Source organism: Halichoerus grypus, chromosome 7 (assembly GCF_964656455.1).
Source record: "Halichoerus grypus chromosome 7, mHalGry1.hap1.1, whole genome shotgun sequence".
Classification (NCBI taxonomy): domain Eukaryota; kingdom Metazoa; phylum Chordata; class Mammalia; order Carnivora; family Phocidae; genus Halichoerus; species Halichoerus grypus.
Window position 1 is genome coordinate 68,105,918 of NC_135718.1, and position 133,975 is coordinate 68,239,892.

At 49.0% G+C, this 133,975-nt stretch overlaps 2 protein-coding genes across 4 annotated transcripts; one reads left to right on the forward strand and one right to left on the reverse strand.

Moving 5' to 3' along the window:
• Positions 1–7,979: 7,979 nt before the first annotated feature.
• Positions 7,980–20,212, reverse strand: AGT (angiotensinogen). Its single transcript, XM_036106969.2, has 5 exons — positions 20,102–20,212; positions 15,014–15,865; positions 11,380–11,647; positions 9,646–9,790; positions 7,980–8,873 (listed from the first exon to the last, which is right to left on the reverse strand). The coding sequence occupies exons 2-5, from the start codon at positions 15,840–15,842 to the stop codon at positions 8,682–8,684; spliced, it is 1,434 nt and encodes a 477-aa protein (XP_035962862.1). The 5' UTR covers positions 15,843–15,865; positions 20,102–20,212; the 3' UTR covers positions 7,980–8,681.
• Positions 20,213–49,252: 29,040 nt separating this feature from the next.
• CAPN9 (calpain 9) lies at positions 49,253–92,211 on the forward strand. Of its 3 annotated transcripts, XM_036106970.2 has the most exons (20): positions 49,253–49,665; positions 55,336–55,405; positions 58,935–59,053; positions 61,181–61,314; positions 65,488–65,656; positions 66,661–66,744; positions 69,272–69,357; positions 71,307–71,384; positions 72,677–72,837; positions 73,805–73,962; positions 74,132–74,340; positions 77,143–77,179; positions 78,248–78,328; positions 80,330–80,387; positions 82,052–82,116; positions 82,600–82,668; positions 82,952–83,030; positions 84,766–84,882; positions 87,527–87,591; positions 90,664–92,211. In XM_036106970.2, exons 1-20 carry the CDS (start codon positions 49,453–49,455, stop codon positions 90,688–90,690), a joined length of 2,079 nt encoding a protein of 692 aa, XP_035962863.2. In that variant the 5' UTR covers positions 49,253–49,452; the 3' UTR covers positions 90,691–92,211. The 3 variants fall into 3 exon arrangements, with proteins under 3 accessions (XP_035962863.2, XP_077933824.1, XP_077933825.1); XM_078077698.1 differs by lacking the exon at positions 71,307–71,384; XM_078077699.1 differs by lacking the exons at positions 55,336–55,405; positions 58,935–59,053.
• Positions 92,212–133,975: the final 41,764 nt, after the last annotated feature.

The following is a 133,975-nucleotide window of genomic DNA, read 5'->3' on the forward strand; positions in this document are numbered from 1 at the left end:
GCGGGCGCATTTCTCCCTCTAGCTCGAGATTCGTTGCATCTCAGCATCTCCTTTGTTCAAAGGTCGGCCCCGGGGAGAGAAAGGAAGAGGGTAAGAGGTAATTAATTAAGAAAGCAGGTCTGCGAGCTAGCAGGAACTTTTTTGTCTTTAGTGCAGTGATGAGGCAGAGCTCGAGAAGTAGGGGGCATGAGAGGAACCCCAGTAAAAGCGGCAAGACCAGCAACGAGGGCAGCCGGAGCTCTGGGCCGCACGTCCCCCAGCCCTTGCAGCCGTGTGGCTCCTCCTGTGTGCAGGGCCTGCGTCTGCGCGTGCTGGCCTTAGCCGCGAGCGCCCACCCTGCCCTGGCTGGAGCGGGCTCCGAGCAGACGGGATAGGGAGTGCGGTCGGACACAGCCCGGTGGGTGAGAGAGTAGAGGGGACTCAGCATCAGGGTGGGACCTCGCACGGCCGCGGGAGCTGGCTCAGCCGTCTACACGGGCCGTTGCCTCTCTGCGCCGTGCTGGGCCCGCAGGCCACAGGGGGCGGTCGGGAAGGCAAGCTGGACGGGAAGTGAGAGAGAGCAAGGCTGACCAGTGGAGATAAACCGGCACCCACGTTTGTCTCTTGCTGCCTCCAGACCCCAAGTTCCGTGAGGGGGGCCTGCGGAAGTTGTGCTTTCTCGAAGCTGCACACGCCGCCGGGAGCCGAAGGAATCCAGCGGGGGGCCTGCCACCCCTATGCCTGCAGCGAGCGTGCAGCCCCACGGGACCTGTGTGAGCCGCCACGGTGGCCGGCCCTGCACTCGCCTCTGCGTGTGAACTTACGACCTTGTGGGTAATGCCAACCTCCCACCACGGCCAGCCTCCCATCCCTGCCGGGCTGCCGAGATCTGCCTGCCTGCCGACGATCTGCTCAGTGGCCCAGCGCTAGTCAACACCAGCCTCCGTGTGTCCCCTCTGCCTGGCTGCTTTGCCTTTCTCATCTGTTTCAAAACGTGGTTGACAGGGATACAACGTATTTAGCCCTTCCAACTCCACATTATCCCCATAATGCAGACGAGGAAACAGAAATTAAGGAGTTAAGATAACTAACAAGCAGAATTTAAACCCAGGCAAGATAGTTCCAGAGTCCAGTTTGTTCACCGCTGGGGTAATTCTCCCTCCCTAATATGAGCATCGGAACAGAGAAGCTGATACTCCAGGATTGGGGCCCCAGGCTCGGCCTGGGTTCAGTAACCCCACGTTCTGGGCTCACAGCTACACGCTTGGGGTCCTGATACCGATTTCTAGGCTGAAGAAACAATCTGTAGTAAAAAGCAAAAGTTCCAGAACACTTATCCCTGGCTTCCCCAGAATGTCTCCGTCATTTACTGTGTGTTAGTTAGCTTTGCCTTGAAGAATCATAACTGAACAAAGTTTAAGGACGAAGCAATACCTTTTTACGCTAAAACTAGAATTATTTTTTACTTTAGAACGTTAGAGTCAAAAAGCCGTCTCAGCACAAGATGTCTCTTTGGCCAATGGGACGTATGCCAGGGAGGCCTTGCACGAGTCGTGGGGGGGCTCCCTGTCATTCGGGGACCCCGGCTGCCTGCCAGTTGCCACCTCCATCCCGTGGCTTCCACATTCCCCGAGGGTGACTTCCTGTGTTGGTTCCCTGTGCCAATTATATCAAATGTGGTGGCTTAAAACGACAAAATTCTGTTACAGTTCTGAAGGCAGAAGTCCAAACGCAGGTGTTGGCGGGGTCCCACCTCTGAGGGCTCTACAGACACAGTCCTCCTTACCTTTCCCACCTCGGCTCACGTTAGCACAACTCAGTCTCTGCCTCCCTCTTCCCATGGCCTTCTGCTCTTCCCTTTCAAGAACCCTGTCCTTGGATTTAGGATCCACCTGCTTAATCCGGGAAGATCTCATCATGAGATCCCAAACTTCATTGTGTTCGCGAAGGTCCCTTTGCCACGTAAGGTCACTGGGCACCAGGCACAGGTTCCAGGGCTTTGGATGTGGGCAGACCTTCTGGGGGCCACCATTCGGTCTTCCCCTCTGCTGCAGCCAACTGGGAAAGGAAAAGCGCATGAAGGGCCACGCCAGGGGGTGGTGGCCCCGCGTGGGAGAGCACACCACACTTCCACACACTCCCATGTCTGGAACTCAGCCCCAGAGGGGCTGGGAATTGGTCTGGCTGTGTGTCCAGGAGGAAGAAAAGGACGTAGATCTTGGAGCTGCTTTAGATGCGCACCTCGATCTCCTGCTGGGAGTCTTGACCAGGAATTCTTTTTTTTTTTTTTTTAAAGATTTTATTTATTTGACAGAGAGATAGCGAGAGCAGGAACACAAGCAGGGGGAGTGGGAGAGGGAGAAGCAGGCTTCCCGCAGAGCATGGAGCCCAATGTGGGACTCGATCCCAGAACCCTGGGATCATGACCTGAGCCGAAGGTAGACGCCCAACGACTGAGCCACCCAGGCGCCCCCTTGACCAGGAATTCTTTGCAGCTCCCTGGAACTACTACATGGAGTTGCCCTCTGAGAGCCGCTCAGCCACATAAGTACGTGTGGAAAGGGCAGCCCCCGGGTCCTCAGGCCTCTCCTGGTGGGCAGCTCGGGGCCGCAGGACCTCGGGTGCTCGGCCTTGCCCTACCTTAAGGCCAGCAGCAGCCCTGGCGGCGCAGTAACGGACAGATGTGACCCTGCCACGGGTTTGTGGAGACCTTCCCGCTCAAGTTCATGTTCCAGGGCTCAAGACGGTGACGGACTGCAGATGTTGAGCGAGTGGTAGATTCTTAAGCCAGGTTTTCGGGGGGGTTCTTCTCTGAAGGCACCGTTGATTTTCTCAGTGCCTGACATCCTTATACGTGAGAGACCCCCTCCTCCTCAGCCACCAGACAGCCCAGACAGAAGCTCCCTGCTGTGGGAGAAAGCCGGCCTTTCCCTGCCCGTGTCCTCCTCCTGCCGCAGGGTCAGCAGCTCCGAAGGAGACACACTGTCCCTGCCCTGTGCGGACGTCCCGGCCCCGCCCGCCTCCCTTGACTGGCCGCTGGGCGCCGCGCTGGATGCCCGCAGAGACTGGTCCGGTGCTCCCTGCCTGCGGCTTCCGGAGGGCCTCCGCGCTCCGCTCAGCCTCGTTCTCACTTTCACACGGAGTCTCAGATCATCCGCAATTCCCACCTTGTCTCAGCTCTCACTGATGTGGAACTGAAATGTATTCTTAATCTTTGAGGTGGGTTTTGATTGTTAAGGAACCCAGCTTGGTGCAGTAACCACCACCTGAATTACTCTCCCACCTTGAACAACTGAACCAGGCCGGGGTCGGAAACGGCGCACCTGGACCCTGGACAACAGCAGTGTTGGATCCCAGAGAGAGGGGAGACTGAGCCCTGTGTGGACAGTGGCCAGGCCCCAGCATAGGAGGACCCAGAGCCTGGCGACTCAGGTTTGAGAGAGTTTGGAGTTGGGGGTGCCAGGGAGGCCAGAACTCGGGGGGCAGAGTGTGTAGAGGAGGGCGGCTCTCGTTGTGTAGCTGGGTGCTGATTAGCCACTGGTGTGGGCAGGAGGCCATGAAAGTGAGGAAAGGTCCCCAGAAAGGAGCGGGTAGAACAATCCTCCGACCTCAAGGGGCCCAGGAATAGTGTGTGTTCCCGCCGGCCAGAATGGAAGGGCGCTGACGGGCCACCAGTAGGGTCCTCGGAAGGGTGTGGCCTCAGGCATGGCACCAAATTAGCCTAAACCAAAGGCTGGTCTCAACCCACTTAACAAAGCTTAAAAGCAAGCCTCAGAGGATAACTTTTCGGTAGACTCAACAGAAGTGCGGAGTAACTTGCATGCAGGGAGGTGGGCTACGGGACCCCCGCTCCCTTGAAGTGATGGAGTCACTGACATTCAAAACACATGGTGTTTTAGAGTCTCTCAGACGCACCCTGAACATCTGCTCATTCTGCAGCTTTAAAAATCACATGGTGGGGGCGCCTGGTGGCTCAGTTGTTAAATGTCTGCCTTCGGCTCAGGTCATGATATCAGGGTCCTGGGATTGAGCCCCGCCTCGGACTCCCTGCTCAGCGCAGGGTCTGTTTGTCCCTCTCCCTCCGCCCCTACCCCTACTGGTGCTCTCTCTGTGTCTCTCTCAAATAAATAAAGAAATAAAATCTTAAACAAAATCACACGGCGAACCTGTGTCCACACAAAAACCTGCACACGGATGTTTATAGCAGCTTTTATTCGTAATTGCCAAAAAACGTTGGAAGCAACCAAGTTGTCCTTCGGTATGGGGATGGATAAATCAAATGTTGGCCCACCCAGACAATGGAATATCGTTGGGTGCTAAAAAGAAATGAGCTGTCAAGCCATGAAAAGATACAGAGCAATCTTAAATGCATATTGCTAAGAGAAAGAAGCTGATCTGAAAAGACTGCATACTGTAGGATTCTAGCTATACGAACTTCTGGAAAAGAATGTCTCTCTATGGAGACAGTAAAAGGATCAGTGGTGTCAGGAGTTGTGGGAGATGAATAGGTAGAGCACAGAGGATTTTTAGGACATCAAAAATCTCACCTACTAGCATATGAGAACTCTGTACTTTCTGTTCAATTTTGCTATGAGCCCAAAACGGCTCTAAAAAAATAAATCCTATTAGAAAAAAAAATCACATGGGATGATATTCAAATCCAAAATCTGTCCAAAGCCTAAAGCCTTCAGTACATGTTTCAGCGATCCGAACTTTTCAGATTTTAGAAAGGTAATGTGGTTTCCATCCTGGGTACCATGGGGCCACATGGAACAGCGCCTGCTAATCAAACACGGGTATCTTTCTGCGGCAAACTGAGGACTCTTCACACTTCCATAAACTGCCATAACGTAAGGATCTTAAGCAGCCTCATGTCTGTTCAGGTTGGGGTTTGCTGCCAAATGAATAACAAACAAATATTGTTTAGTTTCCTAAACTCAGTAAAGATTTGGGCTCTGATGAGCTTCCTGGGTGGGCGGGAAACCACCCCAGGCCACCGTCCCTGCAGGCCCCACAAGTGCCCAGGCTGGAGGGGGTCAGAGCTGCTGAATCATTCCCTTGTCTACGGGAGGAGCACTTTGCAACCGCAGGAAGACTTAGAATTTAGTGAAGAATGGTTGATGAGAAACAGACCCCCGGAATTGACATATTTGTGTTAAGCAATCTGGGAAATGTTGGTATTTTGTATCCTGGTAACATCCCGACCCACTTCCCATTTATAAAGGAGCTGGAGGACAAAGAACAGCAGTGGGTCAGTTGGCAACATGGTGCTCCTAACAACCGCCCAAGCCCCAGCAGCCCCCAGCAGCCCCCCACAGCCTCCCAGCAGCCCCCCACAGCTTCCCACAGCCCCCCAGCAGCCTGCTCAGTGGGAGGCATGCTGCTAGCTGCTTTTTTAAAATAAGGCAAAGAACACCAATGTTGTCTTCCTCTCGTTGCGGCGTGACCGTGCTGTCCCGTGTCGCCGTGAGCAACTTCAAGAGCACGGTTCACGAGTCAGGATGACGGCAGCGGTGGGGCCTCAGGCTCCCTGCCGCCCCCATGCGGGGAGGGACATGCTGGGGGTCAGGGGGACGGCCCTGAACCCTTAGCGTGCACACATACATAGACCGCTTCTCGTGTGCGGTTGTTTTAGGGACCACAGGAGAAGTTGTCACGGTTAGAGTTCTGGTTGAAGATGCATCATCCGCCCGAGAGCAGGAATCCAAGAGCTGGTGCTGCTGGCCCTTCTAAAGCCTATGCTGGGCGGGGGATTCGGGGCTGGCCCTAACCCCAGCCCTAAAGCCCAGTGTGCAGCCTCGGGCCCCCTGGGCAGATGCGGACGCTGACTCCGGGGCCCGAGCTCGGCCTGAGGCTCTGCGTCTCTGACTCGCTCCTTGGGCCACGCTCAGCCATGAGACTCCCAAGCGCGCCTGCTTCTGGAATGTCCAGTTCTCCCCAGAGCCCTGGCATCTAGTAGCCATTCCAGAAAGGCCAAACCAGAGAGGAGTTGGGCGGCAGCTTCTGCTCCACACTGGGCCTCGGAGGGAAGAGGGGAAGAGGGGACGAGGGATCCAGGGAGCGCAGAGTGTGGTGGAAGATAGACCCAAACGAAGCCGGGGCCGGGCCAGCGGGGTCGGGGCTGCTGGGGGAACAGAGTCTCTAACAGATGCGGCAAGGGGGGCCCTGATCAGCACCCACAGTTCATTAACACGCAGCGGGCTCGGGACTCAGGACGTCTGGATTGCTGCCTCTTCAAAGTGACCATGCAAAGCACAGGTGCTGTGTCGTATTTATCCCCCCGGGGTCCACATTGCTCAGGCTGACGTTGTGGGAGGTCTGGGGGTCTGGGGGTTTGTGGGGAATGTGCACCCCTTGCCCAGGCTCCTTCACGTTCTGGAAGGAGGCAGCCGGCCACAGGCATTGGAACTTCCAAGCATCCATCCGTATCTGTGTGACGTGTCCAGAGCCTCCCTGTGCGGCCAGAAAGCAGAGGCCGATTTGAGGAAAGGGGAGTGGGGGGAGGTGGCCAGGAACTGAAACGATCCCCAGCAGAAAGCTTCACCTGCAGCTTTAAAGACAGGGATGGGTGCTGCTTGCGCCCCGAAACGCTTACAAACTTGAAGCCCTTCCCAGAAGCTTCCCCTGGGACATTTCATCTTCTCCGCTCCCAGGTGCCAGCCCTGTCCCTGTATGGTTGGTGGTCCTCTGTAATGGATGGGGGGAGCACTAGCCCTGGAAGACGATCCCAAAGGGGAGGCTCTTGAAGGGCCTGGAACGTGGGCCTTGAGGGTCCCCCCACAGTGCCGTTAGGAGACAGGCTTGAGTGTGTGCGCCAGGCTGTTGCATGTTTCCTTTGCTGCTGTAACATTTCCGCAAACGCAGTGGCTTACAACAGCCCAAACATTCTCTCACGGTTCCGAGGCCAGAAGGCAAAGACGGATCTCACTGACCCAAATCAAGGCGCTGGCCAGGCGGTGCTCCCTCTGGAGGCCCTAGGGCAGGATCCTTGTCCTGCTGCAGGTTTATGGAACGGGACTTCCAGACGGGAGAGGTCATAACGTTTTTATGGACTGACGGCCCCTGACATGTTGGTGGTTATTTCTCATTTATCCGTTCAAGGATTTCCCACAGTGGCACAGAAGGGCAGGGAGGCCCAGAGAGGGGAAGTCACCCACTCTGGGTCACAGTAAGTGTTGGACGTGGGCTTCCGGCTCAGCCGGTCCATCTCTGGAACGCATGCTCCTAGGCACCCACCATGCCCCCTCTCACGTGTGGCCCAGCTGTCCCCTGGACCTCGGAACAGGGAGGTGTATGCCGGACCAGCCGGGTGCTTGGGGACATGAGGGGGACACTGAGGTTCGGAGGGCATCGCGGGCCTGCCTCTCGTCCGCACAGCACGCTCGGTCCCCTCTGGACTGTGGGCAGCACAGTCGTCATTAAGCGGAACACGGACGCTTCTGCTCACACCACTGACACCGCACACGGGAAGGACCTGGCTCAACCTGGAAACCGTCATCCCCACCCCCACCCCCGGATGCTTGCCCGGCTGCCGCGCGCCCCTGGGCCCTCGTCGGTGGGCACCGTAGTCCGTAGCCTGCCTAGTAATTTCAGCGTCTGTGGAGGAAGCCAGAGAAGGTGCTTTCTGTATGTCAGGGAACATCTTCACTGTCATCAGCAACAGCGATCTGACCCTGTGTCCCCGGAAAGGAAGAAGTGACCGTCGGCCCCGTTCCTTCCCGGCTGCATGTAGGAGCATGGGGCCTCCCCCACGCACCCACCTGCCGCTTAGGGATGGAAGCGTCCAGAAGCAAACTTCTCCAAATGATGGCTAAGTACCAGCCCACACCTTCCCTGGAAATTCCACCCAAAATACAGCTCAAAGCCCTAGAAAGGACTTGGTGTGTATGGTCTGTCAGCTAAATGGCAGGTTTTTGTTTTGCTGCTAAGTGAAAGAATTTTTCTTTCTAAGATTTTATTTATTTATTTGATTTATTTGTTTGTTTTATTTATTTATTGACAGAGTACACACAAGAGAGAACTGGAGTGGGGGGAGGGGCTGAGCAGGGAACCTGACTCGGGGCTCGATCCCAGGACCCTGGGATCATGACCTGAGCCAAAGGCAGATGCTCAACCAACTGAGCCACCCAGGCACCCCAAGAATTTTTCTTTTTTGTTTATTGTTGCAAGACATTTATTAATAACACAAGGGATAATCAGCCATAGTATTACATTCTAACATAAATTCAGATGCTTGTGTTTTTCAAAGATCACAGTATCCTGGGAAAGAAGACCGGGAAACCAACAAAGGCTAAGGCATCGTGGGGACGGCAGCTCGTCCGCTCACATTCCCTAGCCAAACGTGCACCCAGGGCAGTGAAAACTGTGTAATTGTAAAACCCAATTTCTGTTCTCTGATAAAAAGGAAACACTTTTTGGTTTCACGGACCAGTTGGTCTGTTCAGACTTTTTCCTGAACAGTTGTCCTGTGCTAAACTCCGGTTTTTGGCGCCCCCCCCCCCACATGGCCCAAGATAAACCTAAGAACCCGGGAGGCCTTCTGCCCGCAGGTTCTGCTGCTCGTTAGATGGGAGGACAACGGCTTCTTTCCAGCTCCAAGCTGACTCACTGGAAGGCAGAGTGGAAGATGGGTGACAAATCGGCACTGCTGTGGGCTCCTGCCTGCTTACGGTGACAAGTGCGTCTCAGTGGCGGGCCAGGCCTCACACCGCGCTCAGTGGGTTGGCCACACGGCCCAGGAAGTGGAGGGCCGTGGAGTCTTGCTCGTAAATGGCAAACAGGAACGGGCGGTTCAGGGTCACCTCCAAGGCCTCGGGCCCATCCGGCTGCGGGGCAGACTCTGTGGGTTGCTCTCCCTCGTCTGCTTTTAGTTCCAAAAGGATGCTATTTAGCACCTGCAAAGCAGCAAGCATTGGGGCGGCTCCCGAAGGCCCTCGGGGCCCAGGGAGACGGTGCAGGACAGCGGTTTCTCCAGCCTGCCCGCACCATGCATGCCCCTCAGTGTAGACGACTCCCACTTGGCCCAACTCACATGATAGCTCCTCCCAAAGAGTCCCTCCAACCCACCGGTCTCCACTTCCCACCTTGCCGTCCAGGGAAGCACCCTGGGCCCCTCGGCTGTGCTCCACCAGTGCTTGGTTCATCCCACTAATTTAGCAAGAGGGCTCACGCCCCCCAGCAGTGATCTCCGAGGTCAGAACTGTGAAGGGCCCCCCTCTGCCCAGTACCCAGCACAGTGCCCAGTGCATCCAGGCCCCCCGGCTGCAGGGATGCCTCATTCCACGTGGCAGAGGGACCATCTGCCTACTGCTGGGTGTTCCCTGAAGCAGGCAGCTCTCTGGCACCGGGCACTTGCTCTGCTCTCACGGCCTGAGTCCTGACCCTGCTGTGGGATCTGGGAAGGACCCCGAGGCTAGGCCAGGCTGGGCAGAGCTAAGAACACATGATGAGGAAGGGTTTGCAGCTCTCCACCTGTCCCCGGAAAGCTCCAGAAAGTTCTGGTCACTTCTTTCCCACCCCGGGTGCACACTCATCTAGCCATGCTCTCCTCCCCTCCTCCCCTGCCTGCCTCCCAGAAGCTCCCTCCGTGTCCCTCTGGTCTACACCTCACACCCTGTGAACACACGGGATCTACTCGGGCCCAGACAGACACCGCCAGCACGGTACCTTTCCGAGTCTGAGACTGTCATCACTGATTTTGCCCAGGTTCGCCTCGGCACCCAGCAGGGTGGGCAGCTTGGCCTGAGCAAGCAGGTCCTGCAGGTCATAGGAGGCTCGCAGTGTCAGCTGGGGCATGGTCAGGCGGATGGCTCTGCGGGAATGATGCACACTTAGGGAGGGCCCGGGTGGCTCCCCCTCTGAGGCCCTGGGGCCCCCTCACCCAGCTAGGCTGTCTCGGGAAAAGTTCGTCAGCAACGAAATACAACAAAAAACTTTCATGTCCTTGGAAGTACTGTGAGAAGGATGTACATTTAAAGCAGCGCTTTCTGGGGGTTTGACAATGAATTGTTGCCTGTTCTTCATTCTACTCTGGTTTTCGGTTGGCTGCATTGAAGCTGTATTACCTGGATAATTGTAAACTACTCTTCTCTGAAATAATGCATCGTGTCTTACTAGCCACCTTTCAATGGTGTTCTTGACATAGAAACCCCGTGGAGGGGAGAGCGATGGGAGGAATGTCCTGTCGCTCTCCGTGCCGGCCATGTTGCTTACACCAACTCAGTTGACCTTCCTGTAGGACCTCTGCCTTCCTTTGGCTTCCTGAGAGCCCATGGATGTTTCCAGTGACATGCCAAACCTTCACGAGAGTTACAGTACACCCACGTCCATAGCAGCATTATTCACAATAGCCAAAAGGTGGAAGTGACCCAAGTGTCCATTGATGGATGACTGGATAAACAGAACATGTCTGTCCACACAATGGAATATTAGCCTTAAGAGGAAGGAAATCCCGACCCATGCTGCCGCATGGATGAACCCTGAGGACGTCACGCTAAGCGAAGTAAGCCCATCACAGTTCAGTCATCTGAGGTCCTAGAGCAGAGGGGTTCACTCTAGAGCCCGGAGGTGGAATGGCTGCGGCCAGGGGCTGGGGGAGGGGGAACGGGGAGTTCGTGTTTCCATTTGGGAAGATGAAAACGATCTGGAGACGGATGGTGGCGAGGGACGCACACAGCGTGGGTATGCTCCATGCCACTGAACTGTGCGCTTACAGATGGTTCGCGTGGTAAACTTGATGTTAGGTGTTTACCATCAGCGCAACAAAAACCGATTTAAAAAGGAGCGTTGCCCTCAGGAGGCCAGTGGGCCCCTGAGTGCCGGTCTCGGAGCAGGTTTCCGGACTCCACTGCTCTGGGCCGCAGATGCGGGTCAGGTGTAGTGCCCCAGTGGAGGGGAATGGCTTTCTTCCCGCCAGAGTTGGAAAGCCCCTCCCCCAGGCGTCTCAAGGGGGTCCAAACCCTTCCGGAAAGCCAGTCCCCAACAAGCTCTTGGAATGCAGCTGATTGTGGGTGGGGGAGGACGGGGGTGGGGGGGTGGCATCAAAAAGTCCCCCACCCCCACGGCAGATTGAAATGCAGTCCTCCAAAACCAGTGGGTAAGCCCAAGCCCAAGGAAAGCACGCTCCCCACTCCTTTGCCTCTCCTGGGCCCAGAAAGAGACGATACCTGCAGAGCTAGGTCAGCGGATGGTTGGAGGGCTGATGCATGAACTCACCGGCCTTCTGCTCAGGAACAGCAGGGCCACCCGGCCCCTCCCCGTCCTGTGCCCAGGGCTCAGCCAACACCGGCCCATCTGCCCACCCCACGCCCCCTCCCGCCCTGGGCAGAAGGATGGGCCCAGCCCCCCCACATCCCAGGGGGAGCAGCCCCAGAGGTGCCAGGTGGTGCCCGGGAGCCGTACCGGGGAGACAGGTTCTTCACCCACGTCGGGAAGTTGTGCTGGAAGGTGAGGGCCTCCACCTTCTGCAGGCCCGAGGCGTCGTGGGGCTGGACCAGCAGCAGGCAGGCGTTCTTGCTGAGGGCCACACGGGTCATGGAGAGGTTGTTCTGGGCGTCGCTCCAGTGCTGGAAGGTGCCCGTGCCCGAGAGCATGGGGACCGACACCGAGGTGCCGTTGTCCACCCAGAAGTCCTGCAGCCCCGCCAGCAGGGAGAATCCCTTCAGCTTTCCTGGAGACCCAGAGAGGAGAGCAGGAGGGACGGGTCAGCTGAGGCAGGGGCAGGCGGGTGGGCTGTGGGCTGGAGACACCACGGACAGAGCCGAAGCCCAGCCTGTGCCCCGGCCTCCTCTCGGCACACCCCAGGCCGCCGACCCACGACCCCCAGGGCCGGCCAAGTCTTCCTCCTGCAGAATCCAACCGTTTGAGTTCACGACGGCGACACCAGCTATTGAAGACATTTTCCACACCACCTGTCACTGTAAGGCCCACAAAGGAAACCAGGGCCTTAGGGAACTTAGGCCACTACGAACTGACCTGGTAAACTCACCCCAGATCTGTCCTGGCCCAAAGCCTGCGGTCCGCCACACTCACTGGCTTCTTTTTAAATAACTTAATTTTTTTTTTTTTAGAGAAGTCAGGCTCACAGTGAACTTTAGAGGAAGGCATAGGGTTTTCCTGTTTACCCACCACCCCCCACACGCACAGCCCCCCGCACTGTTGACACCCCCACCGGAGTGGGACACCTCTTAACACTGATGACCCTATGCGGACACATCATTGTCCCCCAGAGTCCAGGGTTGACATTAGGGCCCACTCTCGGGGCCGTACGATCCATGGGGCTGGACAGATGTGCGGTGACGTGTGTCCACCATCACAGTGTCACCCAGAGCAGCCTCATGGCCCTACGCAGCCTCGGGGCGTGCCCACTTCTCAATCTGTGAGCAGGGCCAGCTGCAAGGGCAGTCTCCCCTTCTCGTGTCGGGACGCAGGGCTGAGCACGCATGTCCTGCAATGCAGCCTCCATGTCTCAGGCCTCCGTGCTGCCCGGGACAGACATACGACCTGGTGTGCCCGGCGGCTCCGTGCAAGCTTGCCCTGGGCCCTGCGGGGAGGGGGAGCCCTGTCTGGTGCCCTCCCTCCTGGGGCTGCGCAGGGGCTGGCTGTGCTGTCACGGGAGGAGGGGCGGACGCCTGCTCGAGGCCCTGTCCCTGGGGGTCTCTCCCTGACTGTAGCCCCTGGCACAGCCCCCACCCCACCCCGCACTGTGCTCTTCTCAGTCACCTTGAGAGCTCAGTCACCCATGTTGGGGCTATTTCTGGGAGGATGAGGTGAAGGGGAGTCTGTCACAGAGCAGCCCCCAGGTGCCGGCTGGCTGGGGGTCTGAGTAGAGGCCCGTTAAAGAGCCGGGGCTCCCTTTTCCTGAAGCAGAAGTCTCCAAGGTGGCGGGGTGGGGGCTGGAGGGACAGGTGCCGGGGAGGGGGCTGGACAGGCTGCCTTCCCCGGGCCTGGGTCTGAGGAGAAGGGACTGGTGGACCCAGCGTCCTCTTGCTCTTTGACACTCAGAGACCGTGGGGAGACAGGAGTAAGAAGCCTCAGGGTCCTTCCTGCCCGGCTCCCCGGGGGGCCCTCAGTGCTGGCCCACCAGGCCTGGCCGGGGACTTGTTCATTTAGGGGAAGAAAGGTCTGCATCTCTTCCCACCAGAACAGAAAGACATGAGAATCTGAAAGAGGTGTCTGTCCTGTCCTATCTGCTCAGCTGAAAAGCACAGCACACCATCCTCACCCGGAGGTTAAGTAAATCTCTCAAGGTTAAGTCAACTGGTGTTGTGGAATCTGCCAGAGCCAGCGCCAGCTTGGGATGACTGCACGGCCTGGGCAAAGGGCGCCCTGCTGCTCAGGGGCTCCCAATGCCCGAGTCTCTGCCAGCCAGGAACATCCAGCTGTGCACTGAGGTCGTGGTAATAGAACATCACTACCAAAGGGAAACTTAGAGCTCCCCAGACAGCCTGCGGCTTCATAAGTGGGCACGCGGTGGTGGGCAGGGAGGGGCGGTGCATCTCTGTTTGATGGAAACTGAGGCACAGAAAGGTCAGGGAGCAAGATCAGAGGGTGAGGCATGGTGGGGCTGGCCGAGCGTCCAGGCCCCTGTGACTCTCTAGCTTTCCTTTTTGGGGGGCAGGACTTTCTCAGTGAGCTCTCCTCCTGGGGCTCCTCTTAGGAACGGCGGGCTGAGCCCACTAGTCCCCTCTGTCCTCCACAGGGGGCGGCCACCCTCAGCTGGAGGGCGCCTGTGCTGGACTCTGTTCTTGGGTCTCGCATCTTCCTCCTGCACCCAAAACAGGCAGGAGGTCCTCCACCGTGGCAGTTCACAGACTTCCAGGATATTTTCAGAGTAAGAAAGTAGTCATTGTTTAAACCTCCCTGTCTCTGGTTTCATCTCTGGGCTGCGGGCTCACTTGGTTCGCAAACGCACCCTCCCCAGCCCACCCATCGGTTTGCAGAGCCTCTACCTTAGCACGTGTTCCCAGGACAGTGTGCCTGTTGCGTCACCTTCCGGGGACCCTCCCTGCCTCCAAGGCACACAGCCCCGGCCGCCTGGATGCCCTCTGACCAGAACACTTTGCCTGCTCCGGCTCCCACCGCCCTTCCAAAATCTGGCCCGACCCATCTTTCGGGCTCTGCCTTCCACGGGTCACATCCACTCCGAGCTCTGGCCAGACAGAGCCGCCCTTGCTCTGGTTTCTGGCCCTCAACTCACCAGGCTTTGCTCACACGTTTGTTCTTCCACAGCCCCGCTCCCCTCGCCTGCCCCCAGGCCTCTGTCCTCTCCCCAGTGACCCTCTCTCCTCCCAGTGCTTGGCACCACCAGAGTGCCTTCCCAGGGCGATTTTACCTAGAGCTCTGTAGCTGGGGGCATTTGCCTGTGGGATCTATCTCCCCTCTTGAACTTGAATAGGCAACCTGGGGTCGGGACCTGTGCATCCCTCCTCCCCGGCCCCTCTGGGACGCCCAGCTCAGGGTCATGCACGTAATAAATCGTCAGTGATTAGTTGTTGAATGAGCGAACTATCTTTGCAGGGATTTGGGGGTGGGTAGGGGTAATGACCCTCCCAACATGAAAGTGGTGTAAGCAAACAAACTGGTTATTTCTGCTGGGACATTGAGCTTCTCCAGAGAAAAGAACCCTCCCTCCTGAGCGTGGAGCTCGGCCACAGGGCCGGGAGGTGTGGGTTTGGATCCCAAGACCCCGACTTGTGGCTGTGCCATCGTGAGGAATTCACTGTGTTTTTTTCTAGAGGCAGGAGCACCAATTTGCCACATCACAAGGGCATCAATGATCAGAGTACAAGGATGTCCTGTAGGAGCTGCACATACTAGAGCAGGAGGAGGGTGGGCGGATACTCATCCAAGGAGCCCATTGGGCAGCTACTTCCGGCTCCTTGAGAGCGGCTCCCAGGTACTTCCTCATGTTTGCCACCCTGCGCGTGTCCAAGGCCCGGCCCTGCTGAGCTGAGTGCTGGACATTAAGTCCACAGACACAGAGAACTGTTACCCTCTGGCGCCAGCCCAGCGGCACCCCCGGAGCTTACCTTACCTTGGAAGTGGACGTAGGTGTTGAAAAGTAGGGTGCTGTCTGGGCTGACTCCTGACAGGGGTCTGTCCATTTTCCACCCTGTCACTGCCTGCGTGAACCTGTTGATCTTCTCTGCAGCGAGATCCGGGTCCGTGGACAAGTCCAGAGAGCGCGGGAGGGTGACCGGGGCAAAGAGAGCCAGGCCCTGCACAAAGGGCTGCTTCAGGCGCAGGCCAGGGGCTGTGAACAGGCCCAGCACCGTGGAGAGGAGCAGTGTGGACTGGCCGTCAGCGCCCCCCTGGGCGACCAGAAGGCCCTGGATGGTCTGCAGGGCGGAGAGGACCTTGTGGCCATCGAGCCGGGAGGTGCAGCCCTGGTCCTCCCCGGGGACGCCCAGGAACACCTGCAGTCTGCTGGCCGTGGGGTCCAGCGCGCCCAAGTAGAGAGAGGCCAGCGTGCCAAAGAGAGTCGTTGGGGACAGGACGGTCCCGCTGGCCGTGCTCCAGGACTCACTCAGCACCCTGTACATGTGGAAGCCCAAGAAGTTGAGCATCATCCCCACTTTCGCTGCCCGCATCCTGTCTTCCTCCTCCTGCTTCTCAGTGGCCAGCACCAGATGCTCTCGAAGGGCCTGCTCGTCCACAGGGGACGTCTTGGCCTGAATCGGGACCGGCGTGAAGGTCGGGTCTTTGGGCATCTCCGTGTTGGATTTCTCCAGGTGCTCACAGCTGCTCTTGCTGTAGACAAGGAGGTGGAAGGGGTGTATATACACCCGGTCCCCGGCGGCCAGGCCGGCCCAGGCCAGGACACAGAGGACGGTGGCCCCCAGGCTCACCCCGGCAGGAGCCATCTCTGACAGGGGCACTCACTTCCCTGAAACATCAGGTCACGAAGGGCGACAGATTACCAAGTGAGTAAGTGCCCTCCAGCCAGACTTTCGGCTGTCCCAATATTCCCCGCGGTCATTTAATCCAGGAGAAATCTATCCGAGTCTACACATTTCGAAGAGAAGCAATAGAGTCAAAGCTCTGAGGAAAATATCTCTGTGATCCACACACAGCACACTGTTGCGGGCTGAGCTGGGCCTTTTGGGGGCTTATTTTGGGGTTGGTTTTGTTTTGTCTGATTTTTATAATCGGGGGAATGTCTTGATATGAAGACATTGGTAGATTTTAAACAGAAATACGAAATTGTCCATTACGTCAGGTAAAAATGTACACAAACGTTTTCACAAAATATTGTAAGCGCTTCTCTTCAAGAATATGTGAATGGCTGATATTATTTTTTACCTTGTGCTAATCAGTGATATATGCTTTAGTCAATAATTATGCTCAGGTCATGATCTCAGGGTCCTGGGATCGAGCCTTGGGTCTGGCTCCCTGCTCGGCGGGGAGCCTGTTTCTCCCTCTCCACACACCTCTCACCCTGCTCGTGCTTGCTCTCTCTCTCTCAAATAAATAAATAAAACCTTTTTTTTTTTAAAGAGTAATATGGAAACATTTAATCTTATTTTAAAGGAAGTTTAATTTTAAAATTTTAAAAAAAATTTCCCTTGTTGCCTTAAAGTTTTTAACTTCATATGTCCTAAATCCCACTACTTCAAAATGTACTATATGGGGAGACAGAGTCTTTAAAGAGGTAATTTAGGTTAAACGAGGTCATTGGGATGGGCTCTCGTCCAGTCTGACTGGTGTCCCTTTTAAAAGAGGAGATTAGGACACAGACACACACAGACGGAAGACCCTGGGAAGACAGAAGATGGCCATCTACAAGCCAAGGAGAGAGACCTCAGAAGAAGTCAAACCTGCTAACACCTTGACCTCGGACTTGCAGCCTATGTGTGACATGCAGGTTATCCCAGTACTTGTCGCCTCCCGAATCATGAGAGGACAGATTTCTGTCGTTGGAGTGACCCAGTCTGTGGGACTTTGATAAGGCAGCCTGAGCAAACTCATGCAACCACATGCCCCTGGCTGTGAGTTTTCCCCTAGAAAACCAGCCGTGGACCAGACCGCCAGTCTCCAGGAGGCCTCCTGGCCCCAGGGTAGGTGGGAAACCAGTTTGGAATACAAGACTTACACACACAGAGGTTTTTCCTATGTTATAAACTGGCCTGGCAAGAAAGATGGAACGTGTATTATCAACCAGGAAATGTACGTCTCATTTCCCAGACAAGGTGCCTAATTTAAAAATAGAGATATTATAACTGGGTAGTATGTGAGAGTTCCCAGAAGCCCCTGCCATAGGTTACCCAATCTAGTCCTTGCGCTGTTCAGGCAAGGAAGGAAGTGTTTCACCTCTTTGCAGACACAGGAGGGGGGGTTCTGAGGCCTGAAGAAAAGTTCCCGAGCTCACACAGCAAGCATGTAACAGATGCAATTCAGACCTGCGTTTTCTCTCACCGGTCAGTCCCAGCCCCGGTTCCCATTGGTCTCACCTGGGAAGCCCTAGAGACTGTGGAAGTCTGTCTCACCCCCAGAGATGTCAGTTAAAATGGCCCTGGGGTGTGGCCTGGGAACGGATTTTTCAGCCTCCCCATGGCCTTACCAGACAGCTAACTTTGAGCACCAGAGGCTCAGCCTAAAGCCCTGGTGTTTCCACCTGTCCCAATGCCCCAAACCAGCCAGCAACTATGTCTTACATGGTGGAGCCCCCATGGAGCTCAACACCAGCCCCACCAACGCCTCTCACCAATAGCCGATGGCGTTGGTCTGTGCTGGGGCTGGGTATCGATTTTTTTTGAAAGCTTCCCAGGTGAGTCTAATGCGCAGCCATGGAGTAGAACAATCCTCTGCCCTTGACGTGGGTCTCTAGGGTTGGCAGGAGGATCTCCAGCACCCTTCTCTAGAGCCCTGTGATTCTGTTCCAGACATGAGGCACACGGAGTAGCCTGCGGTCCTGGAAGACAAGGTTCTTGGGCTGGCTCTGCTAACTTATTCCACTGTCCAACTCTTTGCAATTGAGGGGGATCCATGTTCATTGTATGGGTTCATTTGGTTCCAATCATCTCCATGATATCTCCCTCATTTCTGGTGAAGACGTGGACCAACTTAGTTCTTCGTGCTCCCATCCTAATCCTCAGGCATCCCTGGAACTGAGGTATGTCTCCACTAACTCAAGGTCACCTTGACACCACTGTCTTTCCAGCACACGTACGCATACCCAGTTATCCCCTTCTGTTGACACCTTGCACTCCTGTCCCGGGTCTGGTAACCTGCACCTGCTTTCACCTTAAAAGCGTTGTGTGTTTAGTTCTGCTCTGGTCATCAAATACCAAAGGAACTTTGACTTCTGACCTCGGCCACCGCTTCGCCCTCCTCCCCGTGCATTTGAATCAAGCACTGTTCTCATGAGAAGCCACACGACATACAAAAATGGAACAGAAAGTTCTCCTTCCTGTCCAGACAGGCCTCTGTTGCCTGCTCATGCCAAAGCACACTGAGTTATCAGGGGAAACTTGCAGAAGCCGAGGGCTGGAGAAATCTTACAGTAACGGCACCCAGGCCCGGGCTGGGGCCATGCAGGTGAGGACAGCCCCCTCCCTGCTTTGCCAGTCCCGCGTGGCGCAGGCACCATCTGGGGTGAAGCAATTCCACGGTCACTGTCGGGGCAGAGACTGCTGTTGTTCTCAGCTGGGATCAGTGGCCGCTGGGCTAGCTGGTCCTAAGTCAGCACACAGCCAGGGCCCGAGAATAAATGGGGGCTCCAGGCACCTGTGGATCTGCCCTCCTCCACCAGCCCTGCTCAGTCTCTCTCTCCACCTCCCTGCTTCTCGGTGTCCCTACTCCTTGTGGTTCCATAGCTTCCCAAAATGGTAGACCGGCAGCCAACACTGTTCTAATGTCCGTATGGCCAGGCAGTGTTCCCGTGCTTTCCATGGACCGACTCGTCTCATCCTGCTAAGGCTTCCATGACACCCTATTTCACACTGCAACTGTCCCCACCACGCCTGCCACCCTGAACTCACTCACCTCGCTTTACTTCCTTTCACCACGGCACTGACCACCTTATGACCTTATAAATAATTAATTCTAACGTATTTATTTACGTTTAGTGTTCATTGCCAGTCTCTTCCCCCGTGAAGGCAAATCTTGCGAGAGTGGGGTCCTTGCTCTGTTTTGTTCGCTGATATATATATATATATCACATATATATATATATACATATATATATATATATATCACATTTCCAGAAATGTTCCTGGGACATGGTAGGTACTTGATAAATAATTGTTAAGTGGATTAATTAATGCTGTTTTGCAGAGGAACAGAGGGGTTCCGTGACTTGCTCAAGGTCATGCAGCTAAGTGAGAGGCAGGACTAGGATTCAAACCCAGACCCCCTGATGCCATAGTCCACACGCTTCAGCACCCATCTGTAGTGCCTCTTGAACAAATTAATAAGAATCTGTCTTTTTAGTTTCTCCTAAAGTTTAGAAAGCACTTTCACATTCTATTAGCTCTCTTAATTTACACCATTATTGAGGAGCAAGGGAGGCCAGGCATTGCTATTTGTCCCATTTTATAGATGAGCAAACCAAGGCTCGGGGATAGAAAGTGATGAGTTGAGGGCACCCAAACCTTGAACCGAGGACCGGAGGCAGCACTGCCTCAGGAGAGGTGCAGGAGACAGACGCAGGCCACCCTCACTTGAGCCTCTGCGGATGCAGCCCCGGGCTAACTGAGTCTGCTCCCCCACCCCCCTCCCGGCTCCGGCACCTGCACAACAAGCCTGGCACTTCCTTCTGACTGGAAGAGACCCGTGGACTCTAGGCCACTGTGGCTCTGCTCCCGTACCGGCCCCTGAGGACCCAGCCCTGCTCAGAGGCAGCGGGAGGAGCGGGCCACCCTGCCCTACTGCTGGGGAGGGGCAGTTCCTCCGCTAAGACCTGGGGTGGGCTGAGGGGGAGGACAGCCCATGAGAGGACATCCAGTGTGACAGGAGGGGAGAGACGTCTTCTGCGTCGTCTTCAGTACTGATTCCCCTGCAGTGCATGTCACCACTGACCCCTGGCTTCTGGCTCCCAGCAGATAACTCAGCTGCCCCGAGAGAGATGGGGAGGGGGCAGCGGCGGGGGAGGGGTGTGGATGGAGAGGGGCTCCCCACTTACCCTCTGTTCGAGTCCCCAAAACAAGAGCAGCCTCTTCCCCTGGCTGGGCCACCGAGGCCCTATTTATATCAGAGGGGTGGGGATGGAGCTGTTCCCAGACCGCTCTGTGCCCAAGCTGGGGAGGAGGGAGGTGACATCACTTGGCCCCGCCAGGGGGGTGGGGGCCTCAGGCAGCCAGGCCTGACCGAGGGACAGGCGCCAGAGCAACTCTCAGGCTGGGACTCCTTCCAGGAAGTCAGGGTGATCGATACACACTTTCAGTGCCGAACAGAATGAGCCGGTACGCTGTCGAGTTACACATTTACCCGAGCTCACCTCACTGGGGCCACGGTGACGGACACGGGGGCATCCCACGTAGGTGTGTGTAGGTGTGTGATGGGTCTCTGCCCTGAGGTGTGACAGCCACCCAGACCTTCTGACAGAGCCCTCTTGAGGTGTGCTTCTGAGAGTCCCCAAGAACATGCTTGAGTCCCCAGTGGGCAGGGGAAGGAGCAGTGGAGGGTGGCCCGGGGGGCGACTTCTGACCCCGCAGCCTTGACCGGCTCAATGGTTGTCCAAACAACCTTTAGGCATCTGCTCCATGAGAGGCCCTCTGACGGGCATGGGGAGAGACACACAACCAAGCAGAAGCACCTTCTAGAGATTCGTGATTTAGCTAGGGAGACTGCTAGACGCCAACAATGATACAGACAGACGGAAGGGCACCGACAAGATGCTTTCAGATCCTGGGAAGGAACAATTGTTAAAACTGGGGAAGGTCTCAGGAAGAAATGTCATTTCAGTCAAAGCTGGAAGGATAAATAAGTTGGGCTTGGATGCTGAAGAAGGGATCTTTACAGGCTTATAGGATAGTAACAGAGGGGTGGGAAAGCGTGGAGCTTGTTTAGGGGACACCAGCACTCTTAAAGATGCTATGAGGGAGAGCAGGGATCACAGCAAATGGCCACTGCTCCCTGTGCCTGCCCCCATGGCCGAGGAGGGCACCCCGTCTTCCCTGAGTGTCCCCTGGACACAGGACTTCAGGCCAAACTCTCCAGGATCCGAGCTGACGCATGAGACGAAACCCACTTGCCACCGCAGATCTGGGGCATGGGACCGAGTGACGTGGAAAGAAAGGATGCTGGTTAGAGTCTGAACACCAGCTCAGAGGTCAAAGTCGATGCCACGGGAGGGAGGGATGGAAGATGTCTGGGTGGGGGAATGCCATGAAGCCTGATTTCTGCTTTTACAAATGTCCTCTAATTGTGACGGGCATCAGACATCCAGGCTCCAGCCCGGAGAGGATGTTGAAACCAATAACCAAGAGTGGGACCATGGAAGCACAAGAACTCTGGGGAAGCACTGGGAAGAGTTTGATCTTGGATGGGTTTCTTTCGAGCATCTATTGGACCCCAGTGGGGAATACTCGGGTAGACAATCCCCGCCCTCAGGACAGAAATCTGGGCTGGAGACACAGACATGGGGCGCTAATGCATCACGGGGGAATTCAAGCCTGTGGGTGGAGATGTCTCCCAGCCCACCCTGAGAAGAGTTAGAAATGAGGAGAGGGGAGAAGAGGACAACCTAGGGAGCTGGGAGATGGGAAGGGAGTCAGCACAGGAAGGAGGTGGGGGGATGGGTGGGTTGCAAGACACAGGGGGTGGTGTTCCAGAAGCCAAGAAGAGAGTTCTGAGAGGTGAGGAGTTAGGGCCCAAAGGAGGCCCTTTGGGCAGCATGTCGGAATGGCTTCAAGTCATTGGTGTGGAGCTGTCTCCACCCAGAGCATTCTTGATGGATCATTTACCAACTCTTTATTGCTCATCAAAGACCGTGAAGAGGAGGGTAAGAGTCCCGAGGGAGCTGGAGAGCGGCCTCGGGGAAGGACGAGGGAGGGGCCTGGCTGAGATGGTTTGCGAAGCCAATGGAAGATTGAATTGTGAACTCCTCTTTAAAGATTGTGATAATGAAGGGGTGCAGGGACTGGAAAACTCTGTATTCTCAACTCCCAGGTAGAAGGAAGAAAGAATTCATATTTATTGAGCAGCTTGTTAAAAATCAAAATTCTACCAAGCAAATGTGAAGATGTGATGGGCTTTATTAAATGATTCATGAATCGGGCAACATCCCATCTAGCAAGTAGAGGGGAGCTCCACTGAGCAAAACAAAAGACAGGTTTTTAAAGGCAGAGAGAGGGCATGCAAACAACAAATAGAGGAATTTATTAGCAAGAGCAAAGAGTGCATTGTTTAGGCAATGTTGGCCTCCTAAAGGGAGTGGAAGGGGTCTCTCAGTAAATTTCCTGGTATCGCCCTGAAAATTCCATGTTGTCTAGTGAAAGGTCATGTTCCTGGGGGGGATCGAAACTGCAGTTCGGTTGGGTGTTAAGTCTTGGTTTGCTGAGGTAGCCTAAGTGACACCATTTTGGGCCTGTGGTTTTCTTTCTAACATGCGGCTCCATGCCCAGTGCGTAAATCTTAGATGTCTGCAGTGCACGTTTTAGCGCGTACCCGCCGTCATCCAGGGAGAGAAAACTGAGGCCCCAAGATGTTCAGCAATTTGCTAAACGTCACCCAGAAAGAACGTGGTGAATCCAGGTCTGTCTGACACCCACACCTGTTCTTTTCCTAGCACATTCAGGCATTTGTCTGACAACTATTTATCGAAAGCCTACTATGGGCCAAGAATTGAAGTTCAATGTCTGATCATGAGTCTTAGCCCAGCTGTCCAAAGAATAGCAAATATTTCACAGAAATGACAGTATTAAGGGGCAGGAGGACATCTGCTGTCTAGACAAACCATACCGCACACATATTTCTTAAACTAGTGAAGTTTGGGGGAGGGGTCCTGAACCCCAATAATGTACAAAACTAGATTTTACCATATTATCTCAAAATAGCCCAACACAATGGGTAAACAAACCAAGGCATGAAGAGTTGAATCATAGGACCATAGAACTGGAAGGAGCCTCCCAATGGTACCACACTTAGATCCTACAAACTATGCGCTAGAGCACCTTCTTTTCAATGTTTTAAGTTCCCTGGTGTCTGGGACTGGTAGGGTGACAGGATCATAACCTGTGTGGTCCCCGGTTCCTGTTTCTCCCCATTAAGACACTCCCTCACCTTCTACACATTCCCCGCGTTGCATCGGGGGGTGACCAGATGTCTGAGTAGCTCTAGGACTCTTGCCTGTGGAGCATCCTAGTTTTGGGAGGGCAGTCTGCTCACCAGATCACTCTTTCTGGCCGGCACAATGTTTCACTGATAATAAAGAGCAGGGTCACGTAAGATTGGGCTGTCAGGATGGTACTGATGTGCTCCTTTTGAGACTTCAGAGCTCTGAGCTACCATGAGCCTTGGGCTTGGGCCATCTGTGGGCCTATGCATCTGTCTCATCTACCTGTGTGCCATGTATCTTTTCTGCTCTATAGTGCCTCAGGGTGTGGATGGCAGCAGGCATCCTTCTTCCTGTGGACCCCCTGCCTCTGGCCCTCAGAATGCTCACCCCACACCTTCCACAGGCTCTGTGTCAGCTAGTCCTCCAAGGGTGGTTGTCCTCTCCCTTCCAAGGCCTTTCAAAATCAATGCCCATTCACTAACTGGTCCCTCTGATAGATGCCCTCTCTTGTCTCAAATCAATGCAGTGATGTCGTGCTCTCTGGTGTGGGCTCCTGCCGTGGCAGACGAGAGAGGGACACCCCTTGGGACAATAAGACACCCCCCCCCTTTTCCCTCACTGCCCTATAGGTAAGCCTTGCATGTGTGGTCATCATCAACAAAGGACAGGGCAACCTTGCTGAGTCATCGGAAGCCAGTATTCCCAGAGGGCACGACAGAGGACACAGCTTCGGGAGTGTCAGGAAAGGGAGGGCTGGACTGTCTCGACACTAACAGGCTAGAGGAGCCACAGTGCATACACTGTGGCAGATAGGAAATTATACAGGAATGGCACATTTGACAATAAAGAACAGAAAGAATCTTGACATTCACTGATTAGACAGTAGGGACTTAAGTACCTCTTCTCTAACCACTATTCTAAATCTTCATTTAAAAAAATCACTGTATCTCACATGGGCCCATGACTTCTGTCACATAATTTTACAATTATTTTGCTCATATAGACAAGTTCCCCTCAAAGGTTACTTGTCTGTGGCCCCACACAGCTTAGTGGTGGCCTGGCCTCAAGGAAACATCCGATGTGTCCCTCCTCTGAGTGCCCCCCTGCCAACTCCCTAGACCCAGGCCACCTCTGCCCAGTCCGTGAGCTTCTGCAAACCATGCTCGTGAATGCCCTTGAGTGATTTCCTCCCCCTTCTTTCAAGTTTTTCAGCCCGAAGAGTCCCTGTCACACAATTACAGCTTTTAGTATATTTGAAAGCAGCTTCTCAGGGATTACAACACATGTCAAAGTTCATTTCAAACTCATTACAAGTAGAGAGAGGCCTCTAAGCACACATTTCTCTCTTGGTAATGACATGTTATTGGGGAAAAAATAAGGAAGCAATCATCGTTAAGTAAGACACAGTAAAGGATGTCGGCTTCGACTTCTTGCAAGATTGGTTCAAGGCCATTAATCAGTTCCCAAGACTGACTATGAGCTGGATGGATTTTCGATGCTGGGCTTTTAAGCTCATTAAAATAAATCAGAAAATTGCTAGAGCATTTGATCAAGACTGTAAATTATTCCCAGAAGCAACAGCCACTCAAACAGGCCACCGACATTTGACCTGGTACAGATTTAGGACAATTTTCTTTCTAATAGATACCATTTCTTGTGTCCACTCAGTAAATGGAAGTTAGGGACAGTCTATCTGCGGCTAAATGAAGACTATGGAATGAACGGCACATACTGGCTGTGGAAACTGAGTAAGCCATCCTGCAAAATGGGGTCCATGAACCCAGTCATGGCTAGGAGGCAGCGCTAGGCCACAGTGATGCATTGGCGAGGGGGTGCTCCTCAGGCTGACGCTACTGGAGGTCAAGTCCACCCTGTGGTTACGGAGATGAGGCTCCCGCTTTCCCATCTCTTGACCAATCAGCCAGCCACGGGACAAACACATGCAAACTCATACTCTAAAGCAAAACAAAGCCAAACTGGGGAACTAGGCGATGCTTTATTGATGTACGTGATGCAATCGGACTTTGAGGCTGGTAGAATGAAGTAAGGAAAGAACGAGGCATAAACACAGGAACTGGGTCTCTATTTTTGCTTCTAGGACAAAACACATTATTTCACGGGGGACTTGCTTCTGCCTGGATCAGAGCTGTTGTCCCCCGAACATGTGTAGTCCGGGACACATGAATACAGAACACATCATTTTCTGGAACTGGGCAGCAGGGAGGAGCTCCCTGTCCTGCAGCCAAGCTTTTCTTTTTACGACAAGGACACGTTCCCCCACTTGTGAGTCCTCATCCCTGCTCATCTGGGCCAAAGGAACTGGAACAGCTCTGGGGGCTCTCTCAGTTGGTAAAATGGACTCATTAGGGAGAAGTCCATCTCCTTCCAATAAAGAGTACTCAAATACAAAGACAGTATTCTCAGCTCTCAAGGGCTTTAGACTCCTGGTAAATAAAACAAAGCAGTGTCAGCACCCCCATCTCAGCAGGAGGCATCTGCTCCCCCGGGAGCCCTGTGGGACATCACACGTTGCCCTGGGCCGTGCCCTGCAGACCTCTGCAAGCAGCCTTTGCTTGGTGGGGGTGTGGCTGCCAATCTAGATGCAGCAGACCGTGGGCTGGAGGGAATGGGGATTCGAGATGACACAGTTGTGGGAAATTCTGTGATTGGAGCCTATTTCAGAAGTTAGAGCCAAACAGATAGCTTTTCTTGGTCACCATTTACAGTAGCATAAATAAGAAGTGGATTATTTGTTTCTAACAATTTTGATATTAGGGGATACAATTAGTGAATCCAGTTCCAGGTGATTGGAAAAAGTAGTAATAAACTTTATGCCAAAATGCTATTGGATGCTGACCTCTCCTCTCCCCCTGCACCTTTCTCCTTTGTTCACATCCACGTAGAAATTGAGAAGAGCATTCACATTCCTAGCCTCCCCTGTAACCATTAATGGTCAAGTAAGATGGTTCTGGCCAGTGAGATATAAGCAGAAATTTGAGAGCCTCTGGGAGTCTTTTTGCTTCCCTCGTAGTGCTCAGACTCTGCTACCCCTTCTTCCTCCCTCAGATGTTACGTGATGCCTGGAGACAGATCAGCCGTCTTGCAACCATGAGACAACAAACAGAAGGACCAAAGGCTAACACAGTAGGAAGACAGAGAAAACCTGCGCTTTGACTGGCACATGGAGCTGCCCGGCCAGGGTCGACAGCTGCCTGTCTCTGGGCCTCTGCTTGTTTGAGCACAATTAGTAGCCTTTGTGGACAGTTATGCGCAGCGGAGAACATCCCCAATAACATAACCTTTATTCCCACTGAGAGACCAAAAGCGCGTTCTTCGAAAATTCAATTCCGAGGCGCCTGGGTGGTGCAGTCAGTTAAGCATCCGACTCTTGGTTTTGGCTCAGGGTCGTGTCAGGCTCTGCACTCAGTGAGGACTCAGCTTAGGACTCTCTCTCCCTCTGCAACCCCCCCCCCCAAAAAATAAATAAATAAAATCTTTAAATAAATTCAAATCCTTTGGGTACACTAAATTTCCTGTCAAATTTTAGCCTCTTTGTAATGAGGTTCCCTTTTACATTTGTTTTAGTTGGATTTTTGGTTTTCCCTTTTTTTTTTTTTTTAATTTAAGTACAGTTGACACACAGTGTTACATTCCTTTCAGGTACACAACACAGTGATTAGACAATCCTGTATCTAACGCTATACTCAGAAGTGTCATTGTTTTTGTATTTAAGCGAGTAATCTAAGTATAAAGTGTAATAATTTCCCAGTTAAATTCAGAACTTAATCTGCTATGCCCAGAGAGGTTCATATAAACTCTAAACCTTGAATGAATAACAACGTTAGTGTCATGCCTTGCTTTGCAGTTAGGTTTTATTTTATCACATAATATGCTCCATCCATAATTAACCCTGTGAGGAAGGTTGGGAGGATCTTTCTGCCTCCGTTTTCAATAAGATGGGAATAGGCTTACCTTCCCTTTATCCCTCCCCAGGACGTTTATGGTTCTTGATTTAAGTCTGCAGGGTGATAAGCTTCTCTAAGAAATCTGGGTACGACCTTGCTGACAGATGCTTGGCTGGTGTACAGGATCTTTAATAACAGCTGTGATCCTGAGTATTTTCGCTGGGCGAAGAGAAATCCTTTCTAATGTGCGTTCCAGGAGCTCTCTACCCAAAGGCGTCTATGGTCAACCCTGGCAAGTAAACAAATACTAGAATAACATTCCTCTATTCCAGGGATTGGTGAGCTATGGCACACAGGTCAAGTCTGGACCACAACTCTATAAATAAACTTTTTTTTTATAAAGATTTTATTTATTTGACAGAGAGAGACACAGTGAGAGAAGGAACACAAGCAGGGGGAGTGGGAGAGGGAGAAGCAGGCTTCCCGTGGAGCAGGGAGACCGATGCGGGGCTCGATCCCAGGACTCTGGGATCATGACCTGAGCCAAAGGCAGATGCTTAACGACTGAGCCACCCAGGAGCCCTATAAATAAAGTTTTATTGGAGAGCAATGAGGTATCACCTCATGCCAGTTGGAATGGTTAGAACCAAAAAGACAATAACACGTGTTGGCCAGGATGTGAAGAAAAGAGAAGCCTCATGCACTGTTGGTGGGAATGTCAATTCATGCAGCCACTGTGGAAAATAGTATGGACGTTCCTCAAAAAATTAAAAATAGAGCTACCATATGACGCAGTGAGTCCATTAGTGTGTATTTACCCAAAGAGAAGGAAAACACTCCTTCGAAAAGATATATACACCCCTATATTACTGTAACATTATTTCCAATAGCCAAGATATGGAAGCAATGCAAGGGTTCACTGAAAGATGAATGGATATAGCAGATGTGGTATACATACACATGGTGGAATATTACTCAGCCCTAAACAAGAAGGAGATCGTGCCTCTTGAGCCAACATGGATGGACCTAGAGGGTATTATGCTAAGTGAAATAAGTCAGTCAGAGAAAGACAAATACCATACGATTTCACTCATATGTGGGATGTAAAAAACAAAACAAACAAAAAGCAGGCTCTCAAATACAGAGAACAAACTGGTGGTTGCCAGAGGGGAAGGAGTGGGGAAATAGGAGAATTAGATAAAGGAGACTAAAAGGTACAATCTTCCAGTTATAAATTAAATAAATCATGGAGATGAAAAGTACAGCATAGGGAATACCATCAATAATATCATGATAACATTGTATGGTGACAGATGGTGGCTGCACTTATATGGGGAGCACTGAGTAGTGTTCAGAATTGTTAAATCAATATGTTGCATGCCCGAAATGAACATAACATTATATCTTAATTATACTTCAATAAAATCTATATATATTTATCTATATATAGTATATACATACATATATTTATCTATATACAATACAGTTTTTTGGTTTTTTTTTTTTAAAGATTTTATTTATTTACTTGACAGAGAGAGACACAGCAAGAGAGGGAACACAAGCAGGGGAAGTGGGAGAGGGAGAAGCAGGCTTCCCACGGAGCAGGAAGCCCGATGCGGGGCTCCATCCCAGGACCGTGGGATCGTGACCTGAGCCAAAGGCAGACGCTTAACGACTGAGCCACCCAGGCACCCTATACAATACAGTTTTAATTGAACACAATCATGCTCATTAGCTTCCATACTGTCTATGGCTGCTTTCAGGCTCCAACAGCAGAGTTGAGTGGTTGCAACAGAGAAGACATGATCCTAAAATATTTATTACCTGGCCCTTTGCACAAAAGCCTTGCTGAACCCTAATCTATTAATTCAGATTGCCAGTGACAAAAGTAACAGATCTATACTTGTATAGCATCCTTTTCTATCTAAAATTTAGCTTTGGAGGGCGCCTGGGTGGCTCAGTCAGTTAATTGGCTAACTTTTGATTTTTGGCTCTAGTCTTGATCTCAGGAGATCGAGCCCTGCATTGGGGTCCACGCTCAGCGGGGAATCTGCTTGAGATTCTCTCTCTCTCCCCCCGCTCCTCCCTCCTATGCACATGTGTGCATGCTTTCTCTCTCACACTCTCTCAAATAAATAAATAAATCCTCTCAATAGATGCAGAAAAAGCATTTGACAAAGTACAGCATCCTTTCTTGATCAAAACTCTTCAGAGTATAGGGATAGAGGGCACATACCTCAATATCATAAAAGCCATCTATGAAAAACCTACAGCAAATATCATTCTCAATGGGGAAAAACTGAGAGCTTTCCCGCTAAGGTCAGGAATGCGGCAGGGATGTCCACTACCACCACTGCTATTCAACATAGTATTAGAAGTCCTAGCCACAGCAATCAGACAACAAAAAGAAATAAAAGGCATCCAAATCGGCAAAGAAGTCAAACTCTCACTCTTTGCAGATGATATGATACTTTATGTGGAAAGCCCAAAAGACTCCACCCCAAAACTGCTAGAACTCATACAGGAATTCAGTCAAGTGGCAGGATATAAAATCAATGCACAGAAATCAGTGGCATTCCTATACACCAAAAACAAGACAGAAGAAAGAGAAATTAAGGAGTCGATCCCATTTACAATTGCACCCAAAACCATAAGATACCTAGGAATAAATCTAACCAAAGAGGCAAAGGATCTGTACTCAGAAAACTATAAAATACTCATGAAAGAAATTGAGGAAGACACAAAGAAATGGAAAAACGTTCCATGCTCATGGATTGGAAGAACAAATATTGTGAAGACGTCTAATGCTACCTAGAGCAATCTACACATTCAATGCAATCCCCATCAAAATACCATCCACTTTTTTCAAAGAAATGGAACAAATAATCCTAAAATTTGTATGGAACCAGAAAAGACCCCGAATAGCCAGAGGAATGTTGAAAAAGAAAAGCAAAGCTGGCAGCATCACAATTTCGGACTTCCGGCTCTATTACAAAGCTGTCATCATCAAGACAGTATGGTACTGGCACAAAGACAGACACATAGATCAATGGAACAGAATAGAGAGCCCAGAAATGGACCCTCAACTCTATGGTCAACTAATCTTCGACAAAGCAGGAAAGAATGTCCAATGGAAAAAAGACAGTCTTTTCAACAAATGGTGTTGGGAAAATTGGACAGCCACATGCAGAAGAATGAAACTGGACCATTTCCTTACACCACACACAAAAATAGACTCCAAATGGTTGAAAGACCTAAATGTGAGACAGGAGTCCATCAAAATCCTAAAGGAGAACACAGGCAGCAACCTCTTTGACCTCAGCCGCAGCAACTTCTTCCTAGAAACATCGCCAAAGGCAAGGGAAGCAAGGGCAAAAATGAACTATTGGGACTTCATCAAGATAAAAAGCTTTTGCAAAGCAAAGGAAACAGTCAACAAAACCAAAAGACAACCGACAGAATGGGAGAAGATATTTGCAAATGATGTATCAGATAAAGGGCTAGTATCCAAAATCTATAAAGAACTTACCAAACTCAACACCCAAAGAACAAATAATCCAATCAAGAAATGGGCAGAAGACATGAACAGACATTTTTCCAAAGAAGACATCCAAATGGCCAACAGACACATGAAAAAGTGCTCAACATCGCTTGGCATCAGGGAAATCTAAATCAAAACCTCAATGAGATACCACCTCACACCAGTCAGAATGGCTAAAACTAACAAGTCAGGAAACGACAGATGTTGGCAGGGATGCGGAGAAAGGGGAACCCTCCTACACTGTTGGTGGGAATGCAAGCTGGTGCAACCACTCTGGAAAACAGTATGGAGGTTCCTCAAAAAGTTGAAAATAGAGCTGCCATACGATCCAGCAAATGCACTACTGGGTATTTACCCCAAAGATACAAAAGTAGGGATCCAAAGGGGTACGTGTAGCCCGATGTTTATAGCAGCAATGTCCACAATAGCCAAACTGTGGAAAGAGCCAAGATGTCCATCGACAGATGAATGGATAAAGAAGAAGTGGTATATATATACAATGGAATATTATGCAGCCATCAAAAGGAATGAAATCTTGCCATTTGCAATGATGTGGATGGAACTGGAGGGTGTTATGCTGAGTGAAATAAGTCAATCAGAGAAAGACATGTATCATATGACCTCACTGATATGAGGAATTCTTAATCTCAGGAAACAAACTGAGGGTTGCTGGAGTGGGGGTGGGGTGGGAGGGATGGGGTGGCTGGGTGATGGACACTGAGGAGGGTATGTGCTATGGTGAGTGCTGTGAATGGTGCAAGACTGTTGAATCACAGATCTGTACCTCTGAAACAAATAATGCAATATATGTTAAGAAAAAAAAAAGAAGAAGAAGATATCAGGAGGGGAAGAATGAAGGGGGGGAATCAGAAGGGGAGACGAACCATGAGAGACTATGGACTCTGAGAAACAAACTGAGGGTTCTAGAGGGGAGGGGGTGGGAGGATGGATTAGCCTGGTGATGGGTATTAAAGAGGGTACGTTCTGCATGGAGCACTGGGTGTTATGCACAAACAATGAATCATGGAACACTACATCAAAAACTAATGATGTAATGTATGGTGATTAACATAATATAATAAAATAAAATTAAAAAAAATAAATCTTTAAAACATAAAACATAAATAAAACTTTAAAACATATTTATTTAAATATTAGCTTTGGAAACATCTACTGTATTTACAGCACCTATTTCATGTATAATTTTACTATTTTATTGCTGCATGAAGAGATGACTATCCGGAAAATTCTGAACAAAGTGACGCAAAAAAAAGCTAGAGAACTTATTCTATCCCCTTCATAATGAAAAGGACAGGTAGAAATAACTTACAGATGACGGCTAGAATTGCATATTACAAACTTTATCACTAACAGAAACTTGATTTAAAAAACTCTACTGTTGGCAAAATTCAGATCGGCAAACCTTAAGCCTGAGACATTGGACTTGACCAAAGGGGTCAGGGGAGAAAAACAAAAGGAAACTTTGGGTCTGGCCATAAAAGAAAACTCTGAGCGGCAGATGCTACAATCAAGAAAATTTGATGAAGACAAAAGCTAATTGATTCATTAGCTCTTCACGATAAATTTTAAATGGAAAAGAATTTATCCCGATGAAAATCACTTTTGAGAAATAAGAATGGAAAATGTTTCATTAACTTTAGAAAAATAAAAATGATTTAACTACTCTATATAATAGAAATTGATTAGTGAATTAAATTGACTGAATGGGTTTTATCCCAGAAAATACATTTTCAATGAGAATTCATCAGGAGTCACACAAATTTGAATTCAGCATTCTTGTTTAAGATGGCACATTCTCGGGGGCTCTCAATTTGTTTTGTGGGTGCCTCCCTGGTTGGGGGATGGCCCTGGACAGGCCTGAGGTTCCATTTCTGTTTCAGTAGAGGGAGGCAGATGCAGATACATGAAAGCAGATACAGAAAGTACTGTTTTCCAGAACTATTTTTTCTACTCAAACCGTCTTACACGTATATTATTACTACAGCAAGGTGGCTGGACTCCACGTGTTTGCTTTGGCACCTGTGTGGTTGGGAAAAGTCTACAGGAGACAGCACTGCTCACCATTTAATAAGTTTAGATAAGGAATGGCTGTCCAATGGGAAAATGTTGTCACCCTTTTCCCACCGAAGCTCCATATGGGTGATGATAGATATGCTGTTCTTCTGGGCCCGAGTTGTATCTCTTGCGAAAACCGAGTTCCAGAAATAGTGTTTATGCAACAATTGGTTCTTCTTCCATGGAAAACATTGCAAAGAAATTTGGGAAGAGAAATCTGAAGAAGTGCCTTCCTGCTGCAAACGGGAGGGAGTGGAGAAGTCAGGGTGCAGTGGGGAGGCCAGCCACGGTAGGAGAGCCAGCAAAAGCTGCCAGCCAGAGCCAGCCCTACAGCGGAGGCCAGGATTCCTGGGTCACCACTGGGGCCTCCCCCTGGCCGTTGTGGAGAGAGCTGGGTGACATGTCCCATCTGAACCTCGGTATGAAGAGAAGCGCCCACGACAGTTGCTTTGCCCATCTTACCAACAGAGGGACCGGCTGCCTTATAGAGGGTTCCATGGCAAGTGGTCAAGCTGTCTGGACATTGGGGCTTGGCCTAAGATGTCATGCGATGAGCCAAGGTGGCGGAGGGCTCTATGTGGTTTGCACTTACGATATTTAAAAACAAACACAAAAACACTGAGCTGGGTGGACCACTTATATTACTTTATCAACAGTAGGGATTCTGATGGGTGCATGAATCTCTTCTAACATCCTGTCCAAACATCCCTGCTCCATATTTTGGTGAAGAATTCAATCTGTATATGTTCTTCAACAGAGCTTTACTGGGAGAACCCAGCCACTGTGTCTCCCCAGTTCTTTTTTCTCCACCTCATGCCATTCCCTTTAATCTCAAAATGTTTCCATGAAGACACCTTGGCGATCTTAGTAAGGAGTAAAGAATTTGGGTAAGGGATCTCGAAGTCCTCCCTTCTCCCTCTCCCCTGGATGGTCATGTCAATGGTGACTTTCTGGAGTCAAGGTTGCACTGTGGATGATGAAGGGTGGGACTTTCTGGCAAGGTCCCATGAAAATGGCACCCCAGTTGGAGAGCCCTAAAATCATACCAGTGGTGCTCAGGTATGACCCTGATGCCCCAAAAGGATGATCTCTCTTCCTAAAGATTCTAGGCAAAGGAAAAATACAATTCTCTTCAGCTACCTGCTCCAGACATTAGTGACCCCCTGTGCCTGGAACTGCTTCTCCTACCTAAACCCCTTAGGGTGATTTCCCAAGCCAGAGCAGAGAGACCATCACATAACACCATGCACTAAAATTATGAATCACAGGGGTCTTCCCTTGGGGAAGAAATACCCAACCGCACTTGCTGGGTTATTCCACGATCATAAATTAAAACTATCAATCAGACTGTCAATAAATATTTACCAAGCACATATAAACAGATTACAGTTACAAAGGAGATTAGGAAATTGAGAGAGAATACTATATACAGTTTTATGCCAGGAAGTATGAAAGCCTACGTGACAGTGACAATTCTCTAGCAAAATTCAAATCATCAATAGAGGCTCAGGAAGCACTAGAAACCTTAAGTAAATAATTGAGGAGCACACAACAAAGTTCTGCTGAGGTTCTATCCTCCAGAAAGACACCATGCCCAAGGGGGAAAATGGCAAGTTCTATCCACTTCTGAGGGACCAATAATCCTCATCTTTTGTGAATAATTACTGAACATGTCTTCTGTATCAGGTCCTGACCCAGCCCTGGGAGGCACAGCACAGGAAGTTCTCCAGCCTTCCACGGTCTTATGTCCGTCTGGAGAGGTACTATGTCTGCACATGTAGATGTCACCTATGAGATCATAGCAACAATTATAAGACGCTGCCCCTTCCTAAGCACTTTTGATGTGCAGGGCACCCTTCTAAGACCTCACACCTGCTACCTCACTTCCCTTCTCCATCACGGGGCATGTGGTAAAAGGGTAGAACGTACTAAATGCACCATAGCTCTTTGAGCACAGGTGTTATTCTTGCTCTTGTATCATATACTCTTGAATTAAGGTCAGGGAACAAATCGGGCCCATGGTTATATTCTCTGCAAGCCCCAGGAGAAAAATTCCTATGTCGAGGGTTGTGATGAGTACTTGGCACGCAGTGTGCTGTCACTCATGAAAGGTCTGCTGGGGATGTGGTTTTCAGCCAGGTGGTTGGAGAGAGAGCTAACTCTGCTCAGCTGACAGCAAGCAGAAAGGCAACAGTAACCTGACCCTCCACCTGACCCAGAGCCGAAGGTCTCTATCCTGTGTACTTTGTCCACCCTCTCCCTCTCTGGGTTCCCACACTGCCCTTTGGCCTCCACTGGTCATCTCTCCCCGGACTTTCATCCACGGCCAGCAAGAGCCCGATGGCGCCCAACTAGTCTTCGGCACAGCTCCCCTGTGCTTCTGGGCAGTGTTTCCGACACCCAGAGGGCCCTGTAAGGACAAATTCAAATGAAATAATAAGAGACCCCATTCTCCCTGTTGAGAGTGGGGAAAGGGATCTCCCCTCCCCCGTCCGTTTTCTCAGAGCACTTACCTTAGAAAACTTGGTGTCGTCAATACAGTTCTCTTCTTTTTAAAATACAAACAGCGAGGACCAGAGCCCCCTACCTCCCAGTCCCTGAGTGCCGTACGTAGGAGCCTAAGCTGAGGGGGTGTCCGGCTCCATGCTGCCAAACTACCTCCTGCCCTAAAGGGGTGAGAAGTGTGTTTTTCCTTCAGTTAGCAGATGGTCACTCCAATTACCAGGTAAAGTCAGATGACCTCTGCGTGACCAGGAGTGCCATCGCGTCCTCTTGCTTGAGGACTAGTTGTCGTCTGTCTTGAGAACACGTGTGTAATGGTGGTATCTGCTGGCCATCTTTTCGTAGATTCCCTGTGATGCCCATCACATGCACTTTAATGCTTATTCACTCAAAGAAGTGTTTTCTTTCTCTACTGTTCTGTGGAGAGAATTGCCAGGTTGGGAGAAGACTCTGTTTTTTAATTAAATGTCCCCAACAGTGCCCCATAACCGCTTGTCTGATGCATGCATGGCTCCCCCACATGTCCCACAGGCTGCCTTACTAGACTCCCTGCTTCCTGCCTCCGAGGCTCCCTCCCATCTGTTGTTCACATGGCATGCGGTGAGGTCTTGCTTCGGTGTAAATCACATCCCATTCCGTCCAGGAGCAAGACTCTCCAAAGGCGGCCCATTGTAGTTGGTGACAAATCAGAACCCTCGCCACGTGGAGCCATTTACACAACCTGACTGCTGCCTTCCTCTGTAAGCCCTAGTACATGCCCCCCTTGTCCTCTGGGCTCCGGCCACTCTGACCTCATTCCTGTCCCATGAGCACAGAAACCACCACCCAGCACGGTTTCTTCCCCCATCTGTGAGCCATGGCTCATTCGATTAGTTCTAATCTCACCTTCGGAGGCCTTTGTGAGCACCCCAGAGGAGCACCCTGCCCCACACCTTTTCCCCTGACTCCTCCTTACCTTCCTTATACCAGGGATCATTGCATGAAATTATACGGTTTATGTATTAAATTCTGGATGATGAGCTTGCTGAGGGCTGATTTTGTTTGTGGCAATACTTCTACATCCAGAACAGTGTCTGGCCACAGGTAGGTCTCAAAAATCCGTGTGCCCCCCAAGGTGGAGCGGCCCTGGCTTTCTTGGTGAACTGGTCCATGAGTGCAGCAAATGAGCGCAAGAAATTTGGAGAGGTACCGAAAACTATCCCAGGCATGAGCGGGCTCAACCAAGTAGCGGGTCTATTGAAATTCAGCCCCTTTTTGTGAAAATTCCTACTGATTGAAATGATAGAACATTTCTATCGACTCCTAAACTCAGCTCTTCACTAGATGTTTCCAAGCACACTTTTACATGTTCACCAGGTTTCAAACAAACAAACAAATAAAAAATCTACTATTTTTTTTTTTTTTTGAGTAGGCTCCACGCCCAGCACAGAGCCCAACACAGGGCTTGAACTCACGACCCTGAGTTCAAGCCCTCAGCTGAGATCAAAAGTTGGACACTTAACCGACTGAGCCACCAGGTACCCCAACAAACAAAACAATCCAAAGGCTAAAGCTTGTGAAAGCAAGTACTTGATGGTATTTTTCAGCCAGCACCTTTGGTCCTAAAGCTGCTTTTCTTACTAGATTTGTTTGCACTTACCTACCCCGGAAAAGCTGTCTCATCTGCTACAATGTAATAAACCCACGCAGGCCAAAATGGCATCTTTGCTATGCTGTGAAAATAGGAAGCATTTGAAGGGTTGACTTTTCCTCTGAAAAACTTGCCAATGCGGTTGAGATGGGGTGAACTCATCTGATCATGTGGATTTCCACAACAGCTCCACCCCAAGCTCTGCCTACTGGTGACATCTGGTTTGATGGGACCACTTGAGAGCAACTGTGATGGGGACTGGAGTCTTCATCTTGGCTGGCCTATCACTGAGCCATCCCCATGCCTTCTCTTCTATCTCTTCTACCAGGAGACCATGTTCTGGAGACTTGTTCTGCCAATCATTCAGGGACCACCACCCCCATATGCAAGGTGAGGGTTAGGGTTCAGGCAGCAACTTGGGTTTCGCTTTTATGGTACCATAAGGAGCAGAGCTCAGGCCTGGTTGAAGCTTCTCATGCACTCTCTTGCGGGTGACCACACGTCCATTGTGTGGACGATCTTCTAACCAGTGGGGTCAGAAGCACACGCTGGAGTTTGCCTGAGTGTGTTTGCATTTTGTTTGTTTCACTTAAATCCGCTATGCTTTGTTCACAGTAGCCAGAAGGTGGAAGCAACCCAGGTATCCACTGATGGATGAAAGGATCAGCAGACGGGTCCGTACATACAATGGAATATTACTCAGTTTTTAAAAAGGAAGGGAATCCTGACCCAGTCTACAACATGGGTGGACCTTGAAGACATGATGCTGAGTGAAATAAGTCATCCGCAAACAGACAAATACCATATGATTCCACTTTAGGAGGTCAAATTCATAGTAACAGAAAGTGGATTGGTGGTGGCCAGGGCCTGGGGGAGGGGGATCGGGGAAGCTGTTGTTTAATGGGGGCAGAGTTTCAGTTTGGGAAGATGAAAAGGTTCTGGAGCTGGATGGGAGTGATGGTCACACAGCATTGTGAACGTACTTAAAGCCACTGAACCATACACTTACTTGCAATGGTCACTTTTATGTTACACACGTATTTTACCACAAAAAGACTCTGGGAAAGAATTTAACTCATAAATTCTATAAATAATTGGCTATGTTTATTGTCTTAACAAAAGACCTGAGCCAGAGGCACACTGGAGGAAAAGGTGGATAATAATCAGATCACTCATTGGCTCAGGGAACCAAGCTCAGGGCTGTGCTTGCTATTTGGGGTCTTCCCGCCCTCCTGTGGGAGAGCAGAGCCAACACCACTGCTGGGCCCCAGTACCACGCACCCCCTGCAAAGACCTTGCTCAAGACTTCCTCCCGCCCTCACCTCCCTGCCTTGTCCCCTGGGAGGCTGATTGACATGAATGGTGCTCCCTTGGCAGGGCTTTCTGTTGATCCCTGCCAGTGGGGGGGATCATCCTTATGGATCCTGCCCACCACTCCTGCAGCCCCTGCTTCCTATAGGAGTCTCTCTGGGGACCACATCCTCTTCTATCAGCTCCTGCCCGGCCCCCCATCCTGGAACTGCCCCCTACATGCCCCCTCCCAGATGTGGACGTTCTAAATGTGCCCAGCTGCCCCAAGCCCCAGGGAGCTGCTCAAGTTACTGTGAGTTTTCCTGCCTATATCCTGTCAACAGTTCATTGATGAAAGTCTTCTTGGATGTCCCAGTGGGTGTACCTCCTATTTCTTCCCAGGACCCTGACTTTACTATTTTTTTTTTTTTTAGATTTATTTATTTATTTATTTGACAGAGAGAGAGATAGCAAGAGCAGGAACACGAGCAGGGGGAGTGGGAGAGGGAGAAGGCTTCCCACTGAGCAGGAAGCCCGATGTGGGGCTCGATCCCAGGACCCTGGGACCATGACCTGAGCCGAAGGCAGACGCTTAACGACTGAACCACCTAGGCGCCCCCTGACTTCACTATTTAAAAGAAAAATGTCTCACAGACATTTAAGGGAGCTTGGAAAAGGGTATCAAAACTCAAAGAAGGAGGATACCTTAAATCCAAAGGGTTTGCTTTGGTGCGGCTGAGAAAACACATGTTGTTCAGTAATAGTAATACTCAGCTCTGCTCCCAAGCCCCTGAAACAAAGTCATTCTTTACATATAAAAGTTTAACACAAAGTTGTTGTTAACTTGATTATTTTCTTCTCATTTTGGTCTTGATCAGAAAAATTATTTCAAACGTCCTCGTTTCCCCAGGATTTTCACAACATCTGGAGCATGAACTACAAATGGGGGCTGAGCAAGGAAGAAATCTGTTACTCGGGGTGTTCAGGGTTTAATTAAATGTTTTCTTCACTCCAGATTTATTTTTCCTGAGTCAGCCACATGCTGCTATACTGTCTAATATAATTCTTTGAGCAGCACTTTGAGGCCAAATTGCAAAATCCAGAAGCTCCATTTCCTGATGGGGCCACAAGTTTCGCCCTGGACAAAACCGGAAGTGTCCCTGGATACTGCAGTGGGCATTGGTCACTTTTCGGCACCTGGACCCCTGTGGGTCTCAGGTAGAATCTGGAAGGGCTGTTAGTTGGAAGCTCTGCTCTGCTTGGGCTCAGGGGCAGCTGTCTGGCATCAGACTCCAGAGCACAGAGGTGTAAACGGTGGAGACAACTGGCTTCCAGTCACCCAGCTTCCGACCCTGCTTTGAGAATGTTCCTATTCACAGATCTTTTTTTTTTAAGATTTTATTTATTTATTTGAGAGAGATAGCAAGAGAGAGCAGGGCGGGGGGAGGGGCAGATGGAGAGGGAGAAGCAAGACACCCAGCTGAGCAGGGAGCCTGATGCAGGGCTGGATCCAAGGACCCTCCTGGCATCACGACCTGAGCTAAAGGCAGATGCTCAACCGACTGAGCCATCCAGGTGCCCCCCTGTTCTCATCTCTTGGATCTCTCCCAGTTCCTGCTCATCTCCATGCCTAGTTCTTAGTTTTCCTGTCCATTACCCATTTTCTGGGTTTCCCGAGCTCTTTTGATAAATGCCTTTTTGCCTAATTTATGCAGATTGATCTGCACAACTTGCAGGAGAACCTTGACATGTAAGGGGCCATCTGCACAGAACACTGTGTGCAGGGGATGGCCAAGAATCATACCTGGGGATTATTGTTCGTACTACTATTACTAAAACCTAAGTCACATTTGCAGCACATAACTTTATGAAACCTTGCCAGGGGCAAAATCAAGTGCAGAACTCATACACATCTTTTATAAGCAGCTTTATTGAGATATAATTCACATATTATACAATTCACCTATTTTAAGTATACGATTCAACAATACTTAGTATCTTCACAGGTATGTGCAACCATCACCACCATCAATTTCAGCACATTTTAATCACATTAGAGAAACCCCGGATCCTATAGCTATCACCCCACTTCTACCCCACTCTCCCCCGGCCCCTGGCAACAACTAATCTATTTGCTGTCTCTGCAGATTTTCCTGTTCTGGACTTTCATGTGAATGGAATCATAGAACATCTTAGTCCGTTTGGATTGCTGTAACAAAAATACCACAGGCTGTAGGGCTTAAACAACAAGCATTTATTTCTCACAGTTCTGGAAGCTGGGAAGTCCCAAGATCAAAGCACCACCAGGTCTGGTGTCTGGTGAGAACCCATTTCTTGGTTCAAAGATGGCGGTCTTTTCCCTGGGTCCCCAGTGGTGAAGGGGACAAGGGAGCTTTCTTGAACCTCTTTTCTAGGGCAGTAATCCCATTCATGAGGGCCCCACCTCCCAAGGCTCCACCACCAAATACCATCACACTGGGGGTTTGGTTTCTATCTACGAATTGGGGCAGTGGGGAGGGGACACAGACCTTCAGTCTATAGCATGTAATCCGTGGATTTTTGTGACTGGTTCGTTCACTTGGCATAATGTCCTCATGGTGCCTCTATGTTGTAGCTACATGTAGTCGGTGTTTGATTCCTTGTTATGACTTGCCCATATTCTACTGCATGGACATACCACATTTTGGTTATCCATTCTTCAGTTGATATGCATTGTTTCTACCTTTCGGCTATTATAAATAATGTTGCTATACACACCCAATGAACAAGGTTTTGTGTGGACATATATTTTCATTTTGGGGGGGAATATGCCTAGGAGTGGGATTTCTGGGTCACATGGTAACTCGGTGTAGTCTTTTGAGGAACTACTAGACTATGTACCAAAATAGTTACATGGTGTTACATCCCCACCAGTTCACACAGTTTTTAATTACCTAAATTAAGCAGGAAAGTATATTTATACATCAGTCATAGTAATCGAACCTGTGACTGTAGTACTTCATATCATAGTACTCGGATGAGAAAAAGTCCTATCCAAAATAAGCGATTCTTATGTGCCTTTACGTCCTCACAGCTAGGACTGACAGTCAGTGACTTTATAAATTACCTTTTCATGGGAGCCTGAGCTAATAAATCCCTTTGAAAGCTGGAGCATAAGGATTGCTATGAGATTTTATGAAAGGCATTAGCTCGAAGGAGACAAATAGCTCTTTTCCTGAGCCATTCATCCACACAAACATAGCATGTGTTTGCTGCCTAATGGTGCCTTCCCAACATGGGAGAATACAATTTATGAGAGTCTGAAAATGATGTGTCAAAAAGATGAAATGAGCGGTGACAAAAGATGAGACAGATGAAGAGTTGCTGAAGATAAACCTTTACCACAAAAAAAGATGGGAATTAAATAAAAATCTATGCCAATTCTAAATATGCACCTGGACCATATCATGTAAGAGAGAGCTCAAATGAGATATTTGTAATTATATTAATTATTTTAATAAACCCAGCAACATTGTGGAGAATATAAAAATCTCTACAATGAAAGGATTTTTTTTTTTTTATTCCATCTCTTTTTGCTATAGAAAAATTTCACAAACTACCGGGGACTGTCCTTCCTCCTACATGATGGAAGCTGCCTCAGGACATTACTCCGCATTATTCACGCCCAGAGGTACGTGTCCCATTAATTCCACGATAGTTATTGTCTCCTGGGAGGCGTATCAATGAGTTTCTGCTACATAACAAACCACTTCCAACTTAAGGGCTTTAAAGAACGCATGCTTTCCAGGAGTCTGTGGATGGCGTTTTAAGTCAGGCTCAGCTGGGCTGTCCTGTTCTGGGTGGGCTTTGTTGTTTGCCCTTGAGCCGGCTCGGAAGGAGAAAACGGAGCTGGGATGGCTCTGGACGGCTGAGATGGCTGGACCCTCTCTCCCTGCGGCCCCTCACCCGCCCAGCAGAACACTAGCCAGGCTTGTGGATGCAGTGCCAGAGGGGTTCTCAGGACCAGAGCAGAAGTCCCAAAGCGTCCGGAGCCCAGGCTGGGCTGGTGGGGGTGGGGAGAAGCTGAAGGTAAGAATGGAGCTCCCATGTCTGAAGTCATTGCCTCCACCCGCCCCAACACTCCTCTTGTTGACCCTGTAGAGGGAGAGTGATGGAAAACTTCCAGATGTTTGCAGGAGACTCTGAAACCAGTGCACTGAGCACCAGGTTCTGTGTGCATCCGTGGGAGCAGACAGCTTCCCAGAGGGCTCGTGGGGGTACCAGACAAGAAGGGCCACCAAGGCTGTTCAGGTAGAGGGAGGCCTGCGAGCCCGCTCAGGTCCCAGGACCTGAAGATCACATGGAAATAAGCCAAGGGTGCCCACAGGCCCCAGGATTCCTAGCCACAAGCAACAGTTGCTACTTAAAGCAGAAGAACATTTATTAAAAGGTAGAGGGAGACAACCATTTCTAGGGAAGCCAGAGACCCAGGCTCGGAAAGAACCAACGAGCGGTGCTGTTCAAGGTCATCCTGAGGCTGCTTTGGAGAGAGGCCGTCTTCACCGTCGCTCGCTGGCACAGATCTTGTTCCTCAGGCCAACACGCTGGAGTCTCACACAGGGTGCGGACACCGAAAGCTTGCCACGCAGGCCGTAAAGACGGAATGCTTCCACCACCACCTTGCACCCACAACACACAAAACAAGTTCTTTCTCTCCTGCTTCTCCACCTCACGCTCTGAATCAGTCTTGCACGGGGGCATCTGAGGAGCCGAGCCTGAGTCGTGTAGCTCCAGGCAGCCAGGAAGACCTGGGAATAAGGTCTGCTCGCATCCCCGGGAAACGGGATTTATGAAATGGGAAACTTTCTAGTTGGAAGAAGGGTGTTCAAATAATGCCGCGCAGCCCAAGCATGACAATTTCCACTGTCGGGGAGCGGGGGGGGGGAGGTGGGGGGTGGGTTGTGTGTGGCTGAGAATCAAGAGTCACTTTTCCCAGGCATTGCCCTGAGCAGGCAAGAGATGTGCTGGGAAAGCTGCAGAGCCGAGACCCCAACCAGGGAAGGAACCGAGGGCCAGAGATTGAGGAGACTCAGAGAGACCCTGGCGGAGGGGCTCCCATCAGGGGAAGATGTTGGAGCCGTGCCGCACCCCCAGGGAATTACAAAGCATTGTCCGTGATGAGAAATTGAAACACAGGTTACACTGGTCGTGGGCCTCCGGCAGCAGACACAGTGAGAAAAGAGGTGAACTCCCAGAGCCCCAGAGGCCCTGCCCCACGCCCTGGATAAGTCAGACCCCCCCGTTCCGGGTGCCACTGTTGGAAAGAAGAAGAGAGAGGAAGACTGTCGAGTGGGGAGAGACAGACTCAGAGGGTGTTTGAACTCTGAAGTGACTGCTAGTTGACAGAGTGAGAGACTATTTTAAAATGAAACAGGGTATCATACAGCAAAATTTAAATTCCATTTTTATTACTGTATGAGAATGTGGGCTCCAGAACAAGAGGCGACAAGATGTACAGTTTTTAAAAAGTCAAGTTAGAACGTTTGCATGCTAAACCACGGAGAGCACATTGCCATTCTGCTGTGCCTGGGGTTCAAGGCATCCGAGGGTCTGTGCGCAGCATCAGCCTGCAGCCCCTGAGGGAGGCCCGGGAAGCTGTCCTCTTGGAATCAGACCAGACTGCAGGGACAGAGGCACCAGAGGGTCAGCAGAAGGAAGCCAGGGATATTGGTCTTTCTTCCACACTGAAATTGTATTTTATTTTATTTTTCTAAAGATTTATTTATTTATTCGAGAGAGAGAGAAGAGAAAGGGCAGAGGGAGAAAGAGTCCTAAGCAGACTCCACGCTGAGCATGGAGCCCCATGTGGGGCTCGATGTCATGACCCTGAGGTCACAACCTGAGCCAAAACCAAGAGCTGGACGCTTAACCGACTGCACCACCCAGGTGCCCCCATGCTGAAATTTTACAGAGTGAAACCCCTCAGGAATGCAAAGGCAATTTCAATAGTGTCACCTTGGGCCGTAGGGCAGGAGCCTAGTGCTTATCTGGGGCGACAAGGCCTTGGAGGAAACTGTATCCCACAGTCGAGCCAGAAAGCAAGCCCGCAGCCGAGGAGCTCTGGGAAACCGAGGGGAACCATCAGCAGCTGATGAGTGTGCGTCTCCGAGTAGGAAGCTCTCTGCAGTCAGACAACTGAGGCCAAAGACCGGGCAGAGCGCCTGGGGAAGATCTGGGCCCGGTGCCCGAAGGTGACCTCCTGCAACGTGATGCGATGCTGCTGTGGGTGGCCCACTGGGGAGGAGCGGTGGGTAGCCAGATGCTGGAATGGGGCTGTCCCGGGGAGGACACATCCTGGGGAAGGAAGTGAGAGTCTCACCTGGGACCCAGGCTTCCCAGGGAGGTGATAGAGGGAGCACCAGCTCCCACCTTCTAGGAAATGGGGGTGGCGCTCATGACCACCACTCCTGAGCCCCCTTTGCAAACACATAGACTTCTTGGAAGGGGAGATGAAGGGAGGGAACAAAGACATCACTTCTCGGCTTTGAGCTTCAAGCTAGACTTTGTAAACTCTATGGTGACAGGAGGGTCAGTCCCACCTTAGAAAGAAAGCCCCCTGGGGCTGGGGGAGGAGGACAGATCTGCCGCAGACCAGGAGACTTGGGGACCCCTGGTCTGCTTCTGGCACCACGGAGGCCCATCTCCCTGTGCCCAAATGCCCCCCGGGGAGACTGGAGACTGGGCTTACCTCAAGAGGACTCAGTTTTGGCCCAAAGAGTAACTAAGCCAATAATACTTAAGACTGGCCTCGAACTCCGTGTGTTAGACGGAACGCCCCGCAAAGGGGCAGGACCACCGTGTGCTCTGGGCAGTTTGCGGGCCCAAGGGCCACGGGGGCGTAGGCCCCAGAAGAGAGGGAATTCCATTTCTGCACACGTGGGACGCGGTGCATGAATTCCGAGACCCCCGTCCCAGCCCCAGCACTTACTGCAGAAGCCTCTTCGCACACACTGTGGGTGTCACATGCTGGAGCACAGGGATCAAGTATGAGGGGGCGTCGCTAGGAGAGCAGGAAGGATGGAGAGTGGAGAGCATCCCATGCTGAAGGGAGGCACCACACCAGGTTCCTGCGGCCAGAGGGACTCGGTAGCTCTGAGAGGGGCATGGGGCATTCTCCACGTCTCCACTCCTGCTCGCTGTCTAACCGCCCACTGGACCTCGACCTTGGCTGTCTCCTGGGCATCTCAAACTTGAAAGAAATTCAACTGAGTATGTCTATAAGGTTACAAGGATAAAATAGTATAAAGAGGCATATAGGGACGTCTCCCGGACACCCTAGCCCCTGCCTACTTAGTCTATCCCCAGAAGAGGGGATCCTCTTGCTAATGCCTCGTGTATTTTCCAAGAGCTTCTTCTGCAACTAGAAATGCATATTCTCTTCCCCCTTTCTCCACAAACGGTGGCCGACTCTGCATGGCACGCTGCATGGGGAACTTTCCGTCAAACATCCGCGGCAGCGTGGAGTCTCCTCGTTCCCGTCTGTGGCCGCAAGGTGTTCCATTTCATGGTAGTGGGCCGTAATTTTTGATCGTGGCCCCTAAGAGTGGGCCCTGCATGCTTCTCAACTTTTTTCTAAACTAAATAATGTTGCAGTGAAGTGAACAAACTTGCACACCTTTCACTTTTCAAGGGTGCAGGAGAAGCTGCAAGGAAGAAACAGCTGGTTCTGGGGTGGGGGGTTCCGGGCATTTGTAAATTTGATAGATTTTAATCACGAGCAGTGAGGAGGGCGTCTTCATCGCAACATATCGAAAGTTTTGAACTTGCTGGTCTGTCCCTCCTCCATCCTTGGACTCATGTCTGGGAGCAGAAAGCCCCAGCACCCCACAAAGAAGCCCTGACAGTCATCCTGCCAAGAGAATCTGCCCGTTCTCGCCCGCTCTCCTACCACACCTGCCGTAAGCCGTGGCCCCTCTCGCCCGGACACCTGGGCGCGCACCCTGGCTCCCCTCCCCTCCGGGCTCCTGCTCCAGCCGCCCCAGCCGTTTTGCACACAGCACCAAGCGCCGCTGAGCCAGGCACGGAACACAGAACAATCCCCGTCGCAGGATCGGGTCTGGTTTGCGCGCTTGGCAAGTCCTGGTGAGGGAGAGTCCGTCTGCCCTGCTATGAAGTCCAAGGCCACTGGACTCCTCGGGCAAAGTGGCTGCACCTGGGTAAGGGCTCAGACCGTTGGTTCTTGAGTTTCGCCCCCAGATGTCACACACCCAGCCGGGCATGATGCTCGCATCCCTCTGCCCCACGCACAAACCCACCTGGGCTTGGAAAGGAAAACAAAACATATTCAGTGCAGGTCAGCAGTGTGGAGGGGAAGGACTAGTAGGCCCCCTGAGGCCCTGGTAGGGATCAATTAATTTAGAATTCACTTCAGCACATTGTTCTGTCAAGGGGAAGGAGATACAGCTCAAATGATGAATGGTCCCCGTGAGGCTCACTGGGCTTGAAGCCACCCATGTCTCTGTCTAGGCTGGTGACAAGCAGACAGACCTCATTACAAGAAATGCACCTCATTCCCATGGGCAGACCCATGGACCTTCCCCTCCGAGGCGTTCAGAGCGCTCCCTCGGGTGTGTGAGGGGGTGTGTGTGAGGGGCCTGCATGCAGGAGTGTGCGAGGCCCGCCGGGCATCCAGACGGTGTGGCTGAAGTTCTTCTAACCATTTCCCATCCTGAGATGGAACCAACAGTCTGAGCCCTTACCCAGGTGCAGCTACTTTGCCCGAGGAGTCCAGTGGCCTTGGACTTCATAGCAGGGCAGACGGACTCTCCCTCACCAGGACTTCCAAGCGGGCAAACCAGACCCGATCCTGCGACGGGGATTGTTCTGTGTTCCGTGCCTGGCTCAGCGGCGCTGGGCACTGTGTGCAGAGTGGCTGGGGCGGCTGGAGGAAGAGTCCGGAGGGGAGGGGAGCCAGGGTGCGTGCCCAGATGTCCGGGGGAGAGGGGCCATGGCTTTCCAAGGTTTGGAAAATTAACCCGAGAGGCTCAGGAATGGTATCTGTTTTCCTGAGGCACTGGTTCGATGTTTACCCAGCCAGGGTGGCAGGCTGAGCTGGGCGCGGGCTCAGAGGCGCTCCGATGTAGCCCTGAGCCCGGGGCAATGAGGTTCACAAGAACGTCAGCACAGGGGAATCCACCGGCCTGCACCCGGGTCCTGGCTCGTCCCAAGGGACAGGGCTGGGAGGGGTCGTGAAGGCTGACTCACCTGAGGACCAGGAGGCAGGCAGGAGCACTTGGGCAGGGTCCTAGTTGCAGTCCTGTCTCCCGTGCTGGGACATGGTCCTGGGGAGCAGGGTGCAAGGTGAACCCCAATAGGCTGCGGGTTGCTAAATGCTTTCAGTGTGTTTCCCACTCAGGCATTTCCGCAGTAGTCACAAATGGCAATGCAGTTTCTGATTTCCTAGTAACTAAAATAGGCTTTCAGGAAAAAGGCTGGTTCTTCCAGTCTGCAGGAGAGACCAAGGGGAAAGACACCTGCCCAGAGAGGGGTTTGTAATGGGAAAGGAATAAGGATACACAGTCCTGGAACTTGGGGAAGGTCCGGCATGAAGCGGACCCTTCATGACTCTCCACGGTGTTGAATTTCACTGCAAGTTTCCTTTACCCCTCGATGGGGCATTTGAGGGGGAAATTCTCAGGAACCTGGGCTGCTGCTAATTTCCTTGAAATGATCCAGAAATGGATGACCCTCCTGCTGTCACACCTGTCTCCCTGGCTCTTGTCCTTAATCACTTCTAAATAGAGCTGTCTGTCGGGCAGCGGGATGCAGGACTCCCGGCAACTCCACTGATTCTAGCACAGAATCATTCCAGAATCCTTTATTGTGCAAAGAGACATAACAAAAGGGGCTCAGAAGTAGGGTCATGAGAGCCTGTGTCTGTGGGATGAGGCAGGGGACAGAGAGGACAGGGATGGGAGGAATCCACAGCTCCTGACCCTGCATATGCCAGACTCCACAAGCTGCTTTGATCCCATAATCCCTGCAGCTCTAAGAGACCCCGTTGTCCTGACTCATGCCGAGAAAACAGGCACAGAGTGTTTGCCCAAGGTGACCCCAGGCAAAACTGGGAGTTCAACCCTGATGTCACCAACTTCGATGCCTACACATTCTCTATAAAACAATGCGCAGGGTCCACTCGACAGGAAGTGTGTGGAACTAAATGAACATGCCTGGAAACTGGGAGGTCCTATAAAAACTCGTGTCATAGGCTTTTAACTACACCCACTAACTCAAGACCCTGTGCCTCCAACACCCACTGTGACTAGTTCGGGAATCACAGAGACATCGTTAAGTGCCTAGAAGACCAGGGGCTTCACACGGAGGTTAATACTTTTATTAAATTGCCTCCAACCTCTGAACCTCATTTCTTCTCAAATGTGAAATCGTGTTTGTAGAGTTTTACAGGACACAGAATTTTACTAATACGATACCTGCTTTTGCAAGTATTTCCCAACACCTCCTGCCAGGAATGTTGGAGAACAGAGGCGCCTGTACCCTGGAGGAGGGGCTGATGTCCTCTGTGTGTACACCCGTATCAGGGGTCAGTCACCAAATTCCGGCTGGATGACATCCGGCCCCCCCGCTGCTTTTGTAAATAAAGTTTTATTGGCACATAGCCATGCTGATTCATCACATAGCATCCATGGCTGCTTTTGTGCTACAACCCAAAAAGTTGAGTACTTGCAACACAGACCACATGGTCCACAAAGCCAAAAAATTAACTAACTGGCTCTTTACAGAAAAAGTTTGCAGACCCCTGCTCTAAATCAAAATGAGGTGGTCTGAGAAAGAGCTGGGTAAGCTCGGTTCATGTAATGGGTGTCATGACAGTTCACTAAGCTCCCTTCCGACTACAAAACCCTGCAGCTCTCTGACTTCAGATGTGATTCAAGACCACACAGTACACTCTCCTCCCGCAAAGCAAACACTGCCTGCCACCTCCCAGACCGATTTGGTTTCTTGCTCTCTTTTCCCATAAAGCAATCCTCTCTCTCCCACGGAGTCTCCCCAGAGCATTAAGCAGAGTTTGCTGCCTCTGCCTGGAATTGGACCAGGCTCACTGCTCCCTCTGGGTCTGCAGGAGCCCCTGGGAGGGCAGAGAGCTCTCTCTACAGTTTGCCATCAGGGCGTGCCTCATTTCAGTCTTCACAGGGAGGTTCCCAGGCAAACAGGAAGAGGCCAAGGGCCACTGAGCCCTGGTTTCCCTGAGCTGGCTCCTTCTTGACTAGTACAGTCATCTTGTCGACCTGAGCCCCCCAGCAGGGGAGCAGCCATGCCTTACCTCTATCGGGCCCCAGGGCCCCAGAAGCACCCGGTTCCCAAGGATGCCCGCATCACCCACTCTTCAGGCCAGAGCTTCGAGCAACTGAGGCAGGAGTGCGTGCAGAAGGGAGTCCTGTTTGAGGATGCAGACTTCCCAGCCAACAGCTCCTCTCTCTTCTATAGAGAGAGGCCCCAGATCCCCTTCGTGTGGAAACGGCCAGGGGTGAGTGTAAGAGGAAGTGGTGGGGGTGGCAGGCAGGGGTGTGGGCTCAGCAGCCTGGCAGAAGGGAGCAAGGAGAGGAGGGGCTGGGTGGGTGGGCTACACACAGACACATCTGCCAAGCACATCTGCCAAGTCCACTGTTGAGATGCTATGCAGTTTGCAGAGGGAATGACATGCAGGGGGCATGCACAGCAAGCCAGGGATGGCCCCGGGGCCATGCCCAGGGTGTCTGGCTACACCCCATCCCCAGCTCTCTGACTCCCACCGAGGTGAGCCCGGGATGAGAACCCAGAGCCAGAGAGGGGCTTGTCATTAAGTGGTGAATGTGAGACAAGTCTCAGATGACACATTCTATGGGAACCCAAAGGCAAACATGCAGAGCTGGGTGGGAGGCAGTCTTGCCCCATGCGCTGAGGCTGCTGGGATGCATGTGGGGTGCCCGTAGCTTCTGGCTGCAGCCCAGGATGTTCAGTGTGGATGGACACTCACGCAGCGAGTGCTCAGTACATATGTGATGGATGGAACACTCGGGAAGCAGGGCCTCTCTCCCCAAACCACGCATCTCCCTTCCCAGAGGGGAGCCAGCGTCCGAGCTGCCCCACCCCCAACAGTCTGGAGGTGATGGTCCCCAGGGGCACCAGCTGGTGCCTCCCACAAGGAGTCAATATTTGCTGTGTTGGATTAGTCAGGCCTTGACCTCTGCCCGGGCGCCGCTGGCTATCATTCCTTCCAGGTGGGGACACCTTCCAGGTGGGGCCCCTATGGGGACAGGTTGCTATGGACAAGGAGAGCGCAAAGAGGACTGAACAAAAGGTGAGACCCTGAGTGCTGGTCCCACCCTGCCACTGATTTGTCCCGCGACTGTGGTCCTGGTACTTAACTCCCCGGAGCCTCAGTCCCTGTGAAAAGTTCCCTGTGAAACGGGAACAGAAACGACCAATGTAGATCCAATGTCCAGCAACAGTCCACAGTAAGTGGCAGCTGATGTCATGATTGCTATTACGGGTGCCACCCCAGAGCAATGTCACCGACGGCTACATGACCTCCTCTCTGGACCCCACACAAACAGCACCTGCAGGACGTTTATCACAGGCGCTCTCAGGATCAACACCTGCGGCTCGACGGGGAGCAGGAATGGGCAGATGGAGCCTCTGGGCTGTCATGTGGCCCCATAAATGGCCCCACAAAGCCCTCAGCCAGTTGCACGGGGTGCCCTGGGCTAGGATGGACCGTCAGAGTCGTCTTGTGTCGGGGTGACAGCGTCACCTGTGTCTGTGCCCCTCACCCAATGAGTCACTGGATGCAGTACCCCCGAGAGCCATGACCTTGGAAAAGGTAGCTTTTTCAGCAGCCCCAACAGAGGGAATGAGCCGAGCCCCTCCCCGCTGCGGGGGATCCAGGCCATGTACCACACAGAGCCTCACTTTCCTCTTCCACAAAAGGGGGGTTATAATGCTGCTTCCCTTGCGGGGCTGTTGCAGGGATTCCCGTGTTAGCGTGTAGAGCGGGCAGAAAGGAGCCTGTAGATGGGTGTCCCTGACTGTGTTTGCTAGGCAGCACATACACGACCGTGCTTGTAACTCGACTGTCCCCTCCCCGCTGGAGGAGGGCGCCCTGCCTTGCGGTCTGCACCGCCACCCACTGGCTTAACGTGTGATTCCGCCGCCGCGTTCAACTCACCTCCTCTTTGCCGAAGTTGGAGTTTCTCCAACAGAAAAGCTGTCTGCACACAGGCCAGCATGGAGAACGCCTTTGTTCCCGCACGTGGAGTGGAGCAAGGACCACCCGGACCCCCAAGGGAGTCCAGAGTCCCAGACCCCAGCTCTAGGAGGTGGTCATCCTCACTACTGATCTCTCTCGGGGTTGCCCCAAAGGATGGGTGAGGCCGCCATCCACCCGCGACCAAGGGCAGAACGATTTCTTTATTTACCTCAGCTCAGGTCTACTGTTGCTGTCTTTCCTATGGATTCATTCTCAGAATCCGTTCTGCCTTTCCTTGTGTGCCCCTGAGATGGTCCCTTCTGTACTCACTCCCAGAAACACCCCCGTCTGTTTGCAATCCGAGGGGCTAGGGGTTTTGCAGACTTCTGACAGACTTGTGTGAAGTCAGCAGCGAGGGGCTGGGTGGGGGTGAGGACTGAGATTCCTCTTGCAGGATGGAGGGCCAGCGTCCCCGGTGTGCAGGTGGGCGGGCGGCAGGAGGGAAAGGCTAAGCGTTGCCAGTGTCCCTCCAGAAGGCTTTTGTGGCTTGGGTGCTGTTCGCACGTCTGCTCAGCACTTAGGTGGTGCACGTTCAGGCAGCAAGTGCCGAGCTGCCCAGTGGGACCGTGGGGCCCTCCCCAGCACCACCTTCTTGTCAAACACAGCTGTGCTCGCGGGCGGGGGCATGAGCACCAGAGCGGTCGGGATCAGAAAAGTCAGGGGGACACCAGAGGGCAGTGGGCAGCCGGGCCCACCCTCCAGAGAGCCCCAGGCAAGGCACGCACTGAGGGGGAGCCCCTGGGGGCCTGCAGCGGGGGTGGGGCGATAGGCTCCGCTGGGAGAGAAGGGGGTAGATCCAATGTCCCTCCAGTGGGCCTCTTGGAAAGGGCTGTGTGTCGGAGTGGGGAGGAGTGGGTCTGGGGTGCAGCCAAGGGCCTGCCTTCCTGGGCCCGCAGCCTGACTTCCTTAGCTCACAAGCGCGTCCTTCGACCTTTTCCTCCTCGCCTCCCTGTCTGCCTGCATCCTTTCTGCTTTCTCCTATGCAATTCCCTCCCTAACTTCTCAGCCTAAACCCAGGGTACCTCTTTGCTGAAGATGCTCATACCCCTCTAGCCCAGGCTGACGGCCCCCTGGCTGAGACTGCCCTGCACACCGGGCCTGCCACTCTGTGCCTCCAGAGACACCCCCGTATCCCCACGCGTCTTCACAGCCCTGGGTAGCACACAGCTGCCGGTCGTAGGGCCCAGCCCCTCCAAACTCGTTACAAACACGGCTTCTCCCCGTTCAAATTAATGACTAAGTAAAGAAAAGTCTGTGTGCGTGGCTGAGCCCCTGATGATGTACGAAGTGAACAGAACAGGCCCCAAGAGGGAACATTCCGGGACGCCTGGTCCTCTGTCTGGGTTCACTTCGGGTTTGTCGAGACTCCTCTGATCTTCCTGTCCCAGGACTGTAACAGGTAGCCCTCATCCTCAAGCCCCCAAACAGCATTTTGCAAGAACAAACGTACCCCTGGGCCCCACACACGCAGGCCGTCCAGGCACAAGCGCAAGGCATCCAGAGCACACACGGAACCAATACGCGTGTGAGACGGGCGCACGTCCCACGCTCCCCGCGCCTGAGACGCACATCTGTCGGCGTTCGTGGCCACATGGCCGGTGGCCACGGGGCCGCCCCTTCGGCCTGAACATTCACAGACCCCGCGCCGATTCACTGACTCCCAGAAACGCTGGGCAGACCCCTGTATCAGCCACGCGTCCGGGGAGCTCACCACTTCACACCTGACGGCTAATTCCTGTTCACTTGGTGAGAGTTTCTGAGTTTTCTCCTTCTGTATTTGTCTCCATCCATCCACAGTTTGAGGCAATTTGGTAAAACTCTCCTGGACAAAAACAGCTAGCTGCATGATGGAGCCGAGAGGCAGTGGCAGCTGCTGGCCCAGCTGGTTCTGTTGGCAGGACGGGCCAGCCGAAGGCGGGGGAGGGGAGGGCCGCGAGGGGGGCGGGGGGGGGGCTCCTCGCCCACAGCCCATCTGGCCTCCAGAGGCCCGCGTCTGCCACAGCCTGCTGGGCGGGGTCTGCCCGCCTTCCGAGTCGGCGATAGGGATGGGGCCGGGGCGGTGGGAGTTTTGCTGGCTGGAGCCCTGCTGCGTTCCCCCGATAGGGGCTGGCTGCCGTGGGAGCTCCTGGGGGGCCCTTGGGAGCAGGGGCTCCTGTACACATTGTGCACCTGGCCCCGAATGTCCACGACGGAGGAAGGTGGCCTCACATGACAGATGGAGACAGAGCCTGGAGAAGCTAGATGGCGTGCCCAGAGCCCCTCTGCTGATCGGGGAGGGCTCCTGAGGGGAGCACGTTTTCCTGGTTGGTTTGTACCTCCCCACTGGCCTGGCCCAGAGCCACCTGCAAACACCTGAGGAAGAGGAGTGTGAGAGGGTCTGCACGGGCCAGGAGACCGGCCCAGAGGAGCTGCCCACACCCCCATCCATGGCCGTGCCTGCCCTTCAGGAGCCGGCATTCGGGGTGTCGGTCGGACCCCTGCCACGCCTGGGCTTGTGGTGAGCCGATGGCACAGTGTTCAGAGATTCTCCTGGCCCAGTTTACTGAAACACTGGAAAAACACATAAGCCCACGCAGTGCTCTCTGGGCAGATGTCCGGGGTGTCCTTCACTCCACGAGGCCGGCACATCCCAGGGGCCGCAGGGAGAGCGCTGTCATTTTACACGTTGGCTCTTCGTCTTAAGCAATCCCCCTTCCTGCAAAGAAATCGCCATCCTCTTGCTGATACTTTGGACGCAGACCAGAGGAGAAGTAGGGTCCCGGGGAGCTTGAGGAAGCCCGTTCAGGGCAGAGCTGTCCCCTGGGCCACCACCCAGGTACTGGTGAGGACTCCTGCTCCAGTCCTGTTTCTGGAAAGAGGTGGGAAAAACCCCTCACTCGGCCTGCATTCAGATCCTCTTAAAACGACCGAGCATCTGCTGTGTGTCAGGACTTCCCTCTATGTCTGATGATTTGTTGTTTCCTCTCCCTGGACCCTCACGTGACTCCCTACTCAACTGTCTGCTTCCCCAGGGGGTCCTCCCTGGCTGCTCCAGCCCCCACACAGCCCCCGTCCCACACCATTACTTTCCACCCTGGAACTTACCGCTCCTGAACTTGGACGTCCATGCCTCTGTTCATGGTCTGGCCCCCAGTCCCTCAGCAACTCAGGAGGGCAGGGACTCCCTCTCTCTTGTTCTTTGCCTCAGTCCCTGTCAGGAATGGAGACTAATGACTCAGCAAAATTATAAAGAACAGACGAATTTTATACAATTGCTTTCAAACACTTTTTTGTTAATGCTTTATAGTATCTCTTTCTCTAGATACATGTATGTATAAGTAATTATGTACACATAATAATATAATTATGTGCAATATAGAATAAAATATATGTAATGCACTGAGGTAAAGTTACATGAGAGATATGTGCACATATCTCCCACTATATAATGTGTATATATATATATATATATATATATATATATATATACACAATGCATATTTTAAAAAAGAAAGCAGCTGGGTGGGTGAGCATGAATTTGTATTTAATCCTAGGCACTGGTCTGTGGTGTGTGTATTACCTCATTTTAAGATGAGGAATTTGAAGCCCACAGAGGGTACAATGCCCATAAGTGGAGAGTCAGGATTCGAACTCATGCCCTGCCCCCGCCCCGCCCCAACTGCTAGCCCAGGGCCTGAGTGACAATGGGAATCTTCAGTTCATGGTCCATTGTTCGTCCAGCGCTGAGAGGCTGCCCAGAAGGCAGGATCTCTCCCCAGGGGGTGCCATCTACCAGAGACAGGCCCAGGTTTGTGGCACCCCTCCACCGGAAAAGAATCAAATAAGAAAAAAGCCCTCTGCTCCCAGAAGGGAGAGAGACCCTGAGCCCGCTCCAATCACAATGGCCCAGTAACGCCTTTGTTCTTCCAGGAAATAGTGAAAAACCCAGAATTCATTCTTGGAGGGGCCACCAGGACAGATATCTGCCAGGGGGAGCTTGGTAAGTGTGAGGGGATGGAGCACGGAGAGAGGGGGCTGGAACAAGCACCCCTGGGGCCAGCAGGACAGGGCCTCTGAGCTGCCCCCATGGCAAGAGCAACATGGGACCCCCAAGGGGCACAGGGTCTGGGGGAATATGACTGCTACCCCCGGCTACTTCCTCCTCTCTTCCCTCCCAGTCTGCCAGTCTGCCCCCACCCGGATGGAGCCCCGGGGACTCCAGGCTCCTTGCCCTCTTGTACCCCTGGGGGTGGGTGTGCTGCAGTGTGGGGCTCAGTTCACAGAGAACGGAGATACCTCGCGGCGCTGCTCTGGCTCCCTGCACCGTGACACGGCTAACACACGCATGCATTAACTCAGTCCCTGGATCTCCGTCCTGGTCACCCTTCCTATTTTACAGATGAGACACCGAAGCTGAGGGAGGCTGAGTAACGTAAATCACAGGACTGATAGCGAGGTAGTCAGGATCTGAACTTGCTCTTAACCATTATGCCACAGTGCACCAGGGGCTCAGACTTTGGGGGGTCCCCCCCCGGAGTTTCACAGTCTCCTTCCTAAAATTAACCTGAGAGTGCCCCCAAGTCTGTTAAAGTGGGCCTTGCATTTCAGGATTTAGCCCAAAATTGGAGTGAGTTTACCTTTATTCTATCTATGGAAAAAAAAAAAAAAGACCTCCTCAAAAACCCAAAAAAGGGGCGCCTGGGTGGCTCAGTTGGTTAAGCGGCTGCCTTCAGCTCAGGTCATAATCCCAGAGTCCTGGGCTCCCTACTTGGCAGGAAGCCTGCTTCTCCCTCTCCCCCTCCCCCAGCTTGTGTTCTTTCTCTAGTGTCCCTTTCTCTCTGTAAATAAATAAAATCTTAAAAACAAAAAAAACCCCAAAAACCCCACCAGTGGAGATGTAAGCTTATGAGGCCTGGCCTACAGCTGAGTTACCACCGGGCTCACCAACCAGCTACCCCAAACCAAGAACCCAGAGTCACAGAACTAGAGCGATGATAGTTGATGACAGATCAACAGATTGATCCATGATACAGTTGGTCCTTGAACAACACGGATCCACTTATACATGGATTTTTTTGAATAACACAGTATCTTACTGTCAGTGGGTTTTCTCTTCCTTAGGATTTTCCTACTAACACTTTCTTTTCGCTGCATTCTTATTGTAGGAATGCAGTACGGAATATATAGAGCACACAAAATACATGTTAATTGACTAGGTTACCAGTAAGGCTACTGGCTGTTAAGTTTTGGGAGGGTCAAAAGTTATACGTGGACTTCCGACTGTGCGGTGGGTTGGGGGTGGGGTCAGCGCCCCTTCCCCCATGTTGCTCAAGGGTCAACTGTACACAGACGATAGAATTACACATCCTAGCTATGACTTTGACCTTTTGAAAAAAAATTACATCCAGATTGGTCTTCATTTGTTGGGGGTCAGCCTTCTCTGGGAGACTCTGCCTGCCCCTTCCTCATCTCCTCTCTCATCTCTCCCTCCAGACTCTTCCTCTGCCTCCCCTCACTGCCCCCTCCCCGGCCCCTGCCTTATCCCTATGTTGCTATTCGATAAAAAGGCATTGTATAGGCTCCTCTGTGTTTCAAGGTTTTGGTTTGTGGCATGAGTGCAAGTATCTATTTGGAATTCCAACTGCATATTTAACCTTGGTTGGTGTTGAATATAACTATTATTTTGTAACACTTTAAAAAAATTTTTATTTATTTGAGAGACAGAGAGAGCACGAGTGGGGGGGGGGCAGAGGGAGAGGGAGAAGCAGACTCTCCACTGAGCGGGGAGCCCTGACCATGACCATGTGGGGCTCAATCCCAGGACCCTGGGATCATGACCTGAACCAAAGGCAGACGCTCAACCAACGGAGCCACCCAGGAGCCCCATTTTGTAACACTTTTATTACTTCCAAATACTGTACATAACCTCTGTATAAGCCAGGAAGAATAACAATAAAATGAAGGGCGGTGAGCCTGACACCCAGAATAAGAGCTAGAACACGACCCACACCATCGCCAGTCCCTCCAGCTAGCTAGCGGCCCCTTGCATGCTTTGTCCACCCCGCTGCCTGACGAACTGACCTTCAGAGGGTACCCTCTTCTGGGCAATGCCATGCATCCACACAGGCCCAGCAGAGAGATAAAGCCATATTGCTTTGTTGTTGAGTTTTTTCCTTTGCTTTAAATTGTATGAATAGCACTGGCTTCTGAATGCCCCCCCTTCAAAAGCTCAGGGCCTTCCCGGCTGAAGAGACACGCGGTGCTGCGCTCTAGGAGAAGAAACGCATTTTCCTCCATTGGGCAAAGATCTAACTTAGAGAAGAAACGGGAGGAGGTCAGCGTATAGCAGGGGGCCCCCTCCACCCGGACTCTGGCCAGGACCACCCCAGAGCTGAGAGCAGGAACCGCCCCCCGCCCCCCCCCCGGAGGCACTCAGTGAGGTTTGCTGAACAAATGATCCTGAAAGGTTCTGTGTCCCTTCTCATTAGCATCTCCCCAAAGCCGGACCCCAGGCTGTTAAGAGCAGCGGATGCTTGAGGAACCAGTTGGCATGTTCCCCCCGGTGACACTCTAGGGAAAGCCAGAAGCAGGGTGACTCTGCAAGTAGCTTTCCTGATGCTACACCCTCTGAGAGTCGCTCCTGCCTGTGCACAACAATCAGAAAGGGGTCTTGGGCTGTATGGTATTTTCCAGAAATGTGAAGCCCAAGGAAGCCGAGCTAAGTGTGCTGGGGTCTAGAATTCCAATGACGGCGGTGTTATCTACTGCCAACAAAGAGATCAGGGATAAAACAGAGAGGTTGGGGAAGTGGATACTTGCACGTATCTGCTCACACGGAGCTCGTAGGCGGCCCTGGCAAGAGGCGCTGGTGCCACCCCCAGGGCGGGCAAGTGGATACGTGCGAGAGGCTGGCACAGCACAGATAAAATGCTGTCTGACGTCTGACTTCCCTTTGGAGGTGTCCTCCAGATGGTGTCAGTGGGAAGTCACGGCTGCAGAAATCAGTAGACCGGTCAGCAAATCGTGAAAATGAAAAATAACTGGAGCTACTCTCCTCTCTAACTCAACCGAGTCTGTGCTGTGGGGAGGCCTCAGCCCCAGAAATGCATTCCCCGGGCGCCACGGGGGGCTATTTCTGAGGAACCCCAACTTCTTGGGCTGCAGCTACGAAATGCCTACTCACCCAGCCCCGCTGACACAAGCGTCCGCAGCCTTGCCCTCTGGCGGGGAAGCCTCTGGAAATGCACAGAGCTGATGCATAATGGAGCGTCAGTCTGAAACCCAAGTGAGCGTGTCCTATAACACGGCCCGGACGACAACAGCTGTGCGTGATAAACTGGGCACGGAAAGAGCCAGGAAGGGAGGCAGAAGGGGAGGACAGAGGTATCTGTTGGTATCCTGTCCGTTTTCCTAAATGCGGAAAAGATGTGGCCACATCTGGGACGCCCCACCTCTCCTTCCAGCATAGCGTTTTCCCATTCACTGTGAGTGGGCAGTGAAAACCGTGATGTCTGGCTCTCGTTTTGCAGGGGACTGCTGGTTATTAGCTGCCATTGCCTCCCTGACGCTGAACGACAATGCTCTGGCGAGAGTCGTCCCCCAGGACCAAAGCTTTGGACCCGGTTATGCCGGAATATTCCACTTCCAGGTAAGAGGGAACCTTGACCGGAAGTGTTAGCTCTTTGGGGTCCAGCATGACGTCATGAGCCTCTTCAGCTGCTCGGTAACCCTGGGAGGAATGTGACCCCATCTGCGTGAAAGCAGCACCCCAAACCACGCTGTGTCACGGGATCGCCTCTCAATGCGGGAGGAGGACGTGGTGAGCCCTTCTGGAAAATAGACAGTAAGACTTTACGTGCGATTGTGGCAAGTCTGGAGGTCCTTGCCAACGGGTTTTAGTCTTTGGAACAGCTTGTGCTTTTAGCATAAATGGCCTAAAACAATTCTTCCTCCCTGGGACTGGATTATTTCTCATAAACTGGGAGATCCTCCTTATTGAAGAAATACAGATTTGGAGCCGTGAGTGAGGGTAAGAAGTAGAAATGGACAGAAGCATGTAGGCATCGCCTGCTGGAGGTCGGGGGGGGGGGGACACGTCGCCCCTGTGGGACCCCCGCAGAGCCACTCCCGGGGCATGGCCTGCCTGGGAGCTGGCTTCCGGTTTGCTCACGGCCCTGTTCTCTGTCCTCTCCTCCCCCGCAGCCCCTGCAAAGGGCCCCAGCTCACACTGACGCCTGCCCTGCCCCGTACGTCTGCGGGTTTCCTCGGGCAGATTTCACACACTGTCTGGAAAGAGGACTCATATCTACCTTGTGGGGTTCGCAGAACTAAAAGGGATCCTAGGAAGGTGGCAGCATGGGGCCGGCACGCACTTCTGCCCCCGCACTGTCACCTTCCCCTCCCGGGCCACCACACTGTCCCCTCCGTCCCCAAGGCCGGCCGTCTGAGTACTCCCTCCAGTGCCCTGTTGTGCTCCGCTGCCCTGCCTCTGATCGGCTGGGGCTGCCCTGTCGGGGGCCTGTCAGTCACATGCTGACATCTGGGATGGGGCGTTGGGAGTGAGGCCCCCTTGCTGCTCCTCTCCTGTCCTCAGCCACAGTGCGGGCGTGAGGGTGCCGGTGGGGCCATCTCTGTGCCGCCCTGTAAGATCCCCTGAGCCAGCTCCCCCCTGGAAGGCCAGCCCGGAACTGCCCCCAACCCTGCACCTGCTTCGGGAAGCCCCGAGCAGTGCGTCCGTGGAACCTGAAGTCACAAAGGCCCCCAAGAAAGCCTGAAGTGACATGTGCTGGGAGGGTGAAGCCCCCAAGTGGGAGCCCACCCGGGGGGGGGGGGTTGTAGTGTCCCACGCCGTGCTGCTTCCCAACACACCCCTTAGAGCCCGTCACTGGGAGCCCGGGGGAATATTCCTTCAAACACACACAACCTCGGCCAGACACTGGGCGGCCTGGTCGGACTGGGGCAGGATCACTGACACGGAACCGCTTGGGATGCCCCGGCAAAGCTGGAAATGGACCGCTGCCGGAGCCCCTGCGTGTGCTCCCCTCTTTCTACTTTCTCTTTCTTCTTACCTTCGTGTCTCTCTCGGGCCAACTGAGTGAGAAGGAACGCACACGCAGATACACGCACACACTCATACGCACATGCACGAGTGCACGTGAACACATGCACACACGTGTGTGAACACATGGACACACAAGCACGTGTGTGAGCACACACAAACACATGCACACACACTTACCCCGTGTCTGCACGCCCGGCACAAGTGTCCACCTGCCCCATTACAGCCTCTCTCTCTCTCTGTGTGAATGGCCAAAAAAAAGTCAGTCTGAGAGTTTCCACCCCCGGGCAAGGAGGGGACTGAAGATGAAGGAACATTAAGACGCCCAGCAGCCGGTTGACGGAAGGGCGCATAGAGAACCGCGCTGTTGCAAGAGCAGAGCAAACCCCACACTACGCCCCTCCCTCGGGAGACAGAAGAGCTAACCCAGCCCACCCCGCGGTGTCCGCGTGCGACCCTGTCCCACCGGCCCCCGGCTTTGATGGGTCCACACGGGGTCTTCAGGCAGATGTCCGCGGCGGGTGGGGCTCTCAGCCTGTGGCTCAGTGGACACAGTCCAGGTAGCCCCATCATGGGACCCGCATGTGATTTTCCTCAGGACCCTAAGGGCAGTGTGTGGTCTGAGGGAGAAAGAGCCAAGTGATAAACATACACGGACGGGGCTGGACTCCCCTGGGACTCACCCCCCGTGCTTTCCATCTCCGTCCTGGCCAACAGTTCTGGCAGCACAGTGAGTGGCTGGATGTGGTCATCGATGACCGGCTGCCCACCTTCAGGGACCGCCTGATCTTCCTCCACTCCGCCGACCACAGCGAGTTCTGGAGCGCCTTGCTGGAAAAAGCCTACGCCAAGTGAGTGCCCCCTGCCCGGGGAGGAGGGGTGCTGTCCAGGAAGCAGGTCTCCACCCGCGGGGCCTTTCCAGGGAGTTTCAGTGAGTGGCGACACATGTCCCCCCTGTGCCTGACCTTCCAAAGAGCTGCGAGGGTAGGCGGAGGAAAATCTGGATGTGTTACCAGAACTGGTCTCTCCCAACCTGCCACCAAGCACCATCATAGCTCAAACATCTGGGCTGTGGTAAAAGGGACCGTTTTAATCATTTTTAAGTGTACAGCTCAATGGCGTTAAGTACATTCACACTGTTGTGCAACCATCACCAGCATCCACCTCTAGAACTTGCAAAACTGAAACTCTGCACCTGCTAAACTCCAACCCCCCGTCCCCCGTGCCCAGCCCCTGGCAACCGCCATGTTGATTTCTGTCTCTGTGGATTTAACGAGCTGAGGAAGCTCAAGGTAAGTGGAACCCAAACATTTTTAATCACCTGCCAGATGACCTTGGTTCCCGCCAGCACTCTTGATGTCCAGCCCGTCAGCTTGTCAGCAAAAGGCCAAGCAGCCTGAGTTCTGTGCTCAGCTGACAGCAGAGCTCCCCTGGGAGTCCCTCTTGGGCTCATACCAAATCTTCAGGCCATGGGAAACCTGTCTTCAGAGACGGGAACTGGGAAGCACATTTGTGCTTCTAACTCTGGCAAGTGGCAAAATTAAGTGAAGGTAAACGGAGGTTTAATTGATCCTGAAATCAGCAGGACAGAATTAAAGCCATCAAAGAAGAACCAAAGGTATACTACCTGCCCCCCATGCCCATCTGCTCCAGCTAAGTCTATGCACACCCCTCCGAGGCACCGGACAGGTTTCAGATGGGCAAAGGGGCGCAGGACAGCCAGGCGGCCCAGCCCCAGCTCTACCCCATGGTGAGTCCCCCACCAGGAGACCTCGGCAGGATCCTCTCCAGTGCCTGTGCTCTCCAGGGCTGGGCGGGCATGGCTTCATCCTCGGTGAGCCCAGCCCAGGGAAACCCTCCCCTTGCAGCTGTGGAAAAGGCTTGAGTCAGGAATTCCAGCTGGTGGGATCCAGTGGAATTTGAAGGGTATCCACTCAAAGAGTGAAGAATAAGTTTCCTAAAAAAGAAGATCTTTAATTTTTGGTCATTCAAAGAGGCCAAAAATGATTGGGATGTACCTCACCACAAAAAGATGTCCAGATGGCAAATAAGCACATGGAAAGATGCTCAACATTATTTGTCATTAGGAAATTGCAAATGAAAACAATAGCGAAATACCACTACATACTTGCAGCACCAATTGCTGTCGAAGATGTAGAGCAAGAGGAACTCTCATTCACTCGTGGTGCGAATGAGGAATGGTTCAGCCATTTCGGAAGACTTTTGGCAGTTCCTTATAAAACTAAACATAGTCTTACCTAATAGTTCAGCAATCACACTCCCTGGTAAATGAGTCCGGTAAAAAGTCATTTTTACCCAAATGAGTTGGATAAAAACTTATGTCTACACAAAAGCTGCACACAAATATTTATTGTACTGTTATTGATAATTGCCAAAAACTGGAAGCAAACAAGATGTCCTTCAAGATGAATGGATAAACAAGTGGTGGTACATCCAGGCAATGGAACATTATTTAGTGATTTAAAAATGAGCTATCAAGTCGTGAAAAGAAATGGATGAATCTTAAATGCATATTGCTAAGTGAAAGAAGCCAATCTGAGAAGACTACATGCATACTGCATGATTCCAATGATATGACATTCTGGAAAAAGCAAAACTATGGAGACAGGAAAAAGATCAGTGGTTGCCAGGGGTTCAGGTGGAGGGAAGGACGAGGTAGGGATGAATATGTGGAGCACAAGGGATCTTTTTAAGGGTGGTGAAACTATTCTGTATGATACTGTAATCGTGAATACGTGACACCATTCATCTATCAAACTCATAAAACTTCACAGCACAAAGAAAGAAGCTTAATACATGAAGATTTAAAAATCATAGAGAAGGATGAGGAATCCCAGGATGAAATGCAGACCATGCATTTCATCTAACTGTATTACAAATTTATGCAACAAACTCATTGCAGGGGTAGGAGAAAAAGGAGCTGACCTGAGTAACTGTGGGCATGAATGGGGTCTGTAAGATTAAAAGCAAAAGGAAGCATTCTACTCAGGCTGATTAAGTTGTTTCTCATACGGGCAAGGACAGCAATTCTGATACCATTATATGTATATAATGAGTTGAACAATTAAGGAGATGGATGGCAGGTGGTGGAGCTAGGTTTCTCACTTTTGGAGAGGAGGTTACAGAGAAGCAAGGAGAGGAGGCTTAGAATGATGCCTGTGGTCGTGGGTTAGGGCTGGAGACTCAGGCTGCTCTCACGTTTTGTTTAATAGTGATGGTTCCAGATAGACACATGTATATATCCCAGGTCGGTGTACATACATCATCTCCTCACTTTGTCAGCACAGGGGGCCTAGAAAGAACAGCAGCCCCACAGGAACAAGCACCCCTACTTCCCGGGTCTTGGTCTCTAATACCGTTTTTCCAAAGAAAGGAACCAGAGATCCTTGGAGACAAGGTTGATTCTAGGACTGGGCCGGGAAACTCACAAGATGAGCCTAGAGCATCTTGTAGTACCAAGAAGTGAAAGAACATGTTTTACACACACACACACACACACACACACACACACACACTGGTGGGGTTACGTCAAAAGGACGCAGGAACCAGCTGAAGAGGCTGAAAGTAGCCAAAGCTGGGACAGTTTGAGCAATAAAATAAGTACTTTGGATTATAAACCAAAGTACAAAATAAATATCCCTGAGTCCATGTTGATATAAATAAATGACTGAATATAAATTGGAGAAAAGAATAAATCTTCCACGTAGAAGAATTGCAAGTAATTAAAGGTGGAGCAAATCCCTCTGCTCCTGAAGGGAGGGCTGCTCATAATGGTGTCCTGCCAAAGAGGACAGCGTGGACAGGGGGAGGTAAAGTAACTACAGTGGAGAAGCCTAATGGACATGACCTCATTATCAACAGTGATGGGTCATGATGACAGTATGGACCCTGGATACAACATGATGAGAAGGACATGTTACTTCTGTGGTCTTCCTCCCCTACACCCATAACCCCAGTCTAATCAATAGAAAAACAGCAGACAGATCCCAATCGAGAGACATTCTACAAACACCCGACAATATTCCTCAAGATGACCAAGGTCATGGAAAACAAGGAAAGTCTGACACTGTCACAGCCGAGAGGGGGCTTGAGGACTCAGTGTGATGTGATATCCTGGGTGGGATCTCAGAACAGAGCATAGTAGGTAAAAACTAAGGAAATAATAAGAAAGTAGAGACTTTAATAATAATAACATATGGGTTCAGTCACCGTAACAAGTGTACCAAGATGTTAATCCTGGGGGAAACTGGGTGAGGAGTATACGGGAACTCTACTGTTTACAAACTTTTCTATAAATCTGAAACCGTTCTAAATGGAAACGTTTATATTATATTAATTTATTATATTTATAGATTATATTAATTATATTATATTAATTTTATATTAATATAATATTATATTAATATATTATATTAATACTATATTAATTATATTAATAAAAAAGACCATTATGTGGAGAAAAAATGGTTGTGAGTATGTGAGACCAGAAAGGAAGAGAAAGATCCTCAACTTTGTCTCAGTCTTTGTATAACTAACACCCTCATGGTAGTCTTGTTCCCTGTTCCGTGTAAGATGAGGGAGAGGGAGGGAGGGAGGGCGGGCGAGCCTCATTTACACCTCACAGCAGTCCTGGGAGGGAGCATACGCCCATCACCCCCATTTTGTAAATTTGGAAACTGAAGCACTAGGTAAGTGAGTTGTCCCCGGAGCCCTCAGTTTGCAAGTGGTGGGTCTGCCGCTTGCACCCGCGGCCAGTCGGGGACCAGAGTCCACGCTCTTTACCACCACACTGCACTGCCTGTCTCATAGAGAGCCCAGGATCCTTGGAGCTCCACGTAAAGCTGAATCCCTGCTTCCCATCTTCCTTCCACACCACCCAACCCAGGGCAAGGCCAGGACAGACAATGGTTCTTAGAAGAGTTCGAAAAACTCTGGTCAAAGGGCGCCACCTGGTGGCCTTCCTTGTTCCCTGCAACGGTGTCCCTGCCTTCCTTCCGAGACAGGCTGAATGGGAGCTATGAGGCTCTGAAGGGGGGCAGCACCATCGAGGCCATGGAAGACTTCACCGGGGGTGTAGCAGAGACCTTTGCAACGAAAGAGGCTCCAGAGAACTTCTATGAGATTCTAGAGAAGGCCTTGAAGAGGGGCTCTCTGGTGGGCTGCTCCGTTGATGTAAGTTCACTTGCGTGTTCACATTCCTGGCACTGCCCTCGGGCTGTAGACCAGCAGGTGCCCTGGCTGGGCGAGAGGAGGAGCATAACTTTCGGGGGGTGGGGGGAGGCGCAGTGGTGTCAATGTTTATGTATTTTCATTAAAACAAAAGCTTTAATTTAATGTTTTTCAAATTACAAAGTTCGGGCACACTTACTATATCAGGTGGAACAATCCTAGATCTATAAAGGCAAACTTCAATGCCCCTGCCCAAGTCCCAGCCCTGGGACACCCAGTGTGTGCCCTTCACACCCCCCTCCTTACTCACACATACGGGCATGTGCCTAAATACAAAACCATAGAAGAAGTCAGTTTGATTTTACTAAATGGAGTCCTACTCCATAGATTTTACGAAATGGAGTCTTACTCCATACTTTTCCGAAACTTGTTTTTTTTCTACTTCCTATAGCATTAAAACATTCACATCAGTAGATAGGAATCTAACAGTATTTTCTCCAATGTCTTTATGCATGCAAACATACACACGTATAGTTTTACCTCACCCAGTTTTTTAAGAGAACATATTCAAGTTTTGTGTTTCCTCTTGCATTAACCTTGGGAATATCTTCTTTGCTACTAAATTATCCCTTTCCTCTGTGTTTCCAAGTTTGTGGCATAGGGTTGTATGTGAGACTGTTAAATGCTTCTTATCCTCTCTTTGGTGTATGGGATCGTACCTCTATCTTGTGCTGGGCTACATGATGGGGGGTGGGGTCAAGTTGCTCTGTGTGGGGGCAAAAAAGTGAACTTTTCCCTGGAGTCTGAGCTGGGAATGAGGGTCTCCTCACCCTGGTAAGAGACTGGGAATTGCTCTATGTCCCAGCTAACCATCTTAGGGGTGATCTTATATGCGTCAGGCACATGGGGGAGCAGAAGGGACCAGGCCAGGTATGGAGCTGGGTCTGGGCAGGTAGGGAAGGCTTGACTTACCCAGTGGGTTCAACGCTGCTTTTTTCACATTTTAGATCAGAAATGCTGCAGAATCTGAAGCCCGGACACCTTTTGGTCTCATTAAGGGCCATGCCTACAGTGTGACAGGAATTGACCAGGTAGGCGACGTGAACCCCTGTGGATAGGGTACAGGAATAGACTCAGCAGTGCTAGTCCCTTATACTGATTTAGTGCATCACAGTTTAAACCACGCCTTCAGACATTTTAGAGAAGGTCTCATCTAAAGGAGGCAGGCTGGAATCCAAAAGAGCAAAACAGGAGAGAGAGAGAGAGAGAAACATGTGATTCTACCACAGTACCAACCTGGTTTAGCTAGCGTAAGAGTCTAAGCTTTGTTTTTTCTTTTCTTTTTTTTCTTCCTTAATTCTAGAGTTCTCTAGAGAAAGAGAATCAATAAGATATTGATAGATGATAGATAGATGTTAGATAGATAGATGATAGATAGATAGATAGATAGATAGATAGATAGATGATAGATAGATAGATAAATAGATAGGGAATGAGGAATTGGCTCCCATGATTATGGAGGCTGAGAAGTCCTATGATCCACCATCTGTAAGCTATAAACCCAGGAAATCTGGTGGGGTTGTTCCAGTCCAAGTCCAAAAGCCAAAAACCAAGAGAATCAATGGTATAAGTCCCAGTCTAAGAGCAGAAGAGAATCAAAGTCCCAGCTCAGCAGTCAGACAAAGAGAATGAATTCTCCCTTCCTCCAACTTCTATAGCTCTAGTCAGACCTTCAACGGATTAGATGAGGCCAACCCACATCGGGGAGGGCCCTCTGCTTTACTCAGTCTCCCAATCCAAATGCTAATCTCATCCAGAAATGCCCTCACAGACACACCCAAAATTGTGTAAAAGCAAATATGTGGACACCAGTGGCCAAGTCAAGTTGACACATAAAAATAACCGTCAAAAGTCCCATTCTCTGCCGCAGTGGCCCAGTGTAGAACTGATCCCCAGGGGTTACTAGACCCCACACAGTACCCCTCTGACTTCTAGGGAGTGCTTGGTTTAGACAAGAGCTCCTGAAGGGACATGTGGGAAAGAGAAGGGAGGGGCAATGACATGGAAGAGGAGGACAAGAAGCCAAGGGCCACATTCTTTCAGGTTCTAGTTCAGTGAAGTCCAAAAGCCCACTTCATGCTTCGGCTGGACAAGTCTCAAACCCGATCTGTAGAGGATGCAGCACCTCTGGTCTCTCCCGTTGCTGCCCACATTTTGAGCAACACAGTCCAGAGGAGTGGGGAGTAAGCAGTGCGGAAGGAAGCCTGTCCTGCCTCCTCACCAGGGGATTGTGAGCAGAGCATTCAGGGTGGCGGATGCAATGAGATTCTCTAGAACTGAACTATTTGCATAAGCTCTTTTCCCCTCCTTCCCTGCCCATAATGCCTTGCCAATCACTCACTTGAGTAGGCATGTGATTTTTTTTAAAGATTATTTATTTATTTGAGACAGAGAGAGTGAATGAGCGAGAGAGAACACGAGCAGGGGTTGGGGAGCAGAGGGAAGGGAGAAGCAGGCTCCCTACTGAGCAGGGAGCCCGATGCGGGGCTCAATCCTGGGACCCCAAGATCATGACCTGAGCCAAAGGCAGACGCTTAACAGAGTGAGCCACCCAGGCACCCCAGTAGGCATGTGATTTTTAATGTTGCAGCTTCCAAATATTGTTTCCAGTAATAGAAACCTTCCACCCCATCTGTTCAATGGCTTTTCCTTTCTCTCCACCTCTAAGACATTTACCTTGCCTGCACTTTTCACGTAATGAACATCTTAAATGATGAGCTGCAAGCTGCATTCTAGACTCTGGAGAGGTTATACTAACTTAATTTTTACACATCAAAAATATGATTTGTGCCCATCGCATGAGGATAAAGTGTTTTGAGCTAAAATTTCTGGTTAGTTGATGAACAGAAATTTTTTACTTCTACTCTCTTTCCTCCAAAATCTTTCTGAAATGCACTGGCCCTTTTTCCTGGTCCGGGGCAGAGCATGAAGGGCATGGCTGAACATCTTTCTTTACTGGCTCAAGGGTTCTCCATATGGACAGCAGAAATCCTCACCTGACACCTGAAAGGGGGAACATTGGATTCAGAAGACTTGGAAGTGGTTTTTGTTTATCGTTGTTTAAATTCCCAGCGTGTGCCTATATACTTTTCGTTCATCTGTGAGTAAGATATTAAGGATGAAGAAAACTCACTCATAGGTCCCTGAGCACTTGGGACAAACTACTCTTTACCTCTCGCTGTGCTAGATGCTGACGATACACCAATAAATAAGACTCGGCCCCCGCCTCTAGGGCGATTCCAATCCAGACAGAAAACTCATTCATTTGAAGATTCACGTGAACTAATTTCTTGTTATTTGTAATTCTACTTTATTTCCCAGATGCAGCGTATCCAATTCTGGGGTGATTAATAATCATTGTTGGTGATGCCAGCCACTGTGCTCACTAGGAATTAGAGGGTTCCAAGGGCTAGTTAAGAATTGATGAGTTTTGACATGTCTTTTGCGTGTCATAGTCAAGAGGCTTTTGGGAAAGCCAACCGTGGCTGGAGGAGAAGTACTCTGGAGCTCACGCATGAATTTATCATTCCACATTGCCCTGATGTTTTTCCCCTCTAGGTAAACTTCCAAGGCCAGAAAACGGAGCTCATCAGAGTCCGGAACCCTTGGGGCCAGGTTGAGTGGAACGGGTCCTGGAGTGACAGGTCAGTCCCTGCCTCCTTGCCTTCCTGGGGCTTCTGCAGGTGTATGAAGAAGGGGCACTGTGTCTACAGTTCCCTCCTGGCTCTCGTTCAGGGGACTGTCCTGCTGCTGGGCTGACCTTACTTCCTCCCTCTTCAGCCCTCTGGCCCACCATGCAGTCAAAATTGAACACCCTTGTAACGGCTTTTTCACCTTTCCAGTTACTGTTACTTACGTTAGTGGATATATTCCCTCCCATGGGGAGATGTCATCTCCCCATGATATTGTGAGAGGCTTTATCTCCAGTGATGAGTAGCTCCAATATGCAGGGTGTGTGTGTGTGAGCGCACGTGTGGGGGGTAGGGGTGGCCATGAGTATTTGAGGTGTGAGAATCCCCGAAATATTGCCAAGCAGGTCACTACAGGGTTCTCTCTGATTGGTCCCTGGCCATTGGCTAGAGGTCCAGTGGAGTCTGGAGTCTGGACTTCCAGAGCAGTCAACCAGGGTTATTTCTTGGCCCCCAATTATGTAGAAAGGTCTCCCTTGCGGGTATGTGTCCCTTCCTCTTCCCTCGCGAAGCGGCCCAGGTGGCTAGCATCCGGGAACGTTTAGATGTGCTTGGGCAGGGCCCACCTGAGCCACCTGCTCCCTCAGCCAGGACTCTGCCATCTTGGGGTCCTGCTGTCCCACCCCTGCCTGCTCACAGCTCGTGGGACTCTGGGGAGACCTCCAGCATGTCTAGAGCCTCAGTAAATGAACTTGAGTTGTGTTTGTCCTCAGAGCACGAGGCCACCATGTCACCAGCCATCAGTGTCTGTGTCTCTGTTAACCTGACTCCAGCCTGGGGGTGCGGGGGCTTGTGGTCCCATCGTGGTTCTTGTCCCACCACCTTCCCCCCACTTTGGCTTCTGCCTTCTCAGAGCCCAGGGCCTTTGGCAGAGATGGATTCACACCAACATCACAGGAGGAAAGAGATCGGCCTCCCTCTCCTGGCAGAAATGGAAAGAACAGAAATATTGAAATTGAAATTAATGAGCCTGCTTCATATCACACATAGACTATTAGAGTGTTCTTCCGTTTAGAGAACACAGCGTGTAAAAGGGCCATTTTTTTTTCTTCTCCTGGGAAACACGCAGAGGGAGAAATAAGGGAAGTGCATTTCCTGGGGTCAAGGCTGGAAGCGAGCTTTCCTCCTGCTCCCACTCAGCCTCGGGGTGACGGAGGGCAGGTCCCCATCCTGATCCCTGCTCCTGACCCCGCCTGTTAGGAGCCAAGTACTGAAAGCGCATTAGCCTGGCAGGCCCCTTTTGGGGTGTGAGCCCCTCGGAAGGTCCTGGCTCTGGGTACTGCTGTTCTGACCCTGGCACGCAGGACCTGGAGAGGGGCTTCTCCTGGGTCCTTCCCGGGACAAGCTCTGCAGGGTGTGGATGAAGGGGCCACGTCGGTTGGGTACCCCGGTGGCAGTTACTCAGCTGGAACAATTTGGAGGCGGCTGTAGGGGTCGCAGAGACACGGTGAACTTGGAGGCTTCCTGGAGAGCTCACCTAAAGAAAGCGTTTAGTATGTGAAATGTCAAGCCCAAGCAAACATAAGATACTATTATCACTTTTCGAAACGTCACTTACCAATGAAGAAGAGAGATCGGGAGATGCTCTGGGGCACACGTCAGTCGCCTTCTGACTTGCAGTGGAGGTTTCTGCTACCTTGCTAGTGTTCAACGTCCTATGATGGTCCCGTGATAAGCCCCTACGGAGGGACTTCAAATGATCCCGAGGACCTTTGACCATTGGCTGCTCTTGGACGTGCACTTTGCAACCAGCCTCTAGATCCCCTGGGGCGTTCCCGGGGCCCAGGGAGTAGGCACTGACCAGGATCAATCCCCACATAGCCACCACCCTGGGGCCTCGGGAGGGACGCTCACGCCCCGACAAAGCCAGTCTTGTTTCAGCCGGCTTTGCTTACTCCTCCTAGTTCCTCCGAGTGGCGTTCCATTGGCGCAGCCGAGCAAAAGCGCCTGTGTCACACGGCTCTCGACGACGGGGAGTTCTGGTACGGTGCTCGTCAAAGCCCTTGGTTTGCTTGCTTGCTTTCTGTCTGTCTTTGTTCAATTTCTTTGGTAAATCAAATACATTGGTCTCAAGCCCCTTATGTTCACCCAGGTTGGCAGAGAATTTGATATGAACATGGGGTTGAGCCGGGTCTCCAGCCAGCATCCCTCCTCTGAACTACCCATCGTCCAAGTTTGCGTGGTGTGTTTGAAGATAGGCAGCCCCGCTGCTCCTGGGGCTACTCCCTTGTCCCACTTGATGACAAAGGCCCCTGAGGACAGTGACCTTGACAGCATCCAAAAAAATAGACCTAAGTGGGCAGGAAACATTCCTAATCTGGACTTTCTATGGGGTGGAATCTCTTTGCTTAACTGGGGGTTTTTAACGGGCCTTTGTTTCTAGAAGCTTCTTTTGATCTTGTTTCTTCCTGTGGGGTCCAGAAAACAGTGGGCTCTTCCAACCCTGCAAGACCACACATTTCTGATGTCCAGCTTTCTTCCCTGATGAGCAAACCAGTCAATTCTTGTCTGAGCTCACTTTTTTTCTTATAGGCCTTATTAAACACAGCAAGCAAAAACCAGCACACACTAATATTCTAGCTTTTTCCATCCTCTTCCCCTTGAACACAACCTCTGTCTTCCATATTTTTACAGTTTTAACAAGTATACTGCCATTTGTAACGTGGATATCTATTTTCCAGCTCTAATATTTCCTTGAAACCTGCCCAAGTGCTAAGCTGTTATCACATAGTTTAGAATTCTGTCACGGTGGCTCCATACTTCAAGGCACCAATGACTTAGGGTCACACCAGCTGCTGTAAGAAGTAGACTCAAAACGTATAAAGACTCAAATGCAATAAAGTTTATTTCTCACTAATTGTAACAGTCCAGGAGGACATCCCTATTCTGTGGGTAGCTCTCCCCATGCAGTGATTCAGGGACCCAAGCCCCTTCCTCTGTGTGGTTCCACCATCCCCTGGGGTCACCCAGCCATCTGCAGGAAGCCAGCAGAAGAGGAAAGACAGGAAAGATTGGAGGAGACACCCCCACTTCCTAAGAGCCTTGACCCGCACATCACTGCTTACATCCCACTCTAGATGCAAGGGGTGGGCTACAGTCCCTGAACCTGGGTTTTCCTTAGCTTTGCTTGTGTATTTTCTGTCTGCCCACACGTGAGTTCTCCCCCATCCTTGAGGACACTCACTACCGGTTGGTTAGATGATTAAGCGAATGAATGGATCATGGCATCACCATCACTTCCTATGGAGAATGGTGTCTCTCCACCTTGTTGCAGGATGGCATTTAGGGACTTCAAGGCCCACTTCGACAAAGTGGAAATCTGCAACCTCACTCCTGACGCCCTGGAGGAGGATGCTCTCCACAAGTGGGAGGTGACGGTCCATCAAGGAAGCTGGGTGCGGGGCTCCACGGCCGGGGGCTGCCGCAATTTCCTGGGTTGGTAATCTGTTTGTCACTCTCTCTGTCATTGCCAAGTGTCCAGTGCAGTCTGGGGGACATCAGCAGGTCAGCGCCAGGACCCTAGAGAAAGCCTGAGTGTGGAGTTAGTAGGATTTCCGGGATGGCTGGTGAGGGCTGCAGAGATGTAGCTGGAAGTCGGATAAGAATTGCTCGGGGAAACTCTTGTTTGGTCACTTAGGTTATCTCCCATGACAAGTAATAGAAAGCACAACTCATGCTAGTTTAGCAATTCAAAGAATTTTTTCCTTGCATAGCTGAAAAGTTCAGAGAAGTAGAGTGGGCTTCAGGCATAGTTCCATCAACTCATTGGTCTGGAATTCTCTGCTCTGTCCTCTTTCCTCTGTTGACTTCTTCCTCAGTCGGGATTTCTTTATAGTCACAGGAGAGCTGCCAGCACCATCCAGGACTTCCTGAGCCCTCACTTGTGCACAGGGTCATCCAACGAAAGGCCCCAACTTCCCTCTAACTGGGAATTCCTTGTACCCATATTGCCTGGTGAATGCTTCAGGCTGATTGGATTTGTTCCAACTGTCCGCAGCAAGAGGGACTAGGATGAACCAATCAGCATTCACGCTTGGAGCTGGGAGTGGGGTGGATTCTGCTCACAGTGCACAACCAGAGGGGCACAGCACTCTCCTCTGAAATATCACAAAGGAAAAATAAGATGGAGCAAATCGTAGACCCAGAAGAATGTCTTTATAAGCTGCATGGGAAATGGCTCAAGAGAAGGTGGAGTTGAAAGGGGAGCACTTGGCCTTCTCACCGGGGTTACGGGAAGTAGAGCACAAGAGCCATCGGAACAGGGAGAGAAGAAATGAATGACTTTCTCAGGTTTGGGAGGATGTGGTGGGGGTGGATGGAGTGTGTGGTGTGTGTGTGTGTGTGCATGTCTTTTGTGGTTTTTTTAAGGAAGATGAAATAATTCACCTCTTTCAAAGGGCAGATACCTTCTGGACCAATCCACAAATAAAATTGTCCCTGACTGAGAAAGATGAGGGGCAGGAGGACTGCACTTTCCTCGTAGCCCTGATGCAGAAAGATCGAAGGAAACTCAAGAGGTTTGGAGCCGACATGCTGACCATTGGCTACGCCATTTACCAGGTGGGTAGGAACTAAGCCGCTCTTTGGAGCCCGCCACTTAAGGTGCTGGACTCTCAGCTCCTCCTTGGCCACATGCCTGAGATTCAGTGGCCAGTCCCCCAACTGTGTCCAAATACCCAAAACCAACGGCCCTCCTTATAGAATCAACCCCGTTATGCTCCCATTGCAGAGCCCTGGCAAAGACGAGCACCTGAACAAAGACTTCTTCAGGTACAATGCTTCCCAGGCCAGAAGCAAAACGTTCATCAACCTGAGAGAAGTCTCCGACCGCTTCAAATTGCCCCCTGGGGAATACATCCTGATTCCCAGCACTTTTGAGCCCCATCAGGAAGCCGATTTCTGCCTGAGGATCTTTTCAGAGAAGAAAGCCATCACCCAGTGAGTAACAGGCTCAAGAATTCCTCTTCATTTAGTGGCTTAGTCCCTGGGAAGTCACAGGAGACTGTTGGAGCCACGACCCCTTTCTTCCCTTCTCCACAATCCACCTGAGAAACCAGGAGGGTTTCTTAACCCAAAGCAGGATATGTTTCCATTTTGGTTCTGCTCCTTCCTTCCCTCGAACAAGCCACTGAAAAGTTGTTCTCTCCAACCACTCCCAGAATCATGCTCACCAGACCCTCTCGGGTGGAGACCTTCATTTTCCAGACCCTATTTTTAAGAAACCTCTGGAGTGGGACCCACAATTAGAAGTGCTAGACTCATTTTTGAATACAGTGAAGGGGATGACTATTACAAGTTTCCTAAATGACCCGTTCTTTCAGCTTCAGTTTAAATAAATGTCGCCAGATTGTTTGGGGTTGGTCTCCTATGGGCAGCAATGCCATCAACTAGGAATGCCCGAGAGAACTCACCTGGGCCTGTACTTCCTGTGGTGAACCCCAAAGACTTTCCCCAACCGGAGCCAACGTTGAGGCCAGACTGACCCTTGTGGATCTTTTTATGGTTGCCCGATGTATCTCGGCAACAACCCAAGGAACTTTGAAAAGACAAGGTTTATTACTTACAGGTTCTGGAGGGTACATGGCACACCTGGGGCCACAGAGTGATGTCCTGAGTAGAGAGAGAGAGAGAGAGTACACAGGCCTGGGGTTCTGCCTTTATTGGGGTCGAGGGTAGGCTCCTAAGGTTTCACAGGCTCCTTATTGGTGAACTTCAAACATAAAAGCAGGAATTAAAGTGCTTGAAGGAAAAGCAAGCAGTGGGCCAAATGGTCTACCAGAGCTTTTTAAAAAAAGAGGGAACCTCGTGGGTAGGGTGGCTGGGCTTTGTATCTAGCTGTGTAGCTGGCTGTGTGTTTGAGATGAATGTCTTTGAAATGGATGCCTCGACGGTCAAAAACTTAATGCCAGGCACTTACACTACAATCAAAAAAGCTAATTGTCAAGTGCTTACACTACACAAGTCTGCCTTCTATTTTATATACCCGACATTCTGCCACCTCCCCCTTTGCAGTGTCTTAGCAAAATTATTTTGTGTTAGATACTTTTATGAAAAGTTTCCCATTACTACCCTTTGCCATCGGTTGCTCTATGGCAGAGGGAAAAAAATGGTACAAGATACTACCATCCACTTCTTTTCCCAGTAGAGACATTCTAGAGATCGCAGAGAACGGCCAAATTGGCTAATTCTGCATTTGAGCTAGATCAATCCCCAACTAGGGACCGGCCTTAGATAACAAGATGGAGCCAGCTGTGAGTTCATGGCCTCTGGTTTTATCTTTTGTTTAGTGGGATAAGATTGGATTGGCAGCAGGCATTGAGAATACCCCCAGTTGTCCAGTCTGGTTGGGTTTCCCAAGCTGATTACAAAAGGTATGGTTCCTTCTCCTCAGCCAAATAGAAGCAATTAAAGATCTTTCTTTAATTTTTGAAAATTCTGCTGGAGAGTTGATCTCCAGTCTTCTCCCAGTTACTGGTACAAGCTGAGGATGGATTTCCCAAGATCTGTTCACACAAAAACACCCACACGAGAGTCGTGCAGACTGACTGCTCTTGTGGGCAATAAGAACAAGAGAGGAGAAGCCAGGCTGTACCTGCCCCACACCTGTGTTTCCTGACCCAGCAGTGGGGCACGGTCCGAGTCCTGGGCATCTGTAGATGGTTCGACATGGCAAAGCTAAGCCCATACTCACGCTTGCCCCCAAATGAGGTCCTTTAATCTGCTGTGATCTGGAACATAAGCACCAGCTTTGTAGCTCAGTGATTGAAGAACCACATGAAGCTCTATTTCCATTGGCTTCGTCCTCATGAGATTATCCTAAATAACCTCTGAAAAGCGTACTGTTGTGCGTGCCCAGGGGATAAGGAGGAGGGGAGAACTAACCGAGTTCCATCTTAATGTTTGCTTGTTGGTATCCCCTTTGACGTTTTAGCAGTTTTTCTTGGGGAGTGCTTCGTGTTTACTCTGTAAGATTAGATTCTTCCAAATGTTTTAGCATCACCGAAAGCTAAAGCCTGGTCCTCTTCTCAATATTACCGCTTCCCAAACACTACAGGTTCCCTTAAATATGTGAACAGGAAAATAAACATTTCCATTGTTTGTCCTCTTTTCCCTAGACATAAGCACACACACACAGCCTACCCCCGACACCCACAGTGAGAGCAGGGATTCACTTCCTCGGGGAGGGGCCAGGGGTAAAGGATGGAGCTTTTGGAGGGAATTTTAAGTTCTGACTCAACTTGCTCTATAATCTTTTCCAATTCCCCCAGAAATAATTCACCCTCAGTAGACTGAATGATGGTGTCCAAGGAACTGAATCTCCTTTGGGGATGTAGAACTCATGGGGCATATTTAATGAATCTGCTTCACTTGTGGGTCCTCTAGGGCTCTGCTAGCCTATGTAACACTTCATAAATATCCCTTGTTATAGGGCATCCAGGAAACAGGGGTGGCAGCTGGTTCAGTTTCTTTTACTTCTAGAAGTTTAGAACTTACAAGTTTTCCTTGGCTGATGGCTCAATTGCCTCCCTCTTATTTTCATGCCCAGCAGGGTCTGAGTAATAAGGGGGAAGAGAGGGAGGTCAGTGCAGGGGGTCTGCGGGCCCTGTGAAAGGTAAACCTCATGGAAAAAGAAGGGCTTCAATGGGCCAGAAACTTCCACTACCTCTGGGTCCTTGAGTGCTGCAGATCCTAGAGAGGAAGTTAATCCACAAGTAAGCCAGCGTGTTTTCTGCCCCCCAGGGACATGGATGGGGACGTGGACATTGAACTTCCGGAGGTGAGCCTTCGTAGGGTACTCTGGAGGGTGGGGTTCAGTGACTATCCCGAAAGTTCCCTTCAATCACAGTGTCATTCAGAGCTTTGAAGTTCAGGGAATGGAGATACGATCCGGTGAGTACCTTGATTCCAGCCTCGTGGGGGACACGCCTTCTACCTTCTAAGGCTCTCATGTCCCACCAGGACGGGGCATGGGAACGAGGTAGGTGCGCTGAAGAAAGCTTTGTTTGGACCAATGTTTCTCTGTGCACGTTGTTTCTTCACCGTGAAATTGCAAACATGATTTTGTCCAACTTGCTCTGTTCCGAGAGTTGGGTGCTGCTTCTGAAGGGGGTGGGATGTCTTTAAAATGCATTCGGTTTAAGAAAAATAATCAAGAAGGTAAAATGAGAGTGGCTAGTAGATTCCCTGACAGTGGACTTGGAGGAACACGGGACTTCCTCCCTACCGTATGTGTGTTGGTAGGAAGCAGAGGGGGTGGGATTTATACTTGTCCAAGGGCTGTAAGACTTTGAAGGGGTGCTGAGGTGTACCTGGGACAGTGTGACGCTTCCAAAGTCAGCACTGATCTGCACAAAACAAAACTGAAACACCCAAAGCATTTGCTGAGCTCGTTCCATGCGCTAGGCCCAGGGCTGCCTGCTAGAGACAGACTGCGGCCTTCAAAGATTTCACCACCTGTCAAGACAGATGGTTCAGCAAGTAATTACAGCTGAGAGTGTTGAGGAGTCTGATGGAGGAGGTGGGAGCCGTGGCCACCCTGGCTGGGACCCCAGCTCGGTCAGGACTCCAGCCTCCCTTAGCGCGCTTATCTGCAAATGTCCCCCCTGATTGGTCCTTCCAGATTCTCCCGCTGAAGAGCCTTCACAAGGAATCTGACTGCCATTCTTAATGCTCCAGGCAGTGGCCACTTCTGGCCCCTCCTCACCACAGTGAGGTCCCAGCCTCTCCCGTGGGACCACAAGGTCTCCTGTGCGTGCCTCTTTTTCTTGCTATTTCTTTGGGATATTCGTAAACGCCAAGTGTCTTTTCTGTGCATCCCATGTAAGTTCCTCTGGTTTCTTTTTAGCCTCCGAAGCCGACTCCACCTGGCCAGGAGACAGAGGAGGAACTGCAGTTCCGGGCCCTGTTTGAACAAGTTGCGGGTGAGGTAGGGCTGACTGCAGGCTGCCCTTGGCCGTGACCCCCTGCAGTGCTGAGGGGCCTGGTTTCCTCCACAGCCCAGGGATGCAGTAAGGTGTTTGTCAGCAGCACTTCCCAGAGGCCTGGTGGAGCTAGAGCCAACGAGAGGCCAGGCCTGGTCATTTGGGAGGCTCTAAAGACCGCCTCCCCCACCGCACCCCTCCCGCCGGGCTGCCACCGTTGGTGGGACAAGGGCCCCCAAAGGAGCTCAGCCCGGCCCAGGGGCTTTCTGTGGAAGGCTAGAGGAAGCCTTGAAGAGGTGGCTCATTGCACTCTGTCCACAAACCACTGCCTTTAGAATGTTCTCTCTGCTCTGGTGGAAGGTGGTATTGTTCGGGGACGTCACCATGAAATTGCAAACATGATTTTTGTCCGGTAACATGAGCGGCATGGCTAGGTTTGGCAGTTCGGGCCAGGGCCAGCCACTGGGGAAGGAGAGGATCTGTCTCTCGCCTCCTGCTCTCCGACCCCTACCCCGTTCTTGCCCCCTCGGTTGTCAGCTTGTTTATTGGGGGCCCTGGCCACTCTTGGGGGCCCTGGGTATCTCTCGCCCCAGGCTCCGTTCTCCTAGAAACTGCCCCACCTGTGCTCCCTCGTAGCTATAAATAAAATTAGCCTGATTGACCATTTCATGGTGGGTGCTGATGACTACATTTGGTTCCTTCCCCTGCCAGGGCTCCTGAATCATAAAAGAGGTGTGACGCCTGCACCGGGGCAGGGGGAGCCCTGATGGCGGGATTTCAAGCAGTGTAAGAAATAGCAGGGCAGGGAGACTTGGGGACTGCAGTCTGGGTGGAGAAAAATGGGGGCTCGTGTGACTTACTTTGTGTAAGCCACAGCAGGCAAGGTGGCCATCTGCTCTTCCCAGGGCGGCCAGCAGCCCCGGGCAGGGCGGAGCAGGGCCGGGCAGGATAGGAACGCCAAACGTCCAGCTCTGGGTGCTGGCTGGAAGACCGGCCTGGGTGAGCTCCTCCTCACGGCTGAGGAGGGACAGAAGTTGCCAGAAATGGAGACCCAGGTTTGGAAGGGAAGTGAGGGAATGTTGCAGGAGATTCTTTCCAACTTTACTTATGACCAAAAAGCACCTGTAGAATCAGCTCGCTGGTTCCAGTCCTGCTCTTCTTCGGACTGGCCTGATGGCTCAGACGTGTGGCTCCACCTCTGGCCTGCTCTGTCCCCGGGGGGCTTGGGCCGCATCAGCGATTCTCCTCTAGGGCTGAACACCCCAAACCCCATTCCCCAGGCCTCAGAAGCTCCAGGGGTGGAACCTGGGCAGGCGCATATGGAAATAACTTCTTAGGTGACTGTTTCGCACCACTAGCTCAAAACCCTGGACCAAAGGAGCCCTGAGTCCGTGCTACTCAAACTGTCATACACATAACCCTTGCCGGAGCATCCTGGGAAAATGCCGATTTCCTCCCCAGAAGGTCTGGGGCAGGGCCTGAAACTCTACATTTCTGACAAGCTTCTAAAGGCCCTGGATGCTGAGATCTTGTGGACTTAGTGGACGGCCCGAGATCAGTGGTTCTGAAATCACCCTACAGGTTTTGAAAAGAATCCATGGGACATCCTCCCAGTCTTCTGATTGAAATGGTCCCTGGAGTGAGCTCCCAGCGCGGAGTGAGCCCCCAGGGTGGGCATTTTTAATACTCTCCAGGCGGTTCTGCTGTGCAGGGGCTTGGAGACCCAGACACGAAAGTCCTCCAACAGAAGCGCCACGTGGGGAGCTTTAGCTCAGGGGGTAGGGACGCTTGCCTCCCCTGGCCCAGTTTTTCCATCCTTTCTGGGCTGGGCACGCAAGTCCCTGAGAAGTTAAGCAGGCTACAGTCATGGGAAATGGGTACGCGGGCCCGCAGCAGGGTCCTTGAGGGCCGGGCTTGTTGCTTGAGCCAAATCAAGCTCAGAACTAGAAGCAGCTAACAAAGAAGGCGCTAAGGGCCATAAAAAGCAATTGTCTCTCCTTCAACAGGACATGGAGGTGACAGCGGAGGAACTGGAATATGTTTTAAATGCTGTGCTGCAAAAGAGTAAGTGCTCATCCCCCCCCCATCGGGGACCCCAGGGCTCCTCTGGAGGGGACGTGTGACCGGTGACCTCACGCTGCCTGGCTCTCCTCCAGCTCCCCCAGGCTCCCTGCTCTCCAGGGCTGACTTTAGGTAGACTTTCAAAATAGCTTTCATTGCTTATTTCCTGATTACAAAAACGATGCCCGTTATGGGAGAAAATTACATAAAAATGCAAAAAAGCCTAAAGACAAAGACAGAAGCCACCAATAATCTAACCACCCATAGATAACTGCTGTTAAGATATGTGTGTGTGTATCATGTGTCGTTGGTGTGTTTCTCAGTGTGTGCATATATGTACACACACACAACTGTCATTAAATTATAGATACAATTTTGTTAATGTAACAGCTTTGAGACATAATTCACATACTATACAATTCACGAACCATGCTTTTTAGTGTGTTTGTAACATTGTGCAACCATCACCACAACCAATTTTGGAACATTCCATCACTCAAAATCTATACCCAGTAGCAGTCACTCCCCACCTCCCCCAGGCCCTGTAACAACTGATCTACTTCCTATCTCTATAGACTTGCCGATTCTGGACTTTTCATATAAAAAGAATTATGTGGGGTGCCTAGGTGGCTTGGTCGGGGAAGCACCTGCCTTCGGCTCAGGTCATGATCCCAGCGTCCTGGGATCGAGGCCCGCATCGGACTCCCTGCTCAGCGGGGAGCCTGCTTCTCCCTCTCTCACTCCCCCTGCTTGTGTTCCCTCTCTCACTATCTCTCTCTCATTCTCGCTCTCAAATAATTGTGTTTTTTTAAATTAAAAAATAATAAAAATAAAAAGAATCATGTAATAGGTGATCCTAAGTGACTTCTTTCACTTAGCATAACGTCTTCAAGATTTATCCACGTTGTAGTGTTTGCCAGGACTCTTCAATCCTTTTTATGGCTGGATAATATTTCATTGTAGGAGTATACCAGGTTTTGTTTCTCCATTCCTCGCGGATGGCCATGAGGGTTGTTGCCACTCTCTGGCCGTTATGAATAATGCTGCTGTGAACACTCATGAACGAGTCATCTGTGTGGACATTTCTCTTGGGTATATACCTCGGACAATTGCTGCCTTACACGGTAACTCTGTACTTCCTGTTTTAAGGAACCATCCGACTGTTTTCCAAAGTGACTCTTTTACGAGCGGTGTACGAGTGTTCAAAGTTCTTCAATAATTTCAAATCCTGCCTTTTAAACTGACTTTTTATGAGCATTTCCCCAGATCATTAAATGTGCTTCAGAAACATGGTTCTTAAGGACCGTGTAACAATCCATCCTTCGCACATAACCTTTTCTGCTCCTACCCTTCCACTGGTCGTCTATGTCATCTCTAAATTTTTGCCATTATACATAACCAGATGATAAAGATGTTAAATTGTAATTCTTTGCTTGGGATTCTTAAAACTAGGGTAAGTGAATGGAAAGATCTTCCCGTTTTTTTATATTGTGCAGTGTTGCCTTCCCAAAGGCCATGTCAGTTTCTGCTCTCACCAGCAGCCTGAGAGTGAGCACGTCTCCCCCTCACCAGCCCGGGATCTGATCACGCTCTTGGACTTCCAGCAGCCGGCCATAGGCTTATCTTATCCCACGTCCAATGAATTCTGCTTTCATGTGTGATTTCAGAAAAAGACCTCCAATTCAAGAAGCTAAGCCTGATTTCCTGTAAAAACATCATTTCTCTAATGGATGTATCCTTCCAATCTGTGGGCAGAAAGGGCTGTGTTTTCCTGTCGTGCAGACCCTCTTAGAATGTGGCACCTTTAACCGGTAGGATAGTCTTCTTCTCGGAGAACATCCAAAGACCAGGCAGCCCCTAGAACTGGAACAGAATCAAGAGGCACAGACTGTCCAGTGGAGGGGGGGGATGCTTTTGGAGGGACTTGGGGGTCTTGTTGCCACTTTGGGGTCCCAGCTAAGGGAATAATAAGGGAATGTTTTTATTGTGCTTTCTCGAACTTGCTGGTGCCATCCCCATCTTACCTCTGCCATTTCCCCTCTTCAGAGATGCGTGGTTTGATAATTAAGCCACCTCCCTAGGAGCCCTGACTCTGTGCCACCTGTCCCCCAGGCCAGTCGGTTGCCCCTCCATCCCTGAAGTCCCGCGAGGCACCTTGGGTTGAAACCCCGCTCGTCTTCCTTCCTTCCTTCCTTCCTTAACGCGCTCGGCACAGACCAGTGGCAACGGGAAGCTAGAGTTCGGGGAGTTCACAGTGTTCTGGGACAAGCTGAAGAAGTGGACAGTACGTGACCCCGCCGGGCATGGCCTCTGGGGATTGCGCCAGCCTGGAGCAGGAGGGGGTCTTCAGCGGCCAAGGGAAAGGGCTGAAGGGAAGGAATCGTGATGCAATTCCCCAGTTCCCTTCTCCTGCTTACAGAAGTACCCCAGGGCTTGCCCCCGGAAGGGAAAGGAAAGCCAAAGGTGGAGGAGCCTCTCCTCCTGTCCAGGCTGTATGCAGTTACCATCAAAGGTGGCGCCTTCGGGTACCCTCCCTCTGGTTCTCAATGCCTCTGTCCTGCCCACAGAACCTCTTCCTTCAGTTCGACACTGAGAAGTCGGGCACCCTGTCCTCCTACGAGCTGCGGAGCGCCCTGAAAGCCACAGGTAAAGCAAAGCCTGGGAGGTCAAGTGTGGGCTGTGCTTGGCCAGGGACTGTGGACGGCCCCTTGCTTCTCATGCCCTACGAGGTGGCCGGTCTTTGACCCGAGTTCATGCTTCTTGAGGGCACAGCCCTGCGAGCGCCGGAGCCAGGCCTCAGGCTCAGGACTCGCTCGCCCACGCCAGGGCCCGTGTTCTAAACCACTGTGCGGATATTGGCAGGAATCTGTAAAATGGATCCACTAAGGGTGAACTTAGCCTGACCCCCTCTGCCACCTCTGGCCAAGTTTTCTGGCCGAGCAGAGGTACATGTGGCCCGTTGGTGGCAAGCCGCAGGGCCTCCAAACCTCTAATTGCTGCTTTCGGAGGGTGATGACCATGGACGAGGCAGGGCGTGCCCGATCCCATGATTCAGGGTCGGGGAACGGAGCTCCTCTGCCACCTGCAGCCCTGTCCCTGGCCTTGTCCCCGGCTTTGTCCCCAGCAGACGGAACCCAAACCAGATGGTAGTCACGGTTTATATCAGCTCTGTACACAAAGGATGGGAGCCAGGTGGTGTCCCTCGCCCTCTGGCAGTCACCACCAGGGCAGCCCGAGTCTCTGGGGCTCTGCCGTCCTGGGCTCACAGCCGTGGTTCTGAGGCCACTGCAGCCCCCAGCCCCTGCCAAGTTGCGTGGTGTTTCTCACAAAGCGTGCTTCACAGACGTGCCCCCTGGGCCCTGCCAGAGCTTAGAATCGGGTTCCCTCCCAGGTGAGCCAAACATCTGGAAACATCGTCAGCTTCATGGTCTGATAAAGGGACAGAATGTCCAAAATCGGGACCATCTTGGGTCCTACGAAAGGGAGGGAAAAAACCAAGGTTAGTTATAAAGTGGAAAATACCACAGAGGAGGAGGGCCTGATTTTCTTAAGGGCTGGTGACCCTGTTTCTAGAGGAGGAGGACGGAGCAGAGGGGCAGATGTGGGGGGCAGGAGGGTGCCCTGCTCTCCCCTCCTCCAGCCTCATGGAGAGCACATGCTAGGATCTGGGGTATCACCAAGAACCGACACCACTGGCTGGCTCCAGAAACTGCTCCCAGTGTCTGACTGGCCTCCTCCTCTGTCTGGGATTGGGACTAAGGAGCAGGGAAGACGTGGGTAGACGTCTAAGCAGTACATTGAATGTTCCCTGGGAAGTGAGCATGTAGACTGAAGTCAAGGGGGGGATCCCTAGGATGTAGGTTAGACATTGAAGCATTAAATATTGGATCTAAAGTGACTTTACCTGTCTAAAGCCCTCATTTAACCAATAAGGACAGGAATCCCAGAGAAGAAAAGCAGACCGCCTCTGGCCCAGCCTGGGTGGGTGAATGAGCCCCTGCCCCAGGGGGTCACTCACCTGGGGCAGCAGCATCCCTTCTAGAAACATGATTTCTAGAGCCCTCAACACCTTTGGGTTAAAGTGCTCTCCAGAAAGGGAGGTGGGGGAGAGGGGGTGGGAGTAGGGCTCAGACACCATCCGGCTTAAGTTCCCGCAAGTGAGGCTTCCTGAAAAGTCAGCAAGATACAATGGGTAGGTGAATGTCAAAACCAAGAGCATGACCTCACAAGTCCACCAGCATCCCTCCTGATGGAGACGCACACTGTCACACTGCATCCACACTGAGGACGGGGAGCCCACCTGCTGACTGGGTGTGCTCCAAAGGTGCACCCCACGGGGCCCAGCCAGGACCAGATCTGTATCTCCTCCCCGGCCCCACAGGCTTCCAGCTGAGCCATCACCTCCTGCAGCTGATCGTCCTCAGGTACGCGGATGAGGGGCTCCAGCTCAGCTTCGATGACTTCCTCAACTGCCTCGTCCGGCTGGAGAACGCGAGCCGTGAGTGGCTGGTGGGGTTGCGGCCCCTGGGCCCCGAGGGGGTCCCCGTCCCCTCAGTTCCCTTCCAGGAGCGGGTGACAGCCAGCCAGCCATGAATCCTGGTGACAAGAGGCTCTGTCGTGTGATCTCTGTGCCATGTGCGTGGTTAGATGAGGGGTGGGGGTGTGGGAGTCTTCTCTGCTGGGCCGTCCTTAAGAATCTTCTCATCCATGGCCTCTGGGTTCGGGCCACTCCGCTTGCTCAGTCATCCTCCGCGTGTACACTTGCAGTGTCCTTGCAGGACGGGTTGGGGGGGGTTCCGCCTCCTATCTGAGGGAAGTTCTGATCCGGGGTCAAATCCATCATAGCCCACAGAATCAGAGGAGTCTCTCTCTCTCTCCTTCGTCTTCTCTTTCCTCCTCTGTCCCCCTCCCTCCACCCTACCTTTGTGTTTTTTAAGCCCTAGATGCTGACCTGGTTTTCCCAGACAAGGTGTGTTACTCCAAGAAGAGAGAGAGAAATTATGTGTAGGGATCCTTAGAGCACGCAGTTTGTGGTCACACTGTCACCAAGTTGAAGCTGAACGGAGCGCATCCAGGGGCCTGGAACCCAGCACCAGGGTGGCCACCATGATTGGGGGCGGGGGAGAGAAATGTGTCGGTGCCCAGTGCCCTGCACACCTGAGGATGCCCATGCTTGGTTTCACGCTTCAGTGTCACCATCTTGAATCTTCATCATTTTTTAACAAAGGCTCCCACATTTCCATTCTGCGCTGGGCCCCATGAAGTATGGACCTGTCCTGCTTGGCATTTTCTGAAGGATGTTTGCTAGGTGACCTCAAGGACTTGCTAAACCAAGGCAGGGCCTGTGAGCCTCGGGTCTACCGTGCCAGAGGTCCCTTTGCTTCTTTTGTGACACTTGTGTTCTACATGTGATTACCTGTCCCCAGGCTGTAATCCCCGGGAAAACCGCACTTAAGGGACAAGTGAGGTTTATGGGTGGGCTGACCGTGATGACTTCAGAGAGGCAAGCAGGTCCTGAAGGGCCTTGCACGCCAAGCCAGGAGGCTGGGCTTTCTCTAGGTGGTTACCACTAGCTAGTAAGAGGTGCATTTTAGAAAGGCCCCCCTGAAAGGTAGTCACTTACTAGAATTACACAGTGGTCAAAACGGACCTAAAAAGAATGAGATTTGGTAGCTTCTCTTCTCTCAGCTGCCCCTGTCCTTTCTAAATCCTCTCAGCCCGATCCTTCCCAGCAGGGGGTTCTCAGCTTGTTCCTACAAAATCGAGGAATATTAGGGAGAAGGCACTTTGGGCTTAACACCATCCTACTCCAGGATCCTCTCCTTAGATCCACCACCTGGAGAACTTTTTAAAATACCAAGGCTAGGGCTTTACCCCAGGATTATTCAAACTTTTTATTCTCAAAATTTTTAATCAGACACTTAAGTATAAGGAATAATAATCAGTCCCCATGGGCCCCACACCAGGGTTCCTAAACTTTACCACACATTACAACCCCTCCGGTAGCTTTAAAAAATTTCGATGACCTGGGGTTGGGAGGTGGGCAAAATAGGGGAAGGGGATTCAAAGGAAAAAATGTTTTGTGATAACCAGGCTGCACAAGAGGCCAATTAATTAGAATCCAGGGGGCGGCACGCAACCTCACTGTTTATAAAAATCCCCCAGATGGTTTCAGCGCCTTACACCAGCCTCAACAATGATCATCCTGCTCATCTTTCAGATGTTCTTCTAACATATACTTTTTTCGAATTATTTGATAACAGAGCTCAGAAATTCAGTCCTTCCCTCTGTAAATATCTCTAACAGGTAGGCTTGTTTTCAGCACAGTGCTCATGTCGTCTGTACCCCCAACACACTTCTCAGTGAGCCCTCAACATCATCTAAGACCTGGCCCATGCTGAACTTCGCCAGGTCCTCGTTCCACGTTTGCTTGCTTGTCTAGGGATCTACTCACTGCACTTGGCTGTTGGGTTCTGTCTCTTTTGTTCTATGACAGTCCCCTCCCCCTTTTTGTTATATTTTTAAAGTTCCTGGGAGACTCTTACGGGAAGCCAGACTTGACTGGCTTGGCCACTTCGATTAAAAGGGGAGACTGAGGCCCAGAGAGGAAAGCAGTTTTCAGTGCGTTAGCTGAGACGTCCAGATCAGCCAGCTCTCCGTCCTCCCCCTGCTCCTCCTACGTGTGCGGGCGCCTACAATGCTCACCTTCTCCTTAGGGACTTGTAGAGATTGAACGGCTTTCAAGACTTATGCAAAACTTCATGTACATGAGCCTTTTCTCTGGGGAGAAGGCCCGTGGATTACGAAGGACCTGTAGCTCCCCAAAAAGTTAGCATAGGGGAGATGTTTGGGGTCCAGGAGCTGGCCAGCTGACTGGCATATTGTAGAGGACAGCACGTGCCACCCAATGCTAAGGCCACCAGCTCTGCCATCCCAGGAATTCAAGAGCCTCCACCGTGTGACAGAAATCCCCGTGCAGTCGGCCTGAGTCTGGCCTGCCATTCCAGAAGATCCTTGCTTACCACCAGATGGAGCAGCTCCTCCACGGACTGCCCTGCAGGCCCCAAGGTCACTAGGAAAGAAAGAAACCTGTTGAAGGAACTGTCCCCACAATGATGCCTTTCTCGTGTCTCTCCTATTAGGGGTGTTCCAGGCTCTCAGTACGAAGAACAAGGACAAGGAGTTCATTCATCTCAACATAAACGAGGTATGATCCAGCCAGGGCTAGGCAGAGCCCCCGCTCTATAAATGTTTGCTGAATGCATGTGAAGGTCACACTTAGCCATGGGCATAATAACAACAATGCAACTGCTAATATTTTTTAGGTGCTAGTCAGTTAGCAGCTAATGCAGCCGTTACAATAGTCCTGTGAGCTAAGGATTAACAGAATCCTCATTTGGCAGAAGTGGAAACTGAGGCATAAAATGATTAATCACCTGGAACAGAGTGAGCAAGTAAACCCTGCCTTCTTCTTCTCTTCCTTCTGCCGTATGGGTTCCTCAGCCTGCCTGCCTTCTAGCTTCCAATTCGTTCACTCCCCTTGCGCATGTTGTCCTGTGGGTCTCATGATTCTTGGGGTGTGTGTGTGTGCGCACGCGCCTGCATGTATGCACATGTTTGCACACACCTCAAAAACCCTGAGAAAGACACAACTTTTGCCAGTTACAGGGCTAACCACAGCAAAAGTGATGGAGGGAAGAGCCTGGATCAGAGTTTCAGAGGCTTTGAAGAGGTGTCCCAGGTGTGGACCGTCCTGTCCCCACTGCCTAGAGTGTGGTCCGCAGACCAGCGGCATGCACATCACCTAGGGGAGCTGTTAGAAATGCAGAGTGCCACATAGTGATTACAGCCCACAAAACTGTTATAAACTTCAGAGTTGCTAAGAGACTACATCTTAATTGTTCTAGCCACACACAAAAAAGAAATGATAATCATGTGACCTGAAAGAGGTGTTAGCTAATCACATTGCAATATATAAATACATATATAACATTACACAGTGTTAATGTCAATTATATGTCAGTAAAATGAAGACAATAAAAAATTACACAAACAAGAAATGCAGAGTACCAAGCCCCACCCCAGACCTGCTGAATCAGATCTTGTTTTAGGAGGATCCCCAGTGATTCCTACACATACTAAAGTTTGAGAATGCTGGTTAGACATTCTCCTACCCAAAGGCAGGGAGGAAACTATAGAATGCCTCCCTTCACTGGTTCCCATGATTTCTTTCTTTTTTTTCTTTTAAAGATTTTATTTACTTATTTTGACAGAGAGAGACACACTGAGAGAGGGAACACAAGCAGGGGGGAGTGGGAGAGGGAGAAGCAGTCTTCCCGTGGAGCAGGGAGCCTGATGCGGGGCTCGATCCCCAGACCCTGGGATCATGACCTGAGCCGAAGGCAGATGCTTAACCGACTGAGCCACCCAGGTGCCCTGTTCCCGTGATTTCTATTGCCCATTTTTCTCCTTTCTTTTCCCGTGTCTTCCTGTCCAGCTCTGCTTTCCCTTGGACCTAACAGTAGCAAAGCCAGCAGCCCGAACCTTCTTCCCGTCTCTGAGCTCTTTCCCCTCCCCACCCTCTTCCACATTCACACCACAAACACTGGCTCATTTCCAAATTCAGTAGCAACTTTGGATTTGGGTTCCACTTTAATGACTATCAAGATAAAGAAGTTGATGACAGTGTGTATTAAATGGGATGGAACATCCCCTTCTGTGCTTTGATTTTGGTCAGTTCACCCGCTCTGCGCCTCAGTTTCCCCATCTGCAGAGAGATCAGGCCTTAATCTTACATCAAAAGTTTGGTTTCTAAAAAAATATCATGTAATTTGGCCACTTATTGTGTCGCCTCATCACCAATGTTCTGTGTGTATCTCCGATCCCTGGATACACTGTGATTTCCCTGAGGACAGACACTGGGCATTTTCCTTTTCTAGTATTCTCTCTAAACTTCAACGCACACAACACAATAAATATAACTCCTCTGACCGATAACCATATAAAACACCTGGGGGTTTCCAGAAAAAGATGTGCATACTCCAACTGGCCCCTTATGAAAACAAGAGGGACCCCTAGACCCAGATTTCTCAATTACATCAATATTTGGCCACTATTAAGCATGAAGAAAGGACAGTGGCCACCTGTCCAGAGTGCAGGGGGAGAGTGGGCAGGTTTGGTACTCAACACTCTCTCCCAAAGGCTTCAACGAACGTACCAGAAGCGTGGAAGAAGCGTTCTATTGCCTCAGAGTCAAGGGGTCACTTTCAAACCAAGTGTCCATGGGTGGGGGTGCTGGAATGAGCTCTCTATCCTGTCCACCCTCCCTTCAACAGACCCAAGTCATCTGGTGTGAACTCCTGCCCCGCCCACAGTTGTCCATCTCTAAGACAACAGGACAAATCTTCGAGTCTTCTCCCTCTTTCTCCCTTCGAGCCCATCATCCTCAACTCTGGCTGCACAGTAGGATCACCTGGGGAGATTTTAAAATCCCAATGGCTTGGCCATGACCCAAACCAATTAAGTCCAAATCTCTCGGGGTGGGACCCAAGCATTGATATTTTTAAAATTCCCCCATGAGTCCAGTATGCAGCCAAGTTCAAGAGCCCCCTCCCATCCACCTAGGTAACAATCGGATCCTTGCCCCACCTACAGTTACTCCGCTAGAAGAGCCTGTGTGTCTTCCTTCACCCAGCTGCCTTCCCTGACCCTGACCTTGGCATACGCTGTGTCCAGGAAGTGGAGCAGAGAAGAGAGAAGAAACCATCCCACATAATTGTGTTTCCCCGTGACCATGCTGTGATAAGAAAGCAGGGGGCAAGGGGAGGAAGAGGCAGGATGCCCTCAGGCTAGAGAAGGAACTGCATGCAACTTCACCAGTTCACTTGTAAAGAGCCCCAGATGCTGAGCCTGCAGCCTCTTCCTGATGGACCACCTCTGTCCTAACCGTCAGGGGACCCCTCATCAAAGAGGAAAAGGCACTTCATATTGCCCTGCCTGAGGTGCCTCAGGAAGGCTCTCTTCTTTGCCAGGGAGAAAGCACATTTCTCTCTCTCTCTGCACTTGACTTGAACTAACTCAGAAAGATCTCAGGACCTCTGGAAAACTGAAAGTGTTGGGAATTCACATTTTAAAAATATTTCATGTTGAAGCGGAAGTCCATATTCGAAGGCAAGATGATTGGATGGCGGAACTGCTGTGACACAAACCAACCAGGGCTGGTAGGGGAGTAGAGGGATAACCAACTCTTCACTTTCTCTCTCTGTCTTTTTGTTCCCAGTTCATCAACTTGACAATGAACATCTGAGGCTTCCGCAGCAAGGATGCAGTCTGTCCGGCCGAGTCTTGACTTTTGGACCATGAACTTCAGAACGTTTCTTGGTGTAGAGCTCTCCTCCCATTATCCAACCTTCTCTTCTCCCTGCCCCACCATCCTGATCTTGGAAGAATGAAATGGACTCAGCTATGATCTCTGATTTTATGCTACTTCTTTGTACAATCCCTGCCCTAAGAGGGGCTGAGGTTACCACCTGTGCCTTACGCTCAGGTTCAGGCATTGTTAGCAATTTCTCCCCCTACCTTCCCCACCTCTTCCCAGTACTAATTATCCAAAGTGTAACTCAGCGCACAGAGCCCTGGCTTCAGTGGAATGTCAATCATTACACTCGAACATCCTTTACAGGACAATGTTTCTATAAATGTGTTGGGGCCTGAGATGAGAACAGAAAGTTGTGATGTCATAATTAAGTATTTTCTTCATCTTAGGTATGTTTCCTATTGGGGGGCAAACCTTAGGGGAATTCTGGATGCTTACTTGTAAGAGTGGAACAACATGAAAATCCCTATTTCCTCCTCCAAGAGGCGGTAACTAAGACAGTGTCTGTCCAGTCCAGACATCCTTTGTGTCTAAAGCTTTGGGTCAGAAAAGTCAGGTGCAATGCTTTTCTTCTCGGTAGTCCAGATTCAGGTCAGACTGGATTGCATTCATTTCTACCATGATGGGGAAGAACAGAGTGGAGAAGCCTTGTTTTAGCTCCCTGACACTGAATAGGAAAATCCCACCAAATTGGAATAATGGGAAATAACGTGATATTGCCTCAGTAAATGTTAGGTCTCATTTTCTTATTTATATACTTGTGGCAGGTGAGGTGGAATGGAGGGGTGTGCAGAGAGAGAAGGGGGCACAATGGTTGGGATGAAGATCAAGTTAGAAGTGAAACTTCATCAGATTCCTGTCCCCTGGCTAAAGATGCCGGGGCAACATGATCTCTTCTCAATTCCCAACCCTTCCCTGATCTCACCCAGCAATAGGAGCATCATGCAATAACAATGTTTTCTAGTTTCTGTACTTGATATTTGATATCTTGAGGCCTTGCTAACCCTGGAGGGATTGCCCTTCCCAAAGCTAGTCAATTCCCAGAAGTAGCAAACAGCTTGCCTGCAAGTGTGCTTTTCATATACAAGCCAACCAATCCAGAGCCCACACCCCAACCACCTCCTCTATGGGACTTTGACACTCCAGGCCACTATCCACCTACCCTAATCACCGCAGGGCCAGGTTTCAGACAACTAGGGACACTTCTAAGCCCCAGAGCCTGCTGAAATTATACAAACTAGCCAATCGTCAGACTGCTTACCCTGCCTCACCCATTCCTTCCTATGGAAAACACAATAAAGACTCTTGCCCACATTTTTCCCTTGCTCCCTCTGGTTCCTGATCAATTCTGGTGCCTCTCTGTATGGCCCTGCATGACATGGCATGCCCCCTCCTTTTGGGATTGGTGAATATAACAAGTTACCTTTTCAATAGCAATTGTCTCCTGATCTTTTGGTCTTACCAGATAACAACTTGAATTTACAAGAAATGAACAGCACTACAAATGGTATCTGTGGGTTAATATAAAAGTCTATAAATGTGTTTTCTTTTTTCTTCTAATTTTGTTAAAAGACATAAGGTTATATAAAGCAATAATTATAACACTCTATTCTTAGGTTTGTAACATACGTAGAGACATATAATAATAATAGCACAAAGGAAAGGAAAGAAATTGAGATATATTGAAGCAATATTGCTATATTTTACTGAAATTAAGCAAGTATTAACCTGAAGTAGATGGTATAAGTTAATTTGCATATTGTAATCTGTAAAGCAACCTCTAAGAAAATAACAAAAATGCAGTAAAGCAACAGAGGAATTGAAATGGTATACCTAGAAAGAATTGTTAGCACAAAAGCAGTAAAGGGGGAACACATTTTCAAAATGAGACACAGAAAACAAAATGGCAGACCTAAATCCAACCACAGCAATAATTATATTAAGTATAAATGGATAAACACTATAATCAAAAGTCAGTGATTATCAGAATGGATTTAAAAAATAAGATTCAATGGCTACCGTACATGAGACACACTTCACACAAAAAGACAAAAATAGGTTGGAAGTAAGATGATAAAAAGCGTATACCATGCCAATGGTAGCAATAAATGAGCCAGAGTGGCTATATTACTATCAAACAAATTTAACTTCCAGATAAAAAATATTATTAAAGACAAGGAGGGTCATTACATATGATAAAGGGTAAATACATTAGGAAGATAAAACAATTATAAATGTCATACTACCAAATAGTAGAGCCTCAAAATACATGAAGCAAAAATGCATAGATTGAAAGAAGAAATAAACACTTTAACAATTAGTTCAATACCCCACTTCAGTAATTGATAGAGCAGCTAAACAGAAAATCAGCAAAGATGCAGAAGACTTGAATGACACTTGTCAACATAATAGACATTTTTAGAGCACTCTACTTTAAAATAAATACACAGTTTTTTCAAAAGCAGATGGAATGTTCTCCAGGTTATATCATATACTAGGCCATAAAACAAATTTCAACATATTTAAAAGGATTTACATCATTCAGAGTATGTTCTCCAGCCACAAATGAATTAAATTAGAAATCACAACTAGAAAGAAATTTGGGAAATCTCAGTTTTTATAAATTAAACACATTTAGAAATAATCCATGAGTCAAAGAAAAATCATGATGGAAATCAGAAATATTTTAAGCTGAATTAAACAAGGATACAACATATCAAGATGAATGGGATAGGACTAAATGAGGACTTGGGAAAGCAGAAAGTTCTCACATCAGTAATTTAAGCTTCCGTCTTAAAAAAAAACATGAGAGACCAAAAAAACAAGAGAGAAAAAGAGGTAAATTAAATCCAAAGAAAGCAATAAGAAAGAAATAAAGATCAGAGCAAAAATTAATGAACTAGAAAACTGAAGAATAGAGAAACTCAAGGAAATAGAAAGTCAGTTCTTAGAAAAGATCAACAATAAAAAGAAAAGGATCAGCAATATTGATACTCTTTTAGCTAAACTGACCAAAAGAAAATGATTTGTTTCCAGAATATATAAGGAACTACAACTCAACAGGAAAACAAACAACGTGATTTTCTAAATGAGCAAAGATTTCAATAGACATTTCTCCAAAGAAGATATGCAAATGGAAATAAGCTCATGAAACGATGCTCAATCTGATCAGCCATTAGTGAAATGCACACTCCTACCCATTCACACCACAATGAGATACCACACAGACCCACCGTAATGGTTATAACGAACAAGACTGAAAATACCAAGTGTTGGCAAAAATATGCAGAAACTGCACCCCTCATCCATTGCTGGTGGGAATGTAAAATGTACCGTTCCTTTGGAAAAACAGTTGGGTTTGCTTTAAAAGTTAAACATATACTTACCACATAAATTAGCAAATCCACTCTTAGGTACCTACCTAAGAAAAATGAAAAGATATGATGTATACACAAAGACTTGTAGGTGACTATGAATAGCAGCTTTATTTATAAAGCCAAGACAATGAAAACAATCCATAGCTGGAGAATAGATTAACAAAATTCCTTACAATGGAATTATTGTAAATATTGTAAAATAAGCTGCTAATATATACTTCTTCTACTTTCCATTTGCATAAACCTTTTTTAAAATGCAAATCCATAGAGACAAAAAACAGGTCTGTGGTTGTCTGGAGCTGGAAATGGAAGTGGGGATTAACTGAGCCAGCACAACTGTGTGGGGTAATGGAGATATTCTGAACCTGGATCATGGTGATGGTTGCAAAATCCTACACATTTACTAAGGAGCATTTGTTTGTACACTTACAGTGGGTGTGTTTTGTGGTATTTAAATTATACTTTGATAAACCCTTTAATAAAAAGTACATGATCTGTGAGATAAGAGACAAAAACAAGCAGATAAGAGACATGAGAGTGTAAGCAGATAAACAATATTGAATTAATTACTGTCTACCTTAGTGACTGCTTTCTGTTAAAGTAGTCAAAATGATAATCCATGTTAGTATTTTTTTTCTTAGTTTCAAGAATGATTAGGTTAAGCCTCCGACCCTTGACTTCAGGTGAAGGTCGTGGGATTGAGCCCTGCATCCGGCTCAGCACTCAGTGTGGGGTCTGCTTGAGATTCTCTCTCTCTCACTCTGCCCCTCCCACTTGTGCTCTCTCTCTAAAATAAATAAATAAATCTTTAAAAAATTAATCAGTCATACTTTATAAATAGCTCATTTAATATTCAGTCTTACAAGTTTGGTTTTCTCATCCCCATAAAACAGATTTCTAAACTATGCAGATTGAGGCTCAGAGGGGCTCATGAAGCAGCCAAGAGCCTTTTGAACGCAATGCTGCTTCCTGTTTGAGCAGAATTTGGATGAAGATGTTCAAGCCTCTGCAGGAGGAGGTGGTGTCCTTCCCCATCTTGAGATTCTATGATGCTATCAAGTAACCTGAAAATTATTCTCACAACAGTATAAGTGACTAATGATATTTAAAAAGAAAATGTTGGGGCGCCTGGGTGGCTCAGTCGTTAAGTGTCTGCCTTCGGCTCAGGTGATGATCCCGGGCTCCTGGGATCAAGCCCCGCATTGGGCTGCCCGCTCGGTGGGAAGCCTGCTTCTCCCTCTCCCACTCCCCCTGCTTGTGTTCCCTCTCTCGCTGTGTCTCTCTGTCAAATAAATAAATAAAATCTTTGAAAAAAAGAAAAAGAAAATGTCCTCTCTTACTGACATTTTGAAGCACGATGAAAACTTTAAGCCTAAGGAGTGATGTTCCTCGGTGGGATTTCAGCTTGAGAGGAGGATACTTATTATTTTTGCGGGGTGGACTCCCCCCACTGCGAGGAGCTGCCTGCTCACCTGGGCCAGCTTCGCACTCACGAAGTGAGCACTCACGGAGTACCTTAACTTTCTTGTGACCTAACTCTGCAGGCTGCAAACTCTACGATGGCTCATAGATTGCAATTCCTGTATGTGATCGCAGTGTTTGACACATTGTAACACCGTAAGCCCTCAATGAAGGACAAGGTAAGGGAAAAAATTCTCTAAATAAAGACTTCCGTGGGCTCTCTGGGATAGGCCGGTGGACCATCGTAAGGAGTGGTCACGCCTCCAGCCCCGTTCCCTCAGATAACAGAGATGCCCTACCTCCCCAGTATCTCTCCCCACAGGGCTGCCCCCAGCCCTCGCATCAACTGCGGCCCTGTGGTCACACGTAAAGAGCTGCACCCAACCCAGAGACTGGAAATCGTTTCCCATAGATCCTCAGACCAAAGCCCTCAGGCCCTACCAGGAGGGAGCCACGGGCCACAGCCACCTTTCTCTGAAATGCGCCAGGCTCTTCTCGGCCCTGCCCTATGCACAGTCATGCAGGGAAGGGTGCCCACTGAACCTCGGTTTGTTAGCATGCAATACTGGCTCTGCTTTGCTCAAGCCCCAGAGCAGGGGACCCGATTGGCAGGAGTCCTGAGGTCGGTGGTGCCAGCTCTACTCAGTGCCCTGGATCATTCATGGTAACAAAGCACCGTTCTACTGAGAGCCAAGACCGCCTGCCAAGTACCCGTGTGGGCTGTGCGGGCACCGACCGCAGCTGCGAATCAACAGTAGGCTGTGCTTGCTACTGATGCTCGCCTGGGGCATTTTCCCAGCCCCACAGTGCCTTTCTGAGAGGCGGCCAGGGGCTGGGGGACGAGGGAGGGGGAGGGGGAGAAAGAGAAAAGTGCAGATGGGAGAGGGAGAGAGACTCTTCCTTGATCCCTGAATGGTGCCTCTGGATGGAAGAACATAGCCCCGTGGTGTTCTTGAGGAGGAGATTTTTCTGTGCATTACCAGTCGAACTCTGCTAGGAGGAAAAGTCTCTCTCTCTCCATAGTCAGGCAACCGAACCACATGGAACAAAATGCGGGATCACATAACGCAAAGGGCATTGGATTCAGAGTCCAGGGACCTGAATTCTAGGCCGTAATTTACCTGCAGCGAGCTGTAGGGGCTTTAGCCACAGCACTTCACTTCTCTGGGCTGCTTTGCTCTGTGCAATTGTATGATTCCTTCTCTAACTCTGGGGCTTTGAAGGCGAGTCAAGTGTGGCTCAGTCCTGGTCCAGTGGGGCTGATGGAGAGACCGGTAGGAAGTAGCAGAGGTGGGGAGGGCCAGCCTGAGAATTCACTTACCTGATTCCCTGACAAAGCTCAGGGTTCTTAGAAGAATGAGACCAGAGGAGTCTCTCCATGCCGCATCAGGACCTGGCTTCTAGGAAATTCTGTGTCCTCCTCCTTCCTTTCAGCATCTCCCCATGCTCCTCCTTCTTCCAAACTCACCAGAAGCCAACTATCCATATGCTTTAGCTTCCTCTCTCTTCCCTCGCAGGTGAACTTCTAGGTTCTAAAAAGACAGTCATCCACCCTGATGGTCTCCCCCGTGGTCACTTCTTGACACACTGCTAGAGCAGACTTCCTCCCCCCACCACTGGGTTGGCACCTCTGTCGGGACAGTGCCAGCTCCAGGGGACAATGGGGGCCTCCTCCCATGTGAGGTCTCTGCAGCACGGGATGCCCCTGGCCATGTCCTTCTTTACGAACCCACCCCTTTGCTCTGGGCACTGTTACTCCCTGGCTTCCCCCCGCCTTCCTGGCCAGTCCTGCCAGTCCAATTCCCATGCTCCTCCCCTCTGTTTGGACTTGAATATTGGTGTCTTTAGGACTTAGCCATCAGCACTTTCATCCCATTCTGCACACGCCGGTATCTTGTGTGCTTGTGGATTCAGTCGCCATTTCTACACCACTGACTCCCAACCCCATGTCTCACTCCTGGCCCCTCCTGAGCTCCTTGACAGCACACTGTGCAGGAGAATCATATCTACATGCGCCTCTACCCAGTTCTGGGAGGACTCCCACAGGCACCTCCATTCTGCATTCTACAAATATTGAATACTCAGTCAGCACTATGATGGGTGCTGTGTGGCCCTCCTACTTAAGATACAGTCAGGCCTCCTCCTTGCTCCCAGGAAAATGCCCAAAATTCAGTATGGCCCTGTTTACTGCTAAGCATGTTCTTCAGGATGCAGCCCGGAGTTGGGTTGGCCGTCCTCCCATTTGAAACCATGTCCCCTAGCCTTGCTGGATCCCTGCCTCTACTGTGCACTCGCTCTTGCCCACTCTAGGTGTCCCCTCTAGACCAGGAATGACTTGCTGGCGGGGATGAGAGTCAAGTCATACCCACCTCTGTGCGTCCCATGTGCCCAGCACAGCTTCTGGTCCACATTAATGTTTGGGCTCTCTGTCTCTAATGTGCGTGGACCGCAAGCATGGAGGAAGGGAAATCAGACCCAGAGTATGTATTCCTAAACCCTTTTGATCCCTTTGCTCCATCAGAATAGGCTTAGCTTTTGTGGATACTTGAAGGGTGCCCACTGAACATCTGTTTGCTAGCATGCAGTATTGGCTCTGCTTTGCTCAAAAAGCACTCAGGGTGTTCTGCTCCAAAGATGGCATTATGCCTTCCAGATACGAGAAATTTCAAGCATACAGGGTGGTCTTCATTGAAGCAAGGAGCACTCTGGTAAAAACCTTTGATAGGAAACAGATGCAGGTCCCTTTTTCTAAACAAAAGAATCAAAGTGCCATTCACAGAACCTGCCTGCTGTATTCAATAACACAAGTTTTTAAAAAACCACCCAATCTGAGCAGCATTCAGTTGGTTGAAAGTCCCTGGAAAAGTCAGAAAATGTGGGGTTGAGATTCCCACAGAAATCCTATATCATGTTTATCTCTGTTATTGCATTTGGTAGAAATATATAAAAGTCAGTCTGTTTTTGCAAAGCTGATATTTCTTTTGTTGGTAATTGGTCACTATGTCTACAGAAACAGAACTTTCTTTGGCCAAAATCACAGAGATATGTGGCCGTGCATGGCATCAGATCACAGGGCATTACACACAACAATAATGCATGGGCTCTTGCAGGACAGTTCCAAGGCCTATTATAAGCCCTGATATTTCTAAAACCCATCCCAATATTTCTTAAATCACTTCGTTTTGTTATTTTATATATTTATTATAAAGGGTTTAAGTGATAAAAATAAAAAGGATGATTGTACACTCGCCAATAATTTTGACTATTTATTTATTAATCTTCATCTCTCCTGCCAAGTGTACATATGTCCATGTCTTGTCTTTGTACCTATTCATCCTACCTAACCAAATCTAGACTTGACAAAATTCAAGTCTGCAAACACACCATGGGAGAAATCAGATACTGTATGGAGTAGTAACTTGCTTATTAAGTGTTCATCTAATACCTAGTGGTGCCTGGGTGGCTCGGTCGGTTGAGCATCCGACTCTTGGTTTTGGCTCAGGTTATGATCTCAGGGTCATAAGGTCGAGCCCCACATTGGGCTTCACACTCAACATGGAGTCTGCTTCAGATTCTCTCTGCCCCTCCTGCTCGTGTTCTCTCTCTCTCTCTCAAATAACTAAATAAATAAATCTTTTTTTAAATAAACGTTCATCTAATACCTAATGATTATAATAATAATTATAATAATATTACCTATAACTTATTTACTGCATTCACTGTACAAAGACCCCACAACTGAGTTACATGAATTATCTCATTTAATTCTGACAATGACAGGGGTGCCTGGGTGGCTCAGTCAGTTGGGTGTCTGCCTTCAGCTCAGGTCATGGTCTCAGGGTTCCAGGATTGAGCCCCAACATCGGGCTCCCTGCTCAGTAGGGAGTTGCTTGTCCCCCTCCCTCTGCTTGTGCTCTCTCTCTCTCTTAAATAAATAATCTTTAAAAAAATAACCAGGACAATTACTTTTTCCACTTGAGGTTAAAATTCTCTGATTCCAAAACTCTTAGCTTTGTATTAGTTGGAATGATTGGGTTGCAAGCAAGAGAATGCGACTTTTGAGTAACTGAAGTAGAAAAAGAATTATCACAAGGGTACGAAGTAGCCCACAGAATTGGAGAGAACACTGAAGAACCAGAAATAATGACAGGCGTCTTGGTGGCAAAAACTGGTGTAGTAGTAGGGAGTGCGTGCTTCAGCGGTACGGAATTGTCTTCTGGGGTGAGGAAAATGCTTTTGAAACTAGAGAGTGGTGGTGGTCACACAGCGCTGTGATTGCACTGAATGCCGCTGAATTGTACACTTTAAAAGGGTTGATTGTATATCATGTGAATTTCACCTCACTAGAATTTTAAAAAGGGGGGTGAGGACTGGTAGACATCTGCCCCTATGGGGTGCTGCCTCTGTGACCAATTGCCACCAACACATTTCAGGGTTGTTTTTGTTTTTGTCTTGGTTCATCTCTGAAATGCAGGTGAAGAGCGTATGGTAGACTTGGCTTGGGCCATATGCCCACACCTTTGGCACAATGAATGATAATCCTGTCCGATCATATCCAATTCTGGCCACAGTAGTTCCCATAAAGAACTCTCAGGGTGCTGAGGGAGAAAGGGGAGAATAGATACCGTACATCGAAACCAAAACCACGTTTGTCTCCAACAACTCTTAGCCACTATAACCTATTTCCTCCTTTCTCAGGAATTGTGTTAGGCTGGAGAAACTAGGAACAAACAAAATGCAATTATTCTTCTCAATGATAGCAATGGGTCTCAAGGCACAATGGACCTACATAAAAGCAAAGAAACTGAGTAATGTGGAAGGGGGTTAACAGCTGAAATGAAATGTAAGAGACGGTCCTAATTTCCTCATTATTGGTGAATAAGCTGCTCTGATCATTCTCTCTAGTAAGTTGTTTTCTCCTGCAAAATTCAGAAATCAAATTCTAGCACTTCCATAAGTGGACGGAAACAGAGTGAAGGAACAGCAGAAATGGTGTGGCATCTCGGAGTCGGGAAACCAGGCCTTTGAAAGTAGTCCAGTTGAGGCCACACACAAAAATGACGGGGGGCATGTCGCCATCTTGGCAAGAGGCTAACCTGAGAGAGAAAGGTCAAGGGAACATACACTGCAGTAGTGTCAATGGGTTCCATTGCGTCCTATTGAGGAAACAGAACCCCTGGTTTGACTCAGCCTAAGTATAAACTCCAAGCCAGGATTCACAGGAAGTAGAATTTCCCCTAAAACCTAATGAGAAACATGCTTCCAAAAGTCTAGACAGAGATACATGGATTTCGAACTGTGCTTGACCAGAGGACACAGGTGGAGTGAAAGAGGTGACTAAGTCCAGGGCAGGATGACCTGACGCCATGGGATGACCCTCAGACATCTGGGCAAACGCCTTCTACAATCAGAGGATAAAGGAACAGGATAGGCCACCAAGGCTCTAGTCTGACGGAGTCCATGGGAAACACAGGTGAGGAGCGGAGAACACTCTATATACATGAATGAGGGGCGTCAGAAGGAACTGGCTGGTCTGGTCCACGTGAACTATTGGAACTGATCTGCTGAGTTGGCCAAGGTTCCTGGGATGGGGTCCCCCACAGAAGAGAAACTAGTGAGAGGAAAACCAAAATTGAGCAGGACAGGGACAAGAGAAGCAAAGAAGAGGTTGAAATACAAGTAGAAGGAACAGGTCAGCAAGAAATCTCCGTAAAATACTGTCTTTGAACACTAGAAACAATGTTTGGGGCCCCTGGGTGGCTCAGCTGGTTAAACAGCTGTCTCTTGATTTTACCTCAGGTCATGATCTCAGGGTCCTGGGATCGGAGCCCTGCTCAGCAGGGAGTCTGCTTGAGATTATCTCTCCCTCTGACCCTCCCCCCACTCCTCTCTATATAAATAAAATCTTTTAAAAAATTTGAAAAAAAAATATATCATCATCCAGATAAAAATTTTTTTTTTACTTTACTTTATTGTGGTAAATATATGTGACATCTGATTCTACCACATTAGCCATTTTTAAGTGCATAATACAGTGGCATTCAGTACATTCTCAGTGTTACGCAACCATCACCACCATCCATTTCCAGAACTCTTTCATCATCTCTGGAGTCATTAAACACATAAACACCACCTTTCCCTCTACACCCAGCCTCTGGGAGGCTCTATTCTATTTTCTTTCTCCATGAGTCTGCTCTTCTGGATCCCTCTAATAAGTGGGATAATACAATTTTTGTCCTTTTGCATCTGGCTTATTTCGCTTAGCATTATATTTTCAGGGTTTGATCAAGTTGTAGCATGTATCAGAATTACCTTCCTTTTTGTGGCTCAATATTTCATAGTTATGTATATAGCACATTTTGTTTATCCATTCATTTGTTGACAAAGATTTGGGTTGTTCCCATATTTTGGCTATTGTTTTTTGTTTTGTTTTGTTTTGTTTTTGTTTTCGTTTTTTTAGAGAGACAGAGTGTGCGTGTGTGCTAGAGGAGGTAAGGAGGGAGAGAGAGAATCTTAAGCAGGCTCTATGCCCAGTGCAGAGCATTACACAGGGCTCAAGCTCGTGACCCTGAGATCATGCCCTGAGCTGAAATCTAGACTTGGATACTTAACTGACTGAGCCACCCAGGCAACCCTCATATTTTGGCTATTGTAAACAATGCTGCTATGAACATGCATGTACAAATATCTGATTGAATCTCTGCTTTTGATTCTTTTGGGGTACACACCTAGGAGTGGAATTGTTGGGTCACATGGTAATTCTATGTTTCATTTTTTTGAGGAACAGCTAAGCTATTTTCTACTGCAGCTGCACCATTTTATATCCCCCTAGCAGTGCAGAAGGGTTCCAATTTCTCCACAGCCTCACCAACCATTGTAATTTTCCTTTTTTATTTTTTTTTCAGAATAGTCATTTTAGTTGATGTGTAGTGGTAGCTCATTGTGGTTTTGATGAGCATTTTCCTGATGACTAATGATGTTGAGCATCTTTTTAGAGAAATAAATATTCAAATCCTTTGCCCATTTTTGAATTAGGTTGTTTAGAGTTTGTTCTTGAGCTGGAGGAGTTATTATTCTAGGTATTAATTCCTTATATGAGACATGACTTGCAAACACACTCTCCCATTCTGTGGCTTGTCTTTTCCTTCTCCTGACAGCATCCTCTGATGCACAAAAGTTTTAAATTTTGATGAAGTCTAATTTATGTATTTTTTCTTTTGTTGCCTGAGCTTTTGGGGTCATAACCAAGAAATCAAGCCAAAACCAGCATCATCAGGATTTTCCCATTTTCTACTAGGAGATTTACAGGGGCAGCCATTAAGTCTAGGTCTTTAGGCCATTTTGAGTCACACTTTGTATATGGTGTAAGGTAAAGGTCCAGCTTCATTTTTCTGCTTGTGGATATCCAGTTTTCCCGGCAGTGTCTATAGAAAAGACTGGTCTTTCCCCCACTGAATGGTCTTAGCATTCTTGCCGAAAATCAAGTGACTCTGTATGTGACGGTTTATTTCTGGACGCTCTATTGCATACTGTTGGTCTGTGTATGTCTGTCCTTACACCAGTTGCACACTGTTGGATTACTGTAGCTCTGTAGTATGTTTTGAAATCAGGAAGTGTGAGTCCTCCAACTTTGCTCTTCTTTCTCAATATTGTTTTGGCTATCACCCTTGAAATTTCATATAAACTTTAGGATGGGTTTTTTCCTATTTCTGCAAAAAAAAAAAAAAATCCCATTGAAGTCTTAATAGGAATTGTGTTGGAACTGTGGATTGCTTTAGATAGTACTGACATCTTAATTATGTTTTCTAACCATGAACATAAAATATCTTTCCATTTATGTCTTCTTTAATTTCTTATAGCAATGTTTTGTAGTTTTCAGTGTATAAGACTTTTGCCTCCTTGACTAAATTTATCCCTAGTATTTTATTCTTTTTGATACTATTATAAATGGAATTGTGAGGGGCGCCTGGGTGACTCAGTTGGTTAAGCGACTGCCTTCAGCTCAGGTCATGATCCTGGAGTCCCAGGATCGAGTCCCACATCGGGCTCCCTGCTCAGCAGGGAGTCTGCTTCTCTCTCTGACCCTCCCCCCCTCTCAGGTTCTCTCTCTATCTCATTCTCTCTCTCAAATAAATAAAATCTTTAAAAAAATAAAATAAATGGAATTGTGGGTTTTTTTTCCTTTTGGGGGTGTTCATTGCTAGTCTATAGACATGCAACAGATTTTTATGTGTTGACTTTTGTTGTGTCCTACAATTTTGATAATTTCATTCATTAGTTTAACAGGGTTTTTCATTGAATCTTTAAGGCTTTCTATGTATAAGATCAGGCTATCTGTAAAAAGAGATAATTTTACTTCTTCCTTTCCAATGTGGATGCTTTTTATTTCTTTTTCTTGCCTAATTGTTCTGACTAGGACTTCCAGTACTATGTTGAATAGAATTAGTGAAAATATGTATCCTTGTCTTATTCCTGACTTTAATTAGTCTTTCTCCATTAGTGAAAAGCTATTAGTCTTTCACCATTGAATATGATATTAACTATAGGTTTTTCATATATGGCTTTATCATGTTGAGGATGTTTCCTTCTATTCCTAGTTTATCGAGTGTTTTTATCATTAAATTGTGTTGAATCTTGTCAAATGTTTTTTCTGCATTTGATATTATCATGTGGGTTTTTTTAATTCATCTATTAACATGGTGTGTTGCATTAATTGGTTTTCACTTGTTGAACCATCCTTGCACTCCAGGAGTAAATTTCACTTGCTCATGGTGTGTAATTTAATATGTCACTGACTTCGGTTTGCAAATATTTTGTTGAGGATTTATGTATCATTATTCATCAGGGATATTGACTTGTAGTTTTCCTTTCTTGTGGTGTCTTTGGCTTTTTATCAAAGTAATACTGGCTTCATAAAATGAGTCAAGAAGTGTTCCCTTACCTTAATTTTTCTGAAACAGTTTGAAAAGGATTCATGCTAATTCTTTAGATGTTTGGTAAGATTCACTAGTGAAGCTATCTACTCCTGGGCTTTTCTTTGTTGGGAGATTTTTTATTACTAATTCAATCTCCTTAACTTGTTAGAGTTCTATTGAGATTTTCTATTTCTTCATGACTCAGTTTTGATAGATTGTGAATTTCTGAAAATTTGCTCATTTTATATAGGTTATCCAATTTATTGGCATACACTTTGTTCATTGTATTCTCTTATATTCCTTTTTATTTCTGTGAAATTGGTTGTAATGTCCCTTCTTTCATTCTAATTCTAGTAATTTGAGTCTTGCAATATTTCTGATAAGAAAGCTGTTTTCATCTTTATTTTTGTTTCTTTGCATATAATGTGCCCCTATTTTCTGGCTTCATTTAAGTATTTTGCTTTGTCACTTGTAGCAAGCAATATGATTATAATGTACCTTCGTAGTTTCTTTGTGTTTCTTGGGCTTAACGTCCATTGAAATTCTTGGGTCTGTGAGTTTATAGTTTTCACTAAATTTGGAAAGTGTTCAGTCTTAATTTTTTTCAAATATTTTTGTCCTTCCACCCTTGAATTCTGAGCACTTAAAGGTTACTTGAAGTTGTCCTATAGCTTATATGATCTATTTTTTTATTAGTCTTTTTTCTCTGTGTTTCATTGGGTTTCTTTTGCTATGTCTTCAAATTTACTGTTTTTCTTTAATGTTTACTCTGCTATTAATCCCATCCTGCATATTTTCGTTCATCTAATCCACTGTGATTCTCATCTCTAGAAGTTCATTTTGGGTCTTTTTACATCTTCTGTGTATCTACTTAGTAGGTTTAGTCTTTCCTATAACCTCTTGAGCACATGGAATACAGTTATAACAGTGTTTATATCTTGTCTACTAATTCTATTATCTGTGTCAGCTCCGGGTCAGCTTCTACAGACTGGTTTCTTTCCCTCATTATGTGTTGCGCTTTCCTGCTTCTTTGCATGATTGACAATTTTTTATTTTGATTGACTGCTTAACCTTATGACTTTTGCCTTGGTTTCTGAATGTTTTTATACTCCTATAAATATTCTTGATCTTTATTCAGGAACACAGTTAAGTTATTTGAAATAAGTTTGATCCTTCTGAGTCTTGTTTTTAAGCTTTATTAGGTGGAACCACACCAACATTTAACTTAAGGTTTGTATTCCACACTATGCAGAAAATCAAGACTAAGTGTCTATTTAAAGGTCTGTAACCTTAATTACATTTACAAAATCCCTTTCACCAGGTAGTATAACATAGTCACAGTTTTCTGAGATTAGGGCATGAACATCTTTGAGGGGTTGTCATTAGGCCTTACACAATTCACCCTCTAGTGCCCTTTCCCCCAGATTCATGTCTGTCCCCCACACAAAATATACAGGAGTCATGAGCCTTCCCCTGCTGCTGTAACCATCAAAGACATCACAAAGATTGGAAATGCCGAACAGGTGCGACCTCCACCAGCCTCCCAGAGTCCAGAGCAGCCTTACATCTGCTCCAACATCACTCCACTCTTACTGCTCTTACAGCTGCCAGGAATACTACACTGCCAAAACCAGAAATAGAAGGTTCTCTCTTCCTTCTGTGTTAAGATCTCTCCCGGGCCTCTTTCCTATTGGCAGTATGCAATAGTTTATAGTCATGAATGTAGCCTGGCAGTCACACAGTCTACAAAGACGAGTGTGCAGCTAGGTGGGTCTGGCTGCACTCAACCTCTCCTCTTCTGTCAGATTGCAACCAGTGGGAGCAATGCAAGAAGAGCAATAGCCAAAGAGTGAATGAAGAACCAGATGTAGTCATCAGTGGGCAAACCCTCCCTGAGGTGTTGCTAAACTCTGGATTGCAGTGGGCGAGGCCTGAAGGTAGTGTGGCATCTGAAGAGGGTGCCATTAGGCTGGCTCTGCAAGAGTTGGAGAAACTGAAGACTTCATCTTCTGCAACAGGAAGGCTCACTGCTTCTGGGGTAGAGAAACATTGCTCACAGGAACAGCAAGTAGACAGGAAGCATGGAGTCCCCTCTTCTCCACACACTTTGCAGGCTCCGTGTAGGTCTTTTATTGGCAGGGTTCAACAGGGAGCAGATGGCAAAGCAGAAATGGGCTTTGCAGAGAACCAGCCTCAACATTGCAAAGCCGGGTCTGAAAGAGTGAGTGTGCAGCTGAAAGATGAGAGTCCAGTAACTGGCACGCCTTGCACATGGGTCATCCTGAAAGTGCAGAGGTGATGCCCACGACCTCTCAGTGCAGTGACCCTTCAGACACCGGCTTGTGGATGTCAGTCCCTGAGTGATCCTAGTAGCCACTCTTCCAGGAAAAGAGAGAACCCAGGATATAAGGAGAGCAGAATAGTCCTCTCTAGCATGCCTCCACGTGGGGAGAGGGCGTGGGAGTCCTCCGCCACTGAACCAGGGCTACAACAGGAAAGGAAGAGCAAAACCCTCCCACCCCCCTCCTCCTCCCTCCCCAGTGGCACTTGGCTCAAGCATGGTGACAATTGCTGAGCACAGTGGTTGTGTACACAAGGACCTTTCCCACTCTGAGTAAAGATACAACTTGCGTCATGAATGTGGGCTGTCTGGAGGCAACATGTCTAAAGGTGTCTTCAGGGACAAATACAAAAATTGAATTTTAATTCCCCATCAGATACGTATATATACACACAATTGCTCATTCTGATGATGAAATTCTTCCTGAGAGAATTTCCTATAATACAACTATTATAAGAAAGACCAGATGTAATGCAAATTTTATGCCCTACACTGCACGGAATAAATCTTTCTCAAGAACGTGTAACTCAGATGAATAGTCAATCACCTCAGGTCTCAGACATTTTTTCTAAGTATGAGGAGTTTTCTCTGAATTAATTCTTGCCTTTTTCCACAAACATCAGGAGGTACCTACAGAACTGTACAATACCAAGAATGAACCTTAATGTAAACTGCGGACTTTAGTTCATAATCATGTATCAACATTGGTTCACCAATTGTAACAAATGTACCACAATAATGCAAGATGTTAATAATAGGGAAAGTCAGGGGACAAACAGGATATATGGGAACTCAATGTTTCTGTAAACCTAAAATTTCTTTAAAAAATAAAGTCTATTAAAACACTCAGACTGGGCGCCTGGGTGGCTCAGTTGGTTAAGTAACTGCCTTCGGCTCAGGTCATGATCCTGGAGTCCCGGGATCGAGTCCCACATCGGGCTGGGCTCCCTGCTCAGCAGGGAGTCTGCTTCTCCCTCTGACCCTCCTCCCTCTCACGCTCTCTGTCTCTCATTCTCTCTCTCGCAGATAAATAAAATCTTAAAAAAAAAAAAAAAAAAAACACTCAGACTGTGGGGCGCCTGAGTGGCTTAGCTGGTTAGGTATCTGACTCTTGATTTCAGCTCAGGTCATGATCTCAGGGTCGAGGGATCTAGCCCTGTGTCGGGCTCCCCGCCCACTGGGGAGTCTGCTTGAGATTCTCTCTCTCCCTCTGCCCCTCCTCCACCACTCATGCATGCTCTCAAATAAATAAATAAATGAAATCTTTTAAAAAACTTAAAATACACAGACTGTAAAAGAACACTTTAATCAGGGTCAATTCTGAAGAACACTTGGGTGGGTGGGGGGCGGGGATTTCAAAAAATATCTTTCTTGGGAAGATTTAGGGTCAATTTCCAAGAAACTGAGTCAAGAGAATTTGATTAATTAATAATTTTTTTCTCCTATTTATAAAAGCAAGTAAGCAACTTTTTTCCTATTGCTTTTAAAGTTGAAATCCATTTCTTGAAAAATTGCCACCACTGTTTCCTAGAGCTTTGATTTCTTATCATGGAATTTGGACCAGGATTCTCCAGAAAGCTCTCACCTCCCTAGGTTCACGAAGGTGTGCAAGCTCCTCACTGGCAATTTCTGAGACTGAGGGACCATCACCTCTCAGACGCATTTTGCTTAAACACCCCTGTAGCTGCCAGCTATTTGCACTTGAACAAGAACTTCACTAGGCTTGCAAACCTTTGGAAACAAGACCAAGACTGGGTAGAGCTTTTTTCCAGACAACGCTGAGGTTGAATTTTTAGATTCCTTCCGAGATTTGTCAGTATTCTTCCCCAAATCCAGGGCACCGAAGGCCTCCCAGGATGTCTTAAGCATCTGTCTCTGATCTTGGACCTTGGTTCTGAAAGCCTTGGCAAACATCACTTTCTAAATGTAAATAGCAAAGCTGTAGAGTCAGACTTTCCTTTTTGACAAACATCTCTCCTTGACCAAACTCAATCAGTTTCTTCAGAATCTTCTTCCCAATGAGGCCTCGACTTTTGGACTTCTGCATTCATCTCTGCTTTGTCCAATTTGAGCAAGAACCCTGCTCGATCATCCTCTCCAACATCCCCCCGCCTTGATATCTGATGGGGCTCCCCCGCTCCCTCTGGGTGACATGTGACCGCCTGTCCAGCCCTCAGCAAGAACTCTGTTAGGTCAGGTTAGCCAGAATCCTTCCTTACCCTGATGTTTCCTCTTTGTTTTCCATCCACTGACCTCTCCTCCCTGCCCTGATCCCTGCTTGTAAATTCCCACTTTTGTCTGTCCTATTCAGAGTGGTGCCCCATCGCTCTCCCCAGCTGCAAACCCCACTGCAGTGGTCCCTACACCTATTACACTGGGCCTGCAGAAATTCTGCCCTACCACCTTTGCCAAGCACCACGAATAACTTTCCGTGGACATCTTGTCCCCCCCCCCAGCCCCTCCCACCCATGTCAAGCCCTGCCTGGAGTGGGGGTCCCCGACCATCTGCTGCCGAGCCCTACCTCTCAGCCCCTGCTCCTAAGTCAACAGTATTTATTTTTCAGACTAAAACCTTTCCTCAAACAAACCAAACTACAGGCACACATCGCCCAATGTATTTTTATCACCGCAGTGCTGAAAGAAATATATGGAGATTTACTGGGGTGCCTATATGAATTGGAACAATGCATATAATCCCTACGCATGAGATCACTTAGAAGGAAGCTGCGGGACATTATGTGCCTATTAAATAATGGAAAATGAAATGTGCACTGTAAAAATAAACCTTTCAGCAAGATAAATGAGATCATTTTCTTGGAAAGAACTCGGCCAGGAGTGGAAAAACTCCCACCCTCCTTCACACATGTGAAGATGTCGAAAGGCCAGAGGCCAAGGCTTCCTATGTGCATTCACCAAGGGTGTGGGGTTGGTACTACTTTTCTTGAGAAGGAAGAAAGAGAAGCATAGAGAATTCTGTCCCCCTTACATCTTAACTCTGGATGCTGCCCATAGTCGTACTGACAAGATAGCCCAGAGAAATAAAAAACAATCAGTACCTCACTTCCTTACTCCATAAATCCAGAAGTTGTATCGCTGTTTTTGGAAGAGGGTAGAAAATGTACCCAGGAAGGGTTACTTATTAGTGTTTCCACAACCTTCTAGAGTAGAAGTGGCATGCCCATCTGAAGCTCAATGGAAGAGGGAAAATGGGAGCAGTCATCACAGGAAGGAGGAAACCAAGAGGGCCGACGAGAGACAAGTGGACACGGGAAGGGCGGGGAAATGACGCAGCTAACAGAAATGGGTAAATCGGGATGGGGAGCCTGTTTCCATTTGAGATTTGAGCTCTTTATAGAGTATCAGTGTGAAAACATTCTGACAGGAAATGGGAATGAAGGAGTGGATCCTGAGTGGGATTTTAGAGCTGGTCATTTGAATTTGGAAGGTACCAATTCAGATAAGCTATTGAAAAGTCAAGCTTTCACAAGAAAATGAGCATAAAAAGAGAACATCTGAGAGGCTAGAACCTTAAAGGAACCTAATGTCAAGACACGGAAGGAGAGACTTTAAAAGAGAGAGAGATGATTGAGAAGGAGATGAGCAGAGACAAATGAGAAGTATCCTGTGCCCAGGGTTTGGTCAGGTGGAGGAGAGGGGGATCTGAATTGAATTCTGGTCTGGTTAAATCTAAAGTCTGCTTTTCCCACCATTACTTCCAGAACAAAAATGCAACCCCTCAACTCAACTTTCCCTCTTCTTGGGGTCCAGAATCTTCTAGAAGTGTAGAAAACCTCTGGGTCTTCTGCAAGAGTCTGGCTGAATGTCCCTGGTGAGCAATGGGAGCGAGCCCACAGTTCAGGCTCAGAGGAGAACAGACTCTGCATCATTCCTGGTCAAGAGTCACAGATCCAGAAGGCGGTAAGCTGGGATTCAAGATGGGTCTCTCTGAGGCCAAAGGCCAGGCTCTGTCCACAGTCCTAGGCTGCCAGAAGGAGAACCTTTTGAAGAGCAAACGACCATTCATTACTAACAAGTGAGAGAGGCTTCGAGATGCTGATGAATAGTTTGAATGTGGGAAAAGGCACCCAGTGGCTTTCAAAAGTCCAGTTACCCATGGGCGTAAAGGGGTGTGGGGGAAGGGTGGTTCCAGACTACATAGTCAAGCGACTTGACCATGAGGACGTGACGTTAGTCAGCGGGGAACTCAGAGGGGCAGTGGGGGCAAGGCAAGGCATTTGGCTACAGATGAGAGAGACATCTGTTTAAAAGCAGAGCATAATGAGCTCTTTGAGACTGAGACTGAGATGGGAGAACAAATTCATTCCAGTCAGCCACCAGTGAGGACCTCTGGGGCCGGCAGTGGTGACATGATGGTGAATAAAACGCAGTCCCTGCCCCCACAGGAGCTGGTGCCGGAGGGCGAGGGAGAAAGGCAGATGTGTAGACAGACCAGTGTAATACAGAGAGATGAACACTCTCCTGGCCACATGGAAAGCGTGTTGTCTGGGGAGGGCTGATTGCCTCGTGGCCCCAGCCTTCATCCTCCTCACCCTGTCCCTGGAGTGCCTCCCCTCAGACTCCGGGACCAGTCACGGGACCTGCTCTGCGTTGGCCAATGGGACCCACCTGGAGGATTGAGAAGGCTCACACATTTGGGCTTATTCTCTGCTCCCACCAAAAGAACGTTCTGGGCTAGCCCTGGGGTAGAGGAGAGACACGTGGCTGGGTCATCCTGATGTCCCGATGCCACCTGACTGCAGACATGTGAGCAGATCCAAGATAAGAACTGACTGCTGAGACCCCCAAACCTTAACCCACAGAACTATCAGCTAAATGAATGCCATTGTTCTAAGTCCCCGAATTGTGATATTTTCTGCAGTGTTTTGTGGCTGTAGATAACTGATACACATTTGAATAGAAAAAGGGAGGCTTGTTTTGGTTTACTTTGGGGTGGCAGGAATGACCAAAAAAAAAAAAAGAGTAAAAAAAGGGAAAGGATGCAAAGCCACACGAGTAAGGTCATAGGAGACAGAAGTACCTGGCATGGAAGGTGGGGCATCCGTCGGTGGGGGCAGAGCTCAGGCCTGGGGTGGAGGAGGCGCGCCTGCCTGGAAGGGACCCGAAACCCCTCTCCAGAAGCTTGGATTCGGTCATGTGGAGACGGGGAGAAGCCTGTCCTCCTGGGTGGGAGGGATAAGCTAAGAGACTATGTGGAGGGCAAGCTTTGAACAGACAAGGTTGTCTCCGAAGTTGCCAGAATAAAGCCGCTCTCACTCACACAGTGATTACTCTGGGGCCGGGTCCTTCCTCCCTGCGTGCTGTTGGATCCTCACAGGAGCGCTCAGAGACGGCGCCAGCGTCACTTCCCTCACAGAGGACGAAGGCATGTCAGGAAGGGGTCGGACAACTTGGCCACACCACATCACAGGTGGCCATGAGAGCGAGGGGAGGAGAGAGGAGCTGAGGCCAGGCAGCAGCCTCCTTTTCCAGAAATGCCAGAGGAAGGTTCTGTGGAGGGAAGGCGGCAGGGGGACAGGGGACTGAGGGAGGGACTCTGAAGTGACCCAGCTGCGACAGGAAGGGAGGCGAGGCTTCCCTGAGAGAACACAGAGAGGGACAAGGGTCTGCTCTGCCCAGCAGCCCAGAGGTAGGAGCAAGGAGATGGTGGGGAAGACTTGGGGCCCGGGGCTTTAGCAGGAGATCCCACAGCCAAGGAATTTAAAGTGGGGGGAAATACATATATGGGGAGTAAGAAGCCAGGAAACCCAGCAGAGGGCTGAGGACCTGGAAATGGAAAGAAGACAAACGAGGAGGTCCCCCGCAGAGCTGAGCATGTGTGGGGGAGGGGGGAGGAGCCCCCGTATAAGGGGGATGTGACCAGAGGGGGCGTCTGCCCACCGTCAGCTCTGTCCAGGCCACAGGAGACACTGTCCTGGCAAACTGTAAGGCTCTGGACAAAGATCAGGGACGATTACTTCCCCTGGGTCAGGTGACCCCAGGCGTCAGGACACTAGGGATTCGTCTCTTCAAGATCTTTACAAGATCTTTCACAATGAGGGAGACAAGAAAATCCACATGATGTCCATGTGGTAGGGCAGAATCCATCCCACTCCTCCGAGGCCTGGCTCCTCCTCGTTCCCCTGTGACAGGGCCAGGCCTAGGCATGGCTGACAGAAAGGTCAATGTCAATGATGCGGGGGTAGTTTATGGCACAGGGCTCAGGAGCTTGGGCTTCGCTGGAAAAGCCCTTCTTGCTCATCTTGTCCAGGGAAAATAGTGCCTCCGTCCTCCGGGAGAGCTAGGTTCCGGCTGGCTGCTGAGGCCGCCCAGCATCTGGCAGGGTATTAGCCGTGAGGCCTTTGGGTGGAAAAATGAAATTCTCCACCTCTCCTGCCAAAAGGATATTCAAACTGGCAGGCCTGTTCTAAACGGGGGCTGAGAGTTGTCCGGGGAAAAACAAAATGTATACAAAAAAATGAGCTGCCCACGAGCATGAATCCGGAGCAGCAGGTCCAGGGGAGGGCTGGCCCCGCAGTCTTGCGGCCCGTGGGCTGGTTTGGCCTGGATTTCCAGAAACAGCCTGTGGGGACGCCTGCAAGGGGGGACCTTTTCTCCCAAAAAGACTGGGGAACTCAGTTCAGATCATTTGCCTTTGGAGGTTCAAGTATTTCTCTTTTTGCCTCCACATCCTCGTGGCTGACCCGGAACTGATGCTTGGTCAATGGTCTTACCCCCGAAAAGTTGGAGCTGTGGAACAAGAGAGTCCACCCAGTAAGCGTGACATCCGTTGAGACTGGGTGGTCACTTCATCCAGTTGGTGAGGCTGAATCCCCAGGCCCCAAACTAGCCCTGTTTATCAATTTCTGCCCTGTCCTAAAGGCAGCAGGGAAAAATAAGGTTTTGTAGAGAAAATTGACAAAACTATTTCTGTGCATCTAGAAGCTAGGGTGGCTTAGGGGGCTGTGAGCTACCGTGGGTGGCATTTTCCTCTCTAGCAAGGGCCGTGGGGCTCAGGTGGCAGCCACCCCCTGATGTGGTACAAGAACCGCTCCAGATCACATCCAGAAAACAGGATGATGGAGACAAGAGCTGGGCCCCGCTGCTGCCCAAGGAGACGCCCAGGGCCTGTGGCCAAGGAACAAAAGGAAATGGCCCTAACAGGAGCATCTGTGTCCAATTACTCCGGAAGAGCACAGCACTTTGGAGAGTGCATTTTCTTCCACAGTACAAGGAAGAAATACAAGTGCAATCCAACAGACCCTCTCATCCAGCTTCCTCTCGGGGACAAATCTGTCACATGGGCCCCCTCAGAGCCACACCTCCCAGGGCCCCTCAGAGTCACAACCCCAGGTCCCTTCAGAGTCACACCTCCCAGGGCCCCTCAGAGTCATACCCCCAGGTCCCTCAGAGTCACACCCCCAGGTCCCTCAGAGTCACACCCCCAGGGCCCCTCAGAGTCACACCCCCAGGTCCCTCAGAGTCACACTTCCCAGGTCCCCTCAGAATCACACCTCCCAGAGCTCCTCAGAGTCACACCCCCAGGTCCCTCAGAGTCACACCCCCAGGTCCCCTCAGAATCACACCTCCCAGGGCCCCTCAGAGTCACACCCCCAGGTCCCTCAGAGTCACACCTCCCAGAGCCCCTCAGAGTCACAGCCCCAGGTCCCCTCAGAGTCATGCACCCCAGAGCCCCTCAGACTCATGCCCCCCAGGATCCTTCAGAGTCACACCCCCAAGGCCCCTCAGAGTCACACCCCCAGGTCCGATGAGAGTCATATTGCCTGGGGCCAGATTCAAACAATACCTCTATCAATGTTAGAAACCTGTGGTCGGGACCAAACGCCTGTAATTCAGAAATCTAGAATATATGTGATGGAAAGAACCCCAGTGATCACACTGTATAGTGATTCTTATTTTGGGGGGTCAGGGACCCTTTTGAGAATCTGAAAAGAGTATCATGGGCCCACAGAAAAGACCTATCCTTTTAGAGTTCACAGGTTCTCTGAAGCCTCACTATGGACAGCAGGCTAAAGCCCTCTGTCTCTTCTGTTTTCTTTGAGTTATAGATAGAGCTTGAGGCGTGGCTGGTTACTTGCAGAGCAGGACTGGACTCAGTAACCCAACCCAGAGCCTTCTTTTCTTTTCCCACTGCATCTATCTGCCTGATGGATTTCAGAGCCTTTGGAGGTCCCGTGGCCCTTCCTTGGAGGACTGGAGCTCCCCTGGCTCCCTGCTAACCCTGGCCTCTTCCACACCTGTCTCAAAAACTCCTGCTAGACCCTGCCACCCCTCCCACCTTTAGGGCTCGCATTAACGGCGTGAGGTCCCAAGCCCCCAGGTAGGCAGCTCTGGGTCAGCTGGGGCTCGGACATCAGCAGGCTTGTCTAGGAGCCCCTGTCTCCTCGAAGGAGCTGGGTGTGCAGCAGGTCTCCCCCGTGAGGCCTCATGTCGAGCTGGCCATAAGGGACCGAAGGAAGTCACAGGGAGACAGTATACCGCCTACGTCAAATCACTCTTCCCTTCCATGGACGAGCTCTCCAACATTTCCGACAGCCTGCTCGGGGACGGTGACTCACTTTGTGGCACTAATACCCAGCTCAAGCTGGGCTCCTGTCTGAGGGCACGTGTGGCCCAGGGAGGCCCCTCTGTGCTCCAGGTGACGGGAGCGCAAGCTGCTCCTGCTACTGCTTTCCAGTCTGCCTCAGAGACTGTGCAGGCCACCCACCGCCATGCTGGGCGCTGATGGGCGAGTGGGAGCAGGAAGGGAAGACCTGGCGCAGCCGGTCGGCAGAGAGGCAGGCACCACAGGCCACATGCAGATGCAGCCCTGGAGGCCACAGAGTCTGCAAGCCCGACCGGCTTCCTGCCTCTAAGGAGCTTAGAGTCTAGGGGACCCACCGGTAAAGGACGCTTTTAACTGGTAGCGGGAAGGGAAATTTCCTTTGAGATATGACACGATTATTAAAACCACGGAGAGCAGAGACTCCCACTCATGCCAAGGTTTACTAAAGTTGAATCCAGACAATTCGAGAAGGAGTCACCTATCAGAACTGCGTTTCAGGGAAGACGGCAGGGGGCCGAGCGAAGAACATCAGGCCGTGAGGGAAAAAAGGGACACCTCACAAACCTAGCACCGGAAGTGTAGCCAACACCTGTCCGTGGTTTGGGCTTGCATTTGCTACATAAGACAAATCCTGATAGAGTGAAACTGTGAGCAGCAATCTAAGCTGTACAATACAGATGTCACACGGGGTGCCTGGGTGGCTCAGTGGTTAAGCGTCTGCCTTCGGCTCAGGTCATGATCCCAGGGTCCTGGGATCGAGCCCCACATCGGGCTCCCTGCTCCGCGGGGAGTCTGCTTCTCCCTCTCCCACTCCCCCTGCTTGTGTTCCCTCCCTCGCTGTGTCTCTCTGTCAAATAAATAAATAAAATCTTTAAAAAAAAAAAGAATACAGATGTCACAAAGCGACAGGGGCAAGAAAGTCTCAGGGAATTCACTCTCAGGCTGCTTCCACACTAGCTCACTCAGAGCAGTAACTTGTGTCAGGTGGTTGCCTGCTGGCTTCACATTTTCACTCAGTCTTCCCGGAACTATTATCTTACCCATATTCTACTTGAGGGACCTGGAGAACAGAAAAGTTAAGTAATATGTCCCATGTGATATACTAGTAAGAAGCCACTTAGAAACGCAAATTCGTTGCTGTAGGTCATGGGAGCAATTCACAATGGCGCCCCTGACAGGGGGAATAAGTGAAGGCACGAGGGGCTTTTGGTGAGTGGTCTGGTTCTAGAAAGCAGGTCATTCGTGGAATAGCACTGTCTCCTAAATGGCACTGCATGGCCGAGGGTCCCATGGGACTTGGGGTGCTGGCAGTGAGAGGAAGAACGGAGAAGCTATCCGGAAGTGCAGGCCTGCAGAGTCCCCACTTGTCCCCAGGCCCCCTGCGTGGACCCTGGCTGGATTTGGGAGGCAGGGTATGCAAGGTGAATGATTCCACAAGCAATTGCTATTCTGCTTGCTACCCGTGAAGCGGACCCCAAGCTGAAAGAGAGCCAAAGCTTGGGGTGACCAGAGCTGATGTGCCGGAGCTGGAAGGCAGAAACCAGAGTCTATGGGTCCAGCCCACCGGGACTGTGCTGGGCCCCGCCCCCACCTCTGGCCCCTGCCAGGCACGGAATGTACCCAGGGGAGGAGCTGAGCAGACAGGGCACTGGAGGGTGGGAGCTGACTCGTTGCAGGGCACTCAGCCTGGCCCCGAGCAGGCACCTGACACCCCCTCTCTAGAGGCAGCCCTTGGGAGTCAGGAAATTGGCAGGGCAGGTGTCAATCCCGCTGCAGGGAGCCTGCCCAGCAAGGTGGCATGCAGGAGAAAGCCGAGGAAAGTGCCCACCGAGAGCAGCCTGCAAACTGGAACCGAGTCACAAAACGACATCATGCCCTCTAGAGGGGATGGGCGTTGCCTTGGAGATGGTGGCCAGGAGAGGGCCAGGAATATGGCTAGCTGTGTGGAAGGCTTTCCTAGCGTCGGGAGGACCAGCCACCCACCCTTGGCCCCTTCTCCCGCTGCTTGCCTGAGTCAACTGCTACGAACTGCCAGGTGCAGAGCATTAACAGCACCTCTCCATCCTCTCAGGTCCATACCTTCCCCACCCAACCCTAAGCACTCAGGGATGCTTTTGTGGCTGCATTTTAGAGGATGTGGCTCCTCCCTGGATGGCGCTACCCTGCTATCTAACAATCAAAGCCACAGAAGACTCCAGCAAGGCTGTCTGGGGTGGACCCTCTGGGCCCCAACATTGGCACTCCCACTAGACGTGGGGGAAGGCTGAGTGTAGCACCATGGCCCCAGGTCATCTCACCCAGGGGAAGGACCACTGACTCTTCTCCAAAACGGAGAATGTGTCCAACCCATCTGTGTTTAAGAGACCACTCATCCCTGGAGTGTGAATGTCATGGCCACTTCTCCGTGCTGCCTCCTTCCCGGGCTGCCCTTGGCCCGTTACTCTGCCTCTGCCTTGCAACTACAGCCCTCCTTCTCGCCTCACCTCCTTGCTCCCCCAGCCCCTGGATACTGCTCTAGGCTCTGCCATTGTTTGGTTGGATGCCTTGAAATAGAACACTCAATCTCTGTCTTCAACGGGAACACTCTCTGTTTTCCCATTGAACACAGAGAATGAGGGACACCATCTTCTGCAGGAGGGTGAAAGAGTCATTGTAAAGAATGGCCTGGTAAAGATTCAAAACCCACTGGTTACTTGCAAGAAAAGCTGCTGCATAAACAAGCTGCTTGACCCCGGGCCTATTTTGTACAGTTCTTTGAGGTCAGTTTTGTTTATCTTCCTGGCTTGAAATCCCAAAAGGCTGGGATGGGCCAAAAGGCAAACCTGCCCTTTGCAAGGGCCCTCTCCTCTCAAATTAATATGACAACTCACTGAAGCATCAGGTTAGGAGGGAAGAGATGTATAACCTTGAAGTTAGTGGTGGACTTCCCATAGGAGAGAGAGGAAGGAGCGCTGGCCCAGTAGAGGGGAAAAACCATTTTGCTTCTCTGGGCGGGGTCTTCTCATCCTCATCATGATAAAGATAATGACACCCACTCTACACTTGAGAGTCCTGCACATTGTCTAGTCTGAGCCTTCCAAGAGCCCGTGTGTGGCTACCAGCAACCCCCATTTTACAGAGAAGGAAACAGACTTGGTCAAAGTCACAGAGATCATAAGCAGGACGAAATCTCAGCTTTCTGTCCACATGACTCCTGGGCATCTAGGACACACCAACCTTAGCACAAAGCTGTTGTACGAGGCAGACGGAAGAAGGTCCAGGAAGGCACTCGGGAGGCAAGGAAGCTCTATACTATGCTGCCCAATAGAAATATAATGTGAGCCACAGATGTAAGTTTTAAAAAACCGTACAACTAGAAGTTTATACTTTTTGATCACCTTCACCCATTTGGCACCCCACCACCACCTCTGGCAACTACCAATCTGTTCTCTATATCTGTGAGTTCAGTATTTTTCAGATTCCACATATGAGTGAGATCATATAGTATCTGTCTTTTAAACATCTGACTTATTTCACTGAGCATAATCCCTTCATGTTTCATCCATGTTGTCCCAAATGGCAGGATCTCCTCATTTTGTGTGGCCGAATAATATCCCATTGTATATGTATGCCACGTTTTCTTGATCCGTTCATCTGTCAGTGGACACTTGGGTTGTTTCTATGGCTTGACTATTATAAATAATACTACTACAGTGAACATGAGGGGGCATGTTTTTGAGAGAGTGATTTTGTTTCCTTTGGATAAATACCCAAAAGTGGAATTACTGGATCATACCGTGGTTCTTTTTTAATTTTTTGAAGAACTCCGTGCCGTTTTTCTCAGTGCCCGTACCAATTTACATTCCCCCCAACAGTGCATGAGGGTTCGTCTCTCTCCAGATCCTCTCCAACACTTGCTGTTTCTTGTCTTCTTTTTTTTTTTTTTTTAAGATTTTATTTATTTATTTGACAGAGAGAGACACAGCGAGAGAGGGAACACAGCAGGGGGAGTAGGAAGCAGGCTTCCCGCCGAGCAGGGAGCCCGATGCGGGGCTCGATCCCAGGACCCTGGGATCATGACCTGAGCCGAAGGCAGACGCTTAACGACTGAGCCACCCAGGCGCCCCTGTTTCTTGTCTTCTTGATTTTAGCCGTTCTAACAGGCATAAGGTGATATCTCATTGTGGTTTTGATTTGCATTCCTCTGATAATTAGTGATATTGAACACCTTTTCATGTACCTGTCAGCCTGTATGTCTTCTCTGGAAAACCTTTTAATTTTCTGGTAACTACATTTGAAAATGTAAAAAGAAACAGACAAAAGTGATTCAAATGTTGTATTTTGTTAACTTTATATATCCAAAATATTATTTCAACATGTAATCAATATAACAAGATTATCAATGAAATAGTTTACCTTCTTTGTTTTGTACAAAGCCTTCCAGATCCAGTGTATATCCTGTACTTCTAGCACATCTCAACTAGCATGGGCCCATTTCCAGTGCTCAGTAGCCACATGTGGCCCCTGGCTAATCTGAGACAGCTCAGCTCTATCCAACAGTGGGACAAGTACCTTCTGTGTCTAATCCAGGGCAGTCATGAGCTTGCAGAAGGCCAGCTCAGAGGAGCTGGAGAATGAGAAGCCAAAGCAACCCAAACACTTACACTATCCAGTGGTCTCCAACCCTGATTTTTTTCACTGGAACCTTTTCCACAACAAAGATCTGATTCAAAGCTTCAGTGTAACAAAGAGATCAAATCAGAGCTCCCTAGTTGAAGGAATCAGACTAACCACCAAGCCTATTCAGGATGTTATCCTGAGGCACTCCCTTGGAGGTGTAAGAATTCAAATATCACCGATTACAAACTGCTGAAGGAGGCCAGCCCCCCGCTCTACCCCAGACGTGGCCATGACTCAGTGGCACGACTGCGTACCTATCCAACCTCCCCTCCAGCACCTCCAGGGCCAGGTGGCGAGTGCTGACGCCCACCGAGGGCCTGGAGTTTGCAGACCTGCACTTACAAAGCCTCGCTACACAATGATTTGGACTCATTTTGCAGAGGAGGAAGCTGAGGTGGAGAGAAGAAAAGTTACTTGCTCCAGATCATGCACACATCCACCTGTCTGCCTCAGGAGCCCATGAGCTTCCCACATCAGCCCCGGACATCTCTCACAGTCAGGAGTCTAAATATGGGCCAGGCCACGGCATCCTTCAGGATATTCAGATTTCTGAAGCTTGAAGATGCGCAAGTTTCTGACATGCTTCCTAGGCTGTGTAATCCAGGCTTTGAAATAAATACATTTGCTCTGTAGTGTCTAAAGCACTAGACAACTTAGAAATATATTTTTAAATGTCTCATAGGTATATTTTGTGAGGGGCATATTTAAACGCACCTATAGGACTGAAACCATGCTATGAAAGAATGTGGATTCATCTAACAATTACTGGGTCACTATTCTGTGTCAGAAAGTTCAAAAATGTTATAACATGCTCACGCTAATTTGGAGGGAAGGGTAATGAAGCTCAGAGAGGGGAGATGATTGGACAAAGTTCTGAAAGCCAGGATGAGGGTGGGTCCAGGCTGGCCCACTCCTGCTGCTGCGTGCTCTGGTGACTGCCCTCCGGAGCTGGGCTGCTCGTCCCCAAGAGGAGATGGTGTTTTCTCCTCCCAGAGATGGCATTCTGGAGATACAGGTCCTCTCTCCCTGTGACAGGCATTGTGGGCACTCAGGGCCACGTGGTGCACAAGGGAACAACAGCTTTTATTTAAAAGAGAAAAAAGATCAGCAACATTAGACAAATAAGTTGGGTGTTAAAGTGACCGAGTTAACTTTTCACTTTATAATAAATAAACATATGAAGAGAAGGACCAGTGTCGTGCTCAGGAAAATGAGGTCTTTGTAGCTTTTGCACTCTACGAAGAGAAAGGACATAAAAGCTTTATGAACCACAGCTCAGTGAATTTGATGTTATAAAAGAGGAAGCATCAAGATGTTTTGGGGTAAATTGATTTCTCTTTTAGGAAATGACTACATATGGCCTTGGCAAAACGGTCGTGCAAGTGATTGGAAGTCAGATGAACAGGGGCTTGAATCCCGGTTTGGTCACTCACTAGCTGTGTGACCTTGGAGAAGTTACTTAGCCAAGAAGTGACTTAACCCACCTGAGCCTCAGTTTCCTGATCTGTAAATGGGATTAAGAACAATACCTACCTCGTAGGTGGTATTGTAAGGATTAAATGACACAAAATCAAACATTGGATATGCCAGTTGACACAGGTTAGATGTTTAATAAATGGTAATTCTTGTTATAGCAATTCAGATATACCAGAGAGCTCTTGCTGTCTCAACCTCAAATGATGAGACGTACACACCATTCTATAGCCATGGGGAACATGCCAACTTGCCTCCCGAGGCAGTTCCGTCTGAGAGGTGGCAGGTCAAAGTAGCCTAGAAAGCTACTTCCTCTGTTTCTTCTGTGGAACCCCCCCACCACACACACACACACCTGTTCTCCCTTCTGTGACTCTTCTCTAGATCGCAAGTCCTGATAGGTATAGGTTGGCAACTTAGAGTGCCTTACAGTCAAAGAGAGAGTAACAGTAAACACTTTTCAACAGTAGCTCACTTTGCCTCCCCAACTAGACTTCCTGGGAGCAGTGAGAATACTTTTATGCGTCTTTATATTCCGCCAGGGTCCTAGCACTGGGAGAAGTGTGCACCCGCTTGTCCACTAATCACCTTAGCATGGAGGATGGGCACAAGCCATCATGCGAGAGTCTCCCTTCAGTTCTTGTCCTCAGCACTCTCTTGCCAGCCCCCAACAACCCTATCGGGATCTTCCTCATCATCCCAGGGCTCCTCTTCTACTTACAGCCAGGTGGGCGCCATCTGTCATCTCAGTAATGGAGAGAGAATGCAAGCAAGTGACAGTGCCTTGTAAATGGCCAAGGCCCTCCAAAGGTAAGGCAGGCTGTGCATCTATCCATTCATTGTGACTAAATGAAGCAAAGAGTGCAAATAATCATTGAGTGCTTCTATTGCACAAGGCATTTATCTGGCTAGACAAGGTTTCTTTTGCTCTTTGCTATTGATTCATTTGGGTGTTCTGCCCTTTTCATAACAGAAATCCCTTGTAGGCTTTTGGTGAAGGGGAGCAGTGGGAAAGGCATATGAGTTGTCTTGCTGTCCATCAAGCCACACCAAAACTCACTGGCTTACAATAGCCACTATTTATTTGCTCCTGCCCCTGTGGGTTGGTGTTTGGGCAGGGGTCAGCTGCGATGGTTCCTCTCAGTTTCTTGTGTTGTCAGCTGGGCTTCTTCACCTGTTTGTACTCGGTTGGTGTTATGGACAGCATGTTTGTATCCTCCCCAAATTCATACATTGAAACCTAACTCCCAATAGGATGGTCATAAAAGAGGAGTTCCTGTGATGGATTGGTGTCCTTATAAGAACAGGAAGAGAGCTAGCCCTCTTTCTTCCCATGGTGGGAAGATAACCTTCACCAGAACTAAACCATGCTGGTAACCCTGATCTTGGACCTCCAGGCTCCGGGACTGCAAGAAATAAAAGCCTGTGGTTCATGCCACCCCAGTCAATACTAATGTATTATGGCATCCTGAGCTAAGACAGCAAGCAGGAGACTGGCTGGCCCCAATGTCCTTGCTCACACGTCTGGCAGTTGGCTTGGTCTACCAACTCAGCTCTCTTCCAAAGCCGCCCATCCACCGGAAGGCCAGACCACCTCTCTGTACAGAGAAGCATTTCAAGAGAGCAAGAGTATTGGTAGCCCGGCTTGTGGAGACTGAAGCTTAGAAGTCACACAACATAACTTCCACCACATTCTTTTAGCCAAAGCAAGTCTGGGGCCAGCCCAGATCCAAAGGGAAAGGAAATGGACTCTACCTCTTGCTAGGAGGAGTGATGCTTGCGATCAGGGATGGAAGGAATTTCTGGAGGCCATCTTTGCAAACAATCCATTAATTGCACGTGTTTAAGAGGTAAATAATATACAGGATTAAACCTGACAGTAACACCCAAGCTTGGCTTAGGAAGAGCCTATTCCTGATGAAATGGTTCTATTTCTTGTCTGGCCTTGATTCTGGGGGATCTGGTCGGCATTAATCCAGACATTATCTCCTCCCAATCAAAACTGTGGGTCTCATCTGTGCTTGTGTCAGGATGATAATAGATTCCATTGCTCTGGAGTGGCGACCCACTCTGTCAAGCTGCTTCCCAAATGGCTCTTAAATCCATTTTTCCCCATCTCCACTGCTGGCCGTCTGGGCCACGTCATCATTACTTCTTGCCTGAACTATTCATTGCAATTATTTTCCAACTACTCTCCTGGTTTAAATGTCCCTTCCTTGGAGACATTCTGGTGATCTTACCAGGTAATTAAAAACAAGTCCTGTGGTAGGCAGACTAATGCCACCACCACCACCCCCAACATATCCCATCCCAGTCCCTGGAATCTGTGACTGTTATATGGCAAAAGGGAAGGAAGCTTGCAAATGGAATTAAGGCTGCTGATTGGCTGACCTTAAGGTAGGGAGACTTATCCTGAATTTTCCGAGTGGGCCTCATGTCATCAAAAAGGTCCTTAGAAGTAGAAGAAGGAAGCAGAAGAGGAGAGTCAGAGGGACTGAAATATGGAAGAACAGTCAGAGAAATGCAATGTTGCTGGCTTTGAAGATGTAGGCAGGGGGTCATGAGCCAAGGAAGGGGGCAGCCTTCAGAACCCAGGAAAGGGAAGGATAGATTCTCCCTTAGAGCCTCCAGAAAGGAATGAAGCACTAATAACACCTTGATTTTAGCTCAGGGAGATGCGTATTAGACTTCTTACCTACAAAAGTGTAAGATAATAAATTCAAAGCACTAAGTTTGTGGTAATTTTTACAGCATCAGTAGAAAACCAATACATATCCTTAGCCAATTCATGGGCCTCACCCCACTGCAGATGCCCACCTTAGGGGTGAGGATTGGGAGTGGAAGATGGGGTGAGGTCCCTGGAAGACATATGACCCAAGAATTGTGCACACTTCTTACCAACAATAAATGGCAATTTTCATAGTAATACAGACATTTTCATGCAGCTTTGTCCAAATCGCTACTTCAAAATCAAAAGGTCTATCATCAAATTGGTTTCAGAACATCTGGCCTAACAAATCAGTCTATTCACATTCAATTTATCTGAAATATAAGGAGGAAGGGTCCTGATAGGCCACTGCATCCATCAGCCTGCCTTAAGTGGATCCACACCAGGCTGGTTCAGTTCCTGGGACCCAGCCCCTGCTTAACGCCCGCACTTGAACAACCAAGAGCTTTCTTTCCATTCACCAGGTGCATCCAGCTGGGGCCAGCCTTCTAGGAGTTGGGAAAAATTCAGCTGCCATTATTATGTGCTAAGATCAACTTAAAACTTCCTTTTTTCATGTTCCCTTTCAGGCTTTTGGAGAGATTTCTGGGATCAGGGTCTGCCTAAGGGTGAGCCCCATGAAGTTCTAGGGAAGCATGACTGACAAGTAGTGTTACAAAGAGATAAGTAAAATAAACTCCATCCCAACCGGGCACTGTAGCTCAAGGTGAGTGAACTTATTTATCTTGAGGTGATCGGAAAATATTCTGGTGTTAAATTGCAAAGTACCTTTTGTAATGCTTCCTAAATGGTGTCACTCCAACCCAACTCTATCCCTACTCTGCCCCTCTCCACAGAGCTGCTGGAGTGATCTGTCCTGACACTCTCCTGCTGAAAGTTGACACGGATTGAGAAGCTGCACGGACCAGAGTGGACCACCTGCCCTGGGTGGGGGAGCGGGTCATGAATCTGGGCACATTGCTATTTCCCCTGGCCATATGGATCATAATCTCTCTTCTCTCTCTCTCTCTCCCCAGAATTTGCTAACTGGTTGGAAGGCGGTTGGAGCCAAGGCCACTCTGGCCAGCATCCTAGAGAATGACTATGCAGACGATTACAAGCTTAACTATACCCTAAGCCTTTTTTCTGACCCAACCTCCTTTGCTTCCCTCTTTGCTCTGCAGAGGTTAGAGCTGCACTATTATTCAGTAGCTCTCCCAAACCAGCCCCTTCCCATTTTCCCTTGCAGGTGTTTCCCCCAGGACTTCTCTTACACATCTCATCCTATCTTGGAGTCTCTTTTCAGAGGATCAAAGCTGATACCCCTGGAATGCTCCATATTCTAGACTTGTCCATTTGCTTTTTTGTGGTGACATGAATCTTGTTTCTCTGCCCTCTTGTTTTTCCTATTGATGAAGGTTAGCTCTACAGGCTTGTTTAGATTCAGATTTAAATCCTTGGGGGCTGGGGGCAGGCTACTTCACAGGTGGTGCTGTGTACTTTCTCCTGCATCCTAGAAAGAAGCTCCCAGGTCTTCATGGCAGAGGCCTACTGAGCTGCTTGGTTCCTGACCCGCCCCAGGCCAACTTGTTCAGCTCTCCCCATGACATGGTGGTGGGTTCTGGTGAGTTCTTCCAATACATACACTACCGCTTCCTCCTATGTTTTCTTCTAGACATAGTTTTAGTTTCTCTGTTTGCATTTATGGTCCATTTGAAGTTAATATTTGTATATGGCATGAGGTAAGAGTCAAGATAATTTTTTTTCCCAAATGGATATTCTTCTAGCACCTGTTGAAAAGTCTGTCCTTTCCTCACTGAATTATTTTGGCATATTTGTCCAAAACAATTCAACTCTGTATGTCTGGGGCTATTTTTGGACTTTCTATACCACACCATCTTATTACTGTGGATTTATAGTAAGTCTTAAATCAGACTAAGTCCTCCAACTTTGTTCTTCTCAACAATTTTCATATACGTATTAGAATTGGCTTGTCAATTTCTACAAAAACAAAAACAAAAAACCTGCTAGGATTTCATTTGGATGACACTGAATCTCTACATACATATCAATCTGGAAAGAATATCTTAACAACATTAATCTTCCAAAGAATGAATATAGTCTATTTCTTTATTTAGGTATTTTTAAATTTCAGCAATGTTTTGTAGTTTTTAACATATAGATCTTACACATATTTAATTATCATTCCATGTTTTTTAATAATCTTGTAAATGACATTTAAAAAATTTATTTTCCAATTCATTGCTAGTATATAAAAATACAATTGGTTTTTGTATATTGACCTTCTTTGCTGTGACATTTCTAAATTTGTATATTTTTTCTAGTAGCTTTTTTGTAGATTCCTTAGGCGTCCACATGTATATCCTATGTATATGATCATGTTAACGGCAAATAAATAGAGCTTTACTTTTTTCAGTTTCATGCCACTTCTTCCTATCTCTTCTCCTACTGAGCTGCCTAGGACTGCCAACATAATGTTGAGTAGAAGTGGTGAAGGCAGATATCCTTGCTTATTCCTAATCTTAGGAGAAAAGCATTGTCTTTCCCCTTTATGTTAGCTCTATGATTTTCATAGATGCCCTTTAAGAGGTTGAAAAAAGTTCCTTTTTATTTCTAGTCTGCTAAGAATTTTTATTATGATTGGGTGTTGAATTTTGTGAAATACTTTTTCTGCATCTACTGAAATTATCAAATGGCTTTTCTCCTTTATTCTGTTAATATGGTAAATTACTTTGAATTTAAAATGCTAAACAAATTTTTTGTGTCAGCATTCTCCAGAGAAATAGAACCAATAGAAGATTAGATATAGATATAAATAGATTGAAAGATTTTATATATCGATAGATAGATGATAGATAGATAGATGATGAATAGATAGATAGATGATAGATAGATAGATAATAGATGATAGATAGATAGATAGATAGATAGATAGATAGATAGATAGATGATAGATAGATAGATGATAGATAGATGATAGATAGAGAGATGATAGATAGATGATAGAAAGAAAGGATAGGATAGGATAGATAGAGGTATATAGATTATTTTAAGGAATTGGCTCACACAATTGGGGGGTTGACAAATTTGAAATCTGAAGGGTAGACTCAAGCAAGATGTGATATTGCAGTCTTGAGCCAGAATTTCTTCTCTGGGAAAACTGTTTTTGCTCTTAAGACCTTTCAACTGATTAGATGAAGGTCATCCATATTATCAAGGGTAATCTCCTTTACTTAAAAGTCAACTGACTGGATGTTAAACACATCTATAAAAGACCTTCACAGTGATTATATCACAGGGTAGTATCTATAGCCTAGTCAAGATTACAAAAAATTAACTACCACACTTACCCAAGATCCTTGGCATAAACCCCACTTGACCATGATGCATTATTATTTTAAAATGCTACTGGATTTTATTTCTTAATATTTTTAGGTAGTTTTGCATTTGTTTTCATGGAAGATATTGATCTGTAGCTTTTTTCCTTAATTTTTTTTTTAAATAATGTCTTTGTCTGATTTTGGTACCAGGTAATGTTGGCCTCATGACATAAGTTGATCAGGATTCTTCTCTCTTATGCAATATTGGTATGATTAATTAGTATTATTGGTATTTTAATAGAACTCACCAGTGAAACCATCTAAACCCTCAAGTTTTTTCAGGGGAAGATTTCAAATTATGACATCAATTTCTTAATAGGGATATTCAGGGCTTCTGTTTCCTTTTGAGTCACTTTTAATAGGTTGTGTCTTTCAGTGAAGTGGTCCATTCCATTTAACTTATATGATTTGGCATAAGATTGTTTATAACAATCTTTCATTGTCCTTTTAATATCTGAAGGATCTATAGTGATGTCCCTTTTTCATTCCTGATATTACTAGTTCATGCTTCATTGACTGTGTGTGTAAATGAGGTGTCTTTCTTTTTTAATTAGCCTACCTAGCACTTTATCCATTTTACTAATTTTTCTCAAAGATCCAGCTTTTGAAATATCAACTATTTTACTATTGCTGGACCATTTTCTGTTTAATTGATTTCTACTCTTTATTATTTCTTTCCTTTGCTTAAGTTGTTCTTCTAGTTTCTTATAGTAAAAGCTTAGATAATTAACTTTTTAGATCTTTCTTCTTTTCTAATGTAAGCATTTTAAGCTACAGTTTTCCCTCTAAGCACTGCTTCAGTTGCATATCACTAATTTTGACATGCTGTATTTTCAGTTCAAAATGTTTTCTAAGTTTTCCTTATGATTTCTTATTTGGCCCATGAGTTATTTTACTGCATGGAGCACTGGCTGTTATATGAAAACAATGAATCATGGATCACTACATCAAAAACTAATGATGTATTGTATGGTGACTAACATAACATAATAAAATTAAATTAAATTTTTAAAAATGTAATGTTTAATATCTAAATACGTTAGGATTTTTCCAGCTATCTTCCAGTTCTAAATCTCTAATTTAATGCATTTCAATCAGAGACCATACTCTGGATAATTTCAATCCTCCTAATTTTATTGACTTATATGACCCAGTACATATTGTATCTTGGTGAATTTTTCACATACACTTGAAAAAACATTGTATTCTGTCGTTGTTGGGTAGAGTGTTCTACAAATGTCAATTATGTCAAGTTGATGGTAGTGATATTCTTTTATGTCCTCACTGATGTTCCATCTACTTGTTCTATCAATTACGGAAAGTGTTGTAACCTCAAATTATATGTGTTGATTAATTGATCCCCTTTTAATTATAAAATGTACTTTTTACCCCTGACAATATTCATTGTTCTAAGTCTAATTTGTCTGATAAAAATATATCCACTTCAACTTTCTTTTGATTAGTAGCTGCATGGTATATTCTTTTCTGTCCTTTTACTTTTAACCTATCTTTGTCTTTGTATTAAAGTGCATTTCTTGTCATCTAGTTGGACTTGCTTTTTCATCCAGTCTAACAACTTTTGCTTTTTAATTGGAGTTCTTAGGCCATTTGCATTTAACATAATTATCAATATAGTTGTGCGTAAATCTACCATCTTGCTATTTGTTTTATATTTGTCCCATTGTTCTTTGTTTCTATTTTTCCTCTCTTCCTGCTGTCTTATAAATTTTAGCATCCCATTTTATTTCCACAATTAACTTATTATCTATACATCTTTCCTTTAATTTTTAGCAGTTTCTTTTTTTTTAATTTAAATTCAATTAGCCAACCTATAGTACATCATTAGTTTCAGATGTAGAGTTCAGTAATTCATCAGTTGCATATAACACCTATAATTTTTAGCAGTTTCTATGCAGTTTGCAATTTGTATTTATCAGTCTGACTTTAAATAATATTACATCACTTTTGTATTATGTAAGATCTTTACAGTAGTAGTATACTTCCATTTCTCCCTCCTATCTTTTCAATTATTGCCATACATTTTACTTCTCCATGTTATAGAGGCCACAACACATTGTTATTATTTTTGCTTTAAACAGTTATCTTCCCAAACGTTTTTAAATCTGAAAAAAAGACTTATATTAACCCATATATTTACCATTTTCTGCACTCTCATTCTTTTGTGCAGATTCAAGCTTCTGCCTAGTATTGTCTTCCTTTTGCCTACAGAACTTCGTTTAGTATTTCTTGTAATGCAGGCCAGTGGGTGATAAATTTTCTCAGCTTGTGTGTGTGTGTGTGTGTGTGTGTGTGTGTGTATTTATTTTGCCTTCAGTTTTAAAGGACTTTTTTTGCTGGATATTAAATTCTAGGTTGATAGCTCTATTTTTCTTTTCAGCACTTTAAAAATGTTTCATTTACTTCAAGCTTGCATATTTGGGGATTGGAAGTCTTTTTTTTTTCTTTTCTGTTTTTAGAAGTTTTCTCTTTATTACTGATTTTCAGCTACTTGTGGCATGTTGTTTGTGTGTGTATCCTACTTGGGGCTTATTAAACTTCTTGAATCTGGGGGTTTGTAGCTTTTCTCAAATTTGGGAAGTTTTGGCCATTATTTCTTCAAATATTTTTTTCCATTCCTCTCTTCTCCTTTTGGAATTTTGATTACTTATAATTGGATCACTTAATATTTTCCCACATGATACTGAGGCTCTGCAGTTCATTTTTTCCCCAATCTTTTTGCTTCGTTTTGGATAGACTCACGTTGGTGATATAGTGGTGAGCATAGCTGTCTTCCATTTTGGATAGACTCTACTGCTTTCTTCCCGTTCACGTATTTACCGCAGTGTATCATCTAATTTTATTCTACTCCAGTGAAATTTTCATTTCAGAGAGTTTTATCTCTAAGTTCCAATTCTCTCCTTTACATTCTTGAGCATATAAATCATATTTATAATAGCCGTTTTAAAATCCTGTCTGCTAATTGCATCATCTCTGTCATTTCTGAGTTGGTCTATTGACTGATTTTCCTTCTGTGGATGAGTCACATTTCCCTGCTTATTTGTATGTCTAGTAATTTTTGATTGCTTGCTGAACATTGTGAATTTTAGTGCTAGATTTGGTAACCTTCCTATGAAGAGTGTTGGACATACTCTGGTGGGCAGCTATTTGTGAGTTGGTTTGATCCTTTCATGTCTGTTTTAGAACTCCTTCAGGGCGGATCTTGAGTAGCCTTTATTCTAAGGCTAATTTAACCCTGTCTCTAGTGCATACTTCTAGGATCTCTGATGAGGGCCCCACGTATTCAACATGGCCTGCACTCTGGCTGAAGGGAACCTGAGTAATTCCCGGCCTTGTGTGAACTCTGGGAATTGTTTATCTTATCAATAGCTACTATTTCCCTGGTTGTTCTTGCCCAGCTTTCACTCCACACACGTGCAGGTTGGCTTTAGCCAAAGACTTAAGGGAACCCCCATGCAGATCTCTGAAGATCTTCCTTCTGAAACTCTGCCCTTTCAATTCTAGCTCCCTTGGCCTCCCCAACTTCATTCTCTTCACTTGAGCAAGATTGCCAGGCTCTGTTTGGATTCCCCCTCCCTGTGCTGCAGTCCAGAAATTGTCTCCAACATACTCAAGGGGAATCCTAGGCATATTTCTGGAGCTTTTTCTCTGCACAGTTCCCTCTTGCAAATTCCAACTATCTATTCCTCCCCAAACTCTTTGTCTTCAGCTCGGTGAGACTTCTGCAGCATGGTCTAGAAAATGCCTCAAGTTAGAAAGCCAGGACAATCATAAGGCTTGCTTCACTTGTTTCCTTTCTTTTGGAATCACAGTCCTGCAATAATGCCTGCTGTCCAAAGTCTATATATTGTTGTTTCACATATTTTCTCCAAGTTTCTAGTCGTTTCTAACAAGACGGTTAAATCTAATCTAGATTACTGTAGCATGACTCAAAGCAGAAATATTGTTTACTCTTTAACAATTTCAATTATAGAATGGTTTGTGTGGTCATATGTTTAGTCTGAATCCTCCTCTAGAATGAAAGCTGCAGGAGGGTAGCGACTGTGCTACTGAATGCCTAGTGCCTGGCACCAGACTGCAACACAGTAAGAACTATGAAAAAATATATATATTATTGTAACCTTCGGGCTAGGTGTCACATGAATCAGTGGAGGGAGACAAAATGAGGGGGTGGAGGGAGGGAAATGGAGCACAGGGTGCAAAGAGAACTGCCAGGACCCATGTGGTTGCCAGACTTGCATTTGGATCTCATTTCCAGCCAGGACTGTCCCTGTGACACAGGCTTTCCACTTGGACCTAGACATTTTCACAATAAAAGACTGGCAATAAATGCTTCCAAATGCTCATTTTGTGTTAAGGCAGTAGACTATATTTTCCACACCTTCTGTAATGTAGTTGTAATATTTTAAATAATTTTTAAAGATCCTCACACATATTATTGTCCATGATTTTATTGCCTAACAAATCTTTAGTTGGGTAAACTTCAGATGGCTGTGGTAAAGGCAGCCAAGTGATTAAGAATCATCTTCTCTGCAGAGTGCCCTCCCAATGTCACACAGCCTGTGTGATTTCTGTCCCCCGAGGGAAAGGGCATCAGGTATCACGAACTCCTACCCTCCCCATCTGCTCAGTCCCCAGCTGCTGTTACAGAAGTGCCTGGATTGATCCAGGAGGCTTTATAGATGTTGGCTGATGTGCAACTGTATTCACACAAATTGCAACTGAACAGAGACAAGCCACAAATGTTCTAACCGATGCTGGCCAAGGGCCACCTCTGACCTAACACACCGGCTAAACAAATGAGGCTCCTGTCTGAAGTGAGAGATCAGAACAGACCTAGATTATGAGAGATAGCGAATGCCTTGCAAGTTGGCACCCACTGCCATGCAGTCACCATTGGTGCATTCCAGATCTGTTGGATTTCCTTCCACCACCCTTATTTCCACCTCTTGTCCTCCCATAGGCATTCCATTGTGAAATATGTCGTTTTGTGTGCATATGCTTTAAATTTATGCTAATAGTATTGTTCTGTATTTCATTTAGTTTCTTGCTTTCTTCCACTAATATATTTGCTCAGCTCCATCCATGTGGCCATGTGTGCATTTAATTTGCTACTTTTAAAAAAAATTTTATTTATTTGAGAGCGACTGCACGTGTGCAGAAGTGGGGAGGGGTGGAGGAGGAAGGGGGGAGCAGCAGACTCCCAGCTGAGCAGGGAGCCTGATGTGGGGCTGGATCCCAGGACCCTGAGATCATGACCTCAGCCAAAGGCAGATGCTTAACCAACTGGGCCACCCAGGCGCCCCTGCTGCTTTTTTTTAAGGCAGGGAGGGGCAGAGGGAGGGGGAGAGAGACAATCTTAAGCAGGCTCCACACCCAGCGTGAAACCCAACTTGGGGCTCGATCTCACAATCCTGAGATCATGACCTGAGCGGAAATCAAGTCGGACACTTAACTGACCCACCCAGGCGCCCCTAATTTGCTTTTAAGTGCCACATCACACTTTATCTAGCCATCTTCCCAATGACAGACATCCAGCTTGCCTCCAACTCGCAACAAACAGCCCTGTACATGTTCCCCTCAGTGCCTGTGTGAGACTTTCCCTGAGACATATATCCTGGAGGGGAATCGTGGGGTCACAGATACACATACACGTGGCAAAATAGTGCCAGATTACTCTTGACACAATCGCTGTACGGTTTCCCTAACCTAGAGTTCCCCAACCCTGGCACTGCCGGCATTTTGGACCAAATTATTCTCTGTTGTGAGGGGCTGTCCTGTGCACATACGGTGTTGGCAGCATCTCTGGCCTCTACCCTCTAGAGGCCAACAGTATGCCCTCCCTCAGTTGTGATGATAAAAAATGTCTCCAACACTACCAACTGCCCCCAGGGGGGCAAAATCACCCCCAGTTGAGAACCACTGCTCTATCTCGTTTCTGCCGACACTTGGCATTAGCCAGCTGGTTCTTTTCCCTGGTTACCTTTTCACATTTGATAGTTGTAAAGATTTTCTCTAATGTTAATGCTCTGTTGAGGTTGCTGGCCTCTTGATTTGCAGGAATGCCAGGTACCTTCTTGATGCTTCTTTATTGGAACTGACATAGCAGTGATCTCCCATCCTTTCAGCTCATTAACTCTCTCCAGGGTGTGCTTTACTGACAGAAATTCTAATTTTCGTGTATGAGATTCATCAGTATTTTGCTTTATGGTTTGGACTTTTGAACTTTTATTCAAGAAGTCCTTCCTTAGTCTGGGTCACAAGATATTTCCCTCTATTAGCTTCACACTTTTACCTTTTA

What these genes read in the sequence shown, in the direction of transcription:
- AGT (XM_036106969.2), bottom strand. Translation starts at nt 15,842, where the DNA reads ATGGCTCCTGCCGGGGTGAGCCTGGGGGCCACCGTCCTCTGTGTCCTG. An exon ending in CACCTACGTCCACTTCCAAG is followed by an intron (nt 11,648 to 15,013) that starts GTAAGGTAAGCT and finishes CTGGGTCTCCAG; the next exon opens with GAAAGCTGAAGGGATTCTCC. An exon ending in ACAGTCTCAGACTCGGAAAG is followed by an intron (nt 8,874 to 9,645) that starts GTACCGTGCTGG and finishes GCTGCTTTGCAG; the next exon opens with GTGCTAAATAGCATCCTTTT.
- CAPN9 (XM_036106970.2), top strand. Translation starts at nt 49,453, where the DNA reads ATGCCTTACCTCTATCGGGCCCCAGGGCCCCAGAAGCACCCGGTTCCC. An exon ending in TCGTGTGGAAACGGCCAGGG is followed by an intron (nt 49,666 to 55,335) that starts GTGAGTGTAAGA and finishes TTGTTCTTCCAG; the next exon opens with GAAATAGTGAAAAACCCAGA. An exon ending in TGGTGGGCTGCTCCGTTGAT is followed by an intron (nt 65,657 to 66,660) that starts GTAAGTTCACTT and finishes TTCACATTTTAG; the next exon opens with ATCAGAAATGCTGCAGAATC.